A 144179-nucleotide genomic window follows, 5' to 3' on the forward strand; every position below is an offset into this window, starting at 1 on the left:
TGAGGTCATACTGTATCTCAGTGTTGACATCAAATAGCACTTCATTTCATTTGAATTGCTCACTGGGGACCTGCAAAGCCAAAGAGTTTCTGCTCTCTATGGGCACAACTTGTGTTTGATACTCTAGGAAATCTGCCTACCATTTTACCAGATATTATTCCAGAATATATTATAGCTGTGTTCACATTTGTGTTGTGTACCCTGTGCAGAACGGTGTTACGATTAGCAGCAGGACTACTGCAAATCAATGATTTCTGTTATCTCTGTGTTTGGGCGGTGCTAAGCAATGCCTTTGGTCTGAGTCTGTATTTGGTCATCATTTAGATTTGTCTGGTTAATTAGGGCGGAGTACTGTTCTTCGGCCTATTTATACTTCGGGCATGGATTACTCAGGTGCTGGTTATGCTGCTTCTGGCATGTGATAAACTCTTTCCATATTCCTGTTTCTAACTTTGTTCTTGGCTATGTGTTTTTTGTACTGTGGGAGCTGTTGGTCCTCTGAGAGATCTAGTTTTTGTATAGTGGTTTTATGTGGATCCTGGGATCAGTAGTTCCACTGGTTTGTTTGCCTTTGCTGTGCATTTGGTCTGTTCCCAAGCTGTTGTCTTACCCTGCTCTGGGATAGTATTCAGATTCATCTGTTAACTGCTTGCATGCTATTCATCTGCCATCTACTCCATTTATGCATTGTCTCTAACTTCTACTACCTTCAGTGTTCGGTTCCGCTCATCCACTGGTGAGTTACTTGTGCCTTTTGTTTTCTGTCAGTGTTGATGCGTGCTTTCCACATGTGATAGTGATTGTCTGGTGTTGCGGTCTTGAGCACCACCGGCGGCATAACAAACGGAAGCCACAACGGTCTAGCGGATTCGTCATATGTGTTACCGCATGATGTCCATCATTTTGATAGGGGAAAATGGTGTCAAATATGATGGAGGCTCCCATGCAGATGTGAACAGAGCCTTATTCATCCAGCATTTAGTTTACATAGTTTTTTTGGGGTTTTTTTCTAGCCCGTTAGCTGTTTCCAGAACGTCAAACATCAGGCCATGTTCTGGCAGTGTCTCTCCCAAGTTACATCCATTTTGGTTAGAAAGTGGCTTACAAGAGAAGGGAATAGCGCTCCATTGTGTAATAGGTTAAAAAAGGAAGAGGTTAGCAGGCATATAGCAGTAGGTTAGTATACTCACCTTTTTCTGTTGTTATTAGAGGACAACATCTAATGGTCGTGCAACAGAATGTAGCTGCTGCTGTCATTCCCTCTAGGTGTTCGGTTGTGCAAATACCTAGTCCGTGTATGGCGTGTGTATATATATATATATATATATATAGAGAGAGAGAGAGAGAGAGAGAGAAGAAATAGTGGGATCTTCGGAGGCTCTGCTAATTCCACTTCAAGCAGGAGGTATAAATAAAAGTATTTTTATTTTCCTTTTATAAAACAGAGCTTAAAGGGGTTACAAGAAGTAACCCCCCCCCCATCCGTAGGGTAACGGGCAACTTGCTGATCGGTGTGTGTCCGACAGCCCAGTTCCCCACTGTATACGAGAACGGGAAGCCCGAAGTTGCCCAATCCCCAAGTTTGAACCGAGCGGCAGGTCGCTCATGCGCACTGCCGCTCCATTCATTCTCTATGGGGGCGACAGAGATAGCAGTGTTCAGCTTTTTCCTGCTGCTCAGTTCAAACTTGGGGTTCAGGCAACTTCGGGCTCCACGTAAATGGTGTGGGTCTGAGCTGTCACCCACCGATCAGCAAGTTACCTCTTACCCTACAGATAGGGGGATAGGGGGTAACTTGTTGTAACTGGAATACCCCATTAAAACGTATAACATGTTTTAAGAATGATAAAATAATAAAATGTAGATCCGACTGTTTTTTGACTAAATTATTCTCTTCTTCAGGGAAAAATAGAATCTCTCGGAAAAGGGCAAAGTTCATATATATTTAATTTCACACGTTATATAATCAGAAATGAAAATAATTGCATCAAAGGGCCAAGATTGTTCAGTTATCTAGAGCAGCAGGGTCAGTTCACACGTTACGTAAATACTGCGGAATTAGTTGCGGAAAATCCGCAGCATAATACAGTAGCAGCAAAATGGATGAGATAGAACAAATCTCATCCCCACGCTGCGTAACTACTGAGCGGAAAAACTGACCTGCGTTGCAGAGTTTTATCCAGCAGCATGTCAATTGTATTTGCGTAAATGCTGATTATTTAAATAGCAGTTGTTGCGTTTATTGCGGCGGAATTGCAGCGATACTGCCGTAAAAAATGCAACTTAGAAAATAAAAAAAATCTTATACTTACCCAGGAGTCTGTGTTTCAGTGATTGTCTGTCCACTGTCTCTAACATCATGTCCTCTCTCTATCTGAAACTGAATCATTCTAAAACTGAGCTCCTTGTGTTCCCGCCATCTACTAACCTCCCTAAACCGGTCGTCTCCATCTTTGTGTGTGGCCCTATCATAACTCCTAAGCTGCATGCCCGCTCTTGGGCTTATTTTTTACTCCGATCTTTCCTTTACTCCTCACATTCAATCACTTTCACGCTTCTGTCATTTTCACCTCAAAATCATCTCCAGAATCCGTCCTTTTCTTACGTAGGAAACCGCCAAAACTCTCATTGTTGCTCTGATTCACTCTCGTCTTCCCTACTGTCACTCATTAATATTCGGTCTTCCCCTCAATAAACTCTCCCCTCTCCAATCTATCCTTATTGCAGCAGCCAGGCTCATATTTATGACCAACCGCTACACCAACGCCTATAATCTTTGCCAGTCACTGCACTGGTTGCCCATCCCCTTCAGAATAAAATTCAAACTTTTTACTCTCACCCACAAAGCTCTCCACAGTGCTGCACCTCCTTACATCTCCTCCCTCATCTCTGTCTACCACCCTACTCGGGCTCTATGTTCTGCTAACGACCTTAGATTAAAATCCTCCATAATCCGAACCTCCCCCTCCCGTCTCCAAGATTTTTCTCGTGCTGCACCCGTCCTCTGGAATGCGCTACCCCAGACAATCAAATTAATTCCCAATATCCACAGTTTTAAACGTTCCCTGAAAACACATCTATTTAGACAGGCCTATAACATTCCCTAATCTGATGCCTTCCCATGGCCCCCCCCCCCCTTTAGATTAGTCATCAGAATAAGATTCCCTCACACTCCTCTTCATGTCCGTCATACACGGATACTGGCTGGTGACCGGCTCATGCAGCTTTATGTGTACCACCCCATGTGTATAAAAAATGGCTGGACCATTGTACTGAACAAACACTGTTACACTTTGTGTCTCCCTTATTTCCTCATAGATTGTAAGCTCTTGTGAGCAGGGTCCTCATTCCTCTGGTTTGAATTGTAAATTAAATTTGTCACTATGTAATGTCTGATATTGTTTGTTTCATGTTCCCTCTAAATTGTAAAGTGCTGCGTAATATGTTGGTGCTATATAAATAAAGATTATTATTATATTATTCTTCATCCAGGCCGGCCTCCTGGGATGACGTTTCAGTCCATGTGACCGCTGCTGCAGCCAATCAGAGGGAAAGATTACTTTTATTGTACTTTTTGTTTATGTAGACTTTTATTATTATTTTTTGTTACATTTAGTATTACATTTTAGTTTTTTTCCATTATGGGATTACTACTGTTTAGAACTTCTTTATTTTAAACTTGTTAAAAACGATATTATGTTCTGTCACCGTGACATGCGCTGCTGCTAGAGCAAGGTGGGGAAATTTAGGCCCAGTTTTCAGGCTCAAAACATTATGGCTCATGTCACATTTTTGCAATAATTTGTAACTTTTATCTCAGCAAGAAAAGTGGGTGGGGTTAACCCGAGGGGGTTGGGCTAGCAAGTTTTCAATGAATTTATAATTTTTAAGGACAGAAAATTGTGCAAATTGTAGCAGAAATCTACACCTGCTCATAGCAAATGCAGATTTTATTTTCTGTCTTTAGGACTGTATGAGATGCGCAAAAGGCATGCGTCTCTTAATAATTTAGCGCATTTTTACTCCAACAAACTCAAATTTAAGACTGGCAAACGAAATGGCAGTCTTAATAAATGTCGCCCCAGTATGTCCTAACAGGCTGAGTATAAAGACAGCCCTGGGGTGTTATCTAAGTCCCCACGGATGACTATGCAGGGGTTCCTGGTCCCTGATTGTGTCACCGAGAAGCCTAGTGACCCAATCAAAGGAGAGAGACCCCTTTGATCATGGTGCGGTCACTATTGATCACAGTGATCAAAGGCTTAAATGACTGTGATCGGAGGTAAGATTGCTGTGCTGTATGGTAAGGCCACTTATATAGGCGTTTTGCCAGTCATTGAGAGGATAAAGGGTCGGACATTAACATACATTCATACATACATACAGAGAAACAGTTTCCTTCTTTTTGGAAGAGAGCTGTTTTGAATAATGTATTCCCAAAAATTCTCCCAGGAACCATTGTCCTAAAGACTCCCTACTAGCTGCATAAATAAAATCAGTGCTTTTCGTGAGTCAATAAAACACAGGCAATGAAAAGTGTATTCCAAAAATAGACATTCAGATATATTGTACAAACCAGCAACAATTTTATTCCCTACACAAATATAAACTTCTTTGGCCATCCTGATGTTTTTGCAACTTAGCCAAAACTGTAATAGAGTGCAAGCTGGAATATTTTTTCAGTCTGACCTGTTACGATCCTAAATTTATGAGTAAAACAAATATTGTAAATTCAACACTACTATATTTTCTTGGAAAATATTGTAGGTTACCAAGGACTAAAACTAGCGACCACAAAAGTTTTGTCTGTAAAATGACTTCAGCCATAAAATAAACCACAAGTATAATTTATGATAAGTGTATTTAATATTTGCACACACAGAACTGTCCGTCCGAATCCAGCATTATCTGCCTAGGGAAAATAATAAATTCATGTAGATTATTGTATTTTTAAGACTGTGTCACACTAATGATCAATTATTTTTATTTATTTATGATAACCACATTTTAAATAGAAGGTAACTTTTTATAACACATGTAAAGAGGTGTAACAGATCACTCACTACGTGTTACATATAATTTAGCATTTAACTCATATTCATTTTTATTAACAATTGAATGCAAAAAGGCAATTCAGCCTTCAATTTCCCTTAGATTTTATTTTGTTTGTTCATTGTCTTTTTTTTTTTTAAGCCCTTCACTTTTCCTCACCTTTAAATTACACAACAACTAATTTACAGGTTGTATTTAATAAAATAAAACATTTATATATATATAAAAAAAAAATCATATATATTGTATTTTTTGTGCATTTTTGATTAATAAAAACTTAAACTTTTATTAAAACATTTTTAGTCCTATCAAAGGACTTTTTATTATTTCTTTGCCATTACAACCAGAGTGCGGCTGTCGATCACAGCCAGCAACCTATGGGTGATCATGTGAACACAGCTGTTGACCCCGTGCAATCACCAAACAAATGTACGTTGTTTTTTCTGGTAATGGGTGAATGGAATTTTTTCATCACAACTTTTTATGATCAATAGGAAGCTGCTATATAGCAGTGATATGCCTTAGGTACGTGCGACCAGTGCGGTCGCACAGGGCGCCACCTGCCGCATTGTAAGAGGGGCGCCACCGGGTGTGTATGCCCCGCGCCATGGCCATTACTCGGGGCACCAGCGAGTCAGGTGCCACTCACTTACCGCACCTATGCATTTCCAGGGCTGGTGGGGACACAGAGGAAACGTTTTCTGTGGCCGACTCCAGCTCCAGCAGGCAGTGTTTCTCAGAAGCCCAGCAGGCCAGTCACTGACTGTGGGCTTTGTTTGAATGGAGGCACTGATGGGGGTCTAAAAAGAGCAATAATGGCAAATGGACAGAGGATTCAGTGCCACCTTGATACCCATTTGCCACTTATTGCCCCTTTAGTGTCCTTCTATTCAGTGCCCCCTTGATGCCCATTTGCCATTTTGTTGCCCCTTTATTGTTCTTCTGTCACAAAAGATGCTAAAGGCTACAGGGGCAGTAAATGGCAAATGGGCATCAAGGGGCCACCAAACAGAAGGACGCTAAAGGGGCAATAAGTGGCAAATGGGCACCATGGTGGCACTGAAAGACACTAACGTATTAATAAATGTCAAATGGGCACAGAATTCAGTGCCTTCATAGTGCACATTTACCATTTGTTGCCTTTTTAAACCCTGTTCAGATTACGTTAAAAGTAAAAATATACACATACCTTTGAAATCTTTTTATTTATTTTTTAATAAAAATCTGTGTGTTTGGTACAACTTTGTAATTACATTTATGGCTTCATTCACATCTGCGTCAGGGCTCTGTTCTGACGTTCCATCTGAACTTTCCGTCAGAACGGAAACCTACTGAAACAAACGGAAACCATAGGTTGCATCACCATTGATTTCAATGGTGACGGATCCGGTGCAAATAGTTTCTGTTTGTCTCCGTTGTGCAAGGGTTCTGTCATTTTGACGGAATGAATAGCGCCGTCTACTACGGTATCAATTCCGTCAAAACGACTAAACCCTTGCACAACGGAGACAAACAGAAACCATTTCCACCGGATCCGTCACCATTGAAATCAATGGTGATGCAAACGGAAACCTATGATTTCCGTTTGTTCCAGTCAGGATTCCGTTCTGACGGAAAAGCTCAGATGTTTTGTCTGAATGGAGCCCTGACACAGATGTGAACGAAGCCCTATTAAACTATTTTTACTTTTTGAGATACAGCGGCTTTGTATTCTGTATATGGAGCAGCTGTATCTAGTGCTGAGACCTCAATCCGTCAGGTCAGTGGGACTGACTGGTTCAGTGTCAGTGGGTCCTGCATGGAGAGCAGCAATAAAGAATCCCGCACAGAGCGCCATCCAAGGCCCTGTGTGTGGTGCATGTCTTGAATGCCGGACACCCGGATAACTGCTTTACTTATTATTACTTTTTTTTTTCCATTGGGATTCATGAGGATATATTTTCTTATTTTTTGTGTATATATATTCCTTGATGTCTAATTACTATTGAACTATTCTGATTATTACTCACAGGATTTTTTTCACTATTGTAAAAAAATAAATATGTGATTCTGTGATTGTAGCTTCGGGTACCATGTATGTGCCTATTTTTGCTGTCCTGGTTGTATTTACGGACTTATTGTGGTCCTGACTATGTTTCCTTGGTTTTTAGATCTTTTAACCTTGCATTGATCGTTGTTAGCAGTAATAGATGTAGTTTTTATTTTATTGTGTGTGCAGCTGTCTTTATATACTGTCTATTCTGCTTGGTCCTATTTTGTTTACAAATACAGTATGCAGCTTGGCACCTCTTTTAATGTTCTATAAATGAAATCTTTTTTTGCTCTTGTTCCATCTATAAGATGTCATCAAACACCAGCTAAATGGATCCCCACTAATCCTTACAATGGGTTTGCAGTCTGCTAGGGCATAGCTGTAACTATAAACGCGGTGTAGAGTTCGTAATCGCACCTGGACCCTATTGACTGAGGGGGCCCGAAAGGCTCTTTGCCCTTTTCAAGTTACACCTCTGAAAAAGGTGCTTTCCTTTAATATCTCTGTATAAAATATTTATTTTTTCTAGCATATTCAGTTTTGGAATTTGGTTTCTATCCCAAAGATATTGCATTACTGAACTTTTTAATGTACAGAAGTTGTATTCAAATAAATTAGTAAAATGCAGCAGAGCCATCATGTGGCCATTTTAGAAAACACAAAGAATATAGTTACGCAGTGTTACACAGCCATAGTTTTATATAGTCGTCATTTTAGATAATTTTTGTATTTTCAATGTTTGTTTTCACTGCAATTTACATGTATGTTTGAAGGCTCACAATTTTGTACAGAAATATTATGCTGGAAAATGCAATATTTTATATGGAATAAAATTTACTCGACCCAGTTGAGTCTGGAAGAAAAAGTGTGCAACTGTGTACGGATCGTCCTTACACTCTGTTATATGCTCCATCAGATGCTGTATTACAGGGCTTTTCTCCCAAAGAATTGCTTCAAGGGGAGAATACCTCCGTAATAAGTTACTTTAATAAGGCACCATACAGCAACATGCAGAGTACCTACGGCTCTGCTATGTACATGATACCTAAATCAAAGCCCAGTATCCCATTCCTCACACCATGCTTATTGCCACAATAATGGCAGGTAACCACCATAACAACCATTTATGACACACATACCGAGCTTACATAGTTTTAAGCTCTGATAAACATCAGTTTAACAGTCATGGGATCTGTCAAGGTCTGTAGCAGATTCAACACAGTGGCTAAAATATTTAGGCAGGAGGGGGTAATTGCAATACAATCCAAGTTCTGCACACAGATATGTTTGTAGTGTGAGGTAAGGGTCATGATCAGGAAACAATCCAAGTTCGGTACACAAATGAGCAACAACAGTTTGGAAAGAGGTAGAAAGTGACTAGACTAGAGGCAGGAAGCCCAATAGTCTGGCAAGAAGGAAGTGCAAGGTCCATATTTAAGCAGAAGACAAAAGGGTGAGACTAATCAGGCAATCAAGGCAAGGAATCTCAAGAGGCAAGAATCAAGAGAAACTAGACAACGGATTGATCAGTGGAGCTGTCCAGCAGCACCAGTAGCTCAATGTGAAGAGATACTGTCTGGGACACTGTAGTTTTGGCCTCAAATCCTGACAGGAGCATTTGAACGCTGGAAAATCTTCACCTGACTGTAGTGGTGGTTGTATATTGGATAGCTGTCCTGCCCTTGCAGAATAGATTATAGATTATGCAAATGGATTATGTTTAAATTGGAAGTTTTATTTTTAGGTAAGACCAATGACACCATCTCTAGCACTATAGTGTAATGTTCTGATTACAAAACTAGACTTATCATTTACTTAAAGAGGCTCTGTCACCAGATTATAAGTGCCCTATCTCCTACATAATCTGATCGTCGCTGTAATGTAGATAACAACAGTGGTTTTTATTTTGAAAAATGATAATTTTTGACAAGGTTATGAACAATTTTAGATTTATGCTAATTCGTTTCTTAATAGAAAACTGGGCGTGTTTTTACTTTTTACCAACTGGGCATTCTACAGAGAAGTGTATGACGCTCACCAATCAGTGACCAATCAGCGTCATACACTTCTCATTGTTACAGTGGGATTGTGCAGTGAAAAGCTGGGTTGGAACAATGAGAAGTGTATGTCACTGATTGGTCAGCGTCATACACTCCTCTGTACAACGCTCAGTTGGTAAAAAGTAAAAACACGCCCAATTTTCTATTAAGAAACTAATTAGCATAAATCTAAAATTGTTCAGAACTTGGTAAAAAATGATCGTTTTTCAAAATAAAAACCACTGTTACCTACATTACAGCGCTAATCAGATTATGTAGGAGATAGGGCATTTATAATCTGGTGACAGAGCCTCTTTAATGGTCCTTACACAAAATATATGTTGTACATATAAAAATGTAATCTTAAATCATAATACAGAGTAAATGCATGAACACAGATGCAGCTAGAAGTCCTCATGCCCAATAAAATAAAATTTCAATATACTCCTACCCTGCTGACAGCAGATTAATCCACATTTTTTGCAACTCCTTCCTAAACGGAGGAGATGCAATGGCATAACAACTGTGGATGTCAGTTAAGTTTTACTTGTGTAGCTTTGTGACTGTGAAAACGACCCTGACCTTAATACTGACCTCTTCATTTCCATCTTCCACAGAAATCTAACTGGTGGCTTTCTATAAAACATGGTGCATTCAAGTGAACTTTTTTTTTTCTTCTGTTCCTAGTATTTCATAGGTTAAAGTGAACCTGTCACCAGCATTTTACCTATTGAACCAGCAATACCTGGTGGTAGTGGGTGAAAAATCATTTCTATATAACCTATAATTGTCTTCTTAGTCGGCTCTGTAGCTTTAGTATTCAGTTCTTTAGTGTTCCCACACCGTATGCTAATGAGCAGAAAAGAGTCAAATCTTCGTTTGAAAATTGTCATATCTTCATTCCGCAAGTTTTTCCGAGTTTACCCCGCCACCATACTTTTGATTGGCAGCTCCTCACCTCCCCCCAGAACACAAAACCCTGCGCTTGTGCATTGATGTCCTCTTCTGGGGTGTGCGTACAACGGGACACCGGATAATTACAATAAAAGGCGCACAATGTTTGCAGACCGTTATTTACAGTTTGAGGAGGAGTTTAGGAGAGGGGATAACAGTAATTAACATTTTATAGCAGCGGACAGTGAGGGATATGTAAAGTCCAAAAGGTGAAATGCTGATGACAAGGTTCCCTTTAAAGAACAGAGACGGGATTGCCATTCCCTTGCTAATTATAAAATTATGATATTTACACGGTCATATCTACAATATATATATTTTAAGTATGTCACTATTAATTTTATGTTAAATCAGACAAAATAATTATAGCCATACAAACTGCTAAACTAGCTGTTGGTGAAGATTGCGGCCAAGAGGTGGCCCAGTACTACTTGTTAGGACACTTGCATATATATATAATGTTCCCCTCTCTGTAGTATTTGTATAGTAAAGCACTGACATAAGGAAGATGTCCTGATGTCCTAAATGTCAGACATCTTAATCACTCCAAGAATTGTGCAACAATGCATCTGTCTCTGTAGTACAATAACTGTTCACTTCAGCTAGCAGTAGACCATATTTAAGAAGAAATACCAAGATCACACTTTGAAGCCAGTGTATTTTTAGCTTTTGTTTAAAGTAAGTTTTCTCCCATTTAAACAGACGCTTTAAACTGCTTGCCTCCTGCCAATTTGGGGGAACTTGGCTCTTATTATACAGCAGGAAAGAAATTCTTTAAATGTACATCTGCTGAATCACAACTAGGCATGGTTTATAACCAGTCAGATTGGAGGGGTTAATATAAAAGTTATCTTTATTCATTTTTAAAAGTTGCATGCAAAAAAAAATTCTTAGGATTTTATAAATATAAGTAATGGCAAGCACGTAAAATAAAATGCTATACCCAGTGCTATTTGTTTTATTATAAACATTCATAGGGTGGTGTTAGGGTTGTGAAAGGTTATGCAAGCCTTAAAATGTTGATTGGACAACCCCTTCAGAAAATGGGTTTTCCTGACAGGAGATCTTTTTGGTTGAAGTCCGCAGAATCAGCATTTTGTGGCAGGCATCTGCAATGTTTATGTTTTTCTTCCCTACACACGTGGAGGTCCTTAGGTGTGTACACTTAGCACCAGAAGAATCTCTGTATAGATAGACTTTATTCTACACAGATACCACTCTGCTTTGTGTTTGTGATGTTTTTTGTTTCGATTGTGGGTGGTTGGGGATTTCAGAAGGTAAATATTGTTTGTGGGAAATAAACACTGTGGGAAAAAGGAGATTAAAAAATGTTTTAGGAAAAGATTGTTAACTAAACTAAAGCGTGTGCATCCATAATAACTAGGGGCACTGAGTGATTATTGCTAAAATGTTGGTTTGTATATGATGCCAGTATGGTATGTGTAATAAAAGACTAAATAAACAAATAGGATACATATACAGTATACATGAACATTTGCTCTCAAAAATACTGATGCGTTGGGTTAGGCTGGGTTCACACCTCCGTCGGTGTATTCATTGTTCTGCTCCGTTTGAGGAGTAGAATGACGAAAATACCAGAAGAGCTGGTTCCAATGTACGGTGGGTTTCCGTCAGGCGTGGTTTTACCAGAAAAACAATAGTGTGGCATGGTTCCGGTACTTTCGGACGGACTTGCAACAGAGGCCCCTAACAGAGCCTCCAACACATATGTGAACGAGGCCTTAGACTTATGGGAAAGACTCTCATGCAGAGGTATAGAAATGCAATAACTAATTGAAAATTAAGAGTTAGTATAGCCAAAAACTGAGTGTTCGCAACATGTTCTTACCATAATCCATTGATTCACTGCTAGTCATATGAAGTTGTCTTTCACGTTATGTTTTAGTATGTGTTTAATAAGTGGTTAAGTCATGTGTTAATGGTTAGGTAATGTTCAGAAAATCTATCTTTAAATTCATTCTTGGTCTTGCCCAATAACAAGGGATTATATATACCGCATATGTTGTAAAACTTGGTGGCCTGTTATTGGGAAAACCCTCAGAATTTGTATTGGACTTATTGGAAATATTTGTTGATGATGGCGTGTGGTTACAAATAATACATCTGGATACAGTGTGTGGGTTCTATAGCATCCTGGATCTTCTTTTAGGGGGCAGGTTAATACGGATGGTGATCAGTACATAAGACCCAATCTGAAAAGTGGACCTTTATTTAATAAAAGTAAGGTTATAATTGTAGTTTTTAAGATACATCCTAAACAGTTGTAGATTTCTGCCCAAATGATGAAGAGATTATCTTTTGTATCTCCTATGAAAGCTCAAATAGTCATGATAGGAGATTTATTGTTGATCTAAACATCCTCTTATCATCCTATAAATATATTTGCCAATCAGGGTGTGAATAGTGTCCCCATTGCAGTCCCGCATATTTGGAGATAAAACTTATCTTAAAAGGTGAAATAATTGTTAGAATAAAATTATTTGCTATTGATTTCAATGGTTATATCGTTTTTAAACCCATACTGTGTGGTATATTTGAATAAAAGAATGAAACTTGTATTATTTTGGCAGTATGTAGTATCTTCTATATAAGAACTAGAATGTTTGATAAAGAATTGGAAAACAAACTATCTCTGAAATAATAGTTTTTTTTCTGGAGGGGATGCATTGTCTCTATGGATCATTGGTAAATCATAATACAAGGGTGAATAGGGAAGAGGAAATAAAGTTTGGTGCTGAAATCCAAAATGTAGTTATTTGTAAGCTTACAATAACTATATTGATTCCCAAAAACTCATTCTGCTTCTTTGAGGTTGTTGATTCTATTTTGGATGCCAATGCTGCCACCTTAATTTGCTGTTTTGACTATTATGTCATAGTTATGTTTTGAGAGTATGTTAGGACTCACGTTCCCTTTTATCTACAGTCTTCTTAGGACCTTAACATAAGGATTGTATTATGTGATTTTTGGGTTATTGTGTGCTTTCTGCGGGAGATTGGTTATAGGTATAGTAATGATTGTGATTTTTCAGATGTCCGTGTGATCAGGGATCTGTCTTTCATAGTCCTGGTTGAAGGTGTATCCAGAATATGCATTGATTTGATGGGTGTGTGTTTTTTCATCCGTTTTATGATTGGTCTAATTGATGGTTGATATTGGGGGATAAGTAAATCAATGTTTTGGGGCATGATAAAAATGTAATATTTCATTTTCTCTATAGTCCATGTTATTGACAGCTTTAGTATATTATATAAAAAAAATTCTAAACAGCAAAATAGTCAGCTTGTATTGCACAGTACTCCTATCACAAAATTTAGGCAGGATGACCAGTATAATGCAAAATACAACATATTAGACACAAAATAAAATACAGAATATAAAATGGAAAGACAAACACATGATGCAACAATCCCCACACGTATAAACTAATAACCTCCTATAGAAAGAAATGCATGGGTAAATACAGCAAAGTTCAATTGTCTGAACATTAAATGCCCCAACCCTATTTTCAGAAGTGTCAAGTTAGGGAAAACAATTAAACTAGACAGGCACAAAAGGGAGGACAGAATACAGACCAAAAGAGGGGGAGCCTGATCCCCAACACGTATTTTGCAACCTGATTTGTCCGGGGGAAGACCCCTGGACGAAGCAGTTGGCAAAACACGTGTTGGAGTTTTGCCAACTGCTGTATTTATCTATGCATTTCTTTCTATAGGAGATTTTTTGTATTTACGTGTGGGGATCGTTGCATCATGGGTTTGTTGATTCATTTTAAATTCTGTATTTTATTTTGTATCTAATAAAGATGTTGAATTTTGCATTATACTGGTCATCCTGTCTATATTTTGGAGTATTTGATTTGTTATTCGGGTGAGATCATTTATTGATGATTTGTGAGTCCACTGTTGGAGGAATTTTATTGTACAGTGCAACATTTTTGTTCTTTTTCGTTTATTGTACATCAAATAAGATTACTAAACTTCCTCGTTTACTTCATAGTTCATACATAATAGTGTCATAGTGTGAAAACACAGGAGTGTCCTACAGTGCCCACATAAAAGTGCTATATACTGCCTAAATAATAACACTCTACATTCGATACACAGCAGTACTGGTGCCATGATATAACCAGTATAGATAGTTAAGGGATATTCCTAAGATATACGTTAATGCTCAAAGCATATTTCTAAATACTTTCTGTTTTCTGTAGTGCAGCAAATAGAAATTATGCCGTTTCCTATGGAAACTACCACCATCGCCGTTTGTATCTTCCTGCCGCGCCTGCTCGCTGCTCCCTTTTCTCTCTTTGCTTCATACTCATGAGCACGCCTATCCTATGCATGCGCACTCTCTCACCTGCACCTCATCCTACCCCCGCTTTTCATAATATTTATAATTAATGTCTTCAGGCATACGCATTATGACTGAAGCCATCCAGTTCGTTTATACTCGACACGCGAAGTCATTATTTTTTATCAGACACCAGAAACTGCGCTTGCTCCCCCTTTGTTATCTCTATATGCTAACCTAGAGATAATTTAGTGGCCTATGGAACAAACACTTTGTGTTGACTCTGTAGATGGCTCCTGTAGACAGTGACAACCCACCCCATAGAAACAGTGGCACACATCCCTCTATAGATAATGCCAGCTCCCCCTGGAGATATTGCCACACACCCATTGTAGATAGTGACAACCCCCCCATAGATATAGTGGCACACACCCCCATGGAGATAGTGGCACACACCCCTCTATCGATAGTTCCAGTTCTCCCTAGAGATAGTGTCACACACCCCATTGTAGATAGTGACACACACCCCCACGGAGATAGTGGCGCACACCCCTCTATAGATAATGCCAGCTGCCCCTGGAGATAGTGCCACACACACACACCCCAATGTAGATAGTGGCACACCCCCCCCCCCACACAGAGAAAGTGGCACACAACCCTCTATAGTTAGTACCAGCTCCCTTTGGAGATAGTGCCACACACCACATTGTAGATAGTGACATACCCCATGGAGATATTGGCACACACACCTCTATAGATAGTGCCATTGAGAAATTTATATTTTTTTAATAAGTAAAACATTTAAAAAAAAATAAGAGTGAAGTTGGGAATAACCCTTTAAGGGCTATAATCTAGACTTCTGCCTATACCAGAGAAAACGGCAGACACCATTGTAAGTTAATGAAGTCTGTCAGGCGCTAGTGGTGTCCGTCACACGATGGATCTGGCAGAGTATGGTGTCTTCCGTTATGAAGTGAGAACATAGCCTAAAATGTGCTTCATCTTTAAAACAAAAACTTGAAAAAAATATAAAACTAAGAAAAAGTCCCTATTCAGATGTTTAACTTCCATTGCAACGCTATGTAAATAAGATACATGTCTCCACTTATATCTAAAGCGCTTGAAGTACTTTTCTTTGGAAGAGATATAATCATTTATTTTTAGTGTTTTATTTTCCTATAACAGATGCTTCAGACAGAATCAAGCTCAGACTTTTTTTTTCTGCTAAGAGACTTTCTTTGAGCTGAAATCCTGATTTGTTTATGGACAGTGGTGGACTGTCTCCTTTGAGGAGTGTTTAGATATAGAAGGCGTAGACACGCGTGGGAAGCCTGTGTGATGATCAAAAGTTTATTATGTGCAAACAGATGTGATCAACTGAGCTATGATGGAGTACATATGGCATGTCAGGCCTGCTTATATTGTCCTGATAAGTCGAGCCTGATACTGAGAAAATGAACACAAAATTATATTTAATAATGTATACCCTAGAAAATATAAGCTCTTGTCTGGGGGAGGGGACATAAAAAATTAGGGATTTGAAAAGACTAAGGCCCCATGCACACGAACGTGTTTTTGCGTCTGCATTTCCCCCGCAAATCCACTGGAGAATTGCGGACCCATTCATTTCTATGGGCCCATACACACTATCCCTGTTTTCACGGGTCTCCGCATGTCCGCAAATCCGTGCCGCAGAAACTCAGGACATGTCTTATTACGGCCCGCAAATTCGATGCGGACATGCCCATAGAAGTCAATGGGCCCGTGGAAAATGCGGGTACACCTCCGTGTGTCAACCGCAGTTTGCGGATTTGCGGAAGTGTTGTTAGGCGACGACCGGGAATGAGTTCTGTCGTCATCCTGTTTTACCTAGGCTTTTTTTTTTTTCATCCGCATTTTGCGGATTACATACGGATGAACTGCGGATTACATACGGATGAACTGCGGAGGACATTTCACGGAACACGGTCCTGGAATTTGTGGACCAGAAAAACTCTACGGTCGTGTGCATGAGGCCTAAATAAAGTTGGTGTCCCCATACATACTATAGACTGCTGTACATGACAGTGCATGGCTTGCTAATAGAAGTCCTGACCTTCACTGTATTATAATTTCTCTCACTGTAAGACGAGATTGATTCTGTTAATAACAATAAAATAATAGTTTTTCATGCAAAAACAGAAACACCTTAGCAAAACTTCCGAATGCCCCGCCCCACCGAGAATACTGTCATATGTACAATATTAATTTTTTTATGTCAACCATAATTTCATAATATATAGCGTCATTTTCAAAGAGCTCTAAACCCCGTTTCCTTCACACAGTCCTAGTAATTGATAAAGTTATAGCTGCCTGCAGCCACCACTAGGGGAAGCTTTTCAATAAAGTTGCATTCGTGTTCCTATTTTATCTAATTAAAGAAGAAATCTTCACTTTTACATCTAGCACTTCCGAATTAGTATTTTTGAAGATATTTATTCTTTGATGGGATTTTACATACATTTTTTCTCTCTTTTAGATACACCTGGACAACTCTTTGATCTGTTTAAAGGGAATCTGTCATCAGAATGAAGCCTACTAAAAAAACTCCCAATGCTTGGCAGGGCACTTAAAAACTTTTGGTCGCATACCTTTGTGTCCCTTCATACAGATATGCCCTTTCTTACCTTTTCTCTTATTTCAACATATCTTGAGATGTGTTGATCGAGATTACCAAGCCTGATGAGGACCTAAGTCCTAGGTCGAAACGCTTAGCTCCCAGAATCATATACAGAGACATATGCTGTTATTTTACACGTCTTTTTAATGCAATAAAGCTGTTTTATACTTTACCCACTGAGAGGCCCTTCCGTTTCTGGGGACATGGTTGACTTCTAACGAGAGTGCAGGTGCGCCTTCAACAAGGAGTGATCGATTTTCAAGTTTCTTTGGACTGTTTTCCCACATTGGATCTCGCTGAGTATTCAGCCACAGGTGTCCACATGCTAGATGATCGAGTTGTGCTGACCTTCAAGCAGAACTACAGAAGGTGAGTCCACTTTTTGAAATACCTTTGCTAGTACCATCCACCTCTGAATCAACGGTATCACCTTAGAGTAGCGCTTTGGGTCTGTCTTTTTTTTCCCATATCCCTGTCAAGATTGAAAAATGCCATGATATTGCGATACTCTGTCACGAGATGTGTGTGCAATATATGTTTGTGTGGCCACCCAGTTGTTGTGATGTGTGTTGCAGCTTGTCAAGCGTTTTGCTAGCATTTCGCTATATCGTATTGAATTTGTTTCATCAAGAGCTGGAGTCCTTAACCAAATTTAAGCAAAGATAAGTGTGGACACATTGGTAGCATCTCTATTGCCGAGAAAAAGAACTTTAATCTGGTATGTAAATCAGCCCGCAAGTGCCATGCATGCGGTCCCAATCCCAGCAAGTGCTCAGTGTCTTGCTTTATAATTTTGCCCAACACGTCACCCCTTGGTGTCGACTGATGCCTCCAACATTGTGCTACTTTTTTCAAAAAATGATGTAGTGCAACGCTGGTGCCATCAATCAACAGCAAAGGGGGAGGCATTGGGCATGGTTATAAAGCGAGACACGGAGCACTTGCTGGAATTGGGGCTGCATGTGTGGCACTTGCAGACTGATTTACATACTGGTTTATAATTCATTTTCTTGGCAATGAAGATGCTATGAAGGGTCACAAAGGTGTGTCCACAAGTCTTTAAGTGCCCTACCAAGCACTGAGAGTTGTTTGGTAGGCTTAATTCTGTTGACAGGTACACTTTAAATCTGTAGATGTTCATATTAAATTGTGCCACTGGATTGTGAGTTGTGGTCATATGCAGTGCCGGTTTTCGGGGTGTACGACCTGTGCGAGTGCACAGGGCGCTTCACCCTCCCAGCATGTAGGGGGCCCCACTGGGCTCTGCCTCTGCTGTGTCCTCTGATCCTCATTACATACATGAAGGAAACAAGAGCCGAGAAGCAAGAGCAGAGGAGGAAGCTCTGCCCACAGCCCATCCTGCTAGAAGCCTGTCAGCAAGGAGAGATAGTAAGTGTGTATGTGTCTCTGTTTTTGTGTGTATATGTTCCTGTATGTGTGTGTATATATGTCTCTATGTTAGTGTGTGTATATATGTCTGGGTATAGTTATCAGAGTGTGATATCTGTGGTGTTACATAGGACTGCAGATAACATCTACTACATTAAGCTTCAGGTAAGGCTTCATTCATATCTGTGTCAGGGCACCATTCTGGCGTTCCACCTGAGCTTTCCGTCAGAACAGAGAACTGACTGAAACAAACGGAAACCATAGGTATGTCTTCAGTTGTTGCTTGTTTGTGGGCCTTTCTGCCTTAAGTGTGGTCTTAAGCAAGTGAAATGCTCGATCGAGTTGAGATCTGGTGATTGACTTGGCCATTGATTATTACACTTCTTTGCCTTAAAAAAAAAACTCCCGGTTTGCTTTCGCAGTATGTTTTGGGTCATTGTCCATCTGTACTGTGAAGCGACGTCCAATCAACCTTGCGGCATTTGGTTGAATCTGAGCATAAAGTAAATCCCTGAACACTTCAGAATTCATCCGGCTGCTTCTATCTTTAGTCACATCATCAATAAACACTAGTGACCCAGTGCCTTTGGCAGCCATGCATGCTCATGCCATCACACTGCCTCCACCATGTTTTACAGAGGATGTGGTGTGCTTTGGATCATGAGCCGTTCCAAGCCTTCTCCATACTTTCTTCCTCCCATCATTCTGGTACAGGTTGATCTTAGTTGTTTCATCTGTCCAAAGAATGCTGTTCCAGAACTGGGCGGCTTCTTTAGATGTTGTTTGGCAAAGTCTCATCTGGCCTTTTCTATTTGTGAGACTGATTAATGGTTTGCACCTTGTGGTGAACGCTCTGTATTTGCTCTCATGAAGTCTTCGCTTTATGATAGACTTAGATACTGATACACCTACTTCCAGGAGAGTGTTCTTTACTTGTGTAGATGTTGTGAAGGGTTTTTTCTTTACCATGGAAAGGATTCTGCGATCATCCACCACCGTTGTCTTCCCTGGACGTCCAGGCCTTTTGGTGCGCACTGCTCAAGAATGTACCAAACGGTTGATTTGGCCACTTCTAACATTTGTGCTATATCTCTGATGGATTTCTTCATTTTTTTCCAGCCTAACGATGGTCTGTTTCACTTGCATTGAGAGCTGTTTTTACCCCTTTGTTGTTGGTTCACAGCAACAGCTGTGGGTCCACAGCACAGCAAATGCCACACCTGGAATCAACTTCAGACCTTTCACCTGCTTAACTAGTTAATGCTCCATGACGAATACATTCATCATTGAGCAGCGTTACTTAATGCTCCATGAAGAATATATTCATCATGGCATCAAACCGTCACCGTGTCTTAGTGCACGGTGACAGAGCTGTGATGACAGCTGTCACAGACAGCTGACCATCACCGCTAGCCCGCCCGGGGCCAACGAGAGCAGTCCTGGGTCGGCGATCGCTCTGATTGGTCCGTGAAAATTCACGGACCAATCAGAGCAATGTCCTATTTTAATTAAGTGGCGGGAGAACAGGGGCTGTAATCCCCGCTGTCAGAGAAAGCAGAGGAACACAGCTAGCCAGCCTGGGACCAATGAGAGAAGTCTAAGGCTATGCCATCTACGGAAGCCTAGTGGGTCCTGACAAAGTCAGGACCCACTATACTTGCTGTCAGCGAGTAGCTGACAGCCCTAATACAATGCACTACGCATGTAGTTCAGTGTATTAGAATTGCGATCAGGGCTTCCTGCCTTCAAGTCCCCTAGTGGGACAAAAAAAAAAAGTTGTATAAAAATAAAAAAATAAAACTTTGAGGGAATAGCCCATGTAGCCCATTAAATAGCTTTTGAGATAATTGTCCAATTACCTTTTGTCCCTTGAAACAGAGGCAGCTACATATTAATGCCTCTTGCACATCGCCGTGCCCGTAATCACGGCCCGCAATTGCGGGCACGGCCAGCCACCGACGGCATTTTCGTGACATGCTCCCATACAAAGTATGGGAGCGCAGCCAGTAAAAAACGAAAAGTAGGACATGGTTATAATTCCCGTAACGTTTCTATGGCACGGACACCCTTCCGTAGCGATATGGAAAGGTGTCTGCGGTCAATAGAATCGGAGAATTGTGGACTGTATTGCGTTCCGCAATTACGGAGATTTTTCACGGTTGTGTGCATGGGGCATGAAGAGCTGTAATTCCTAAACCCTTCCTCAAATTAGGATGTGAATACCCTCAAAATAAAGCTGTGAGTCTGCACTTTAAGCCCATATTGATTATCTAACTGTATATTCAATATGTTTTGGTAAACAACTAAAATGACATAATTTTGGATCTAACTATATATTCATAGAAACAGTCCAAATAAAGAAGAACACGGCACTCCATATAAAACGGAAAAATCAGGCCATGTGCACTTTACCAAATGGAGGATGAATCAATTCCCCAACTTGAATGCATAGAAGGAACCATTGGACAAGTAATAGTATCAGGACTTCAGAACTGATGACAAAGGGTTGGTTTAATCACCGCCAAGTGAGCGACGTTTTGACTCACAACTGAAACTTTCTCAAGGCTTGTTCCGGGCCCCCTGACCGCTACTTACTTAACCCCTTCTCAACCCGTGATGTGCCGGCACATCATGGAGCGGGGAGGGGATGATGTATGGAGTGTGCTAACGCGCTGAGCCCGCTCTGTACACTGCAGGTGTCAGCTTCTGACACGCTGCACTAATGGCTAGGAACAGTGATGGCGCTGTTCCTGGCCGTTTAACTAGTTAAATGCCACGGTCAATAGCGACCGCGGCATTTATAGTGGTTTTCCAATGAAGGACATTTATGACATATCCACAGGATATAATCCAAAAAGTAAAATATTTGAAGCAGCACAAATCCCGATATCAGGTCTCACGCTGTAAAATCAGACAAACCCAGTCTGACGTCATGTAATCCTCAGAAAAAGCATGGTTGAACACCAGCACACGTCTCCCAAGTTATTTTTTACTGGATGTTTGACCAATAAAGGAACATATTGATTGAAACTTGGGAGACGTGTGCTGGTGTTCAACCATGCTTTTTCTGAAGATATCCACAGGATATGTCATAAATGTCAGATAGATGCGGGTCCCACCTCTGGGACACGCATCTATCTCTAGAACAGGGTCCCCTAAGCCCCGTTCTATCTTACCCGGCTCCGCTGTCTTCTGGCCACTTCCTGCTTACATGGTCGAGTTACGGAAACAGCGTAACTCGCTGAGCTACGAAGTTTCCGTAACTCCCATAGAACTGAATAGTAGTTACGGAAACAACGTAGCATGCTACGCTGCTTCTGTAACTGACATTCACTACTATGGGAGCTACAGAAACAGCATAGCTCAGCGAGTTATGCTGTTTCCGTAACTTATCCATGTATTGCAGTGTATTGTACCAGCGATCTAATGATCGCTGGTTCAAGTCCCCTAGGGGAACTAATAAAATGTGTAAAAAAAAAGTTAGATACATTTTCAGGAGTGTAAAAAACTATTTAAAAGTTTTAAAAAAAAAAACTTTTCCCATTTTTCCCCAAGCACAATGTAAAAATAAAAAATAATAAAATAATTGGTATCACTGCATCCGTAAAAGTCAGAAACTATCACAATATAGCATTATTTGACAAAAAATATTTAAAACCCCAGAATCATTGTCTTTTGGTCATCATAGCGCTAAAAAGAATGAAATAAAAAGTGATTAAAAAATTGTATGTACCATAAAAATGGTGCTAATAAAAACTACAGCTCGTCCCGCAAAAACGAAGTCCTCACACCGCTCAAATGATGGAAAAATATACGTTATGGCTTTCAGAATGTGGTGAAATTGAACAAATTATTTTTTTTAACTAATAGTTTTTTTCTTTGTAAAAGAAGTAAAATATTACATTTTTTACTATATTCTGTTGTCTAAAACCTGTTTGCGTCTTATAGAAAAATACGTTATAGACTCTTCTTGCATTTCTTCATTTATGTCCGGCCAAGTATTGGAAGTCTGGGGTTATAGTGCCATCTAGTGAAACATAAATCGAAAAGCTAACAAATTTCTAAGGCAAATTGTTAAATAAAATATCTTTCAGTCAGTAGTAACAGGACTCTTCCTTAATTGACTTAATATTTTCCAGAGATGAACCTGTAGATGAATCTCTATGGCGTTAAGAAGGGTGCCATTCATATCAGGGGATGCCTACAGTATAACAGTAGAAATGGACCATAAAAACTTCTACCTATTAGATTTTTTTTCTTTCTCCTGGAGTGTCTGACATGACCATCCCCATAGACAAAACATTGTCAGTAGACTTTGCTGAAAACTGTGAGGTCTGATGAAAATCAAATATCTGTGTCCATAGAGACTGTTTGTATGACCGAATGTCCATCTGACCACCAGATAGGTATCTGATCCTTTATCCTAATTCATAGTGTTTAGAGTTATAGGATGTTGAGTCTGCTTATCTACTGGGTATTAGGCCTGATTTACACGAGCGTGTGCGTTTTGCGCGCGCAAAAAACGCTGCGTTTTGCGCGCGCAAAAGGCACTTGGCAGCTCCGTGTGTCATCCGTGTATGATGCGCGGCTGCGTGATTTTCGCGCAGCCGCCATCATAGAGATGAGGCTAGTCGACGCCCGTCACTGTCCAAGGTGCTGAAAGAGCTAACTGATCGGCAGTAACTCTTTCAGCACCCTCGACAGTGAATGCCGAACACAATATACACCAACCTGTGAATAAAAAAAGACTTTCATACTTACCAAGAACTTCCTGCTTCCCCCAGTCCGGGCTCCCGGCCGTTGCCTTGGTGACGCGTCCCACTCTCCCAGGATGACGCGGCAGTCCATGAGACCGCTGCAGCCTGTGATTGGCTGCAGCCTGTGCTTGGCCTGTGATTGGCTGCAGCTGTCACTTGGACTTAACTGTCATCCCGGGAGGTCGGACCGGAGTTATCGGTAAGTCAGAACGTCTTTTTTTTTTTTACAGGTTCATGGATTTTCGGAGCGGAAGTCACTGTCCATGGTGCTGAACCAGTTTAACGCTTTCAGCACCGTGGACAGTGACTGTCTCCTGACGTCGCGTACCCGAACATTTTTTACCGGTTTCGGTCAAAACGAGTTTGGCCGAACCCGGTGAAGTTCGGTGCGCTCATCTCGAATTTGACACTCCGTTTGGATGTTTGTAAACAGAAAAGCACGTGGTGCTTTTCTGTTTACATTCAGGAGTTTGACAGCTCTTGCGCGAATCACGCAGTTCGCACGGAAGTGCTTCCGTGCGGCATGCGTGGTTTTCACGCACCCATTGACTTCAATGGGTGCGTGAGTGCGCGAAAAACGCACGATTATAGAACATGTCGTGAGTTTTTTTCTGCGCACACGCGCTGAGCGCAATTCACGCATCGTCTAAACTGCCCCATTGACTAATATAGGTGCGTACGACATGCGTGCAAAGCACGCGCGTCGCACGCGCGTATATTACGTTCGTGTAAATGAGGCCTTATACTGCAGTAGTGGCATTAATGAAGTGGGAATTAACCGCTTCAGGACCGGCCTATTTTGGGCCTTTAGGATAAAGTATTCTTATTTTATTTTTTTATTGTCGCATTCCAAGAGCCATACCTCGTCTCTTTTAGTTGATATAACTGTATGAGGGCTTATTTTTTTGCGGGGCGATTTTAATTTAATGGTATGAATTGGCGCTACCAAATATGTATAATTTTCTTAATGTGTTACTATTTTTGCACAATAATAGCAGATTTCATTAAAAAAAGAAACAGGTTTTTGTGTTGACGCATTCCAAGAGCCATAACTTTCTTTTATCCCTGTTGATGTATGTATGTATGTATGTATGTATGTATGTATGTATGCATGTATGCTTGTTTTTTCACGAGACGAGTTATATATTTATTTATTTATTTTAATTATTTTTTTATTTATTTCTCACAAGTTTGCGACAGCGACATAAAACATATCACGACTCTATGATATACATTTGTAACATGTGTGCACCAAGGAAGATCATACGGATAAAAAGAATAAGATGAGAAAGAAAGAACCAGAAAGGGGAAGGAAAGAGGGAAGAGGAAGGGTATAAGGGGGCTTATCCTCAGCATCCACCCCATAAGCGGACGTCTCATAGGAAAACTAAGTAAATTTAGTTACATATTCCTAGGACAGCAGAGCGATATACTCCAAAGAATTCTCAAAGCTTACCCAGGTTGACCAGACGCGCATAAACTTATCATGAGTGTCCTGCAAGGAGGCCGTAAGCTCCTCCATACGTTTCACTTCTTGGATCTTCTGAAAACAAAGGCGCATCGTGGGGGGCTCGACCTGTTTCCACATAGCCGGAATGCAAGCACGGGCCGTGTTGATCAGATATCGCACTGTTGACTTCTTGTATGTGGAGATCGGGATGTCACACAGATAAAGCAGGAAGAAGCCTGCGGATCTGGGCAGCGTATAGTCAGTAAACCTAGAAGCTACATTCCAAACCTTATCCCAGTAAGCTGTTAATCGCCGACAATCTCAAAAGGTATGTAAAAGATCACCTATCCCCACACCGCATCTCCAACACATAGGGGACACCACAGGGTAAAAATTTGTGAAGTCTGGAAGGGACCCTTTACCACCTCGTCAGAATCTTATATCCTGCTTACTGAATTCTACTTGATATGGAAGATTGATGAGTCATGGTATACAACCGAGTACGCACATCTGCTGTAATAGTTATGTCAAGATCTGTTGCCCATTTAGCCAAATAAGATGGATGCGAGTCTGCCAATGGGGAATTTAACAAACTATACGTTACCGAAAGGGTGTGGCGAAGAGGACCCAACGTTGTACATATATAGTTTGAAAGGCTGTTAGCTCTCAGGAAAATTTGGTTGCGGGGGAGAGAGATAAAAGAAAGTGACCTAATTGGGAAGACTGTCAGAACGGGAGGTGTCCCGGGTGTCAGTTAGTTGAGATGACGTCTTCCAACTGTTATTAATAATATAATGACGGGCCTGGGTCTCCCTAGCTAGACGTTTGTGAGAGAAAGGACCAGTTTCACAACCCGGCTGAAAATAGGGATTGTCCAAAACGGGGTATAGTGGTGACGGGGAAGCGGAGATACGAAAATGCTTGAATGCAAGTGTCGCAACTTGAAGGTTAGGACCGATAAGGGAATGAGATCTCGCAGATGGTGGGATCTGATCCAACAACCATGTGGCCGCAGAAAGAGGAAGGGATAAGAAGGATTGTTGACCCATGGTTTGGATTTGCCATGCCTACACCAATCTACTATGTGTGCTAAATATGCCGCCTGGTAGTAGTGATGAATATCAGGCAAGCCCAAACCGCCATCAAACCTCGGGCATGTCAGAGTCGTACGTGCAATGCGTGATGGTTTGTTCGACCAGATAAACTTAAGCAGTAAAGAGGAGGGGAAGGTAAAGAAAAGACGCGGTATGTAGATAGGGAAAGCCTGAAAGAAGTACAACAGATGGGGCAGCACATTCATCTTGAATATGGCACAACGACCAAACCAAGTGCAGTTCCCTTTAGACCATCTCTCAAGATCTCCCTGAAGTGTTCACAATATATGGGGATAGTTATACTTGAAAAGGAAGGAATCCGCCAAAGCTGCCACTAATTGGGACGGGAGGGATACATTGAGAGCTTCTGACTTTTGGAAGATTATTTTAAAATTGGACAGCGATGCAAACGAGCGAAAATTCAGCCATCAGATTAGGCACTGAGATGCGAGGACATGAGAAGAAAAAGAGTAAGTCATCCGTGTATTCCGCGACTTTGTGAGTCGTATCCCCTACCTGTACACCCGCAACGTCTGGGTAATTACGGACATGACATAAGAAGAGCTCCAAACACAGCGTGAAAATCAGAGGAGAGAGCGGGCTACCATGGCGGGTTCCGTTAGAAATGGGGAAGGAGGAGGAATTGTGATAGTTGACCTTCACCGATGCCGAAGGGGAGGAGTATAGACTCAAAATCTAACTGAGCATACCCTGGCCCAGACCTATATAAGATAAAGTCTCTTGGAGAAACAACCAGTCCATCCGGTCGAATGCTTTTTCGGCATCGGTAGAGAGCAAAAACGCTGGAACCGAGGAGGCGGTGATGTGCTCAATGAGATTGATGGCTCGGATGGTATTATCCCTGGACTCTCTCGAAGGGAGAAAGCCTGTCTGGTCCCCATGAATTATTTTAGATAGGAATGACGTGATTCGCGTAGCTAATATCTTAGAGAAAAGTTTTAAATCTAAATTTAGAAGGGAAATGGGGCGGTAACTACTGCAGAGGGAAGGGTCCTTATCCTCCTTAGGGATTACGGTTATGTGGGCTCTTAATGTGTCTGTAGGCAGCGATCCACCTTCAGGAATGGAATTAAAGGCCGCCAAAAAGGGACTAGTGAGGAGGGGAGTAAGTTTTTTTTATAATAGGCCAAAGTAAGACCATCAGGGCCTGGGGCCTTACCGGTAGGAGATGTTTTGAGGGCTTCAAGAAATTAATCTTCCGAAATGTGCTTCCCAGACTGAAAGAGGATTAGAGTCTGCCGTAGTGTTGGTGTCAAAGTAAAAGCGGAGTTCAGACGTCACTTCCTCCAAGACCGCTGGATCTTGCAGCAAAGAGTCGTTCAGACGCCACTGCCACGGAGTAGAGTGTAATGAGGGTAGGGCCAAGGTTAAAGTTATCATGGCATGATCCGAAAACGATATACAATCTATAAAGGCCGAGGAAAGAAGTGTAAGCTGGGAATGTCGGAGCAGAAAGTAGTCTATGCGTGAGTACATATTATAATGTGCGGGTGCGAGAAAAATGTATAGTCCCTATCATTTGGGTGTAGTATGCGCCAGGGATCTATTAGTTGATGGGCGTGGAGCGAACGCTGCAGGCGACGAGTGAAAGGTCTAGAGATGGCGGGCTGGTCTGATGTGGTGTCTAGCCTGGGGTCCATGGGCATATTAAAGTCCCCCCCAGAACCAACGTCCCCTCCGCAAATTCGTCTAGTACATTAGTATCAGTTGACCCGAGTTAGGGAGGTATAGGTTAGCAAAAGTCATGGTGCAGTCTGAGATCTTACATTTTATATACAAATATCGTCCCGCGTCATCTGTGCGACACCCCAAACATTTCCAAGGTACAGAGTTCGCCACAAGGATGGATACGCCTTTGGTTTTAGAGTCCGGGGAGGAACTGTGATATACATCTGGGAATCTTGAAGTTCGGAGGCTATCTGAGCCCTTTTTTTTCCAGAGGAGACGCATCAGAGAAGATCTTTTTTCCGGTACATTCAGACCCTGTACATTTAGTGAGACAATAGTTAAATTAGACATGATGCAGCAGGTGTTATGACCCTGAGGATAGTGAGTGGAGAACAAGGGTGGGGGGGGCTGAGAAGATTAGGAAAGGGAACAAGAGGCGAAAGGTACAGGGAAGTGGAAAGAGTAGAGAGAAAAAGAAGAGCCCAAAGGCTCCAAGGGACAACTGCGATTTGCTCAACCCAAAAACAGGTTTATAAGTGCAGTCGAAGAAAGGCACAGCAACATAAGAAGTCCGGAGCACACAGACAACACAATGCCTAGATCATGTTAGGCAACACCACATTGACAACCAGAAAACAGTGACCGCAATAAAACCTAAAGGGAGAAAAACATACGTCTCCTCCAATATGCAGTAACATAGAGAACATGTCCCCCATCTCCCGCAAGTCCAACAGTCTCATCGTCTCTCATAACCGAAAGGCGAGGGGGAAAGTCAGCCGAGAGCAAACCGTCCAGGGCCATTAAATGAAACAGGCCTCCAGGCATATAATAATAGACACCTTTAACTCTGAAGAAAGGAGCCAAGAGGCTGGTAGGAAAAAGGCCAACTCTTCCCGTCAGACACCTTTCCCACTGCGAGGACTGCAGACCGGGCGCATTGATCCTTTATCACGAAGCTCTGGCCATCGCGGACGCTCCCCCATTTCTCTTCTGTTTGGTAATGGAGGGGGGGTAGGGTAAAACCCGTGACCGGGACCACCTCGGATTCCAGGAATCGGAAGACATCCGGAAGATCTAATGGCGTTTTAACGGCCAAGGTATGGCCAGCCTTACGTAGGATTATATGAAAATGGTGACCCCAATGATATGAGGCTCCTGCCCGTTTGTTGGCTTCCAAAAGAGGTTTAAAAATATGCCTCATATAGAGCGTTAGTCGAGACACATCAGGCAGAATCAGGATGTCAGCTCCGTAGTAAGGAACCGAGCCGCGGTCCCAAGCATTACGCAAAATGTCCTCCTTTTGCCTGTAGAAATGGACTCTACATATCACATCCCTGGAACGGTCTAGATCTCTGATTTTAGGACCTGCTGAGCGGTGCACCCAGTCCAATTCTAGGGGTGTCCCTGGTGCACGGTTCAACAGTTTATTAAAGATGGTGGACACCACTTTGTGCAAGTCCTCTGGAGGCACTGATTCAGGGATCCCCCGTAACTTAAGATTATTGCGCCGGCCTCTCAATATCGTCCAAATTGAAGGCAAAGTCTTTCAGACCCATGGCCTGATTACTCACGGTTGTGGAGAGCGTTGTCAGATCTGAAACAAAAGACCGTTTGTGGCTCTCTAGTCGGGTGACTCGTTCATCCAGCGAGCGTACAGACTGGGAGACCTCCTGTACTGCTTTGGCCGGCTTCTCCTCTATATGTGACATGTGCACAGCCATGTCGGCCCGCTTGGGGAGAGATCTCACAATCTCCCAGAGCCCGGTGAGGGTACGATCCGCCTGTGAACCCAAATCTGACTGCTCCATGGAGGACACAGCAGACGAGGGTGATACCGGCTGAAGAACTGCCGGAAAGTCCTGCGACAGCTCAGTCGGGACGCACGTGGCCGGAGCAGTGGGGGATGCCATTACAGCTGCAGGCAAGCGGTCGTCTTTCTTCCGCTGCTGAGATGGCGCAGCCTGCAGGAAATGGGCCAGAGATGGTTAACTGGATGCTCTGGGTGTGCCGGATTTGGATTTGCCCCTTGGCATGTCTCCTCATGCAGGTAAGTGATGGGTTATTGCCTTGGTCAGCTGTGGAAGTCCTGAGCTCCTGGAAATTGCTGCTTCACGCTGCCATGTCCAAGCCACACACCCGAGTTATATTTTTTTTATATAATCACGATGTACGGTACATATAAATTATTGATTAACTTTAATTGTTATTTGGGGGAGAATGAGAATAAAAAAGCAATTCTACAGTTTTTGCATTTTTTTTAATATGCCGATTAAATAATGTATTAACTTTATTATACGGGTCGTTACAATTGCAGCAATACTATCTGTATTTTTTTTTTTAAAAACAAAATCGTTTTATTTTTTTAAATGGCCGGGATCAGAGTTCGCTCAATCCTAACCGTTGCAGCAGGTTGTCAGCTGGATATTACAGCCAGCACCCTCTACTGAAGTGCAGGCAGAAATCTGCAGCGTAAATGTAGGTCGTGGTGTGGGAACTTAGTCCACACCACGACGTACAGTTACGTCATGATATGGGAAGGGGTTAACTAGCTAATTTTACTGAGACAAAATAGACATAAAGAATGTAAGAATGAGATTTTTGAACAAAGATCTGTAGCACTTTTAGGGTATGTTCACACGCAGTGTTTTCAGACGTAATTTGGGCGTATTACGCCTCGAATTACGCCTGAAAAAGCGCCCCTAATACGCCTACAAACATCTGCCCATTGCTCCAATGGGAATTACGATATTCTGTTCCCACGAGCCTTTATTTTACGCGTCGCTGTCAAAATACGGCGCGTAAAATGACGGCTCGTCAAAAGAAGTGCAGAACACTTCTTGGGATGTTTTTGGAGGCGTTTTTCATTGACTCCATTGAAAAACAGCTCCAAAAACGGCTGTAAAAAATGTGAGTTGTTAAAAAAAGGCTGAAAATCAGGCGCTGTTTTCGCCTGAACATATGCGCCGCTCCCACACAGACCAAAACGAAGCTCGTTCGTAGAGCGAAATCCGGCGCCATTTTCATGTGGAACGGAAGCCGCTGCCGGACAGTGAGATGACGACTTCCGGCCGCGGCTTCCAACCATATGTTCAACGAAGCGAAGGCGCAAGGAAAAGGAGCGTAGGCGGCAAGAACTTTGTTAGACCAACGGAGGCGGCGGCAGGAGCAGGTAATTTATGTTCGTGTATGATGTGCGTATTATGTTTGTGTTATACTGTCTGCTGAGCTCTGTATCTAATCCTCCTATACTGTGGAGTCGCTCAGAAAATGGCGTGTCCACCCCAAATTTGCAGCATAAATCAATGAGGTTGCTTTACCACAGTGACCATGCTGCAATTTTGGGAACTGCTCCCTCTAGTGGCCAGCACATGGACATGTTAAAAATTAGAATCTAATTTATAATATTTCCTGACTTGTGGAAAAATTTTAAACAATGTGTAATCACTTATATACTAATTGTTTAACTGAAAAAAAAACGATTAACATTTCTAGCGACACATTCCCTTTCCGCTCCTGGACGTACTATTAGGTCATGGTAGCTACATCGTTCGCGCTCCATGACCTAATAGTACGTCTCGGGAGTAACGGCCGTTTCGGCCATCCTCCCGACACATACAGGAGCTGTGACAGCTGCTGTCTCGAACAGCAGCTGCCGCAGCTCCTACAGCGGGGACCGATCACGGTGTCCCCGCTGATTAACCCCTTAAAAGCGCGTTCAATAGGGATCGCGGCTTCTTAGGGTTTAAGCTACCATCGCCGGCCTGCTACACGATAGCGGCCGGCGATGGTGACTATGGCAACCGGACAACTAACAATGGCGTCCAGCTATGCCATCGACGGAAGCCTAGTGTGTCCTGACAAAGTCAGGACCCACTATGCTTGCTGTCAGTGAGTAGCTGACAGCTCTAATACACTGCACTACGCATGTAGTGCAGTGTATTAGAATAGCGATCAGAGCCTCCTGCCCTCAAGTCCCCTAGTAGGACAAAGTTGGTAGCGCCGCGTCCGTAACGGCCTGAACTACAAAATTATTTCGTTATTTATTCCGCGCGGTGAACGCCGTAAAAGAAAATAATAATAAACCGTACCACAATCACAATTGTTTGGTCACTTCACCTCTCAAAAAATGGAATAAAAACAGATCAAAAAGTCGCATGTACCTAAAAATGGTACTGGTTGAAACTACAGTTCGTTACGCAAAAAATAAGTCCCCGCACGGCTTTATTGATGGAAAAATAAAAAAGTTCTGGCTCTTAGAATAAGGTAACACAAAAAGTAAATTATTTTTTACAACAAGTATTTTATTGTGTAAACGCCATAAGACATAAAAAAACTATAAACATCTGGTATCGCCGTAATCGTATCGCCCCGCAGAATAATGTGAATATCTCATTTATAGCGCACGGTGAACGCTGTGAAAAAATAGACTAAAAAAACAATAGTAGAATTGCTGTTTTTTAGTCACCACGCCAGCTAAAAATAGAATAAAAACTGATCAAAAAGTCGCATGCACCCCATGAAAACGACAATGAATTCCTCAAGGGGTCTAGTTTCCAAAATGGGGTCACTTTTGGGGGTTTTCCACTGTTTTGGTACCACAAGACCTCTTCAAACCGCACATTGTGCCTAATAAAAAGGAGGCCTCATAATCCACTAGGTGCTCCTTTGCTTCGGAGGCCGGTGCTTCAGTCCGTTACCTCACTAGGGCCACATGTGGGATATTTCTCAAACCTGCAGAATCTGTGCTATAAGTATTAAGTTGCGTTTCTCCGATAAAACCTTTTGTGTTATAAAAAAAAAAATGGTATAAATAGGATTTTCTGACAAAAAAAGTAAATTTCACCTATACTTTGCTCCCGTGAAACACCTAAAGGGTTCATAAACTTTCTAAATGCTGTTGTGAATACTTTGAGGGGTCTAGTTTCTAAAATGGGGTGTTTGATAGGGGTTTCTAATATATGGGCTCCTCAAAGCAACTTCAGAACTGAACTGGAACCTAAAAAAATAAATAAATGAGGCAATACTTTGCTTCTTACATTATACTGATAATGAGCCGTGCCCACCCCGAGATGACCCCAGTTTTGACCGTTTGTATAAACGGAGACCCTATTAGACCGTTTCAGTGCCCGGTTTTCCCAAGCATACACCCCCGAGAAGTGTATTTCTATTGATGAGTCCTTGGTAGATTTTAAAGGGAGGCTTCAATTCCGCCAGTACCTGCCGGGTAAGAGGGCAAGGTATGGCGTGAAGATGTATAAGCTGTGCGAGAGTGCATCAGGGTATACCTACAAATTTAGGATATATGAAGGGAAGGACACCAGTATTCAGCCCCCAGAATGCCGCCCCCCCCCCCCTTTACTGGGAGTTAATGCAAAAATTGTGTTGGATTTGGTGCACCCACTGCTGGAGCAGGGTTACCACCCCTACCTGGATAATTTTTATACCAGCGTCCCACTCTTCAACTGCCTCGCTTCCAGAAGTCATGCGGCATGCGGCACTGCTAGAAGAAATCTGAGAGGCCTCCCTAAGACTCTGCTTGGGCAAACACTCAGAACGGGTGAGAGCAGGGCACAATCTAGCAGCAACATATTGTGTGTCAAGTACAAGGACAAGAAAGATGTCACACCAGTACCCATGTACCAGTACGAGGTACCAGTACAGAGACCCCCAAACCAGACTGCATCCTGGACTACAATAGGTACATGGGAGGGGTGGACTTGTCAGATCAAGTCCTGAAGCCCTACAGCGCCATGCGGTGTGGTATAAGAAGCTGGCCAGGCACATCATACAGATGGCATTGTACAATGCGTATGTGCTACGTCAATGTACTGGCCAGAGGGGAACTTTCCTGGTTCTTCAAGAGGTGATGATCAAGAACCTAATCTTTAGGGACCAAGAAGGGGCGGCACCCAGTACTTCTGGAAGCGAGGCCACACGAAATCGTACCAGGGCAACACTTTCCAGGAGAAGTTCCCCAAACTGGCAAGTAGGGAAAAAGTCAAAAGAGGTGCAAAGTCTGCTATAAGAGGGGGATAAGGTTGGACACAATATACCAATGTGACACGTGTCCCGAAAAACCAGAGCTCTGTATGAAAGAGTGTTTTAAAATTTATCATACATCCCTTGATTTTTAATCTAGCCCAGTTTTACTTACCCTGATGTACTCCGCACAACTTATCCCCCCTCGTCTTTCCCCTCTGAGCCCTGCTGTGTGCCCAGGCAGCTGTTAGCCACATGTAGGGTATTGCCGTACCCGGGAGAACCCACATTACAGTTTATGGGGTCTATGTCTCCGGTCAAAATGCTCACTACACCTCTAGATGAATGCCTTAAGGGTGTAGTTTTTAAAACGGGGTCACTTCTTGCGGGTTTCGACTGTACTGGTACCTCAGGGGCTTCTGCATACATGACTTCGCACCAGAAAATCCCCAGTAGGCCAAATGGTGGTCCTTTCCTTCTGAACCCTCCCATGGGCCCAAACGGCAGTTTATCACAACAAATGGGGTATTGCCGCACAAATTGCGCAACAGAATGGGGTATTTTATTTCTTGTGAAAATAAGACATTTTCAGCCAAAACTACATCTCTCGAGAACACGCTGTGTGTCTGCACTGCCAGAAGCTGGGCGTTCTGAAGAGAAGTGGATGATGCTTCTCGTCAGAACGCCCAGCTAGTAAAAGTAGTAAAAACGCCCCGATGTACGCACATAATACACGCCCAGTTGGACTTTTACTTTAAACACGCCCACTTGGACTTTTGCAAGCCTCATTTGCATAAATACAAAAATGGTCATAACTTGGCCAAAAATGCTCGTTTTTAAAAAATAAAAACGTTACTGTAATCTACATTGCAGCGCCTATCTGCTGCAATAGGAGATAGGGGTTGCAAAATCTGGTGACAGAGCCTCTTTAAGTCCAAAACTAGGCTGCGTCCTTAAGGGGTTAAAGGGTTGTCCCATCTCGACAACCCGTTTCTATCTGCCCTACTAGGACATATGGACATCATAGAGAGGAGTCCGCTTTGCAAAATTCCACTTAAAAGCCAGAGAGGAGAGACTCTGCAAAAATCTTTTCCTGCTCTAGTTGACTTGATGTGACCATGTATTACATAGTCACCCATTTTGCATAAAATAATCTATACTCACCAGATAAACCTGCTGCCAATCCAGCGCCACTGCTCTCTGATCCCCGCTATTCTTTGTTTACCAGCGATGACGTGCCCGTATACCCACGAGACTGCTGTAGCCGATCACTGGCCTCAGCGGTCTCATGGCTTACAGTGAGTTTATCAGGTTCTTTTGTTATTTTATACCTTTTCCTCCACTCAGTAATTTTTTTTTTTTGGTATATTGCAAAACCCTTTTAACTGTAAGCATTGAAAGAGCATTATTCAAGTGAATACATTCAACCATCATAGGGGTTCAACCAAAGATGGGAAGCTGTATAATGAAATGTTCACTTCTCCTGAATATGCATCATATCAATTTTAATGAAAGAAATTGTATGTTTACTTTGTCGCTCTTGTTTATTACCTTCTTTACAAAGCTTGGCTTTATACAGTAGTTGTAGTTCTATTTATTTTACCAGTAGGGGGCAGCAAAGCGCTTTAGAATCACCTGATGCAAAGAAGCTCTCCTCTGCCTTTTGTGAGAATAACCTAATAAAACATGCCGGAATACCTTTTACTGAATATTTCTCAGTTACATCTTCATTAGATTATTTCTTTTATTAGACTGTCTTACTGTTCACAGGGATGTGCTATCATCCCAAACAGACAAAGTTTTTTTTGGTCTTTTAAAATAATTGTAGTAATTTAAAAGTTTCAAACTTCGTCCCAGTGCATAGAGGATTTTCCACAACAAATTCAATTATTTAGAAATCTTTGAAGGTACGGATTCTCCTTGCAGAGATCCAGCTTGTAAGGAGTCAAGAGCAATGCACCCTTAGAAAAAGAATGTAAATAGCTCTCCTCCAGGAGCAAAAAATGTCTCTCTACTGCCACCTAGGTTGTTAAGCCTGAGAAAAGCTCACACTGAGCTGAAACGTCGCATGTGGGAATAAAAGGATCACTTTTACTTTTGGAGTGCTGTCTTATTTCTCATTTTTTGTTCATCAAAGGGCCACTGGAGCGTGCACCCACCTATTTATATTTATGTCTTTTGACCTAGTGCTACTGATATATATTAAAGTGCCACCTATAGGTGACAACCCATGTAAAATGCAGAATTCTGTGCAAGGTAAATACCTCTAGTAACCACCCCTGTGACATACAGAACACATCAAGCAAAACTGATACACTGTGTTATACCTGGGGCAGGGCCTGAGGGGGCCGCACATGACTTCCAGCATTGATCTTCTTTGAATCCGAGTCATGATTCACCACCTTACACTAGGCATAACACAGTATCAGTTTTGTCTGGAGTCTTCAATGTGTATATGAAAACCCGCTCTCTATCCCTTATTTACTTTTTTTGTTTTTCCTGAACATCAGTCATCTGACTTTACCCGATAGTGACCGCCCATTAGTGTTTTTACGGCGGTCTCTAATGGGCTTTATTCCGATGCGATCGGAATAAATAAATAGAGCAGGGAGCTGTTAAATCTCCTTGCTGTCAGCTACCTTCGGTAGCTGAAGGTTGGGTACATCCCTGCTCTAACGGGTGAGATCGATATCAGTATCAATCTCTCCCGTTTAACCCCTCAGATGTGGGGCTCAATAGCGAGCGCCACATTTGAGTGGTTTTGGAGAGGGAGGGATGGAATTCCCTCTCTTACCGCACCGGCACCCTGCGTGTTATTGCAGAGTGCCGATGTCTTCTACGGCAGCCGGGGGGCCTAATAAAGGCCCCCAGGTCTGCCACTAGTTATGCCTGCTAGGCCATGACAAAGGCATGGCCTAGCAGATGCCTGTACGTTTTACACGGACAGGCAGTAATACACTGCAATTCAGAAGTATTGCAGTGTATTATAAAAGCGCTCGGATGATCTCATAGTGAAGTCCCCTAGTGGGACTAGTAAAAAAGTAACATAAAAGTCTAATAAACGTAATAAAAAAAATAAGTGAAACAAAAATTAAAAACCCACTTTTTCCCCTTACAAAATGCTTTATTAAAAAACAAAAAAAGTTACACATGCTTGGTATCGTCCGTCACAACCCAAACTATAAAGTTATTACATTATTTAAAAAATAAAAAACAATGCAAAAATTGCTGTTTTCTGTGAATCCTCCCTTATAAAAAATGTGATAAAAAGTGATCAAAAAGTCGCATCTACTCCAAAATGGTACAAAAAAAAACAACTACAAGTCGTCCCTGATACAGCTGCATTGGCGGAAAAATAAAAACGTTTTGGCTCTTGAAATATGGAGACACAAACAAATATTTTTTTAAAAAAAAGTGTTTTTACTGTGTAAAAGCAATAAAATATACAAAATCTATATAAATTTGGTATCGTTGCAATCGCAACAACCTGCTGAATAAGGTTATTGAGTTATTTATACCACGCGGTAAACGGCGTAAACTTAGGACGTAAAAAAATTGTGGTGAAATTACTGGTTTTTTTCTATTCCCTCCTAAAATAAGTTAATCAATAAATTTTATGTACCCCAAAATGGTGCTATTAAAAAATATAACTTGTCCCGTAAAAAAAAAGACCTTATACAGCTATGTCAACGCAAAAATAGAAAAGTTATAACTCTTTGAATCAGACGATGGAAAAACTTAAAAAATAGCTTGAACAAGGCCTAAAATAGGCTGGTCAGTAAGGGGTTAAAGGCTATGTAAACCTTTGAATGGCATTTTTTTTAATATAAAAAAGTCAGTCACTGTGATAGTTTTTATTAAAAATTATTTTTACTTTTTGACATACAGCGCTCTGTATTTTCTATACAGAGCAGCTGTATCGTTCGCTAAATCCTGTTCTCGTCAGGTCTGCAGACTTGATGGGTCTCTGACACACGGGATCCACCTGTAATCTATCACATCTAAGTTCAACTTAGATCTGCGGGACTGACAGATTCAGGTCATGGCGAACGATACAGCTGCTCTGTATAGAGAATACAGAGCAGCTGTATCTCAAAAAGTAAAAAATAATTTTTAATAAAAACTATTTATAAAATACTGACTGACCTGTTTATTTAAAGAGGCTCTGTCACCAGATTTTGCAACCCCTATCTGCTATTGCAGCAGATCGGCGCTGCAATGTAGATTACAGTAACGTTTTTATTTTTAAAAAACGAGCATTTTTGGCCAAGTTATGACCATTTTCGTATTTATGCAAATGAGGCTTGCAAAAGTACAACTGGGCGTGTATTATGTGCGTACATCGGGGCGTTTTTACTACTTTTACTAGCTGGGCGTTGTGTATAGAAGTATCATCCACTTCTCTTCAGAACGCCCAGCTTCTGGCAGTGCAGCACTGTGACGTCACTCACAGGTCCTGCATCGTGTCGGCACCAGAGGCTACAGATGATTCTGCAGCAGCATCGGCGTTTGCAGGTAAGTCGATGTAGCTACTTACCTGCAAATGCTGATGCTGCTGCAGAATCAAGTGTAGCCTCTGGTGCCGACACGATGCAGGACCTGTGAGTGACGTCACAGATCTGCACTGCCAGAAGCTGGGCGTTCTGAAGAGAAGTGGATGACACTTCTATACACAACGCCCAGCTAATAATAGTAGTAAAAACGCCCCGATGTACGCACATAATACACGCCCAGTTGTACTTTTACTTTTCAACACGCCCAGTTGTACTTTTGCAAGCCTCATTTGCATAAATACGAAAATGGTCATAACTTGGCCAAAAATGCTCGTTTTTTAAAAATAAAAACGTTACTGTAATCTACATTGCAGCGCCTATCTGCTGCAATAGCAGATAGGGGCTGCAAAATCTGGTGACAGAGCCTCTTTAAAATAAAAAAATGCCATTCAAAGGTTTACTTAGCCTTTAAGTTGATCTCAGGCTTTACCAATCCGGACTCTTTTGATGTGAAGACTAATGTGCTTTCTTCCTATTCTGCAAGGTCCAAGAAAATTTCCCGTTTTGTCCCTTTACTAGTATAGCATTGTGCTCCTGGCTTTATTATAGATTTTCTCCTTCATTGTGTATGGGGCATTTGTTCTAGGAAGAATATACCATATTCTATATATAAAGATTTTTACAGAGAAGCTTTTCATATACTGTCCTCATTTTCTATGTGCAGATCCAAGGCAAGATAATATTTCACATCTTAAAGATTGCAAAATTTCCTGTTCAGATGTTGAGGTGGTTTGTGTTATGATCCAGCAATAAATGCCCTTTTCTAATTCTATACATGTTAGTCCTAAACTAGTTGTACTGCCTACATTTTGTATTTCAAGATATTGGTGAATTCTGTTCTAGCGATAGAATGCAAGACTATAGAGAAAGACAGACCACATGTGCCACTGGAAAAGTACATATTTATTCATTGCTTTTGAATTTAACATGAAAAAAAATAACCTTAAGGCTGGGTTCACACGAGCACATTACCTCCGTAATGGACGGAACGTATTTCGGCCGCAAGTCCCGGACCGAACACAGTGCAGGGAGCCGGGCTCCTAGCATCATAGTTATGTACGACGCTAGGAGTCCCTGCCTCGCTGCAGGACAACTGTCCCGTACTGTAATCATGTTTTCAGTACGGGGCAGTAGTTCCATGGAGAGGCAGGGACTCCTAGCGTCGTACATAACTATGATGCTAGGAGCCCGGCTCCCTGCAGTGTGTTCGGTCCGGGACTTGCGGCCGAAATACGTTCCGTCTTTTATGGACCGAACATGCTCGTTTGAATCCAGCCTCACTGTTTCCATAGCTCCCAAGTTCCACACAGTGCAGAGACCTGTATCTATCGGACATTTATGGCATATCCTGTGGAAATGCCATGAATGTCCAAGATGGGAACAACCCTTTATTATTTTTATCTACTAGGGTTAATTGCACCCTACCACGGATATCATTGTGCAAAACATCTTAATAAATTGAGACCTTATTGCACAATACGCAATCTCCCTAGGTCATCATTCTAATTTAGTTTTGATGGCCTCTGTTTTATATCTGGCATGGCCAAAGTAGTAGAGAAGAAAAATACTTTGAAGCTGGTCATTATCATAACTCTCTCTCGCTCTCTATATATATATATATATATATATACATATATATATACATACACATACACACACACACAAACACACATACATACATACATACATACATATACACACATTGGATATAAAAGTCTACACACCCCTGTTAAAATGCCAGGTTTTTGTCATGTTACAAAGTCAGTTGAAGATGAATAATTTCAGAACTTTTTCCATCTTTATGTGACCCATAATCTGTACAATTCAATTGAAAAACAAACTGAAATAATTTAGAGGGGAAACATAAAAATAACAAAACTACAATAATGTGGTTGCAGAAGTGTGAACACCGTCTTATAATTGGGGATGTGGTTGTATTAAGAATTAGCCAATCACATTTAAACTCATGTTAAATAGTAGTCAGTACACAGCTGCCATTAATTTAAGTGATTCTGAGTAACCCCATATAAACTTCAGCTGTTCTATTAGGATTTTTCTGACATTTTCTTTGTTGCATGTGACAGCAAAAGCCATGGTCCATAAAGAGCTTACCACACATCAAAGGGAACGGATTGTTGAAAGGCATCAGTCAAGTGAAGGGTAGCAAAGAATTTCCAAGGCATTAGATATACCATGGAACACAGTCATCAGGAAGTGGATTACATTTGGCACAACAGTGACATTACCAAGAACTGGACGTCCCTCAAAATTTTATGAAAATACAAGACGAAAATCAGTCCAGGAGGCTACCAAGAGGCCTACAGCAACATTAAAGGAGCTGAAGAACTTTCTGGCAGGTACTGTTTGTGTAGTGCATGTGACAAAAATCTCCCGTAGTCTGGGCTGTGGGGTAGGGTGGCAAGACGGAAGCGTTTTCTAACAAAGAAAAACATCCAAGCCCGGATATGTTTTGCAAAGACCTACATCAAGTCTGCCAAATACATGTGGGAAAACGTGTTATGGTCTGTTGAGACAAAGGTTGAACTTTTTGGCCATATTTCCAAAAGATATGTTTGGCGCAAAGCCAACACTGCACATCACCGAAAGAACACCATACCCACAGTGAAGCATGGTGGAGGCAGCATTATGTTTGGGGCTGTTTTTCTGCAGCTGGAACTGGGGCTTTAGTCAAGGTTGAGGGATATGTGAACAGTTCCAAATATCAGTCAATATTGGTATCACAAAACCTGCAGGCCTCTGCTAAAAAGCTGAAGATGAAGAGTAATTTCACCTTTCAGCATGACAACGACCCAAAGCAAAACCTCCAAATCAACAAAAGAATGGCTTCACCAGAAGAAGATCAAAGTTTTGGAATGGCCCAGCCAGAGCACAGACCTGAATCCCATTGAAAATCTGTGGGTGACCTGAAGAGGACTGTACACAGGAGATGCCCTCGCAATCTGACAGATTTGGAGCGCTTCTGCAAGGAAGAGTGGGCAACAATTGCCAAGTCAAGATGTGCCATGCCGATAGACTTCTACCCAAAAAGACTGAATGCTGTCATGAAGTCAAAGGGTAATTCAACAAAGTATTGGTTTAAGGGTGTGCACATTTATGCAACCACATGATTTTCGAGAAGGGGAAAACCATAGATTGTAATTGTATGGCAGAAATAAATTATTGTTCTATCTGTAAGATAGAAGTCTCTGCTCTGGGCCTAATGTTTGGCGAGTTTGGAGTTAGCAGCAACCATTATTTAAATCACTCCATTATTAAAGAGGCTCTGTCACCACATAAGTTCCCTATCTTGTACATAATGTGATCGACGCTGTAATGTAGATAACAGCAGTGTTTTTTTATTTAGAAAAACAATCATTTTTGACGGAGTTATGACCTATTTTAGCTTTACGCTAATGACTTTCTTAATGACCAACTGGGTGTGTTTGTACTTTTTGACCAAGTGGGCGTTGTGGAGAGAAGTGTATGACACTGACCAATCAGCGTCATACACTTCTCTCCATTCATTTACACGGCATATAGTGATCTTACTAGATCACTATGTGCAGCCACATACACACACATTAACGTTACTCAAGTGTCCTGAGAGTTAATAGACATCACTACCGGCCAGGACGTGATGTCTATTCAGAATCCTGACACTTCGCTAACGTTTGTGTGTAATTTACAGCACAGCACATCGAGATCACGCTGGGCTGTCATTTACAGCGTAATCTCGCGAGATTACACTTGCTGTGCTGTATATTACACACAAACATTAGCGAAGTGTCAGGATTGTGAATAGACATCACGTCCTGGCCGGTAGTGATTTCTATGCACTGTCAGGACACTTGAGTAACGTTAATGTGTGTGTCTATGGCTGCACATAGTTATCTAGTAAGATCACTATATGCCATGTAAATGAATGGAGAGAAGTGTATGACGCTGATTGGTCGCTGATTGGTCAGCGTCATACACTTCTCTCCACTATGCCCACTTGGTCAAAAAGTAAAACACGCCCAGTTGTGCATTAAGAAACTCATTAGCATAAAGCTAAAATGGGTCATAACTCAAAAATGATCGTTTTTCTAAATAAAAACCACTGCTGTAATCTACATTACAGCACCGATCATATTATGTAGAAGATAGGGCACTTATAATGTGGTGACAGAGCCCCTTTAAATCTCTCCATTCAAACTCTGTGGACTGGTGATAAATGCCCTACGTGGGACAATGCGCATGCAGGTGGTAAATGCCCTACAGGTCCAATACCTGTCTCTAGCATTCCTGGGACTTTAACTCTTTGGGGGAACTTTACTACGCCAGTTTTCTAGTGTAGAAAAGTCGCAAATAATGTGCCTTTCGGCAGTTTCAGCCGCTATTAACATTTTTTCTTAAGGTGGGCAGAGCATATCAGGAGCTGGGGCTATCCCCAGCCCGACACATTAAGGCCTCATGCACACATACATTGCTCGTCGTACAGCCGCTAATGACGGATCCGTGAAACACAGACCGCACACGGATGGCTTCCGTGTGCAGTACGTTGTATCAACAGACCAAATGAATGAAATGGCTGAGACTGTTCCATCAAAAACGGACATGAGTAGGACTTGTCCTATACTTGTCGGAACGGCCACACGTTTCCGTTAACACAACAGAAATGTGAATAGCCCCATAGAAAAAAAACGGATAGCACACTAAACAAAATAACTGAAGTGGGCATGAGAGCTTCATATAATTTATGCCAGAAACTGGCTCAAATTATAGAGTAAATCTATGCCAGCTCTTGGCTGGCGTAAAGTTTTCTCAGTGGAGTACAGACAAACACCAGTCCTACTAAATTCCCCCCATAGACTTTTTGACCCAGAGTATTCTTGACCATTCTCCTGCCTTGTCCTTTGGTACGGTTTTTAAATGCTGCTGATCATCTGCCTAATTTTCTCCCGTCTTCCAATCGTTTCCTCACTACAATTTTCTCCTTCAATTCTTACTTGACATTGGCGGCCACAAATGAGGCTAGTCGATTATAGGACGGAGAACAATATACTATCTATCTAAGCTTTCACGGAGGTCGTTTTTGCTCTTCTCTAGTGTATTTCTGATCACTACATCAAGTATCTTTTCTGGAGAGGGTTTTACAATATTCATGTAAAGAAGTTACTAGCAGCTGATAAAGGAGTACAATTTACACCCAGAAATGCACGACAGGATGGAGTAAAGAAAGAAATGACAATCCAACTTTTAAGCATATGCACACATCGTCCTTCTCGCTGCATCATGAAACAAACAAGTTTAGCCAGTTCTCTTCCGTGACTCACCACCTTCACACCAGACAAGTGGAAATATAGATCTTTATACTTTTTAATATCCAGAATCAGATAAGCTTTCCCTCAAATAGCAAATTTACAAGTCATGGTCCACAAAGAACATCATTTCTTCCTTAGTGTTTTTCTATCCACTGCATCTTGTAGTTCATCTTTCTGGAGTGGGTATTACAGTATTCATGAAAAGAAGCAGTAGCAGCTGATGTAAATGTCCTATTACACGGGCCAATGTTCGGGCAAATGAATGTGCGATGAATATACCCATTACGATGTGGAAGTTAGCACCTTCTAGTGACGGATATATCCGTCGCTCATCATTAAGGGGTTAAATCCGACTTATGAAAACCAGGGACTATTCACAAGGTTATCAGAGCCAAGAATTTATTGGAGTCTATTCAGGGGGTGCCTGCTGTGACTATGTAAAAAAAAATAATATGGCTTCTTGCAGATTTAGCAATGGGCACAAGGACTTGGCATGGTTGGCCCTCACATGGGTCTACTCCTGAGAACATTCATGCAAGCCAGTGGACTATAAAAACCAAGGAACTTCCGAAGGTGCCCATTCACAGAAAATAACATTTTACACCTCTTTTGGCAGTGTCCGTGGTGAACGGCCTAGAAACAACCTTTTTTGGGGCCCAGAGGTAATTGTACTTTAGTGTTCAGTATTGTCAACATTTGGTCTTCATTTTGTAATCTCTTTAACCACTTCTGATCCAGTACAAATACCGATGAATATCTTCAGACGCTCGTCGAGCCATTACTCTGCGCTAAGCGCTGCAATCTACACAGTTCATACATCTGTATTTCCTGTGTGATTTTACAAACAGGAATACAAAGTCACAGCGTATACTGTACAGTGAAGACGTAGTGGAGATTGGTCCAGATCTGAGGATTCATTATGTGGCTTATGTGACATTTACTACTTACACAAATATCTTTGGCAGGTTGTTACAAATGTATTTATTATTTTCTTTGGGATACATCTTGTAAACGTGCCCCAGCATGAAGTGCACAGATTTAGTGTGGATGGAATTCGCACGCCATCCTTCTACAACGCATTATTGGTCTGACTTTTTTTTTTATATACTGTAAAAAAAATTATACATATTTGCAACAAATACCACATCTCCAAACTGAAAGTTGTCGACCACCCATTTCCTATGTCATGTCCCACTTACTATAATGCCCTTCGCTGCTTGGAACGGGGGACCCTGGATTTCAATTCTCAGGAAAGGAGGATCCATTAGTCAGACATCCACCAATCACATATTTATGGCATATTCAAGAGATCCAATGTGTTGGGAAAACCCACTAACAATATAATTTATTCACAGGGAAATCATTATGGCAATCGACCCAAAGCAGGTGGAAATATTCACATTTCTGCACAGAGATTTTTTATAAAGGTTGCCGACTGGAGATGAGCGAACCAATTTGGAACAAATTGAATTCGGTCCGGATTTTGCCTAAATATGAAACTTTGGAGATTACGGCACACAAATCTGCGAAATGGCGACCACCGGCCGCCATTTTACAGATTAAAAAAAAACAAAAAAGAAGGGAGAAAGGAGATAAAAAAATAAATAAATAGTTTTTTTAAATATCATACTAACCCTGCTCTGGTCTCCCACAGAGACGCATCCCTGCCGACCTCCTGAGATGATGTAATTTTTTCCCATGTGACTGCTGCAGCCCGTGATTGGGGCAAAACAACGTCATTTCAGGAGGCCGCCAGTGACGCCTTGCTACGAAAGACCATGGGAGGGTGAGTATGTTATTTTTTTTATTTTAGGGGTGGAATCGCAAGTGCCCAGATTGCTCTGTTTGATTATCTGATGCCTTCTTGGACTGTATCCAACTTGCATAGAGTCCTGGAAGACATCAGAGAGTCAGACAGGGCAATCGGGGGGCACTTGCGATGGATTTATTTGAATTGAACCGAATTTCGGGGCAGTTTTGATGGAAACGAATTCCGGGTAATTCCCTTATCTTTTTTGCTGGCTGTTGTGCATGTCAACCACTTTTATCAATCAAAGGAGTCATGCAGACAGAAGAACTATGAGCTCGTAGCTTGTACGCAAAACTTCTAATGGAGAATACCTCCTTAATACGGCACCCGATGGAACATGCCACAACTTTATTTCTGTCGGAGTTCCATATAAATCCGACCAGAAAAATTTCAGTATGGAATTGAAGACATACAGAGGTACCATAAACGCACATCTACGGGTCCTGTATTACAGCTCTGTAAACTCAATAATACATACGTAAGCCCTAGAAGTAAATTTCCACAATGGAAACGAGAGAACCTTAACAGCAGCCACTTCTGAAAACTTCTGCTCATGTTGCAACAAGTTGAAATATGTTGAGAATTCCCTTTATAAACTTGGGCGCACATCCCTGTGCAAGCTAGCTGACTACACTTCTGCCTACCCACAGCAGTGGCACTTCTTATAAATGGCTTCCAGTTTATAGGTTAATTCACACATTGCAGAATTGCTGCAGATTTTCATAATGAATTCCGGACACTTAAAATCTGCAGCAATTTACATCACAATAGATGTGGATGTATAAAAACCCCAATAAACATATAGCAGAAAAAATTCACACGGAATTGTGGGCAATACATAGGGTGAAATCCACACAGATAAATTTTAGGTTGTTCTGATATTCTGGTAAAAAAAAAAAAGTATACAACTGAATACTATGGCAGAGGTCCTGCTCTGCCATTCACTCCTCCTAGTAGAATAGAAAAACCCTGTCACTCAGTAGAAATAATGGACGTAGAGGAAAATGTTCTCAAAGTATTTGATTTAAGAGAGACGTCTGCCAAACGCCATAACAGGTTGCAGATATCCTTCTCTTATGCAGCGATTGTGACGAAGACCTGGGATAGGCCGAAAAACATCTCTCATAAAAAAAAAAAAATCGCCAGACAAAAAACAATAAAACAAAAAGAGTTCAACTACTTTGAATGAAAAGCAAATACTTTGAGAAATTCCTCTACGTCCATTATTTCTACTGAGTGCTAGAGTTTTTCTATTATACCTCATCGTGGGATATCCATCCCGAACCCTCATAGCACCTGAACATTCCTGTCTAGGAGTGCAGCCCATCGGTTTTTTCTATACAGTCACTCCTCCTAGAGCGGAGTCCCCGGCCAGAGCATTGCCAACGCTCTGGCCGTGGATTCCGCTCATAGAGGGAAGCCCTGACGATGTCACTGTCTATATATGGGCAGTGAAGTCAGCGCTCCTCCTGGAGCACCGGAATTCCTGGCCAGAGCGTTTCCGACACTCTGGCCAGGGATTCCACTCCTAGAATGAGCCCCTGACATCACTGTCCATATATGGACAATGAAGTCAGGGGCTCCTCCTGGAGCGCTGTATTCCCCGGCCAGAACATTGCCAACGCTCTGGCTGCGGATTCCCCACCTAGAGGGAGCCACAATGGCTCAATCTACAGGGGCGGAGAATGGTGTGGCACCATCTATATGGGAGGGGAGTGTGTGGCACCAGCAACAGCGGGAGAGTGTGTGGCACCAGCTACCGGGAGGAGCAGTGTGGCACCAGCTACAGAGGGGGCTGTGTGGCACCAGCTACAGAGGGCACTGTGACACTAAGTAAAAAGGGGATGTGTGGCACTGTCTACAGAGGGCACTGTGGCATTATCTACAAGAAGCAGTGCATGGCAATATCTACAGGGAGAAGTGTGGAGCACCATCTACAAGGGGCACGGAGGGCACCATCTACGCTGGTTTTTAGGCTGCCACTAGTGGTCAACACATAATACCTATCCCTAGTGATAAAGCGAGACATCACCTGCCTGTAAACAACCGGATGACCAGAGACATACTGGCCACCATAGTAGTTGTCAGCCAAACTAGTGCAGAAATTTTTATGCAGAAATTCTGGAAAGAAAGCCACGCCCCACCCACCAGGTACGCCATGCCCCATAAGACACACCCACCAAAGAAGCCACACCCTAAGTGTCCCTGGAAAAAAAGTCTAATGTTGGTAAGGCTGGATTCACACGAGCGTGGCGTTTTTGCGCAAGCAAAAGCCACTTAACAGCTCCGTGGGGCATCAGCATATGATGCGTGGCTGCGTGCTTTTCGCGCAGCCGCCATCATAATGACACTCCGCTTGGATGTTTGTAAGCACGCAGTGCTTTTCTGTTTTCATTCATCCTTTTGACAGCTGTTGCGCGAATCACGCAGTTCGCACCGAAGTACTTCCGCGTGGCATGCGTGGTTTTCACGCACCCGTTGACTTCAATGGGTGCGTGATTCGCACAAAACGCCCAAAGAACGGACATGTCGTGACTTTTTTTCAGCGGACTCACGCTGAGTAAAAATCATGCACATGTCCGCATAAACTAATATAAGTCCGTGCGACGTAATGTCGTCTGAATAAAGCCTAACTATGCATGACATTATTACAAAAGGTCACAGGTGTCAGATAAAGTGCTTGGCTGACAGCCATTTATATCAATACAGTTATGCCAGAAAAAAAAACCCTCCCCATTAATGTCTATTAACACAGTTCAGACAAATTTGCGAAAAGTAAAACATTAAAACGTCCTGTCACTTGGACAGACTAGAGCTGCTAGAAGTGGGAGTGTTGTAAAACGACAAATCCCACTATTCCTCTGGTTGGCAAAGCATGCTGGGACACGTAGTTCCACAACCGCTTAAGAGCCACAGGTAGCTAGCTACATCTACCCCTTAATATTATCACTGAAGACATTCTCCTCCACCGCAACTAGTCAAAAGAGTGGCGCTAATAAGCGGTAACCCGCCAACGACGCGCAGTAGTTCACTACCAAACTCTCCTCCTCTCACGGTAATGGCGACAGGCCGGAGAACGGCGCAGATTTTCTGGCCTAACGCTCTTCTGCGCAGGCGCTAAACGTCACTATCGACGTCTGCGATCCACCAACCAGTAATCAGCCAATCATCGGGCGCCCATGGAGCAGGATTGAGCGCTCCCATTGGTGGGAGACAACGGCCAGTCATCATCCGATCCACCCCAGGTAAGTGAGCGGACCGGCGCTGCGTCGTTGCGGCCCCGTTTCCCTCCCCCTCTCTTCTCCGTTCGTTCCATTCCCCCCTAAAATGGTTGGGTGGGCCCGTGTGTGGGCCCTCCCGTGACTACGCCCCAGGGACTGCTGGCCGTGTTGTTATCACCCTGTGACCTAGTAGTATGAGGCTGGTTCCTGGAGTGCTGTATTGTTGTGTGCAGGTGCTGCTGGTGTCTGGCAGGATGACAGATGTGACTGTGTGGTACCTGGGGTTTCCCTATGGCATAGTCTGGCATAGTGTATAGGTGGGGTTATTCTATAAATACTAGTATGTACACAGTCATTACCCATCTGGGACATGGCGGGGGCTACACCGGGACTTCTGTAGTACAATATTATCATCTATAGGATTGCATTGAGTCACAAATTGTGCGACTGCGACGACTGATCGCACCAGAGTCGGCAGTTGCACATCAGCAGCGCTCCTCATAGTCATTCCAATGGGAGACGTGTAAGAATTTGCGCCACTTTTCGCTTTCAGTATAGAGCTTTATATTGACAGACATTTGTCGTGCGTCTCTAGCCGTATATAATTCTCCACAGAAGTGCGACGTGTGCGTCGTCTGCACCAGGTCGTAGCGGCGATAATAGGGTTTTCTGAGTTTGGCAAATTAAAAACTTTATTTCATAAAATAAAGTTGCACAATTTTCCAGTATGTGAATCAATTTATCGCTGTTTTCAATATCTCTGCTTGCAGTCGTTAAATGGGAACCTTTATTATCTAGATACAGAGGATGAATGCCTGTGATGGACACACAGGTGTACGGCTCGTTACAAGACGCTGCACCTGTGTGTCCATCACATGACCAGGACACGTCTCCATTGCCTGGAAGTAAACAACGAAGGTTTGTATTCAATAACTACAGGCAGAGGTCTTACAAAAAAATTGATAACTATATATATATTTACACAGTATAGTAAAATAAAATAAATTTTTGTTATAGAATGAATGTTTTTACTGAAACTTGAATACCCCTTAGAGGGGTATTCCCATCTTTAATCATTTATGGCATATCCACCGGATATAATACGAATGTCTGATAGATGTGGGTCCAAACTCTGGCACTTGCACCTATTTCAATAAAGGGGGTCCCGCTCGATGAGGCGGCCATTATGCCCTGCTGTTTCCGGGATGCAGTTAGGGGAGCCTCGTTCTTGATATAGGTGTGGGTGCCAGAGTTTGGGCCCACGTTCTTCAGACGTGTTATATCGTGGATATAGAATAAATGTTTTAAGATGGGAATACCCCTTTAAGTAAATGAAACCTACTCATTGTATAACGATATATATATATATATATATATATATGTACTGTATATGATCCTTACATTTTTTTTTTCAAGACCTCTGTCTGTAGTTATTCAATTGGAACCTTCTTGTTTACTTCCAGACAATGGAAATTTGTCCAGGTCATGTGGTGGACACACAGGTACCGCATCTTGTAACGAGCCATACACCTGTGTGATTGTCACATGACCAGGACAGGCGTTTATACAATAAAGTTTCCCATTCAATAACTTTCTCACCTCTCTGATGTCCTTCCAGACAGTTTTAATACAGCTCATCGTTTCTGCCAAGCATGGTTTGGCTAAAATTAAAAATGGTCATTCACCGCACTTTATCTTTACCATGTGAACGAGACCTTACACTGATCATCGCCTGGTGCAAGTCATGGCTGTAGGTTAATGTGCCATTTTGGATGAACTTACTATTATATGTTAAAGATGTGGTTTAGTGTAGAAAACCCATTTTCAAACACCCTATTAGGGCATTCTGAGTTCGTAGAGGGGGGCCTCTGATTCAGGACCTGAGCATCTCTCTTGAGGGGCTTGACTTGATGTCAATAATAACTTTGTAATGCTTCGTTTTCCCTGCGGAGGAGCTGCAGCGGAATTAAACATTTGCAGGGGATACACTGAGATCAGTCTACCTTTTAGGAGACCCTCTTAGGTAAAAGGGATTGTGCAAAATTGACAACCCTTTTAAGGAATTGTCTTTTTCAGCAATTTCCTAAAATACTTTACTTCTTGGTACTGTACCCATAATAGGTAGGGGCGTTCTGTTAACAGACCAAGGAGGCTGCAGCCTATTAGGGTATGTTCACACGGCCAAATTTCAGACGTATACGAGGCGTATAATGCCTCGTTTTACGTCTGAAAATAGGGCTGCAATACGTCGGCAAACATCTGCCCATTCATTTGAATGGGTTTGCCGACGTACTGTGCAGACGACCTGTAATTTACGCGTCGTCGTTTGACAGCTGTCAAACGACGACGCGTAAATATACTGCCTCGGCAAAGAAGTGCAGGGCACTTCTTTGCCACGTAATTTGAGCCGTTCTTCATTGAAATCAATGAAGCACGGCTCAAGGTTTACGAGCGTCTCAGACGCCTCGTAAATTACGAGGAGGAGCTTTTACGTGTGAAACGAGGCAGCTGTTAACAGTCTGTCTTTTCACACGTAACTGCCTCTCAGCGTGTGAACATACCCTTAGGCAGCCGATAGCCAAGCGCTTGATTTTTTTTTTTTTATCCACTTAAAAAACAAACAAAGCAGCATCACAACACAAAACGTGACACTGGTCTGTAGTAAAGAAGGTAGCCTGCATTCTGCTGACAGTCATAGGGCAGCAGTAGAGACATCTGAACACCCCAGCAGTGCTCTGCTCTATAAGACCTGCACACCGGCCGTTAATGCTGCCGAATGGCCATCTGGAATTACCATGGAGAAATGCTGCAGCGTTTACAGAAAAATAAATTCCCATGCTGCCGATTGAGAATCCGCATTACAGGTCAATTTCTGCACGCGTTTTCTGCATTTTTTCTTTCCGTGGCGTGTAGATAAAGTTTGTTCAAATCTTATCCGCTTTGCTGCTACTCTAATACGTGGCGGAATTGCCATACGGAAATTCAGCAGAATCTTCGTCTCGTGTGCAGGCGGCCTATGACCTTGTCCTCACAGTTCAGTTTTTTTTTTCCGTTAGGAGCAGATCCTTTTTTTGGCTTGCAGGGGTTGCCTTACTACAAAACTCCTGTTTATATGCCCTATTAGGGCTTATGAATGACTTTTGGGAGGAGCCTGACTCGGGACCCACTCTCTGAGTCAGAATGGCTCCTGCTCTGAGGTACATGACCTGACCATGGACGACCAATAATTTTTAATGGCGACCATGTAACGCTACATTTCCACGCAGCAAAAAAAATTCTGCAGCAATTCCGCAGAAAGTAGCAGAAATTCTGCTGCGGAAAGACCGCACCATTACCTGCGTTTTTTACTTCAGAAAATGGTGCAGATTTTGCTGCAATTTTCTCAATGCTGGGAGATGTTGACGTCTCCTGAAAAACGCAGCAATTCTGTCCACTTTCCGCAGCAGGAACTGACATGCTGCGGTTCGAAAAATCCGCACTGCAGGTCCATTTCTGGTTGGAAATTTTACGCAGCGTGCGGTTGAGATTTGTCACATCTCACCCACTTTGCTGCTTCTGTATTCTGCTGCGTATTTTCCATCCGCAATTCCGGACGGAAAATACACAGCAGTTCAGCTACGTTTGGACGAGCCCTCAGAAACATGACGTATCGATATACCACGTATGTCTTATCCATGTCTGTGCATGAGCTGACCGTGAATGGAAGATACAGAAAATCCGACTCCCACAAAGGAGACAGTTATGACTTATCCCGTCCATATGTTTCTTCTGTGGAAGAATCCGTAGACCATTCGCATGAAAAGTCAGCAATGTGGTCGTGCAGATTTCACCCATTTTAAATACAATAATTTATTTTGTTATGATACAGATTCTCTTTGGATATGTTGTCAATTTTACCCATTGTATTGAAATGTGACAAAGTAGAGAACACGGGGGCAGTGATTTTCTAGGCTTCCCGTCAGTAATCAATTTCTTGACGATAAACCCCCCCCCCCCCCAAGCTTTCAATGGCTGCTTACAGGGGACAATAGATTGCATTGCATTGAACTGCACAGAGAATGTAGATAAGATGACTTTAGTTATGTTTGTGTTTCCTCTACACCATTCTGCATCTGGACGCACATCATTCACTGACTTATTCGCGTCCAGATCTCCCCCTTATACACCGTGACGGGCTTCCCTGCATCTCACATTACATCAGCTGTCAACAGAGGTCCCTTGTTATTTAGGATGCGGTCACTACTGCCATGCACTGTGTCACGTGGAGAGTCCAGACAGATACGTCTCTGAGTCAAAGTTCTACTATTTTAACATGAGGAGGCATAGATTTCGCATTCGTGTATTGTAGGTTGGATAGGAATATATCTGTTTTTTTCTGTAGACACAATTTCACTGCTTTACACTGGGGAGAAAATCTATGTAATTATACACAGAAACTTGTTCACACAGTGCAGATTAGTTGCAGATTCTGCATGCTTTATTTTGAAACCAAAGCCGTGCAGCCATCAACTATTTATTTATTTAAAAACCATTGCAAAACACTGTTTTTAAAATGTACATTTAGCCACATCTCGGCAGCCGCAAGGCGTGCCCGTGCCCGTGCCCTAAAGATGAATTCCAACTAATGGAAATCTGCTCTATCTGTCCGTCCGTGCGTCAAAATGTTTTCTTGCAATACTTGTGTTAAAATGTAAATGCATGAAACTTCACACTTCTTTTTTTTTTTCTATGTCCCGACCGAACAAACATTTTCATTCGAAGGAAATCTTTACATCTAGGCCGTGTTCACACAGGGCGGATAGTCTGCGTAAAAAGTACACCGCTTATTCCCCCCCCCCTGGAGCCTGCAGGAATTTCTGGAAGAAAAGCCGCACATTGCGGTGCAGTTTTTTGGGTGGAATTTCCGCGGCGGAAAACAGGTTAAAAAAAAAACCGCGTCCCTCTGATATTCTGCAGCCCGCCCTCCGTTTTTGTTTCTGAGTTGCGATTTTTGAGGCGGAATGGCAGCTTTTCTACCGCATAAATCGCAACATCTGCTATTTGTTGCGTGTTTTACCTCCCCATTGAATGCAATTGGGAAGACCTGCAACAAAAAACCTGCGATTCCGCAACATAAATTGACATGCTGCGGATTAACCCCATCCCGACATTTGACGTATACATACGCCAAAGTCGGGTAGGGGAAGTATAGAACGGCAGGGCTTAATAGTTGCCTGTCAGAATCACGATATGCTGCAATACATTAGTATTGCAGTATATCGTGCTAACGATCGCCAATTGAAGTCCCCTAGGGGGGGGATTAATAAAAAAAAAAAAAGTAAAAATGAGTCAAAGTTGTTTTTCTTTATGTAAAAAAAAAATTTAAAAGTTCAAAAACCCCCCTTTTCCCATTTTCTCCCTAGGGCATAGTAAAAAAAAAAAATAAACATAATTGTTATCGCCGCGTCCGTAAAAGTCTGAACTATCACAATATATCATTATTTAACCCACACGGTGAATGCCGTAAAAACAAAAAAATTGTAAACGCCAGAATCTCTCTATTTTGGTCACCTAATCTCCCACACAAAATGATCAAAATGTCGCATGTACCCCAAAATGTTATTATTAAAAACTACAGCTTATCCCGCAACAAATAAGCCCTCATACCACTTAATCGACAGAAAAATAAAAAAGTTATGGCTCTCGCAATTTGGCGACACAAAATAAATTAAATTTTTTACACTTAGGTTTTTACTTGTAAAAGTAGTAAAATATAGAAAAAACTATATATATTTGGTATCGCCGTAATCGTATTGACCCACAGAATAAAGTTAACATGTTGTTTTAATTGCACAGTGAATTCCATAAAAACACCGCGCAAAAAAACAATAGAGGAATCGCTGTTTTTTTAATTTTCTGCCCCAAAAATATTTTTTTGCCCGTTTCCTAGTACATTATACGGCAAAATAAATGGTGCTACGAAAAACTACAACTCGTCCCGCAAAACTCAAGCCCTCATAGGACTATATCGATGGAAAAATAAAAAAGTTATGGCTTTTGGAACTGGGGAGGAAAAAACGAAAATGAAAATCTGAAAAGGGCTGCGGCGGGAAGGGGTTAAAAAACTGAACCGCAGGTCAATTTATGAGCTTTTTTGGCAGGTTTTTTTATGCAGCGTGTGGATGAGATTTGTTCAAATCTCATCCACTTTGCTGCTACTGTATTGCGCTGCAGAGTTTACACAATAAAATCCGCAATAATTACGATACCTATGGAATTACTCTTTTGATCAGCTTAAGGTGGACCAGTCATTGTACTACGCTGCCCTGTTTAAAGGGGTATTCCCAAGTTTAGAAATGTATGGCATATGCAGGCGGGACAGGGGTCAGGTGACTCCGCTCTAGAGATAGGTGTTGGTCCCATAGCTGGTACCCGCATCTTAGACATTTATGGCATTGTATATAAATGTCTAAGGTGGGAATAACCCTTTAAGGTAAAGTGTACAGAGGACCTGTCCATTAGCCCGAACTGCACAAAAAACAACATATTGTGCCGTTTGCTGCATTCTCTGTAATGCTCCAGTAGCCAAACCGTTATGAGTTCATCGTATTCATGAGGGGAGCAATCCCCCACCTACTTGCGTGCGCCCTTACCTGTGACTGTCAGGCTGCCATGTTCATGGATGTATACATGGCAGCCATTAATGACCGGTGAGAGGGGCATAGAGATCGCTCATGAATATAGTGGACTCTTAACGGTCGGCTGCATTCTTTGTTAGACTCTATTAGCCAAACGGCACAGTGTTTTGTAGAGCCGTGAGGGTATGTCCACAACATCTGAAAATACGGAGCTATTTTCAGCCGTTTTTTAAACAAACTAGCCTAGCGTTTTTTGCAGCGTTTTTTACGGACGTTTTTTTAGCTGTTTTTCTATAGTCAGTGAAAAACTGCTCCAAAAATGGCACAAGGAGTGACATGCACGTCTTTTTTGTGGGTGTTTTTTTACGTGGCCGTCTTTTAAAACGGCCGCGTAAAAAAACGCCCCGTCGGAACAGAACGCCGTTTTTCACTTTGAAATGAATGGGCAGATGTTTGGAGGCGTTCTGCTTCTGACTTTTCGGACGTTTACTTCCCGAAAAACATCCGAAAATAAGCCATGTGAACATACCCTAATAGAGCACCCATACATCCATCAGATGCCGTATTACAGAGAAATGATTCTGTACATAAGTTATTAAATATATCCATAATACAGTGCCGTACAGAGACCCCATACTGCGGCTGCTGCTCGGTAATATGGCACCAAAAGGACTCTGTACAGGCTTCATGCAGCCAGCATTGTTGGTAGTAATGGGAGCCTCATACTTGGGATACCCAATTTTAAATGCACACTAAGCTGTTCCTGTCGCGTATTAAGGAATTCGTCCTCAATCATACCTCTCGGCTGCTGTGCCGTATTCATGGGTGTTTATTTACATGGTTCTATGGACCTGCTGCCCACATTAATGTCTATATGTGCAGCTAAGTAAACACCTGTATGCAGCATGGGACCATATTGCAGCAGCACATACCTTAGAGCAGTGGTCCAGTTGTTGTGAAACCACAACTTGCTGTCAAACCATGCTGGAAGTAGTAGTTTCACGAAAATCGAAAAATCACGGGTAGACCACTGAAACAAAGCTGTCCAGATGATTCCACTTTTGTTTTTTTTTTTTTGATGGTGGCAAAAGTCGAACATGAAAGATCCATCAGTTTTTCAATCTATTTAGATCCGTGTAAAAATCGCAACCGCAATGAAAAATGCACCAAATTGCGGTAAAAATGAATGCGGTTTTTGATACAGTTCTAACTGCAACTGGCCCCTAAGGCTGGGTTCACACGACCTATTTTCAGACGTAAACAAGGCGTATTATGCCTCGTTTTACGTCTGAAAATAGGGCTACAATACGTCGGCAAACATCTGCCCATTCATTTGAATGGGTTTGCCGACGTACTGTGCAGACGACCTGTTATTTACGCGTCGTCGTTTGACAGCTGTCAAACGACGACGCGTAAAAATACAGCCTCGTCAAAAGAAGTGCAGGACACTTCTTTGGACGTTTTTGGAGCTGTTTTCTCATAGACTCCAATGAAAACAGCTCCAAAAACGGACGTAAAAAACGCAGTGAAAACGGCGCGAAAAACGCTGCGAAAAATGCGAGTTGGTCAAAAAACGTCTGAAAAGCAGAGTCTGTTTTCCCTTGAAAACAGCTCTGGATTTTCAGACGTTTTTGGTCACTACGTGTGCACATACCCTTAGGCCTCATGCACACGACCGTGTTTTTGCATCAGCAATTGTGGACACATTCATCTCTATGGGCCCATGCACACGACAGTGGTTTGCATGGTCCGTGCATTGGCCGGAAGCCCAGACCGCAAAAAAAATCAGAAAAGTCATTATATGGTCCGAGCTCATTGAAATCGATGTGTGCACGGTCCGTGAATAGCAGATGACACTCCGCAGCCGCCCGTGCCGTAATCACCGGCCGTGCACAAGGCTACGGCTGTGTGCATGAGGCTTATGAGGCTCTCACCAGATTATAAGTGCTCTATCTCCTACATAATCTGATCGGCGCTGTAATGTAGATAACAGCAGTGGTTTTTATTTTGAAAAACGATCATTTTTGAGCAAGTTATGAGCAATTTTAGATTTATGCTAATTAGTTTCTTAATAGACAACTGGGCGTGTTTTTACTTTTGACCAATTGGGCGTTGTACAGAGGAGTGTATGACGCTGACCAATCAGTGACCAATCAGCGTCATACAATTGTTCCAGCCCAGCTTCTTTCACTGCACAATCACACTGTAACAATGGGCTGGAACAATGAGAAGTGTATGATGCTGATTGGTCACTGATTGGACACTGATTGGTCAGCCTCTTACACTCCTCTGTATAACGCCCAGTGGGTAAAAAGTAAAAACACGCCCAGTTGTCTATTAAGAAACTAATTAGCATAAATCTAAAATTGTTCATAACTTGCTCAAAAATTATTGTTTTTAAAAATAAAAACCACTGTTCTCTACATTACAGCGCCGATCACATTATGTAGGAGACAGGGCACTTATAATCTGGTGACAGAGCCTCTTTAAGGGTATGTTCACACGGCTTATTTTCAGACGTTTTTTGGGCTGTAAATGCCCTGGAAAAGGGCTGAAAATACGGTAAATGAACGCCTACAAACATCTGCCCATTGATTTCAATGGGAAAAACTGTGTTTTGTTCCCTCACAGTGTTTTTTTTACTGGGTGTTTGTAAAAACGGTGCTTAGAAAACACCCCACGTGAAAAAGAAGTGCATGTCACTTCTTGAGCCGTTTTTGGAGACGTTTTTCATTGTCTCAATAGAAAAACAGCTCCAAAAATGGCCATAAAAAAACGGCTGTAAATCAGAGATTCTTTTCCGTTGAAAACAACTCTGTATTCTACAGCCGTTTTTTATTAAGCGTGTGAACATACCCTAAGGCCTTATTCACACGAATGTGTTTAACGTCTGATACGTCGCACGGACCTATGTTAGTCAATGGGGCCGTTCAGACAGTCCGTGATTTTCACGCAGCGTGTCTCCGCTGTGTAAAACTCACGACATGTCCTATACTTGCCCGTTTTTCGCGCATCACGCACCCATTGACTTCAAAATCGCACACGCCACACGGAGGCACTTCCGTGTGTCGCACGTGATTCGCGCAACAGTAGTTAAAGAAAAGAAGGAAAAAATAAAAGCACTTCCTTCATTTCTTTTTCTAAACATCAAAACCACGTGTCATAACGATGGCATATGCGTGAAAATCACGCAGCCACGCACCATTCACTGATGACACACGCAACTGCAACGCGCGCAAAACATGTTTTTTTGTGCGCGCAAAACTCATGTTCGTGTGAATAAGGCCTAAGAGTGACATAAAAGGCTGATATAATTTGTCAGGATGTATTTTGTCCAAAAATTTGGTTTTTTCACTTTGAATACACTGTGGTAAAAAATCATTATAAATATAGCGAACTTCCTCTGTAGGGGCTTATTCAGACGTGCGAGTGCAAACTCAGACGTGAAAAATGTTTTTCATGTCCGAGTTTCACCCGTGTGTGACCCGTTTTCACGGATCCCTCATAGACTTGAGTCTATAGAGGGATCCGTGAAAACGGAAGAAAATAGAACAAGTTTAATTTCTCAATGGACCCTTCACACGGTCCATTAAACAACGGCCTTGTGAATGGCCCCATTGAAATACATGGGTCTGTATGACGGCCGTTGTTTTAACGGCCATCACACGGACGTATACAACGTTCGTGTGAATAAGCCCTTAGGCTGGGTTCACACGTGCATGTTACGTCCGTAATGGACGGAACATATTTCGGCCGCAAGTCCCAGACGGAACACGCTGCAGGGAGCCGGGACTCCTAGCATCATAGTTATGTACGACGCTAGGAGTCCCTGCCTCACTGCAGGACAACTGTCCCGTACTGTAATCATGTTTTCCCAGCTAGTAAAACAAGTAAACACGCCCAGATGTTACACACAATACACGCCCAGATGTTACACACAATACACGCCCAGTTGGAAATTAGAGAAAACACGCCCAGTTGTCCATTAGAAAGGCTCATTTGCATAAATATAAAATAGCTCATAACTTGGCCAAAAATGATCGTTTTAAAAAAACCAAAAAACGTTACTGTTATCTACATTGCAGCGCCGATCTGCTGCAATAGGAGATAGGGATTTGATAATCTGGTGACAGAGCCTCTTTAAAGAGGCTCTGTCACCACATTATAAGTGCCCTGTCTCCTACATAAGGAGATCGGCGCTGTAATGTAGGTGACAGCAGTGCTTTTTATTTAGAAAAACAATCTATTTTTACCACTTTATGGCTGGATTCACACGAGCATGTTACCTCCGTAATGGACGGAACGTATTTCGGCCGCAAGTCCCGAACCGAACACACTGCAGGGAGCCGGGCTCCTAGCATCATAGTTATGTACGACGCTAGGAGTCCCTGCCTCTCCATGGAACTACTGTCCCGTACTGAAAACATGATTACAGTACGGGACAGTTGTCCGGCAGCGAGGCAGGGACTCCTAGCATCGTATATAACTATGATGCTAGAAGCCCGGCTCCCTGCAGTGTGTTCGGTCCGGGACTTGCGTCCGAAATACGTTCCGTCCATTACGGACGTAATGTGCTAGTGTGAATCCAGCCTATGAGCTATTTTTAGCTTTATTCTAATGAGTTTCTTAATGCCCAATTGGGCGTGTTTTTACTTTTAGACCAAGTGGGCGTGTTTTTACTTTAGACCAAGTGGGCGTTGTACAGAGGAGTGTATGACGCTGACCAATCAGCGTCATGCACTTCTCTCCATTCATTTACTCTGCAGATAGCGATATCGCTATGTGTAGCCTCATACACACACACTAACATTACTGCAGTGTCCTGACTATGAATATACATTACCTCCAGCCAGGACGTGATGTGTATTCAGAATCCTGACACTTCTGAATCTTTTCTGTGAGATTACAGCAAGGCAAACGTAATCTCGTTTGAAATAATCTCGCGAGATTACGCTTGCCCTACTGTAAATCTCACAGAGACACTACAGAAGTGACAGGATTCTGAATACACATCACGTCCTGGCTGGAGGTAATGTATATTCATTATCAGGACACTGCAGTAATGTTATATTGTGTTCATGTGTCTGCGATATAGCTATATCGCTAGTGCTGTGTAAATGAATGGAGAGGAGTGTATGACGCTGATTGGTCACTGATTGGTCAGGGTCATACACTCCTCTGTACAACGCCCACTTGGTCTAACGTAAAAACATGCCCACTTGGGCATTAAGAAACTCATTAGCATAAAGCTAAAAATCGCTCATAAAGTAGTAAAAATTGATCTTTTTTCTAAATAAAAAGCACTGCTGCCCCCTACATTATAGCGCCGATCTCCTTATGTAGGAGATAGGGCACTTATAATGTGGTGACAGAGTCTCTTTAAGGCCTTATTCACACGGACGTGTCCATTTTGCGCACAATCTCTGCACTTCGTTACTGTTTCTATGGTAGTTACAGCAGAGGAAGCGTGATCTCATTGTAACCTGTCATTTACATCGAGATCTCGCGAGTTCACGCTTCCTCTGCTGTAACTACCACAGACAGAGTAACGAAGTGCAGAGATTGTGAATAGACATCCCGTGGAATGTCTATTCACTGTCTAAACACTTCAGTATAGTTAATGTGTTAGTGTAAGACAGCACATAAGGATCTAGCAGGATCCCTATGCGCTGAGTAAATGAATGGAGAGGAGTGCAGGACGCTGATTGGTCACTGATTGGTCAGCGTCATACACTCCCCTGTACAATGCCCACTTGGGCATTAAGCAACTCATTAGCATAAATCTAAAAGCGCTAATAAAATGGTAAAAATAAATCGTTTTTTTTAAATAAAAAGCATTACTGTCACCTACATTACAGCGCCGATCACATTATGTAGGAGATAGGGCACTTATAATGTGGTGACAGAGCCTCTTTAAAGAGGCTCTGTCACCAGATTATCAAATCCCTATCTTTATAGCCTCTTTAATATCGTATTTGGACTTTATATAGGGGTTTCCCCAGCTTGGGACAACCCTCTATTAAATAAAATGGACTTAATGCAACCGTGTATTATATGGTCATCAATTCAAGCCCACCTAAAGGTCCCAATGGAGAACTGTGAAGTTTAGTATTTGCGATTCCTCCCTTGATTTTCACAGGCTTTAAAAAATGTCATCCGCATGTGGCTTTTTGGTCATCTTTGGAACTACAATTTGTCACCCTTAGGCCTCATGCCCACTTCAGTTATTTTCTTAAGTGTGCTGTCCAGTTTATGGGGCCATGCGCACTTCAATTGTTTTGACGGTTCCGTCGAAAGTAGTTCATGTCCTACTTTTGTCCGTCGTTCAGTGTCCGTGGGGCCCATTGAAGTCTATGGGCCCGTCAAAAAAACGGACGACACACGGACGGCATCCATGTGCCGTCCGTTTTTCACGGATCTGTTGCTAAGCAACGGCAGGGCGTGCTAAAGTTCCCTTCGTTCAACACACAAGATGGATTTTAACAGACCGTTACAAACGGAAGCTCATCCGTTTAAAATGGAACAACGGAACGGACGCAGAGTGACAACGGAAACCACGCGGATGTCACAACGGACACACGGATCCGTTTTAAACGGACGTGAAAATGGTGAAGGATGTGTGCATGAGGCCTTATCTTGTCGGACAAAACTGATGCTGTTTATTTTGATTGGCTATTTAGGGTGTTTAACATGGTTTACCTGTGAAAACCGCATTGAAAAACCGCCTTCAATCTGTGATAAAAGCGCATGCAGGCGCAGCTTCTCACTGCACCTCAGCCGATGCATGTGGCCCTACCCTTAGTGTAATGGGTTAAATCTCTCCGAGGTGGTGATGTCTTGTGTTTTCTCACCAATCTGTCAGGGGAGATAATCCCAGTCGTTTTCTAACAGCTGTGACAATGAGAATATTTGTTTTTTGTTGTTCATGTTACATTTATAACGTGTGCGGCTTCTACTTCTCTTCCATTACTCTCGATGATCCCGTACATAACGGTAATAAGCGTTTATCCTTCTAGTATCTCCAGAAGAAAGGTCAAAGTCGGGACATTGTATCCTGGAAATTAAAGTAAAACCTCCAGAGCTCCTCCAGCGGAGACAGAGCGTTGTTTTGGGAAATGTGTTTTGTTGGCCTGTAAAGTATTGACTTGTTTTGTTAGCGATCTCTATGGATACTTGTTATGCCGAAGGTACAATTGCTACATGTTTGTTCAGATACTCTTCATAAACGGAGAAGTTAACCAATGCCCTGTTACATAAGAACATACGTCATTTTAGTAATCTGTGAAGAAGTTATTTTACGATATAATCAGTTTGCTGATATCGTGCGACTTATTGTAATTCATGTCTCACGATTGAATAATTATTAAAGGGATGTTACGGTTTCAACAAATACATTTTATTAATTGTTGCAATGAAGTTCTGAGTGTCCATCACGTGACGAGGATGGACTTTCTGACCGGGTCTTGAGAAAAAGGCTGCTGTCAATTGCAGGAAATTTCTGCCAATCTTGGCTACTGCCAAGTGGTTGCGAGGTCTTAGGGTGCGCTGATGTGGCATACGTGCATTGTATTCTCGTAACGTGAGCTTACGCTGCAGAAAACGTTGCAATGAATGCCTATGGGAAAAAATATTCTGCAACGCAAGAACTAGAGAAAGCGTATGAAATACAATGATAGTTCGCCACGTGTGAGCACCTAGATGCTGCAAATTCCAGGATCCTCTCCTGTCCTCCAGCAGGCATTGCTACCCCAGGCAGTGTTCTTATAAACCGTCTGTATAAGAAATCACTATGAGTATCAAACAATGAGACCAAAGAGAGAACCCTGCCAGTATGCCCAATCTAAGTATCCATAGCAGATGTGATAAATGTCTGGTGTCCTATTACCTGTAAGCGAAAATAGAGAGGCGGCGCTCCAATGAGTAAGAATAGAGAGTACAGGTAACGGAGGACACGGCAACACCTGTGGGGGGGGGGGGTCTCAGCCGTCAGACCCCCACTGATCAAACACGAAAAGGTTAACAAAATTCTGTACTAGTTGTAAAATTCTGAGGTTCTCCTTCGTTGCATGCAATTTTTTCCCCTATAGAGAATAATAAAGTCATATGCGACACAAAATTCAGAGTAAAAACAGTTTAGATGTAATATCTACCGCTAATACAACACTTAGGGCATGATCACATTTGCGTTGGAGACTCCGTCAGGGGCCTCCGTCGCAGATACGGCAGAGACTACCAGAAACCATAGCACAGCTTGCTGCGCTATTGTTTCCTGTAAAACCACAGACTCCCCGACTGAAAGCCCACTGATCCCATTAAAGTCAATGGGTTCCGTCATTCACCGGTGGTGTCTGTGGTGAAACAGAACCGTTGTTTCCAGGACTTCCCTTCTTCTGCTCCTCTGACGGAGCAGAATAACGGAATGGCGCGAACAGGCCTTACCTGGATTGCATCCTCATTCCTGCTCATTCTACCTTCAGGCTTTTCTGTCAAATCCGTTTATTGACCTGAAAATACGTGCAATGTGAAGACACTTGGTAAATACCAAATTACATGTGTACAATCTAAAGGAAATAATGTAGACTAACCATGTAAACCTTTACCTGCAGATCTTTCATCCCTATAAACAGACGTCCCTTGGTGTCATTTATAATCCCATATTCTATGGTCAATCCAGACGTCTCCTCCTCGATCTCCACATTCTCTGTAAAGTTACATAAGACTATATTGTAATTCTAATAGAAATCATCCAGTGCCACAACCAGACTTTTGGAAGTGGAGTTCTACTTTATAACTAAATTTACCATGTATTTATATTACTTACATAGCTTGAGGAATAAGAAAAATAAACGTGTAGTAACAGAAGACCAGAGAACTCCGGCTGCACTTTATATTAGGACGATGTTAATAAACTGCACACTGGTCGCTGCGGTCCCTTCAGGCGTAGTCCATGTATCATTAGCAGGGTGATGGTGAACATCATGGCTTTGTAGCTGGGCCACAGGAGTATAACCCCCATTGGGACAAATTGTTGATGTGCACATTTCTATACATGTGAATGGAGAATGCCGCATTACTTATATACCTAATGACTTCTTTCATTGTCTTGTTTTTCAGGTCTATGAAAACGGATAAGAGCATGGCCCGTCTAACAAAGAGGCGACAAGCAGATACGAAAGTTATTCAGTACTTATGGACCGCTATAGAAGTGATCAGAAATCAGAAACAGATTGCAAATATTGATCGAATTACTAAGTAAGTCGCCTTCCATTACGTCTTTCTCCTAAGCCTTCTCTGTCCGTGAAGATGCTCATGCGAACCTGACTCTTCCATTAGGTTAATTTCATAAAGTGATTGTTTTGCTGGATATATAAATGAAGACTTTCCAATGTGCTGGAATATCTTCTTGCAATTGTTTAGTGAAAACGTTTCTTTTATAAATAGAAAGATACTAATGTGACTGTTCCGCCAGCACAGGTATCTATCAATCAGCAGAACATGCTCCATATCATTTACAACATTTAGCCCTACATCTATCAATATATTTGCACCTAGTTTTGTTGCGATTTACTCCAGAATAGTGTCATGTGCTGTGCGGCATATTTATTAACCATTTAGGCCAGCTTGTAAAACTGGAGTGAAAAGTTGGTGTTGCTTACTACTTAGGCCCTGTTCACACGGCGGATATTGCGTGGTGGGTCCCGCTGCAAAATACGCCGCTGAACTATTCCAGATTCCTCCCTCCTATTGATATCAATGGGAGGTTCGGGTGGAATCCGCCTGAAGATCGAGCAGGACGCTTCTTTTTCCCGCTAGCTGAAAGTGTCCGACTCCCATTGTAATGAATGGGAGGTGGAATTTTGCAGTGGGATCCGCCGCAAAATTTCCTCTGTGTGAACATACCCTGAGTTAGGATTTATACCCATTTTATATATCTAAAAAAAAAAAGTCTCAAATTAGGAGAAAAAAAGTTGCATCTCTATTCCACAGAGACTCTGGTGTAGAAAAAGTGGAGTAATGTCAGCCGGTGTGAAAGTTAATGGCAGTCATGTATTTCGTGAGAGATTTATCAAATATGGCACATGCAGCCGTAAATGTGTTGCAACATATGTCAATAAAACAGTCCAGCTTTAGCATAGACATGGACGAAAATGACGCCACTTTTGATAAATGTTGGACATAGTGTATTAAAGATTAAGCACTGTGCAGTAATAGCAACAAGTAATGTAATAGTCCGCTAACTCCAGAGACCGGATTAGCCTAGCTGTTGACTGCCATCTTCAATTTCACTGTATAGTAACCGCATATGATAACACATTTTACAGAATCCAGTACAAGGCTATGTTCACACGGAGTATTTTGGGGGAGGAATATCTGCCTCAAAATTCCGTTTGGAACTTTGAGGCAGATTTTCCTCTCCCTGCACGCCGATTTTCGCGCCGTTTTTCGCCCGCGGCCATTGAGCGCCGCGGGCATAAAACAGTGCGAAATACGCTTTCTCTGCCTCCCATTGAAGTCAGTGGGAGGTCAGAGGCAGAAGCGCCCGAAGATAGGGCATGTCGCTTCTTTTTCCCGCGAGGCAGTTTTACTGCTCGCGGGAAAAAGACGCCGACGCCTCCCATTGAAATCAATGGGAGGCGTTCTCGGGCCGTTTTTGCGTCGCGGTCTCCGCGTCAAAAAACTCGGCAAAATACTCCGTGTGAACATCCCCCAACAGAGAGCAGCATCTCCTTCTCAACCCATCCTTTGTATTTTACGCGTTATTCCTATCTAAGACATGTATGGCATATCCACGGGATATGCCATAAATGTCTGATAGCTGCGGGCCCTAGTCCTGGGATCTGCACCTGTCATCCAGGCGGAGAATCAGCGGAGAGGTGGCCGCACTCTTTCCATTGATTCCTATGGGAGTTCCGGAAACAGCCAAGCAAGGCCGGTCGGGGGTCATCTGACTCCCATTCTGGGGATAGGTGTGGGCTGGGACCCGCATCTACCAGACATTTATCGGGATATCCGTGAATATGCCATAAATGTCTTAGAAGGGAGTAACCCTTTAATAAATGAATCCCCCATGTTATACAGAATATTCGCTACCACATTTTCTTAACAAAGAAACAGAGCTCTGATTCTCCAGCCACAAGGGGAAACCAAGTGAAGATTGATTTATACAGTCTAATTCAATAGTCCTGTATAGGTCCATATTCAGACTGACATCCCCCTAGTGGCAGCCATGGGGATTTATTTAATATACATTAGAATAATAGATATGCTTTGACTACCTTTACAGTATAATACTATCATTTATGGCATATTGATTGGATATAATTGTAGCCCCATATTCCTGGCAGGGACATGGAATAGGTGAGTGGCTGGTTGGGAGGTCCGCACCCTCCGATCACTCCAGCAGCTAATGAACATGTTTACCATAATTATGTATTAGGGAATTGGCATTTGTACGCAGTTTTCTGATCGTACTCACAAAGACGGAGCTCGGCTTTAATCCCAGCGCCTGCATACAGTAGCTGAAATTACCTTTCATTCAGTGTCTTCATCTCCATAGTCTCTAGGCTGGAAAGGGACCCTGGCAACCTGCCATCCCCTGTAATGGTAATTTATTGCTTATTGATCACATTTTACACAAGGGCACTGTTTCAACCTCATAATTGAAATATTTGTCGGGAAATGGAAGGAGGTTCATTAAACTGGAATTCTATTTGCTAAAAGCTGCTTGGAAAATATTTCCGTTTCTGTGGTATATAGCCCTCACCAGTCCTCTAAGGACCTCTCCGGTATAGTCATAAATTATATAGAGGTGTCATAGATTTCATTTTCTTTTGGAGGATATTTGAGGGCTCCGAACTACTTTTTGTTTTGCACAGCCTGCTCGTATACTGCTGTCAATGGGAATTCAGGTATAAATCTGAAGTGTCCTTTTTATTTGAGGTTGTGTATAGAAAAATGTGCACCTGTTTTTAAAGAGAAAGGAAATGAAAGTTTCTGTTCCAAATCTATTGAATTTTGAAATTAAAAATGGTAAAAACCAAAAAATAAATAAATTCTAGGTTTCAATAGATTTTTATTGAACATTTTTTAAAAGTAACAGTAATTGGTCCTGTGAGACCACACGTACGCTAAGACATAAGACAGAAGGGCCAACATGGCCTCGTAGCCAAGATTTTGTCACAGAAAACTTATGATGCAATTATAGTGCATAATAAAGGATGATATAGGTATGCATCAGTGTCATATATAGGTAAGTCCGGGAGACAACACAATCTATAAGGTGGTACAATGAAAGAAACATACAAACAAATGGGTAAAAAAGGGGGGAACCCCACAAACAGGACAAACTGATGAGAAAAAAGAAAGAAAGGGAAAGTTGGGGCAAGGAGAGATAGGAGGGAAGGGGGAATTACCATCTCTATCTAGTCAGAAGATGATGAGCGAGTCTTCCAAGGATTCAAGATCTTTTCAAACCGGTCTAGAGGGTCAGATAAGATATGAGACAGGTGATCATTGACCATTATCCATGAGATTTTAGCAATAAGTTGTTTCATGGATAGGGTGGGTGATCACCATGCTCTAGCAATGCTGATTTTAGCAGCTATTAATATATATTGAATGAGTTTACGGGTATGCGTTCTAACAAATGGGTTAGAACCACATAATAGTGCCATGGTCACATCCCTAGGAGGTTCTACTCGGATGAGCTGGTATACCTGTCCCCAAAAGTGATCAGCTATTGGGCATTCCCGTAAGGTGTGTAGTAGTGTGCCTTCTGCTCCGCACTGCCGAAAACTGGGGATTTCCTGAAGGGTAAATGTGATCTATACAAGTTGGAACCATATACCATCGCATCACAACCTTGAACCCTGCCCCCACCAAGGAAGTATTAATAGATACATTTTAAATGCTAAACTATTCTATCAGTGTGTCAGGCTTTGTACTAGGCGCACATAATATAAACACACACAAATTTATAGAGCAGGTCCTAAGATTTACCCCTTTAGGACGCAGCCTGTTTTGGCCTTGTGGACACAGATGATATTTTCAAATCTGACGTGTCGCTTTATGTGGTAATAACTTCAGAACGCTTTCGCCTGTCCAAGCGATTCTGAGATTGTGTTTTTGTGACATTGTACTTCGTTAGTGACAAAATTTGGTCGATAAATTCAAGATTTATTTGTGAAAAACTTAGCATTTTTCTAAATTTAAATGTATCCACTTGTAAAACAGATAGTAATACCACACAAAATAATTACTAGTTAACATTTCCGATATGTCTACTTTGTTTGCATCGTTTTTTTTACGTCCTTTTATTTTTCTAGGACGTTACAAGGCTTAGAACTTTAGCAGCAATTTCAAGAAAATTTCAAAAGGCTATTTTTTCAAGGGCCAGGTTCAGTTGTGAAGTGGTTTTGAGGGCCTTATATATTAGAAAGTCCCCATAAATCACCCCATGATGAAAACTGCACCCCTCATAGTATTCAAAACAACATTCCGAAAGTATTTTAATCCTTTAGGCGTTTCACAGGAATTAAAGCAAAGTAGAGGGGAAATTTACAAATTTAATTTTTTTTGCTGAAATTCATTTGTATTACGTTTTTTCCTGTAACACAGAAGGTTTTACCAGAGAAACGCAACTCAATATTTATTGCCCAGGTTCTGCAGTTTTTAGAAATCTCCCACATGTGGCCCCAGTGTGGTAATGGACTGAAGCACCGGCCTCCGTATCAAAGGAGCACCTGGTGGATTTTGGGGCCTCCATTTTTTTTAGGAATATATTTTAGGCACCATGTCAGGTTTGAAAAGGTCTTGTGGTGCCTAAACAGTCGAAACTCCCAAAAAGTGTCCCCATTTTGGAATCTACACCCGTCAAGGTGTTTTTCTAGGGGCATAGTTAGCATTTTGACCCACAGTTTGTTTTTTTTGCAGAATTTAGTGGAATTAGTCTGTGAAGATGACAATCGACTTTTTTTTCTGCTAAAACATAGAATGTTTTCATTTTTACAAGGAATAAAGGAGAAAAATCACCCCAACATTTGTAAAGCAATTTGTTCCAGTTATGGCAATACCCCATATGTGGTCATAAACTGCTGATTGGACCCATGGCAGCGCTCAGAAGGGAAGGAGCGCCTTTTGGATTTTGGAGCGCAGATTTTGCTAAAATGGTCTTCGGTGCCATGTCGTGTTTGCAACGCCCTGGAGGGACCAAAACAGTGGAAACTCCCCCAAAAGTGACCCCATTTTGGAAACTACAACCTCAAGGAATTTTTCTAGGGGTATAGTTAGCATTCTGAACCCACAGGTTTTTTGTAGAATTTAGTGGAATTAGGCCGTGAAAATTAATATCAACATTTTTGTCCACTAAAACGTTACATTTTTTTAATTTTCACACGGGATAAAAGAGAAAAGGCACCACAACATTTGAAAAACAATTTCTCCCGAGTACGGCAATACCCCATATGTGGTCATGCTTTTTCATTTTAGTTTTTCACTGCCCGCGTTCCAAGAGTTATAACTTTTTTTTATTTTTCCGTCAATAGAGTGGTGTGAGGGCTCATTTTTTGCGGGAGGAGTTGTAGTTTATGGTCACCATTTAAAGTGCCATATAATGTACTGAAAATTTTTTATTTGCGGGCTGTAATTGGAATAACTGATTTCTACACTGTTTTGGGGTTTTGTTTTTACGTTTTTCACCGTGCGGTTAAAAACGACACCTTAATTTTATTCTGCGTCTCAATACGATTACGGTGATACCAAATTTATATAGGTTTTTTATATTTTACTACTTTTACAAAGAAAAGACGGTTTGTTAAAAAAAAAAATTTGTTTTGTATCCTCACATTCTGAGCATAACTTCTTTATTTTTTGGTCGATTGAGCGGGGTGAGGGCTTATTTTTGATGGGATGAGCTGTAGCTTTTATTGGTATCATTTTATGGTACATACAACTTCTTCATCACTTCATCAGCTAAGGTGACCAAAAAAACTGCTTTTTTGGCAGTTTAAATTAATTTCTTACGGGTTCACTGTGCGCAATAAAATACGTTTTACTTTATTCTGCAAGTTGGTACGATTACGGCAATACCATATGTACAGTGAAGGAAATAAGTATTTGATCCCTTGCTGATTTTGTACGTTTGCCCACTGTCAAAGACATGAACAGTCTAGAATTTTTAGGCTAGGTTAATTTTACCAGTGAGAGATTATAGAAAGAAAAAAAACAGAAAATCACATAGTCAAAATGATATATATTTATTTGCATTGTGCACAGAGAAATAAGTATTTGATCCCCTACCAACCATTAAGAGTTCAGCCTCCTCCAGACCAGTTAAACGCTCCAAATCAACTTGGTGCCTGCATTAAAGACAGCTGTCTTACATGGTCACCTGTATAAAAGACTCCTGTCCACAGACTCAATTAATCAGTCTGACTCTAACCTCTACAACATGGGCAAGACCAAAGAGCTTTCTAAGGATGTCAAGGACAAGATCATAGACCTGCACAAGGCTGGAATGGGCTACAAAACCATAAGTAAGACCCTGGGTGAGAAGGAGACAACTGTTGGTGCAATAGTAAGAAAATGGAAGACATACAAAATGACTGTCAATCAACATCGATCTGGGGCTCCATGCAAAATCTCACCTCGTGATGTATCCTTGATCCTGAGGAAGGTGAGATCTCAGCCGAAAACTACACTGGGGGAACTTGTTAATGATCTCAAGGCAGCTGGGACCACAGTCACCAAGAAAACCATTGGTAACACATTACGCCGTAATGGATTCAAATCCTGCAGTGCCCGCAAGGTCCCCCTGCTCAAGAAGGCACATGTACAGGACCGTCTGAAGTTTGCAAATGAACATCTGGATGATTCTGAGAGTGATTGGGAGAAGGGGCTGTGGTCAGATGAGACTAAAATTGAGCTTTTTGGCATTAACTCAACTCGCCGTGTTTGGAGGAAGAGAAATGCTGCCTATGACCCAAAGAACACCGTCCCCACTGTCAAGCATGGAGGTGGAAACATTATGTTTTGGGGGTGTTTCTCTGCTAAGGGCACAGGACTACTTCACCGCATCAATGGGAGAATGGATGGAGCCATGTACCGTCAAATCCTGAGTGACAACCTCCTTCCCTCCACCAGGACGTTAAAAATGGCTCGTGGCTGGGTCTTCCAGCACGACAATGACCCGAAACATACAGCCAAGGCAACAAAGGAGTGGCTCAAAAAGAAGCACATTAAGGTCATGGAGTGGCCTAGCCAGTCTCCAGACCTTAATCCCATCGAAAACTTATGGAGGGAGCTGAAGATCCGAGTTGCCAAGAGACCGCCTCGAAATCTTAATGATTTACAGATGATCAGCAAAGAGGAGTGGGCCAAAATTCCATCTAACGTGTGCAAACCTCATCATCAACTACAAAATACGTCTGAGTGCTGTGCTTGCCAACAAGGGTTTTGCCACCAAGTATTAAGTCTTGTTTGCCAAAGGGATCAAATACTTATTTCTCTGTGCAAAATGCAAATAAATATATATAATTTTGACAATGTGATTTTTCTTTTTTATATAATCTATCTCTCACTGGTAAAATTAAGCTAGCCTAAAAATTCTAGACTGTTCATGTCTTTGACAGTGGGCAAACTTACAAAATCAGCAAGTGATCAAATACTTATTTCCTTCACTGTATATAGTTTTTTTATGCTTTGCAGAATTTGCACCATAAAATCACGTTTTTATAAAATTATACATTTTTTCTCGTCGCCATATTCTGAGAGCCATAACACTTTTTTTTTCAGTCAAAAAAGCGGTGAAAGGGCTTGTTTTTTGCGGGACGGGTGTTCGTTTTTATTGGTACTATTTTGGGTTACATGCGACTTTTTGATCACTTTTTATTCTATATCTTGGGAGGGGCGGTGACCAAAAAATAGCGATGCTGGCATCGTTTTCCATTTTTTTTTGCAGTGTTCACCGTGCTGGAAAAATAACATTATAGTTTGGGTCATTACGAATGCGGTGATACCAAATATCTGTATATTTTTTTTAGCGGTTTCATTTTTTTCCTATAATAAAAGACCTGTCCGTTTTTTCTGCGGTGCGGGCTCCCGGGCCATGCACAGACCGTAAAAACTACGGTCGTGTGCATGGCCCCATAGAAATGAATGGGGCCGCAATTCTCCCGTGGATTTTCGGGAGAATTGCGGCCGCAAAAGCACGTTCGTGTGCATGGGGCCTTAGTGTAATGTATTCCAAGTGTCAGTGTGATGTCACAGTCACTCTGACAGCAAGCCTATAAGGACAAGCCAAACATACATGGCAGACCCGGAGGCCGTTGTCTGGCCTCCGTTTGCCATGGCAACCCCCACGATTGCTGATCGGCAACACTGGAGTGTTCACTGTCGGAGACAGCTGACCTCCCGGATCCCGACAGTGTGCACCGTGAGCGACACAGTAACTATACGTCCTCGTGTGGGTAGTAACTTCCCGCAACGACGTGTAGTTACTGAGTGGTGCGAATAGATGTTAATATATATTGTTCCACCAAGCAGTGTCAACTTAAACAAAAAGAGTTGATCCTGGTCACATGGATGATCTCAATTCTGTTTCAATCACCTTTTAAAGGGGTTGTCCGGGCACGGGGCGTTTTTTCATACCGATGACCTATCCACAAAATAGGTCATCAGTATATGATGGATGGGGGGTCTGACACCCGGATCCCGCACCGATCAGCTGGTCCAGAGGCCTCAGTGCACCAGATGTCTGTGATGGAAGAAGATGACTCCGGTCACAGTACAGCGGCCATGCTGCAGCTCTGCTACTATTCAAGTCAATAGGAGCGGAGTTGCAGTACTTCAGCACGGCCGCTATGCAGTGTACGGAGCTGTATGCTTCTGACAACGGCCACTGCATAACTTCCGAACAGCTGATCGGTGCGGGGTACGAGTCCCCACCAATCATATATACTGATGAACTATTCTGTGGATAGATCATCAGTATAAAAAACAAACCCGTGTCCGGACAACCCCTTTAAGGGTTCATATTCACGGCCATATTACGGCTTCTTTTTGTACAGAGCTGTAATAGGGCTGCCATAAAGTTGCATTAAAAAAGGACTTGCCACTAGGTCATATAAGTTGAACTGGTTTACTAACCTGAATAGCGTTGTCTCCCTGATTCCAGCGCATTTTTGTTGTTTTTCATGGACCCCCTGTTTGAGAGCTATGGCTCACTGTTGTGTCGACTGATGACTTCCATTGTAAAAAAAGAAGTTATTTTTGCAGAATCCGTTTGAATTAAAAAGTTTAATTGACTGCACTTTTCAATACAGTAAAACATAAGGTATGCTGACACATACCACCGGAGCATATGCTGTTACTTCTCTTTTGCCAGGTTTGGTAGAACAGTGTATTTTACCATTGTTTTCCTTTGTCAACCGCCAGGTACATGACCCGTGTTCATGGTATGCACCCAAAAGAAATTACACGCCAGCTCAGCCTAGCTGTGAAAGACGGCCTGATAGTGGAGACCCTAACTGTTGGATGTAAGGGGTCTAAAGCTGGTATTGAGCAGGAAGGTTACTGGCTACCGGGGGATGAGATTGTAAGTATTAACCATTTATATAAGTGACTGCTTTCTGTGTGCTAGACAAACTTCCACACATCTTTGTGTGGCATGACCAGATATCTAATGTTTTTAGTTCATCTCATTTCTAAAATGTTTAATTTTTGTATTGCCTCCTATTGCCTGTTTAGTCAACATCGCTGCATCAGAATCTTGAAGACTTTTAGAAAACTTTTGATATGTCATAGGGACATGTGAGAAGTTTTGATCGGTTGGGGTCTGGGAGATGAAACCTCCCACCATCGCTGAATGGAAGGGGCAAAAGCGCTCACCCGAACATGGCTCTCCTCGTCATCCTGAAGATGGGCTTATAGACGTTCTATGCGAGAGTGTTTGGGCATCCACCAGGTTCAATGTGGATGAATATAAAGTTATGCATCTGGGTACTAATAATCTGCATGCATCATATTTCCTAGGGGGGCTAAAGTGGGAGAGTCACTGGTTGAGATAGATCTGGGTGTATTTGTAGAGCATAGACTAAATAACAGCATGCAATGAATGTGAATCTGTGGAATCGCCTACCGCAGGAGCTGGTCACAGCAGGAACCGTAAATGGCTTCAAAAAGACGTTGATCGTTTTTAAGAACGGAAAAATATCAGCTCCTATGTGAATGTGTAGAATTCTTGCGTGAATGTTGATCCAGTCTAATTACCAAATTTTTCCTTTTTAGGGCAGATTGGTTAAAGAGAACCTTTCACCTGCCCACACATGTGCACCATGTGAATGGCAGTGCTGCACAAACCTTGTCTCGCTTTTAAAAAAAAAATTCTATCCTCCTCCGTTATTTAGATATCGGTGCCGTTATATTTGGCGCCGGATCTGTAAATAACTCCCTGAACTGTCAATGGGGCATTTCTTTTTCTAAATGGCATGGGAGTGTGTTACTTTATCGCTTTGACACTGTCCAATCTGCTACCGACAGTGTGAGAGCGGCTTGTGCTGTGTGAGCTCTCTTGCCAGATCACACAGTCTTGTCATTCTGCAGAGAGCGTGCGCATGCGTTCAGGGGGTTATTTACATATCGGGCGCCAAATATAACGGCACCGATATCTAAATAATGGAGGAGGATAGAATTTTTTTTTTAAAAGTGAGACAAGGTTTGTGCAGCACTGCCTATTACATGGTGCACCCGGCTGCACATGTATGGGCAGGTGAAAGGTTCTCTAATGCTTTTATGATTTTTTTTTTTTTTAAATCTTCCTCAGGTTTAATAGGGATAAAACAAAGTTTCTAGTTACTCCCATCCCTTCTCTTTCTCCCATCCCTTGGATGAACTTAATGGACATGTGTCTTATTTTCAATCGTACTAACTATGTAACCTTCGTTTCAGCCATGGTGGGGATCTCGGCACCCGGACCAACGATCAAAACTTCTGATATGTTGCAATGATGTATCAAAAGTTTTCTGAAAGTTCAATCACTCTTTAGAGCGAAGGTTCATCTTTCGTAAATCTTCATCTATTTATTAGGGTATTGCATTTCTATATTAACCTAATATCCGAATTGGTCCCTTTATCAGTGGGTGCAGTATAGGTGATGGGGAAGAGTGGCACAGAGAGGTATCAATGTCCCAGCATCCGCTCTTATTCATTAATGAAAGGACAGAGGATGTCAGGTTGGCCACCACTTTACAAAAGTCCCCTCTTCTCCATTCCGAAAATGTTCTACCCTTCGTGTTAAGTGCACTACAGTAGCTTAGGGGAATGTGATCGTCACATCTGTTCTGCACTTTTAGCTCCATTTGTAAAGAATTTGTGTAATCGGTTTATATTAGGGAATTTCTATAAATATAATTAATTTAAGGGTTTGTCGAATGAAGACAAACCCTTCTGTAAAGATAACCGCCACGGCGATCAGCTGATTGCTGGAAATCTGCCTCCCGGAAACGAAGCTGTGGCTGGCCAGTCATTACCCCTGTAGCGTCCTGGATGGAACAAGTCCTCAAACCATGAGCTTCTCTTTCTTAGTAGCTCCCTGCTCTGACTCCTAGAAGGGAGTCCCGAGGATAAAAGAGAAAACCTCTTTAACATATAAGTAAACGTGCATATTGCTTTTTAGGTTCCTTGAGCAACAATTCGCTATCTACTGCCGGGTGCTCTTCCCTGTGTTCTAGACACTTTGATTTGGCACACAGGGGGTAAGCATGACAAAAAGACAGAAATGAGCTTACATTTTAGACTGTATTTTACAGATAAATTGTACATGTGATAGTTTCACCCATTATTTGTGTTCTAGCTTCACTTCTACCATATTTCTTATGTATTTATGGAAAGATGTATACCGTGTGCCAAATACAGTCTGTGAGTCTTGAATTGTGCTCTTAAACCTACACAAACACATTTTTCAGGACTGTATGCCATCCACTAATTTATTTAAGTTAGGATTTTTACATTTCCTGACATTGTCCTGAAAATGTCCCAGCAGAGTACAGACTTCTATTTATTGACTCTGACCTGTAGTCTGCTGACTGTCCATAAGGAAAACCATTAAAACCAAATTTAGCATTTCCTGATTTTCTTGTGGTATTACTGGAGTACACTATTTGATTGGGGATACTCGTATAATACAATTATAATAGTAAAACTGCTAACCGAGTAGGTTTATACACCGATCAGCCATAACATTAAAACTACTGACAGGGGAAGGGAATAACATTGATTATCTTAGGACAATGGCACCTGACAAGGGGTGGGATATATTCGGCAAGGAGTGAACATTCCATTCTTGAAGTTGACGTGTTGGAAGCAGGAAAAATGGGCAAATGTAAAGATCTAAGCGGCTTTGACAAAGGCCAAATTGGGATTGCTAGATGACTTAGGGCATCTCCAAAACAGCAGGTCTTGTAGGGTGCTCCCAGTATGCAGTGGTTAATACCTACCAAAAGTGGTCGAAAGGATGACAACCGATTAACCGGCAACAGGGTCATGGACGCCCAAGGCTCATAGATGCATGTGGGAAGGGAAGGCTAGTCCGTCTGTTCCAATCCCACAGAAGAGCTACTGTAGCACAAAAAGTTAAAACTGGCTATGATAGAAAGATGTCCGAACACACAGGGCATGACCGCTTGCCGCTTTGGGGCTGCCTAGCTGCAGACCAGTCAGAGTGCCCATACTTACCATTGTCCACCTCCAAAGTGTCTACAATGGGCACGTAAGCATTCGAAATGGAGCAATGGAAGAAGGTGTCTTGGTCTGATGAATCATGTTTTCTTTTACATGGTGGGTGCATGTGCATCGCTTACCTGGGGAAGAGGATGCACTATGGGAAGAAGACAAGCCGGTGGAAGCAGTGTGATGTTCTGTTGGGTAACCTTGGCTCCTGGCATTTATGTGACAAATATTACCTACCTAAACATGGCTGCAGTCCAAGTACACCCCTACATGGCAACGGTATTCCCTAGTGGCAGGGGCCTCTTTCAGCAGGATAATGTGCCACCACACTGCAAAAATCGTTCAGTAATGGTTTGAGGAACATGAGAAAGCGTGCAAGGTGTTAACTTTGCCTCCAAATTCTCCAGATCTCAATCTGATCGAGCATCTGCAAGATGTGCTGGAAAACAAAGTCTGATTCTTGGGGGCTCCACCTCACAGATCCTGTAAGTTAACGTCTTAATACCCGATACCATAGGACACCTTCAGAGGTCTTATGGAGTCCATGCTTTGGCAGGTCAGAGCTGTTTTGGGGACACAAGGGGGATCTACAGAATATTGGGCAGATGGTTTTAATGTTATAGCTAAATGGTGGATATGTACATCTGTTTTAAAACACTACCTTTTCCAAAGGACACATGTTTCCCATCAATTGTACCATCGGATCATCTACAGTGAGCACAGCATATCCTTATGTAATTAATAATTTCATATCTTTGAATCCTAAATCCCGTTGGTTGCACGATAGAGCTATAATGCTGATCTATATAATGCATGCAGCGCTATATAAACGTACACACTACTGTCTTTTTTTATTTTATTTTTTTTGTTCCTACTGTATATCAGCATATCACTGGGGTTCCCTAAAAACCTTAATCAAGAAGACCTGTTCCTTTTACAGAAAGGATGGACTCATTTCATGTTGCTGAAAGATTCTTGTCAAAGCATTCAACAAATCTGGACCAGAATATAGTGCTAAGCAAGAATTATAGACTGTTTTACCTCCAAATACAGCACGTTTTTTTTTGGAGGTAGGAATAAAAGTAGGGGTTCCCCGGAAGTGAGAAAAAGTTTGTGGCTCCCCTGTGGTAACAAGGTTGTAAAACTCTGCTCTATATCGTATAAATAGAAATGTTTGTTGTATTTTTTTCCCGATCAGTAAAGCAGTCTGAGTTTTTCCATTGTTGAAGTCGTGTTCTGTAAAGGCATACTGGCAACAAAACATTTTCCCATGGAAAATCATTCCCATAATTGCAAAGAAATCATTACCTCCGCCGACTGTTGCAAGATACTACAATAGTTGTATTAATATCGACGGAGAAAACAATTTGAAGCTTGTCTGATGAATGTCCGAAATGATAGATCAGATTTGCATCAGTTGAAAGCAATTGTTTTACCGTAAACGTAGCGATTTATTACTAACAATCTTTCTAAAATATCATTATTATTTATGTAATACATTTTCTTTTGCGCACTCCACAGTGCGGACCAAAGCGGGATAAACGCATAATATGGGGAGATCAGTGAAAAAGTTTTAATCCGTAACAAGAAATCCTCGCATTCCAATTCTGTCATGTTGTTCAAAAATCTATTTTAAGTTTTTTCTTCAATAAGTTTCTTCCCTCGCTAGGATTCTCCATTATAGCTGCCTTAGGACTTCCTCTGACTCCTGAATAGCAATCTCCCTAGTCATGCAGTGATCTATTCACTTGTTTAAAGGGGTAGTCCTCTTGGAAATCTCTTTTCCTCCCCGGTCAATACGATGATGATCACAGGGTGTCCTGCTGCTTAGACTCATCTGTTCCCTGTAGCACTGCCACAGAAGAAATAAAGAAGTATTATACAGTTACTTTTGAAATTACAGTTACAGTTCTTTTATCCCTCTGAAATTTAGTACTGGAAATGAGGACTCGCTAGCGGCTTTCCCTGGCAATTAAAAACCCCATTCACATACTACAAAAAAATCCAAGTGACTTTAAAGGCATACTGTAGATTTTCAATGCGTGGCCGTCGTGGATTTCCTCTTTCTACTCCGATATATTGCAGATTGCTAAGTGTGATTTTTGCTGTGTATTTCAGGTCATCTCGCAGTGGGAAATATCCGGTGCAAGTGTACATGGCCTAAAAGTGACGGACTATCACTTTTCAAGACCATTCAATCTGCCAGGTTAAATGCCTGTCCTACCCCATCACTTTCTACTACACTGCACACTGTGGTGCTCAGCAAGTGGAAATTTTAATTTCTAATTAGAGTTGACCTTTTAGCACTTACCAGGTAGCCCCGCGAAAATTCAACCCATACATTCCAGCTTCCGACATATCAGATCACAGGACTCTTAAAGGGGATCCTATGTTATTATTTTTTTTCCTAACTGAAACCTGATGGTGAAACACAATTTTTTTTTTTCTAATCTGTTTTTTTTTCAACTGTACTATTTAATGACATGGACCAAAGGGAACAATAGTCTAGGGATGACCCATTGACTTCTATGGGAGAGTTTTAGGCATACTCTGTGACCTGTGCTGAGGTGATTGTACAGGGAGGAGGAGCTATGTCCACCACCTATTGTGAATGATGGATCCTGTGTAATCTATATAGAGGTGTTACCTGTCAGTGTAATCCTGCCTGTGATGATAATGAGATGACTTGCTGAGCACTGATCTCTACGGAACAGGAAGGGTCCGTCTATTACAAGGCTTAGTGGCCAGAGTGAAAACTGCAAGCTTTCAGTATTATTTTTGAATATAGATAATGACATAAACATTTACGAATGTTAGATGATTTTTCTTTAATATTTTCTAACATAAAAATTTGATTTAAACAATAGGTAATTTTCTGATGACACATTAACTTTGATGAGGTTCTTTTACAGAGGCAGACTTTCTGCTAGTAACGAGTGCCGATCCATTTACAAAGAGCAATCATTGTGAGTGTGGGGACAAACGATATACAGTTGGCATATTGTCAGCAATCCACTGTTTACATGGGGAGATGTTCTGCCGACAAATGATGATATTTTTTTTTTTGGCCGCATAAAAGATATGATCAACCGACAAACAAGCAAACGCTCATTTTTCAGCTGACTTCTGCCAGCTGACACTTAGGGTATGTGCACACACACTAATTACGTCCGTAATTGACGGACGTATTTCGGCCGCAAGTCCCGGACCGAACACAGTGCAGGGAGCCGGGCTCCTAGCATTATACTTATGTACGATGCTAAGAGTCCCTGCCTCGCTGCAGGGCAACTGTCCCGTAGTGTAATCATGATTACAGTACGGGACAGTTGTCCTGCAGCGAGGCAGGGACTTCTAGCATCGTACATAAGTATGATGCTAGGAGCCCGGCTCCCTGCACTGTGTTCGGTCCGGGACTTGCGGCCGAAATACGTCCGTCAATTACGGACGTAATTAGTGTGTGTGCACATACCCTTACATGGGGCAATGATCATGAATGAGCGTTCATACAAATGCTTGTTCCTCTGATCATCTTCACGTGTAAAAGGAGCCTTTAGGGTATGTATGTATGTACAGATGTGTATTCTTGTGGATTTTGCAACAGATTTCGAATGGGTAAAATCTGCTGCTAATCCGCAAGATAAAAGGCATGCTGCAAATTAAAATGAAATACAACCAGACTTTTTCTGCTACATGGTTTTAAAAATTCCATTCACGTGTAGTGTAATATGTAGCAGATTTTGAATTCACAACAAATGGTTAGCTGGAGTCCAATACTGTACAGGGATATTGGGGAGATTTACAATATGGACTTCCTGATCCTGGCAATGTGTTCACAGCTGCTGCACTTTCCTCCCTGCTTTAATATAGAAATATTACATGCAAGTAGGGCTGGGCGATTAACTCCTTCACGACTGTCATACGGCTAAATACGTTCCAACTGCCGATGTCCAGTGCAGTTGTCACGTGCGTGTGTGTGTGTGTGTGTGTGTGTGTATAATGTGTATATATATATATACCACAGCCTGTAATGGGGTTTAATTAGTGTAGTGCTGCTTTAGTGTGAGGAGCGTTGCGCACTCGTGTCTGCCGGGGCTTTGAGAGCGCAAGAATACACCCCCCTGTAGATAGCGCCACATGGAACCACCCTGTAGTTAGTGCAAAACCCCCTGTTGATGGCGACACCTAAGCGCCCTCTAGGAGCGGAATCCCCAGCCGGAGTGCTCTGACTAGGATTCCGCTGCTAGAGGGAGCTTAGGTGGCGCGATCTACAGGGTGGGTGCTATATACAGGGGGTGTGGCGCTATCTACATGAGCACTGTCGCACTATATGGGCACTATCTACATGGGACACTGGTGCTATCTACATGGGCACTGTGGTGTTTACAGGTGGCTGGGACAAGAAACCCTAACGAATAAAATTCATCCAATTTTTTTTTTTAACGGCCATGAAGAACGGATGGCAAATAGTGGCTGAAACTAGTCAGACGGCCGGGAAATGGATTCAAATTTTGAGACACACTGATGCAAAACAGCCATGAAAAACGGGCAGTTGATCCGTTTTTAACTACCCTTTTTTTCCACATCGTGTGAGTATACGTAGCCTTATAGCCCTCATAGCGATCCAGGCTGACAGAGAGAGATGAAGACTAATTGTTACAGAGCTGTAACAGTGTATATAGATCTATAATTACAAAAGTGTGTTTTTTCGCATTTTTAGTAATTTGTCTGCTCATAATAAAAATTAAAAACATGGAATTCATTAAACTAATATAGAAAGTGAAAGTCTCATGAGTCTTGTAAAAACAGTTGTGATATTCAAAGCGGTTGCAAAGATATTATCGTTTAAAGAAGTGCGTATCAGAAATGGAAAGTTTGACCTGGACACGGGTTTCAATGACCCTTGGTCATGAAAAGGTTAATCAAATTATTTTTGCAGAAATATTTTTTGTCCCAAAGACCCATGCATCATTAATTCGCCCCTATAGGAACTGATAGTCTTGGTATATGGATGGGTTGATCTATATTCAAAGTAAAATGGTGGAAGTTGCTTAAAAGTGCATGAGATCAGCTCATATACCATGAAATACGTTTCTATAGGGGATAAGACTAAGTCCATAAACATGTGTTTTATAAAACTTTTACTTAATTTGGCTGCATCAGACTCCAATCATAGCTGGTGGTGGGAAGAGGAATTCCTGCAACGAATATATCGGACTCCTGCTCCCGGTTCCAGCTCACCGAGCTGTTTGCATCGGGAGAAGCAGACTCTGATGCAGCCACATTAAGTAAAAGTATAAAAAATAGTTTTTGTAGGTGATCGATTTTACTTTAACGGGTTATTTCCATCTTATAAATTTATGGCATAGCGCTAAGATATGCCCTCACTTTATGATCGGTGGGGGTTCGAACACTGGGAACCCTCAGGGTATGTTCACACGCTAGACTAAAAACGTCTGAAAATACGGAACTGTTTTCAAGGGAAAACAGCTCCTGATTTTCAGACTTTTTTTTAAGCCACTCGCGATTTTCACAGCGTTTTTTATGGCTCTTTTTTTTTAGCTGTTTTCAATAGAGTCTATGAAAAACGGCTCCAAAAACGTCCCAAGAAGTGACCTGCACTTCTTTTTCCTGGCCGTTTTTCAAAACTGCCGCGTAAAAAATACGGCCCGTTGGAACAGAACGCTGTTTTTCCCATTGAAATCAAAGGGCAGATGTTTGGAGGCGTTCTGCTTCCGATTTTTCTGCCGTTTTTCGCCCGTGTGAACAAGTTGTCGTTTTTATTGGTGCCACATTTAAGGTACAGATAATTTATTGATTAACTTTTGAGTCCCCTTTTTGGGGGGAAAGAATGGAAAAAACAGTAATTCTGCCACTGTTTTTTTTGGTGGGGTTTTTTACGCCATGGACATGCGGTATACGTAACATGTTACCTTAACTACCGTGATATGAAATGTATGTCGTTTTTTTTTCTGCTGAATAAAAGCATGTTTTATGGCAAAAAAAGCAACATTTTTGGGGTACCACATTCTGAGACCTATAGCTTTAAAAAAAAAAATAATCCATCGACGCAGCTGTACGGGGACTTTATTTTTGCAGGGCAAGTTTTTTTTGTTTTTGTTTTTTCTTACTATTTTGGGGTCCATAGATTTTTATAATTCTTTTTACGGGAGAAATGGGGGAAAACAGAAATTGCTTAGGTTTTTATAGACTTGTTTCCTACGGGTCATTACGATTGTGGCGATACCGTATATTAATCCTTTTATCTTTTACTATATTTAAAAATAAACTATTATCTTAATAACCAGATGTTGTTTTTTTTACTTCTTCTATTTTTTTTGTGGTGAACTTTTATTTATTTTAGTAAATTTAATTAAACTTAATATACCTCCTTTTTCTCTCGCTAGGGGGCTAGACTTTGCGAATCATTGAACACTTACATAATTCTTTGGAAAACCTAGTACTCCAAAGCGTTATTTCCTGTCAGTGTAAAACTGACAGGCAAACTATTAGGCAATGCCTCTGTTTGCCATTCAAAGTCATTGGCACCATTCAATCGTGTTGCGGGGTGACGATAGACTGGCCCTTCCCTTTTTCAAGATCCTTCTATGGCGCGGTTGCTAATGACTGCAGCATCTAAGGGATTCACAGTGTTGATCAGTTAGGCACACGGCACTTACTCCCCGCCACCGTGTTCGTTCGCATGGTGGGGAGTAAGCGGGCTGAGAGCGAGGCAGCCCCGGATCTGCTTCCGATGGGGGCACGTGAAAAGGCAACGCTGTGACGGGAAGCCCATAAAATAAAGAATCGGCCATAAGATTTTATTTTAGGCAATATCGCCAAGCCCTACATATAAGTATTTTCAAATCTATTTGACCTATTAATCTTGTATGTATTTACGTGCAGTTACTTCTGATGGAGATGAGATGATAATTGAATCCCACTTCCTACAATCCAAATACATATTCTATTAGGAGGAAATTAAAAAAACGTATTTGTAATAAGTGGTTCCCCTGAAATGTTTAATGCACCTATGTGCACAGTGTCGATGAGGGGTCCTCCTTGTTTTATAGCAATTTTCTTACCAAATGTATTAATTTTACCTGATTTATTTTGCAATCCCTCTAGAAAATGCCAATTCTGTTTAGCAAAACACTTTTGTAAATTATTGCAGATGAAACATCACCAAATTCACGGAAGAGAGGGAAAATCAGTGGTTGCACCTGAGGTTTGTTAAAGTGCTTTATTATCACGCTTTGCAAGTATGTAAGCCAACAATTTCTTTGTCATTTTGCATAGTCAAAGCAGGGGGACTATATCATGTAACCTAATAAAGCGGGAGGCGAGTCTACATTGGGGTTAATTACAATAAAGAAAAACTTAATTTCCCTCACTAATATTAAAATAGGGTGTAAACATAGACCGCAGCGTTTTGCAACCCTTTAGGCCAGGTTCCCACTAGTCGGATATGCTGCGTAAAAACTGCGCAGCGTTTGCAACCTGGAACTCGCAGCACATTCCGTCTGAAAAATCGCACCACATTGTGATGCAGTTTTTCGGACGGAATTTCCGCTGCATAAAAAAGTGCTCATACTTACCCCCTCCTTCCTTTGACGTCCGCTCCGGCCTCCCTGGATGACATGGCAGGCCATGTGACGCTGCAGCCTGTGATTGGCTGCAGCGGTCACATGGGATGAAACGTCATCCCAGGAGGCCGGACTGCAGGAAGGAGGAGAGCGTTCTGAATAAGTATGAGTTTATTTTATTTTTTTCCGGAGTTGGGATTTTTGCGGCTTAATCGCTGCGATTACGCCGCAAAAGTCGCAACATTTGGCTTTCTGATGCAGGTTTTGTATCCCCATTGAATTCAATGGGGAAAACCCGCAACAGAAAATTAACAGAAACGCAGCATAAATTGACATGCTGCGGATTTGAATTCTGTGCCGCAGGCCAATTTATTAACGTTTTACGCTGCGTTTTTTTTTACGCAACGTGGGCATGATATTTACTAAATCTCATCCACTTTGCTGCTACTGTAAATGCTGCGGAGTTTCCGCACACAATTCCATTGCGGAAATTCTGCAGCGTCTACGCTACGTGGGAACCCAGCCTTAGAAGTGGAGGAGCCTGTAATGTGTTGCCACTCTATTAGTTCTGCCTCAATTACTTATTCGAGAATTTCCAAGTGCACATATGTTAGTATCTAGTTTGTAACAAGATCCGCAAAATATTGCTGGTCATCCTTATTCTTTCCGATAGAAAATCGGAATTAAAAGGCAGCTGTTCAATGTAAAGACAAAAAAAGTTGGACTGCTTGTTATATATTTGTTTGGGGGATGGGGGGGGGGTTAACGGGCGGCTCTTAAAGGGTTGTCAAGATTATAAAGTATGTAAGTAGTCTAAAAGCATTCATCTAGAGTATTATTAATTTAACGTGTACCTTCAGTTAACTTTAACATAAAAATGTATATAATGCGTAATCATTTCATAATCTCTTTAGCCGGTTTTCTGCCGTTCTTGTGATGTTTCAGCCACTTATAAAATGATGATGGACAGACGCCCTGTCTCCTCGGCTCCTGGATTCTGTACAGGAGCCGCTGTTACAAGGCTCTTACTGATTATAATAATATAAAAGTCGACGCACGAGGTTCCTTCACTGACTATAGGAGACGGGTTTTTGTCTTTTCTTCATTTTATGAATGGCGCCCATCACGATCTTGAGCCGGTCTGTGCTGCAATATCTCAAGAATGGCGGAAAATCTGCTAAGAGTTACATTATGAAATGATGCATCTGTGTAACTTCTGCACTATATTCAGGTATTAATGTAACCGGAGGTACACTATAGGGTCATGTATATAAATCAGCATAACTTGAAGATTTATGAAAGAGGTTGTTTAAGATTAGAAATAAAAAAAAAACACATTCCTCCAGCAACCGCGCCACTCTTTTTCCATAGTCTCTCTCTGGTATTGCAAGTCGGTATCATTCATTTGAATAAGGCTGACCTGCAATACCAGACACAGCCTATGAACAAGAGTGGCGTTGTTTCTGGAAAAAAGCAGACACATTTTATTTCTAATCTCTTACAACCCTTTTAATCTGTTTTAATACAATGGTCATATGTTTATGCACCTTTTTTTAAAGACGGAGTTACATGTCCCACCACTTTTTATTCATGAGCCCCTGTGTGTATTGAGTGTAATTGAGAATTGAGTGTATGTACTGTCATATACTTGATATGGTATACAGATCACTTCAGCCTTATTGTAGAATGATTTTGGGGTAACTTTGCGGCTACTACCACCATTTTATTCTCTGTATACATGGGTTAAGGGAATATCTTTAGAATTAGAGAGCAACACATTGCAAGCTCTAGCAGCACTGATAGGTTAGCTTCTAATAAGGAATATCATTCTAATGGCCAATATTAAACATTTAGGTTCAGCTACTTACCTTTCCAAACACCGTAACAATTGCCTTGCCAAATAACCGTGTGTTTCCCCTAGGATTGGGAGCCGGAATCTCATGACTGGTACTGCTTTGAATGTCATTTACCCGGAGAGGTAATGATATGTGACCAGTGTTTTCGTGTCTACCACCCCAAATGTTTACCGGATGATTTAAGACTCCGAGATGGCAGTAATCATTTACAGTGCCCGGTTTGCAAGGTAAGGTCATAACTTTACACTCTAGTTTCATAGTAATACATGGAAGTCGTGTATACAAAAGGAATACATAAGAAACAGTGTTACACAAGATTTATTAATGTGAGAATACCTTTTAAAAATGAAGCTCAATGTTCAGAGCCAGTCTAAGGCTCTATTCACATCTGCATTGGGGTCCCGTTCTGACGTTCCGTCGGAACGGGACCCTGAACAGACACAAACGGAAACCAGAGGTTTCCGTTTCCATCACCATTGGTTTCAATGGTGACGGATCCGGTGCCCATGGTTTCCGTTTGTCTCGGTTGTGCACCGGATCCGTCTTTTTGCCGGAAGCAATAACGTAGTCTAATTCTGCGTAATTCTGTTTATTTTACTTAAATTTTTATACAAAAATAGTAGATGCTTACTCAACTTCACAAATGTAACATAATATTTTTGTATATTCGTATATATAAGGCTTCGTTCACATCTGCATCAGGACTCCGTTCATGGGTTCCGTCTCAGCTTTCCATCAGTGGAACCTATGAACGGAACCCTGACTGAAACCAGCGGAAACCATAGGTTTCCGTTTGCATCACCATTGATTTCAATGGTGACGGATCCGGTGCAAGTGGTTTCCGTTTATCTCGGTTGTGCAAGTGTTGTGTCGTTTTGACGGAAGCAATACTGTAGTAGACTACGCTATTACATCCGTCAAAATGATGCAACAGTTGCACAACGCAGACAAACGGAAACTATTTGCACCGGATCCGTCACCATTGAACTCAATGGTGAACACATTAAAGTCAATGGGTTCTGTTGGGCGCTGCTGGTTTCAGTCATGCGACGGATCCTGAGCTTCCGGTATTCTCGTTGTTTTGCTCCTATGAAGGAGCAGAATCTTGTAACGCAGATGTGAACGAGCCCTTCTGTAGACTACAGGAGATGTACTGACATGTACACATCATGTATGCTTAACCCCTTAATGACCAGGCCATTTTGCACATTAATGACCAAGGATTATTTTTTGTTTTTTCACGGTCACATTCCAAGAGTCGTAACTTTTTTTTTTATTCCGTCGACATAGCCGTATAAGGGCTTGTTTTTTGCGGAACGAGTTGTATTTTGTAATTGTACCATTTTTAGATGCTTATGACATATTGATTAACTTTATTTTAGGAGAGAATTGAAAATAAGCAGCTATTCCAGCATTCATTTTCACGTTATAAATTGACGCCGTTTACTATGCAGCGTAAATAACATGTTAGCTTTATGGTATGGGTCGGCACGATTACGGGGATACCAAATATGGTTTTATATGTTTTCCTACGTTTGCACAATAAAAATCCTTTTAGAAAAAAATTACTTATTTTTGCATCGCCGCATTCCAAGAGCCGTAATTTTATTATTTTTCCGTCAATGTGGCCGTATGGGGGCTTGATTTTTGCGGGCCAATGTGTAGTTTTCATTAGTACTATTTTGGGTTAGGCTATGTTCACACAGAGTATTTTGGGGGAGGAATATCTGCCTCAAAATTCCGTTTGGAACTTTGAGGCAGATATTCCTCTCCCTGCACGCCGATTTTCGCGACAATTATCGCGCCGTTTTTCGCCCGCGGCCATTGAGCGCCGCGGGCATAAAACAGCGAGAAATACGCTTTCTCCTGCCTCCCATTGAAGTCAATGGGAGGTCGGAGGCGGAAGCGCCCGAAGATAGGGCATGTCGCTTCTTTTTCCCGCGAGGCAGTTTTACTGCTCGCGGGAAAAAGACGCAGACGCCTCCCATTGAAATCAATGGGAGGCGTTCTCGGGCCGTTTCTGCCGAGTCTTGCGACGCGGTTTCCGCGTCAAAAAACTTGGCAAAATACCCCGTGTGAACATAGCCTTACATAGGACTTATAGATAAATTTTTATTAAATTTTTTATGGGGGGAATGGGAGAAAAGAGAATTTTGCCGTTGTTTTTTGCATTTTTTTTGTACGCCGTTCATTCAGCGGTTTCATTAATGTGTTCATTTTATTGGTCAAGTTGTTACGATCGCGGGGATACCATATATGTGTATGTGTTATTTGTTTTGACACTTTTACTAAATAAATCCCCTTTTTGGGCAAAAAAAGTAGTTTTATTTGATTTTCACTGTAATTTTTTTTTTTGTTTCTTTAACAAACTTTATTTAACTGATTGACATTTTTTTTTTTAGTCCCACCAGGGGACTTCACTATGCGATCTGCCGATCGCATATATAATGCTTTGGTATACTTACTATACCAAAGCATTATTGCCTGTCAGTGTAAAACTGACAGGCAATCTATTAGGTCGTGCCTCCGGCATCGCCTAACAGGCATTTGCTAAAGGCAGACCTGGGGGTCTTTGTTAGACCCCCGGCTGCCATGGAAACCCGACGGCGACCCGCGATTTCTTTGCGGGGGAGCCGATGGGGTGACAGAGGGAGCTCCCTCCCTCTGTCAAACACATTAGATGTCGCTGTCACTATTGACAGCGGCATTTAATGGGTTAAACTGCCGGAATCTGAGCGCGCTTCGAATCCGGCAGTTGCTCCAGGAGCCAGGCTGTGTATAACAGCCGTGCTCCTGCCGCTGATCGAGTGGGTACAGTGACAGTACCCGCGCCATCACAGGACGGATATATCCGTCCTCCTGCGCGAACTAGCAGCTGCTGTGGACGGATATATCCGTCCTTCGGCGTTAAGAGGTTAAGTATGTGTAGCCATGGCAACCATTACATTTCTCGCTTCTATTAGAGGTCTGTAAGGCAAATTAGGAATACATTTTATAATAACGGGCTTTATGACTAAAGTTTATAACCCTTTTTACATTAGATCTCTGCATCAGAAGAGAACAATTCTGCTAATAACATCATACAAGCAAATTGTTTTTATGCAGTTCTCCAATGTTTCCTTTAACATGGCTACATAAGAGAACTGCGTTCTGTCTAGTGGAGGACCTGAGGTGGCGGTTTTCTTTGATGGTCCCTGTGTCATGCACTGACCCCCCCCCCCCCCCTACCAGGCCCTGCACTGGGCATTACTCAGCATATCCGTTTTTTATGTTTCATGTAATTGTTTATCCTGCATATACTCTTCAGACGATAGATTTTGGGGCTGAAAAATCTGTGTCAGAAATCCTCAGATTTAGGGATTTCCAGTTTTATGGCCCAAAAATCTGCATCAAGTGACATGAAAAAAAAAACCAAACACAACAATTCATTGTTTGAACAGTAACATGAATTTCCCATTGAAATCAATGGGAGGTGGATTTCACGCAGAATCAAGGAGAAAAAAAACTCAGTGTGAACAAGGCCTTAGAGATGTTAATTATGTCTTCCGCAGTTTTGACCATGTAAAGCATTATTTACTTTTGTGTTACTCTTTCCATAGTCTGTGTTGCTGTTTCTGCCGTCAAAAATAAAGAAACGTGACGATGACATTATAAGTCCCTTCCCCCTTTTAAGTCAACCTGGACTTCTCGCTGTTCTACTGGACCAAACGTATAGCACCAAAGATCCCTGGGGTCTGAAATACAGAATTAGGGCCGTTCTCACACATGTGGCGTTTGTTGTGTTGTGGTGAAGCTTTGAGACGCAGCACAACATGCGACTGCTGAGTGGAACCTCTGACAAAACTGCATGTTTTACATGCACATTTATTGCAATCGCTGCTTCAATTTTTTGTTAAAAAAGCAGCGCTAGAAAATGTTTCTAGAACCGCTTCTATTGAGAACCCTGATTATGTCCATAGCGACAAAACAATGACCGATAGGACATGCTGCAGGTTTATATATGGTTTACAGATGACGAACAAGGTTATGATTTTACTTGGTCGGGCACAACGCACCATGTTTCGTAAAGGCTTCTAGAAGGATTTTGTCTGTTCAGATCACTGCCGCCAATTCCTTCTACACAACACTAGATGAGCTCTCCTGACCTGTCTATTTTAACGAATACGAATCACTATTCTACAGCATCTTTTCTTAGAACTCTGCAATGTGCCATTCCTCTGTTATTCCTCCTAGAAACGTATGACTAAATTGACAGCTGGATGTTACCATTCTCCTTGTTAGGGGGGCTGTCCCCACGCAAGCTGAGACTGTGCGATTGGACATTGTCAGTCTGTGTAGGGAGGACACACCCCCAACTGGTAACACCCAGTTGTCCATTTATAATTTTGTAGGAGGAATAACAGAGGAACGGTACACTGCAGAGTTCTAAGAGAAGAAGCTGCAGAATCTGTATTTACCAAGACTTGTCTGGAGAGCTGACTGGGCCTCTTTTAGTCATTTAGATAGGGATTGACTATATTTAATCTTCCAGCAATCATGTCCCTTACATTCTGCGTTTTCTATTATCGTCTTTCATAGTCTGAATTGACACACCGATTATAACTACCGTACATAACGAAATGATCTACATACCATTTTCTTAGTAACATTATCCTCTCATATGCATGTTGTCTTGTGAAGGTTTCTTACAGTGACTATGTAAATATCGTTTACTTCTCTTTTCCAATGCAGAGCATGAAGAAGAAAAGCTCCAACAAGCAGGAGATGGGTAAATACCTGCGATTCATTGTGTCCCGTATGAAGGAGAGGGTAGGTTTTACTTCTAGAGTAAGCTGATTCCCCCCGTGTCGTCTCAAGCACATGGTAATCACTTCTTGCAGGAGCAGTCGCTATTCTCATATGCATGTGTTTTTTATACTTTACTTTCCTCACTTCTTTATAGTGATCACTCCGGTTTATTTCCTTACAATGTCTTGCAGAATTTCAGTAAAGAATAATTCTATAATATTCATGTCAAATCTGTCAAGTTTATTTTATTATTATTTTACGGTTTTGTTTAAGGTCTTTGGCCATTTCAGAATATGCATTCAGTATGATTATGATAAAAGGATAAGGGCAGTGCGCAGCGGTGGCTGCTTTACTTCATAACTAATTATACTAATTGCTTGGTGTTCATTAGACCTGAAAGCATGATAAAAATCACTAGCTGAATAGAGACACTTAGGCCTTCCAGAATGATTCATTATTCGTGTAGAGAAAGACAAAGCTATACAAGTCATGTAGTAAGGCAGAGCTGACATTTTATTATGAGAAAATCAGTTTTTATTAATTTATCCATTAGTATAAAAGTGTGGAATCAATACTGTAGCCTTCAATGTCTCCTTGACAGAGAGCACAAATTCTTCCTGTCATTCTTACCGCAATTTGTCAGAGGACCTGCCACCTCTCCTGACATGTCTGTTTTAGTAAATACTTGTATTCCCAATAATATAACAAATATGGAGCATTTTTTCTTAGACCTGAATGTTGTGCCATTCCTCTGTTTATTCCTCCTAGAAATGTATTGATAAATTGACAGCTGGGTGTTACCAGTTGGGGGTGTGCCCCTACACAGTCTGACACTGTCCAATCAGTGCTGACACAGTAAGACTGTAGAGACACGCCCATTTCTTTGACAAGGGGAATGTTACCACCTAGTTGTCAATTTATTTATACATTTCTAGGAGGAATGGCACAACAGAAATCTAAGAGAATGAATTGTTATTTCATGGAACTACAAGTACTCACTAAAATAGACGACAGGAGAGATCACGGGTCCGCTTTAGCACGGTCGGACAAGATCAAGCTTTGATAATGTGAGTTCAGAAACGTTTCACTTAAAAGGCTTGTCTCACTGAGACAACCTCTTTCCATTCCCATATAGGACATATGGACATCGTAGAGGGGGATCCTCGCTCAGGACACCCTTCTATTAGACAGAGCGGAGAGCCGCTGCAAACAAGACCGTCCATGTATTATTCATGGATAAGAGTTAGTGAGGACAATATATCTTTTTTCAGTGACCTATTCTTCTGCAGTGCAGCAATATATTTTGTCTCTTTATGATTTGCTTAATAATTTCTGATTATTAGTAGAGGTGACCCTTTAACCCCTACCCGCACCAGGACGTAACTGTACGTCGTTGCGGGAAGTTACTTCCCGCACGAGGACGTACAGTTACTGAGTTAATCCCGGTGCACACTGTCGGCGACAGTGTGCACCGGGAACCAGGAGGTCAGCTGTCGCCGACAGCTGACACTCCCCTCTTGCCGGCCAGCGGTCCTTTGCCGCTGATTTCGGCGCATTAACCCCTTAAATTCGGCGATCGGGTGCAATCGCCGAATTTTAGGGGTTTCTAACATATCGGCAGACCCCCGTCCGAAATCGCGGGGTCTGCCGATAGTTAGTATGGCAAACGGAAGCCAAACAATGGCTTCCGGGTCTGCCATGGACAGAAGCCCATCAGGACCAACCTTCGGCTGGTCCTGATAGGCTTCCTGTCAGAGTGACAGAAAGTCACTGTGCCGTTCCCGATGCACACTGTCGGCGACAGTGTGCATCGGGAACTTGGAGATCAGCTGTCCCCGACAGCTGACACTCTCCAGTGTTGCCGATCAGCGGCTCATCGCCGCTGATTTCGGCAATTAACCCGTTACATGCGGGGCTCGATTGCGATCTCCGCATGTAGCGGGTTTGTAGCGCATCAGCAGCCCCCATGCAATCGTGGGGGCTTCTGATGCTTGTGATGGCACCCGGGGGCCAGACAACGGCCCCCAGGTCTGCCATGTATGTCAGCCTATGAGGATCAGCCTTTGCTGATCCTCGTAGACCAACTGTCAGAGTGACTGTGGCGTCACACTGACAGTTGGAATACATTACACTACCTAGGTAATGTAATGTATTCCAGCAGCGATCAGAGCTGCAGGTCAAAAAAAGAAAGTGTAAAAAGTAAAAGAAAAGTTAATAAACAAAAATATAAAGTGTAAAAAGTTAAAAAAAGTTAATAAAAATGTTTTATAAAAGTGTAAAAATAAAAGGTTTTGTTTTCCTATAATAAGTCATTTATTATAGGGAAAAAATGAAAACGTTAAAAAAAAAAGTACACATATTTGGTATCGCCGCGTTCGTAACGACCCAATCTATGAAACTATAATGTTAATTTTTCCGCACGGTGAACGCCGCAAACAAAATAAACGGAAAACTGTCAGCATCGCTATTTTTTGGTCACCACCCCTCCCAAGATATAGAATAAAAAGTGATCAAAAAGTCGCATTTACCCCAAAATGGTACCAATAAAAACTACAACCCGTCCCGCAAAAAACAAGACCTCCCACAGCTTTTTTGACGAAAAAATAAAAACGTTACGGCTCAAAATAGCGTGTCCCAGAAAATAAATTATTTTATAGAAACTTAATTTTATTGTGCAAACGCTGCAAAACGTAAAAAAATCTATACACATATGGTATCGCCATAATCGTACCGACCGGCAGAATAAATTAAAACGTAATTTATTGCGCACGGTGAACGCTGTAATAAATAAAGAATTTAAAGCGCCAAAATCGCTGTTTTTTGGTCACCTTAGCTCTAAAAAAGATCCTGACGGGCCAAAATCTCACTATACCCCTAGAAAAATTCCTTGAGGGGTGTAGATTCCAAAATGGGGTCACTTTTGGGGGGTTTACACTGTTTTGGTCCCTCCGGGGCGTTGCAAACCCGACATGGCACTGAAAACCAATCCAGCAAAATCTGCGCTCCAAAATCCAAAAGGCGCTCCTTCCCTCCTGAGCCCTGCTGTGGGTCCAAACATCAGTTTACGACCACATATGGGGTATTGCCGTAATCGGGAGAAATTGCTTTACAAATTTTGGGGTGCTTTTTCTCCTTTATTCCTTGTAAAAATGAAAAAATTCTATGTTTCCACAGAAAAATAGGTGATTTTCATCTTCACAGACTAATTCCACTAAATTCTGCAAAAAAACTGTGGGGTCAATATGCTATCTATACCCCTAGAAAAATGCCTTGAGGGGTGTAGTTTCCAAAATGGGGTCACTTTGGAGGGGTTTCGGCTGTTTAGGTACCACAAGACCGCCTCAAACCTGACATGGTGCCTAAAATATATTCCTAAAAAAAGGAGGCCCCGAAATCCACTAGCTGCTCCTTTGCTTCTGAGGCCTGTGTTTCAGTCCATTAGGACACTAGGGCCACATGTTGGATATTTCTAAAATCTGCAGAATCTGGGCAATAAATATTGAGTTGCGTTTCCCTGGTAAAACCTTCTGTGTTACAGATTTTTTTTTATTACAAATGAATTTCGGCAAAAAAAATGAAATTTGTAAATTTCACCTCTACTTTGCCTTAATTCCTGTGAAACGCCTAAAGGGTTAAAATATTTTCTGAATGTGGTTTTGAATACCTTGAGGGGTGCAGTTTTCAAAATGGGGTGATTTATGGGGACTTTCTAATATATAAGGCCCTCAAAGCCACTTCAGAACTGAACTGGTCCCTGAAAAAATAGCCTTTTGAAATTTTATTGAAAATATGAGAAATTGCTGCTAAAGTTCTAAGCCTCGTAACGTCCTAGAAAAATAAAAGTACGTGAAAAAAAATGATGCAAACATAAAGTAGACATATAGGGGATGTTAACTAGTAACTATTTTGTGTGGTATTACTATCTGTTTCACAAGCAAATACATTTAAATTTAGAAAAATGCAAATTTTTGCAAATTTTTGCTAAAATTTGAAGTTTTTCACAAATAAATATTGAATTTATCGACCAAATTTTTTCACTAACATAAAGTACAATATGTCACGAGAAAACAATCTCAGAATCGCTTGGATAGGTAAAAGCATTCCGGAGTTATTACCACATAAAGTGACACATGTCAGATTTGAAAAAATAGGCTGTGTCCTGAAGGCCAAAACAGGCTGTGTCCTAAAGGGGTTAAACTGCATTTGCTTCCAGCTATGGTTTAACCTGTTATCATAGACGGGGTAAATGTGCTGCACTTATTGTTAGCCATTTTGTGCTTGCAAAATGGACACCAGTACCGGGCACAAGGAGCCTAATATAATGTCCACTTTTACTTTCTAATGTTCTCTATGTCTGACTAAAACATCTCAACATAGCCTAAAAGGGTTCTCCACTATTGCCGTTACCTGATGTGCATTTGACATAAACAATTGTATCTTTCTAGGTTACATCCATGGAAAGTACACACACCAAGGCAGAGGGACCGCAATATTCTCTATGCAGGTCCATAAATAACTATCCAAAGTATCCTAGAGAAATCTAATTGTTTTCTTTATCCGCACATCAGGAAGCTGTTACAATGGAGAAACCTTTATCAGCTCTCATGTTCGTGTAAATGCCACTTATGATCCCCATGAAAACATCCAAGTATTCCTAGAGTTTATATTTCTGTAGAACATTGGGCGTCTACAATTGGCCTAATACCTCTTATTAGCTACGTGTGTTATTGTAGGCTTGCTTGTCAATTGTATGTTCTGCTCAGCAGAAAGGCAACACTTAGACCCAATAAATAGAAATGGTAGTTGATGCTAAACTGTTAAACGCTGTTTGTCTGTGCTAGGGCTCCTCGGATGTCTAATATGTTTTTTTTTTTGCAATTTCCCAAAGGGAAACATTAAAGTGGTGGCAATGCTATGATTTTATCGTAACTCCCAGTTGTCACTGTGGAGCCCTAGCCTTATACTATATAACTTATTGATTGTATAATAGCGGCCAGACTGCCGAATCCTATTTGCATATGTAAAAATGAGCTCTTAAAATAAAACCCTTTACTTTTTTAGGCCATTGAACTGAATAAGAAAGGAAAGGATAGTAAACACCCCATGTACAGACGGTTGGTGCACACAGCCATCGATGTTTCCACTATTAATGAGGTATATATATCTATATAAATGGTCAGCAAATCCCGTAAGTTCATAACTACACAGGAGACAGCACAGTAATCCACGTCTACCTGCCCCCTCAGACAAGACATGTAGTATTAAGTCCATAAACTAAGAATATTATTAAGCATATGACTGTAAAATGTACGTGTGAATAACAACCATCACATGAAACATTGTGGTCGTGGGATGGTTGTGATAACCCACGATTTTACTGTGACCAAAAGTTGCTGCGGAGCCTTAAAAAGAACTGAATGGAAAAGATGTCGTTCGCTCTTAGGCTAGGGGTAAGTTGCTAAACAATTGTAGCGCCACTTATCTTCAACTGGTGTTGCGCTACTAAAGTCAGAGTGTAGCACTTGCCTTTCTTATTTGAGCTGTCAACTTCCCAATCCTGTCACACGAGTTGCAACAGATTGGACTATTGCAGGTACATTCAGTTGCATTTTAAAGGAGTTGTCCAGTCCCTTAAAATTGATGGCCTATCGGCAGGATAGGCCATCAATATTTGATCGGTCAGGGTCCAACTGCCGGGACCTCCGCCGATAAGCTGTTTTGAAGGGGCCGCAGCGCTTGTACGAGCGCTGCTTCCCGTTCATTCCCCTTACTGCTCACACTTTGAATCGCCGACACAACAGTAGCAGCGGTTCACAGTATCACAGCCATTCACTTCTATGGGAGAAGGTTGTAATACTGTGAACCGCCGCCACTGCTGTGTCAGCGATTCACAGTGTGAGCAGTGACCGGAATGAAGGGGAAGCAGCGCTCGTACAAGCACTCTGGCCCCTTCAAAACCGCTAACTGGCGGCTGTCCTGAGGATAGGCCATCAATTTTTAGGGACTGGACAACCCCTTTAAGTTTTTTTGGATAGTCCCTTGACCGCGCGACTCTTGAGCCCTGCTTCAGAAACGGACATAAGTCGCTGCCTAGCTCAGACTGCCATCACCGTTGTTTATACTCTCCACGGTTACTTGAAGATAACTTGGGATGCAGAAGAGAGCAAGTTTGGCTCCTGGTGGTTACTAAAACCATTCTTCAAAGTACCCCAGCAGGTCATGTCTTGAGGATTCACACCGAGAAATGTCATGTACTAATTACTGATAGAGTGAATAATTAAGAAAATCCACAATACAAGACCTGTTAGGGTTCCAGGGCGCCTGGGTTCGAGAAACACTATAATTTACCATATAGCAAAGTAACCAAGAAATGTTCTCTGAAACTGGAATTAAGTCTACAAGTTTCTTATCTACCAAGTTCAAGTTATGTGAGCTACTACTTTAGGTCGTGTCCAGGAGGCCATGCGGCGGGAAGCAAAATTTACCTGCGGCTCTGTACTACAGCGCTGCAGGGCCGGTGCGTCAGGTCATGGGTTGGAGGTATTAGAACGAATGCTTTCAGGGGAGAATACCTCCATAATACGGCATGATGGAGCATCTGTATAACATGGAGCTGTAATATGACCTTGTGCATGATGGCTAAGACTAAACAGGAACTGACTGCTATTATTTCTGGAAATAGGAGGCATTAGTGTAAGTACTTCCAGTGACAAAATATTCCTCACACACTCATATATACATCAGCTTTAAGATGTTTTACCGTATGATGGATACAATACACCCTTCCATTGCAGCCCTTTTCTTAATATAGTCCTTGCTTTACAGTCCTCCTTACAATTGTTATAGTGATGTTTAAGGCTCCTGGGATTAATAGGTATAATAAAAGGTCTGCTTCAATTTCCCTTTTTTTACTTTACAAGGAAATTACTTCAGTTTTCTCCCCTGCCAATCTCTAACCTGACTAGTTTGTTTCATTTTTCTTCCCCAGAAAGTAACTGAAGGAAAGTATAAGAATTACGAAGAGTTCAAAGCCGACGCTCAGCTTCTTCTGCACAACACCATTATTTTTTATGGCGGTAATGATTTTTATTTTTTATCCTAGCTAGAGCTAATATCTACTTGAAAATGGCACGTTTTTAGGATGTTACTGAAAAATTTAAGACCAGGGCTTTGCTGCCACCTCTGCCTCTCTATGGGACGTGAGAGTGTCTCATTTACAGATGGATCCAATGCAGTGCAGCTGTGATACAGCCAATTTGCAGTGCACTTCAATATGACGAGCAGAACAACCATAGTAACATATATGGATCGCTGGTTCATGACGGCAATAAAAAAAGAGTGGCCATTTCAAAGAAAGATTTGAAAGAAAATGAATGCAATGGCCGACGGCAGACTTCTGTTTGCCGTAAATGTGATCGGCCAGGTTGAAAAATGCGTGCTTACATGTGTATGGCATGAATGTCCAATCATTTGCCACTTTGCACTTGCCACGTGGAATCGTTTATTTTTTAACCCCTTACTGACCAGCCTATTTTAGACCTTAATGACCAAGCTATTTTTTACGTTTTTCCATCGTCGCATTCCAAGAGCTATAACGTTTTTATTTTTGCGTCGACATAGCTGTATAAGGTCTTGTTTTTTGCGGGATAAGTTGTATTTTTTAATAGCACCGTTTTGAGGTACATATTATTTATTGATTAACTTTTTTGGGAGAGGAATAGAAAAAAATCTGAAATTTCGCCACTCTTTTTTTGCCTCCTAAATCTACGCCGTTTTACCGTGTGGTATAAATAACACAATAAGTTTATTCAGCGGGTTGTTATGATTGCAACGATACCAAATTTGTATCGTTTTCGTATGTTTTACTACTTTTACACAGTAAAAACGCTTTTTTTTCAAAATTATTTGATTTTGTCTCTCCATATTTGAAGAGCCGTATCGTTTTTATTTTTTCGCCGATGCGGTTGTATGAGGGCTTTTTTTTGCGTCAAGACGTAGTTTTTATTGGTACCATTTTGGAGTAGAAGCGACTTTTTGATCACTTTTTATCACATTTTTTTAAAGTCAGGATTCACAGAAAACAGCAATTTTTCAGTCGTTTTTTATTTAATTTTTTACGGCATTCACCGTGCGGCGATACCAAATATGTGTAACTTTTTTACTTTATTTTGTAAGGGGAAAAAGTGGGTTTTTCATTTTTGTATTACTGTTTAAAACGGACAGGCATCTGCTAGGTCATGCCTCCGGCGTGATCTAGCAGGCATTCACTACAGGCAGACCTGTAGGCCCCCGGCTGCCATCGGAGACACAGACACTTGGCGATCTTATCGCCGGGTGTCTTATGAGAGGGAGCTCCCTCCCTCTCTCCAAAGCCACTCAGATGCGGTGCTCGCTATTGAGCACCACATCTGAAGGGTTAAACGGGTGACATCGATACTTATATCGATCTCACCCGGCAGAGCAAGGACGCCCCCAGCCCTCAGCTACCTCTGGAAGCTGAGAGCAGGGAGATTTGACAGCTCCCTGCTCTGTTTACTTTATTCTGATGCAGCGCCGTAAAAAGGCATATGCATCAGAATAAAGCCCGTTAGTGGCCGCCGTGAAAAGGCGTATTGGCGGTCACTAACAGGTTAAACTGACTCTCTGATCGGAGAGTTTAGTCTCTTCTGTTGCTGGTGGGATCATTTAGACACATTGCGGCTGATTATTTCTATGCACTTTAGGCAAATCAGTCTTGATGTCCTCCCACAGTCCGTACAGATTACTGTACAGTAAATTAGTTACCAAGATTAGCAGGTGTACAAACCAACCAGAAGAACACATTCAATCCTCCATAAACCTAATATTTATCCTGAAATGAAATTGCTGCCTTGCTCAATGGCTTTTAAAGAGCTGTACATATGAATTGCACGCTCGGGAATTAGAAGGCAGGACTCTTTAATTTTAGATGACACTCTTGGGTAAATTAGATTAGATATAATCCATTAGCTAGGGCAACGCTTGCTGCAATGTTAAAGCTGTAGGCAAGATAATCCAATATTTTTATAGGTCGTCCTAGCTGCCCAGTAGCATCACATTCTGCCAGTGCCACCAGGATGACCCACCATCGTTTCAGGCCACCCCAGGCCAGGAGCAAATCATTGCAGTTACAGAGCTGCCCGTGAAGCCCAGAGTCATGGCCTTGCGGGCATTTGTGAAACTACATTTTATGCTTTCATATTGTTTGCATTTCAATTTTAAAGCTGAAAAAGTGCCGTGCCTGTTGGAAGCAATTTTATGGCTTTATAATATAATGTTACAGACATGATCTTGGGATAAGACATTGGTTAACACGTGCTGTGTTGTAATTATCACAGATGACAGTGAGCAGGCTGATGTGGCAAAGGTTCTCTACACGGACACTTGTCATGAGGTAAGCGGAGCAATGCCCGGGTCATTCAGGATGATAGAATGCACATGATAAAGTCAGTACCTACCATTCTCATTTATGCATCTGACTTCCCACTGATTATAGAAGTATATAGCATCAAATCTTTGGCTTCCTTTACTGCCTTTGTGACTATACAATGCATTAAGTTGCTTGAAATAAGAAGTGCCATCCCAAGATCTACCAATCTTCGTGGTAAAATTCATTGGAATTACAAATTTGCTAGAGACCCGTCTTTATGAGTCAAGTCTTGTTGCTAGTTCTTTGCAGACCACAGTAAGGACACATTCTGGTATTGTTCTTCACCATATATAATATTTGCTCATGTTTGAGAGGATTATTAACCAATATAAACTGCAGTGTCTTTAGTTGTAACTGTCTAATTGATAGTCCGTCTCTTCTTGAGGACATTGGTAAATGCACTGAGGGGTCTCTGCACTGTGTTCTGCATTAGGAAACTTTAGTGGTGTTTAGGGTCGCACTGGGGTCCTGCTTTTGAATCCGACCAAGAACAACACATGCATGAAGTTTGTATGTTCTCCCTGTGCTTACGTGGGTTTTGTACGGATTCTCCATTTTCCCCATACACTCTAAAAACATAGGTGAATTGGCTACCTACGAAATTGGCCTGATTGTGCATGTGTCTGACACAGGTAAATTAGATTATGAGCCCCATATGGGGACACGTACTGATGGAAGTGATCATTTCTGTAAACCACGCCAGAATATGTTGGCTCTATATAAGCAACAGAAAATAACCTAAATGAGAATATGTTGTGAATGGTCATTACAATAAAACATTCCTTTGGTATGTTTCCATTCAGGCCTATGAAAGGGGTATTCCCACGTTTAGCATTTTTCGCCTATCCACTGGATAGGTGGAAAATGTTAGATCGGTGGCAGTCCAATTGTTGGAATAACCACTGATTGGGGGACTCCGTTCCTGATAGCTGCAAAACAGCAGCTAGGAGGAGTTTAAATGGAGCCACAGCTGGGCATGTGCCCTGCCACTCCGATCAAAGTTTGCGGCACTGAAGGAAATAGCCGAGCGCTCAGCTGTTCCCGTAGGTGTCATAGACTTAGAATTGAGCGACAGGGCACATGCCCCCCCCCCTCCCCCAGCTGCAAGACGGCAGCTAGGAGAAGTTTGAATGGAGCAGAGGCCGTGCATGCGCAGACCCTCTCCATTCAAAGTCTGTGGGGCTGACGGAAACAGCCGAACACGCACTCGGCTGTTTCAGTCAGCCTTATAGACATTGAGTGGAGTGACTCTGCGCATGCCCGGCCATCTCTCCATTCAAACTCCTCCTAGCCACCCTCTTACGCCTTGGGGGACCAGTGTGCCCTGTCCTGGTGATCGGTGGGTGTCCCAGCAGTCGGACCCGCACCGATCTAGCATTTTTCACCTAAGGCCAGAATACCCCTTTAAGGACAGGTCTCACCCTACTTTCCTTCATGTTTTGGTTACTTTATAATCATGCAGACCATTGACACTGAAGTTGTTGTATTTTTGGGTAACTGAAGGACAGCTTATTGAGGCTTTTAAAATAACTTGACATAGTGATTTTTATTCTTAAATGGAGTCTGCTATCAAATTGTCACCTCCCAGTCTGCTAATACGGCTATATAGGGAAGAATGATAGTTTTTCAAATATACCTATGTTGCTCCAGTCAGCCCATCGTGAACCATAAAGAAGTGCTTTTATTCCACCGGACGCTGTATGCACAAGAGCACTGAAGCGTTCAGCAATCCAGGTATTGTCCTTCATTCGAAGCAAAAACCTGGTAGAATGCAGGACACTTCCTGGATTGCAGGACTCTTTAGTGCCCATTTGTGTACGGACTCCTTTATAAGTCATTGGGCGTTGGTGCTTTCCATCATTAGACAGATCCGCACTGTATTGTTTCTGTTCTAAGCGGGAAAACCACGGTGCAGATGTGAACAGAGCCTAATCCGATGTTTATTATGGTTAACTCTTGCGCTTGTTCCTTGTACTAGTCTTGTTAACCCCAGTATGTCTTTTTTAAAGAAAACCTTAATTTATTCTTTCTAACGAGTGTTTTATAACTTGTATTCTCTTCTTTCAGTTGGATGAGCTGCAGTTATGCAAAAATTGCTTTTATTTGTCAAATGCTCGGCCTGACAATTGGTTCTGCTATCCATGTGTACGTATGTAAATCAACTCGTTGCTTGAGTGAAGGAAATGTGAAAACTATTTTATTTACTCAAAATAGCAGAAATAATTGATGTACTGTATGTGCCCGCACTCTATTCACTTGTGGCAGAAAAGTTTAGCCGTTAAAGTGACCACAAATCTGTGGTTAATTGCACATGTATTATGTCGATTTTGCCATTATGTAAAAAAACAAAAAAAACCATGTGCTCTAAAATCTGTACAGATGTTTTTTGGGTTTGATCACCGTGTGCGCATGTTTTCTTTTATTGTACCATACATTGTCGCAGAATCCACACCAGAAATCCCCAACAAATATGCCACGTGTGAAAACATTTTTAAATGGGTTGTATCATTGAGACAACTCCTGTTCATATGTCTATTAGAGACATCATAGAGGGTACTCCCCCCGCTGCAGGGGAAATTAATGATTGGATGAGGCTTCCTCCGATTAAAACAGCTGATCACTACGGGTGCGGCTTCTCTAAACCCTGGCGCTCAGCTGATTGCCGGGCCAGCTTAACGAATAAGGTTCAAATTATTATTTTATAGTTTTTCTCTTTAATATGAACCGAAAAAATAGTTCTTTATGTAAAGTTGCGGACACTTTTATTTTTTGATTTTCTAGTTTGTATGTGGTTTTTGTTTTTTTTTTTGTTTTTGTTTTTTTACTGACCAATGGCATTTTTGTTAGCAGATCTAATTATAAACTTAATTTTGTTACAGATCCCTAATCATGAGCTGGTCTGGGCCAAGATGAAGGGATTTGGCTTCTGGCCTGCTAAAATCATGCAGAAAGAAGACAATCAAGTGGATGTTCGTTTCTTTGGCCATCATCATCAAAGGTACCAAAATAATTACAGAAGGGTCAATTTGCATTAATATAAAATAAAAACCCGTTCATATATAGTGTAAAATGAGAGCAACCAGAATGTATAATAACAGATGTTGTTCAAATGTAGACGTTTTAATTTGTGAATCTGACAACACGGAGGTCATTTCTTTATGGTTCACAATTGACCTGTTTTCTACAACAGTAAATGCTATTAGACTACATAAGTAAAATATCAGTAAATGGCCCGTTTTATTATCTATTCCTTACACACATTGGTTGTGGTAACAAGCAATGATGTATCAAAGATTATGTCTAATATTATTCAGGCTACGGATAAATCACAGATCTTGAGCATAGACCTCTAATAAAGCAATGTTTCTTCCTTGCATCAAAAAAGTTTTTTCCAGGCTTTAAACATTGATGGTCTAACCTTAGCATAGGCCATCGATGTTTGATTGGTGGAGGTCCAACTCCCGGGATCCCCACGTGGCAGGGTGAAGGGGTTCTTCATTGATTGCACAGTCACGGCTCCTGTACCTGGTACATACAAATGTGGCTGTGCTCTGTACTACAGCTAGGTCCCATTCACTTAAATAGGACTGAGCTGCAGCACCAAGCACAGCTGCCCATACAGACATTCCTCTGTGCTTGTGTAAACAATGCAGGGGCCACAACTTCATAGATTCAAAGCAGTAAACTTTAACATGTTGGCCCCAACTTTTAGTAGCAAGTGAGATACTTGGCGAAGACTTGCCTTCCTCCTATGACATGTGTGTGTATCTATAGAGGGTTAGAAAATGGAAAAAAATAGGACTGTATTGCTATTGTTTGTACCCCATTATAAGTTCAGTGCTTTATGACAAAAATTGAGGTCTACTACCCAGTGATCGATTGGTAAAACTGCCATTCTAAAACAGGGCTTGGATTCCATCAGAGAATATTCAGGAAATTACTGTTAATGTACATAAGCTCCATGTAAAACGCAGCATGGGCTGGAAAAAAGCTTGTGATGAAATGCAGCTGCACCAACGCTTCCTACGTGAAGGCCGGTTCTGGAAATCCAAAGGAGAAGATAAGGGGGAGGAAGAAGCAGAATCAAGTATCTCATCTACTAGTAATGAACAGGCAAGTGGGTTGCAATAAGAACATTTATGGTACAGTATTTTAACAATAGTGTCAACAAGACCTTCGAGAGAATATAGCAGCAGTTAGTCATACAGTATTTATTGGGGTGCATTGACTGGTTAGTACAGTTACTGCCAGTGTGGTATGGACAATTTGTACTTTTAATTTCTACTTATTAGACTTAGTGTAGCCGTTGTTTAATTTTTTTTTCCCCATAAACTAATAGTATAAGCGAATATAAAAAACTTTGTAATATATCTTATTAGAGAAAAATGCCTCCCTCCCTTCCTGGCTCATGCACTGACCCATCACTTTCAATTCACTGCTAAAATCTGTATTCAGTGATGCAGAGATGAAAAAAAGATTCATCTTACTGAATCACAGCTGCTACCCATAGAAGTCTTAGGAGAGAGGAGGAGGAGGAAGATACACCGAGACACCGCTGCTGCTTCTAGTAATGGTTCTATCTCGCCCCAGTGCTGGATTCACAGCTACACGGCTAATTACTGCTGTGTAATCTCCATACTGCTTCTAGTAAGTGCTTTACTGTCAGTCAGTTGATAATACTTATTCATCACTGCCTCAGTGAAGATGGATTTTACCAGTGAATTGTGAGTTAGTAATCAGTGCATGAGGCAAGGGGGCAAAAGAGAGGAGTCTGATAAGTGAAAAAAGACGCATTTTTATCTGTAATAAGATATATTTCTAAGTTTCTTATATCTGCATGTACTATTGATTCATGGGCAAAAAAAAAAATGAAACTATGGTTACACTTTAATTGTCTTTAGAGGTTATACACTGTGCTTTTATCCAACTAAAAAAATTTGGGAGGGGCATTGTGAGCATAGTCGTGTCTGTCAACTGCTCCCAGCCAAAGTATTTAGTCTCTCAGAGGCACTTTAATACTACTTTTTTTTCTATATTACCCCCAGAGATTAGCTGTAATTTGTGGGGTAACCCACCAGCAAGGTGTTGTATTCCCCTGCAGCATCACCACTGGAGAAATAAAGAATTACATGGCCTGTCTGTTTCATGCATGGACAAGAGAAAGAGAGAAACTTTCCGCTCTGGCTAATAGATGAGGATTTTAACAAGTCTTCTCTATCAAATTTAGAATTCCCTTGTAAGATATTGCAGAATGGGTTTTCTAAGACTTTGTTCACATCTTTGTTTACACTTTACGTTGAGGGCCCTGTTGAGGTTTCCGTCGCTTTCTGTTCACAGCATGCAGCACTGCTCTTGAAGTTAAAATGACGGAACACCAATAGAGCCAACTATAATTCAGTGAGGTCCGTCGGGCATCGTTTGGATCCGTCGTATGATGGATTGTGCACAGTGTCATGGATTCTGTTATAAACTGAAGCCATAGTTCAGATATGAACAGAGCCTAACCCCGACAACCCCTTCAAGTAATTGAGAAATTGACTTGATAAAGGGGTAGAGGACCACCATCCCCCACAGCCACAAGACGTCGCTTCAGAGGAGTTTGAATTGAGCAGCGGTCGGGCATGCGCCCTGTCGCTTCACTGAGTCCATAGCACTGACAGAAACAGCCGAACATTCGGCTGTTTCATTCAGTGCCGTAGACTTTGATTAGAGCGGCAGGGCGCATTCCCGCCTGCCGCTCCATTTTTAACTCCTCCAAGCCAAGGTCTTGTGGCTATGGGGATTGGTGTCTCCCATTCTGGCGATCGGTGTGGGTCCCAGCAGTGGGACCTCCACCAATCTAGCATTTATCACCTATCCGGTGTATAGGTAAAACATAGTTTCAGAAAGAATAGTGGATACAAGTTTTTCATGCCATATGATGTATCATGTTATTAATATGTGAAACTTTTATTTTTCTTTAATAAACAAAATCATAATTAAGCAAAAAACAAACCTTGTCCCAGTTCATTTTTACACCCCTGCAATACATACAAATAAAGCGATTTATGTTGTTCGTGCTTTTGAGTTGGCTGCTGTGATTATGTTATTAATGTAATTTATGCTGATATTTATAGAACTCTACACCCGGCTCCAGAACTGACAGATCACCTAAAGTACACCTGGAGTCCTCACACAACCTCTTCACAATTTGTCCTAGATCCCGCAGACATAAAGAGATATATTGTCTGGGCAACAAGACAAGTCTGTGAATTGTTTCCTACAGCTTTTCTAATTGAGACCCAGACTAGCTATAAACAGAACGTCAACAAGCTCTGCACAATTTAAAGATTATCTTGTCGCTATATATTTCTGCAGGATGAAAAGCATGTTTGAAATCTGTTCAATGTTAGCAGGATTACATTGACTTTGTATCCTTATAATCTTTCAAGCAGAAGGCAACTCAGGAACCAAGAGCCAAAAAGGGCCGTCGCAACCAGAATGTAGAACCCAAGAAGGAAGTAAGTCCTTATTATTAATACTACCTAATATTTCTATAGTTGCAATGATTTTTAGTTTTTTTTATTGGTGGTATATAGGTTTTTATTTTTTTCATCGCCTGTTCTTTTCTGCATCAGACATAAGTCAATCATAAACCCCTAAAGGAAAAAGATGTTGAATAAAACATATAGTGTAGATCTAAACATGCACCTAGTCAGACTGGCAAATCAGGAAAATGCGTGCCATGAACACCAGGAAATAATTCCAGCTTACTTGATCTTCAGATATTAGTCAAACGGAAATAGTCAAGTGCTTGCTGGATCTTTTAGGTACATCTACACGTAGCCGATTTGCTGCGGAAAATTTCCGCAGCTAATTTGATAGCCACAGGGACATCCACAGCGGCTAATCCACAAAACAAACACAAAAAAAAAAACTATACTCTCTTTTCGTGGCGCTATCATGGCAATGCTTGCCTTGGTCTCTGTACACCCGGCTTTCAGCACAGCAGTCACGTGTTGACGCGACACATCCTCCGTGGAGAACGGGTGTACAGAGACCGAAGGCAGTGCTGACATGAGAGGTAAGTATAGTGGGTTTAATTTTTATTAACTTATTTGGAATTCTCTAAACGTGCGTATGTTGCTCCAGATCCGCAGATAGTCTGCTGCAAAATCCGCAACCATAGAATTTGCTTGCTAATGAATTCAATGGCGAAAAATCCATGTACTTTCCGCAGTATATATTGACATGCTGCAGAAGTAAAAATATACACCACGCGTCAATTAATGCGTGAAGAATGTCAGCAGGCTGTGGATGAGATTTGTTCAAATCTTATCTACTTTGCTGCTACTGTATTCCACTGCAAACTTTCCCTCCGCAAATCCAACTCTGCGATTTATGAATGTAACCTGTAGGTTGCATATAGGTTAGGATGACAGGTGAGGCATTAGGGGTGCATTGGATCAAATAAGTTACGGGAATAATAGATGGTATAGAGGCGTCCTCCCGTCATGTCCGCAGTGCTGTGAATCTGCCCAAGCTTTATAAACTCTCCATGTTGAGCGGTGGCGTTCTACCAGCCGGTCGGGTTACACGGCAGGTGACTCTCACTTTGAACCAGTGTTGTTCCTGTGTCGCAGGACTTTAGAAGGTTACCATATTACCTACCAATATCTGGATGGGATATTACATTTTTTTTCTCTTTAGGTGAATTCTTTCAGGTATAACAGAGGAAATGTAAGGGTGTGAGTCTGCCATGGTGGAGATTTACAGAGTTCAGGAATAATGAAGCGGAAAGTTTTTTTACCACTCTATTCACATCTTGTTATCCCCTATGATAGGAGCTTGATTGGTGCAAATGTAATAATGTTACTATGTTACTATGCTATGCAAAAACTATTTGTTGAGCTGGAGTGCTGTTTGTGATGCGCATTCACCAGATCTCAACCCTATCAATCTCTTGTGGGACGAGCTTTACCCTATAAACCAGTCACGTCTCTGGGAAACATTTCAGAAGTTGTGGATTTTATTTTTCCCTGAATGTCTTCAATAACTAACACCTCGAAGGCTGAACATCTGCAAAGCTGTATTTGATTTTTTAATAAAAAAAGACAGTGGTTGCACCTTAGTGTACATTTTGTGTAGATATTAAGACCGTGCCATTCGAAACAGTAAATATGTGTCTTAAAGCTTATCCAACCTGTTCCATTTGTAGGACTCGGAGCCAGAACCTGAGACGGAAGCTGTGAGCTCCAGCCAAGAAATCCCTTCTCTGCCACCGCCAGTTGAAAAGGTGTCTGTCTGTACACAGACAAAGAAGCAAAGTGCCTCGTCTCCAAGAATGTCGCACCGCAGCACACAAACCAATACCGACGGCGTGTGTCAGAACATGTGTCATGACAAGTACAGTAAGATCTTCAATGACTTTAAAGAAAGAATGAGCACAGACAACAAGAGGGAAAATGAAAGAGCTGTGCGAGAAGCCAATGAAAAGGTTAGAATAAATCACTCGTGTTACTGACCTATTCTTAGTGCATTGGTTTGAATGACCGATCATGAGGTCTCCTACCCTATATATCTGCTTCATGTGCAAGACATAAGACCCTGCATACATAGGTTAACATAGGCTCCATTGTAACGGTACGGATATGTCTTAAACAATAGTTCCTATGCTGCTACCCCTGAAGAGATGGGCAGAGAAGCAGTTGCCCAGGATCATGCACAACTAATAAGCACTCAACCATAGACATGACTTCCTATCGCCTCCGTGCCAGGCAACCTCTATCATGTATGTCTGCAGGACGACACTGCCTGCCCTGGAGACACTAATATGCTAGCTACATGGTTTATTTCCCTGGGAGAACAGGGTTCCCGGTCTCCTTTCGTTCTTGTTCGTATACAAGGCATTAATCAAACAACAGGGTAGAGAACGTTCTTTAACCCCTTAGTGACCAGCCTATTTTAGGCCCTAATGACCAAGCTATTTTTTTTGTTTTTCAAAGAGCTATAACTTTTTTTTATTCTTCCATCGACATCGCAGTATGAGAACTTGTTTTTTGCGGGATTAGTTGTACTTTTTAATGGCATCATTTTGGGGTAGATATCATCATTTTTCGATTAACTTTTTTGGGGGGGGAATAGGTAAAAACCCTGAAATACCGCCATAGTTCTATGCGTTTTAAATTGACGCCGTTCACTTTGCAACGTAACTAACACTTTACATACATTCTATGGGTCGGTACGATTACGGCGATACCACATATGTAGAGTTTTTTTTTATGTTTTACTGCTTTTGCACAATAAAACCACTTTCGAACAAAAATTATTTGTTTTTGCATCGTCGCTTTCCAAGAGCCGTTATTTTTTTATTTTTTTGTCAATGTAGTGATATGAGGGCTGTTTTTTTGCGGGACGAGATGTAGTTTTGATTGGTACGGTTTTGAGGTACGTGGGACTTATTGATTAACTTTTATTATGACATTTTTGGGGGGCGATGGAAAAAAATAGCAATTTCGCCATTGTTTTTAGCGTTTTTTTTTACGGTATTCATCTTGCGGTTTAAATTACATATGATCTTTATTGTTTGAGTCCTTACGGTTGCGGCGATACCATATATGTGTCGTTTTAACTTTTTTTTACACTTTTACTAAATAAAACCACTTTTTTTTTTTTTTTTTTTTACTATAATTTATATTAATCTTTATTTCACATTTATTACTTACTTTTTTGTCCCACTGGGGGACTTTACTATGCGATCTTCAGATCGCTGCTATAATGCTTTTGTATATTTAGTATACCAAAGCATTATTGCCTGTCAGTGTAAACCTGACCGGCAGTCTATTAGGACGAGCCTCTGGCGCGTCCTAAAAGGCATATGCCCAGGGCAGACCTGAGGGCCTTCATCAGGCCCCCGGCTGCCATGACACCCCATCGGAGGCCCACGATTTAATTTGCGGGTAACCAATGGATGACAGAGGGAGCTCACTCCCTCTGCAAATGATTTAAATGCCGCGGTCAGTAATGACTGCGACATTTAATGGGTTAAAAAGCCGCAATCTAAGTAAACTTCGATCGTGGCCGCTAGAACAGGAGCCCGGCTGTCATAAGACAGCCGAGCCCCGGCTCCAGCCTGCACGTGACACCCATGCAGGACTTAGACTAGGCTCACGTGAAAAGGCAGTGGCCCCTTAGTGACCGTCGTGAAAAGGCGTATTGGTGGTCACTAAGGGGTTAACATCTTCTATTGAGATGTTTTTTTTATTATTTTCATTATATCTATAGCTGAAAGCTTTGATTTGCATGTTTACAGCTAGTGTTCAGTGGCTATATTTGTCTCTTGGTGCTTTGTCTGTGCTAACAATTACTGTACCGAAAATTCAGGTTTGGGTGTGGTTGGATGAATATGTAAAGTAACAAATATTACCCATATTTGCTACGCAAAGTCTCTTCTGTGCTTTTAGTTTTTTTTGTCAAGGTGCCATGAAAAGCAATTAACAGTAAACCCTGGCCATAGACATGAAGTAACTGTCAGTCAAACGCTTGTTTAGCCAATAACTATCTATTAAACTCCACTTTAAACGTGTATGTAGGCTCATCCAAGACACCTCTGGCGCTGCCTCTGCCAGGGTAAAGGTATTGGGCAGGTTAAATACCCAATTCTTCTTTTGCCTTGACAATAATTGTAACGGGGGCTGACAACTATTCTGTGCAGTCACAAGCTTTAATGGGGCGACTCATGCCATGCCTGGAGCTAGTTTTCCCATTTTTATATTGAGGCAAAACTTTTGCTGCATGAACGCACCTCTCCTGTCCCTGCTGGAAACCGTTATACTTTGTTTTGTACTAAATCAATGGTATTTTATAAAATAATCAGTATAAGGCCATATTCACATGGTGATTTTCCACTTTGTTCAGCATATGCATCGGGACAGCTCCTGGCACATATGCCAAACTTATCCATAGGACACCATTTACCCAACAGATGCTAAAGTAGTGTCCTTCTGGTATGTGCCAGACAGGTTTACGTCGTTATACCTTTTTTTTAAACTTTTTTTTTTTTATAGTCTGGTTCACTTTTCTATACAGAGCACGGTATGCGTTTTTATAATGGCAGCCCATGGGCAACGTATACCACTGTGTCTCTATACAGTGGCATATATACGTCGCAGGCTTCCGTCAGAGGTACATGTTGGGAGTTTTTTCCAACGTACAGTGTGAACAGAGCCTAACCTAAAATATTTTTATTTTTTATTTTTTTAAATTAACTTCCATGAAACATGTATTCATCGTACTATTTTTTTTAATTAGGACTGAATTGAAACTGTTCCAGAAAATGTTTACATAATTCCTTTCCTAAATGAGTAATGTAATGAGACAAGTTCTTTTTTTTTTCTTCTACTTAAAAGGGATATATCACCTACATTTTTAGTGAAACCTCTTTTTCTGATGACACGTTCCATAGTAATTGCCTGGTAAGGATTTGGTCAGCAGTTCACCTTGGTACATGTCGGCCTGAATAAAAATCTTCTAGTGACTGAATTTTTCATCTTCATGTCATTTTACTTTGAACAATCGACATAGTGAAATCCGTCTGTGTAGCTTCTTCTTTGTACCCGGTCATTGTACATTGCGAATAATTATTAAGACGGTGATTTGTCTAATGAGATGACTAAGTATCTGAATTTTTCATTGCAGCTGCGAGCAGAGATGGAGGAGGAGAAGAGGCAAGCGGTTAGCAAAGCAGTGTCCAATATACAAGGGGAGATGGACAGAAAGTGTAAGCAAGTGAAAGAAAAGTGCAAGGAAGAGTTTGTGGAGGAAATTAAGAAGCTGGCGGCACAACACAAGCAGCTGATATCCCAGACCAAGAAGAAGCAGTGGGTAAGAGGCCCGAGCTCTTTCTGCAATAGGTCAGGGCGGCAGACTACGTGGTCATAACAAACAGCCTCAACAGTCCTTCTCACTAACAGCATGAAACCAAGAAAGATCCCTTAAGGCTCCATGCATAAGACCGTGCCCATAATCACGGTCCGTGATTACGGGCGCGGACGGCTGCGGACTGTCATCTGCATTTGCGGACTGCTCCCATTATAAAGTATGGGAGCACGGTCCGTAAAAGAAAGAAATAGGACATGTCCTATTTTTACGGAATCTTTCTATGGCCTGGACACCTTCCCGTAAATATACTGGAAGGTGTCCGTTCGTCATAGAAACGAATGGGTCCGTAATTACGGTCAGTAATTATGGATAAAATCTACGGTCATGTGCATGGGGCCTAACTCCGAACATCTCACAGATACTCTAAAAGAAATCCAAGTGAGCAGGTGGGTGCAGTTCAATAGTCGCAGGAGCACGAAAGAGGGGCATATAAGAAATAAATGTTCATGATGTGAGCAGTTTTCATTCATTTTGTGGGAGTTGTGATGTCTTTGCATTGCCCCACATGTACTTTTTCTTAATTTTTATTAGTTGAACAGATCGTTTTTAGTACCATAAATAGAACACATATCGTTAGAGATTGGGAATTTGTTACAACCCTTAACCCCTTAATGACCGCCGATACGTCTTTTTACGGCGGTCATTAGTGGGCTTTATTCTAGAGCGCCGCCAAACTACTTCGCTGCTGTAGAATAAAGTAAACAGAGCAGGGAGCCGTGAAATCTCCCTGCTCTCAGCTGCCAGAAGCAGCTGAGGGCTGGGGGCGTCCCTGCTCTGCCGGGTGAGATCGATATTAGTATCGATCTCACCTGTTTAACCCTTCAGATGCGGTGCACAATAGCGAGCACCGCATCTGAATGGTTTTGGAGAGAGGGAGGGAGCTCCCTCTCATCTCACTGACACCCGGCGATAAAATCGCCGAGTGTCTGTGTCTTCTATGGCAGCCGGGGGTCTAATAAAGACCCCCAGGTCTGCCTGCAGCGAATGCCTGCTAGATCATGCCGCAGGCATGACCTAGCAGATGCCTGTCCGTTTTAAACGGACAGGCAGTAATACACTGCAATACAAAAGTATTGCAGTGTATTATAATAGCGATCGGAGGATAGGGAAGTCCCCTAGTGGGACTAGTAAAAAAGTAAAAAAAGTTTAATAAAGTTAATTTTAAAAAAAAGTGAAAAAAAAAAAATTAAAAAGCTGTTACATTATTTAACCCGCACTGTGAACGCCGTAAAAAATAAAATAAAAAACAATGGAAAAATTGCTGTTTTCTGTTAATCCTGACTTAAAAAAAATGTGATAGAAAGTGATCAAAAAGTCGCATCTACTCTCAAATGGTACTAATAAAAACTGCAAGTCGTCCCGCAAAAAACAAGACCTTATACAGCTATGCCGACGCAAAAATAAAAAAGTTACAGCTCTTCGAATGTGACAATGGAAAAATCTAAAAAATGGCTTGGACATTAGGGCCCAGAATGCCAGCAGGGGGAAGGGGTTAAAGATTATTTTTAAGTCCTATGTTTAACGCTACTATTCACGAATCATAACAAACCCCCGGGAAGAGGTAATTGTCCATCCAAAACTATTAACTTTGAATGTGAGGCGGCTGTAATACTGTGAATCGCCACTACAAGTGTGTTGCCGATTCACAGTACAAGCAGGTAAGGAATGAAGTGGAAGCAGCGCTTGTATGACCTTCGTGGCCCCTTCAAAACAGCTGATCGGGGGGGCAGGAATCTGACCCCCACTGATCAGCTATTTATGGCCTATCCTGAGGATAGGCCATCAATTTCTTATGACTGGACAACCCCTTTAATATTGAGTAGTTAATATTCTTAGCTAAAAAAAGAATCTTTTAAACTCATGTTATATCCGATCTTGCCATTGATAAAAATAAGTCTGTTTATTTCTCTTTTGCAAAGTCCGTTGTATAATTTTCAGTCAGCGAGATTTATAATTGTTTGATTGTTTTTTTTTTTCCCCACCACAGTGCTACAACTGTGAAGAGGAGGCAATGTACCACTGCTGCTGGAACACCTCTTACTGCTCCATTAAATGCCAGCAAGAACACTGGCACGCTGAACACAAGAGAACCTGTCGCAGGAAAAGATGAATCGTTCCTTCCCTCTTCTATTGTTTCCTTGATATCTATCCTCAAACTCTGTGTTATGTTTTTAATTTCCAAGATGCCGTACTTGCTTACTATCTGCATACCGTTTCCGAAGCAGCTCATAGTTTGCTCAGTACTGGAAGATTTGCTGATTGCACAACTCCAGTACTGAAGTGCTGAAAACTTTTCTCCACAAACAAATATTTGCACAATCATCCCTGTGCTTGTATTCAGTCTCTAACCTGTTTGCTGCCAGAGGATCCCTCAGTGTGTTTTTTCCGATAAGTGCATGACATCTCTTCAGAAAACAACCAAGGTTAGACGTCGCTCCTTCCTGTGCTAACATCTGAGAAGTTGGAAGCGCGTTATACATTCATAATGGATTTATTGCTGATACACAGTAGTCTTTACTAGCCGATTTTTGCATTTCAGGTTCAAGGCATTTTGTGTTTTATAATGTTTTAACATTTTAAAATAATTTTTAACAAATCTACGTCAGCCAAGCAGCAGGTCTTTATCCTCCCATTTAAAAACAGAGGGGTAAAAGGCACCATATGTTGGTCTCATGGAGTAACCTTGGACCACAAATTTAGCTATTAGCAAAGGTCAATACACAATGAGCCAAATGTGTGGTGCCAGTCATTTCTGATGGATCTGTGAATGTAAAGAAATGTAAGGGGAAATGTGTACTACCTTTTAAGCAAAGCCTCATATCTGAAACCTGCCAAGCTTGTGTCATTACGTTCCTTCTACTTTGAAAGGCATTATGATATTTAGTTATTATGTACCAGGGGGTTTTAAGATTTTTGGGAACAGGGTTTCACAAAGCAAGAAATAATTATTATTTTTTCTTGCATATTTTATTTGTAAAGTATATCCCATGTTTGTTCATTACTTATTTTCAATATATAACTTTTATAAAGAAATGAAATATATTAACTTTGATTGCATAGTTTTAAATACAGGTAATCTAATCTTAGATCATAGGCGTTATTTTACAATTTGCACAGTTCATAGTCCTATGGAGGCGCACTTAAGAGACTATTCAAACCAAGACTCAACCTTGGACAACTTACAGGGTTTATTGAGATCTCTAAGATATATGTGCCCTTATTGTACCTTTTTTGAGAAATAATTCACCTGTTCACACTACTGCTGGGCATGTACAGTAATTGTCACCATGGGCGTTTATTAGAGTCATCTTGCTCTGGGTATCTCTGATTTGACATCCTGAATATACTGGGGCTTCATGAGCAGGAAGCATGGGTTTCTCTATTAATAATTTATTTAATTAGTTTTAACTATCAGATTTGTAGTGTTGCAGGTTTTCACATCAGAGTATATATGCACAATATCAGGGCACCACTGCCATGTAAGCTAATGCAATCATTATGTGCGTGGATAAATGTGTCATGTTAAGATACCAGCTGATTTTGCGACAAATTACAATAGAAATTGTACTTAAAAGCCTACAGCATAGTATGGAGGCAAAATCAATGATCAGTTCTTAGGCTGCAATTAGTTAAAGGGAAGGTCTACCTTCACAACCATTTTTTATTTTGTATTTAAATCCTTTTAAAATGGACAAACTGTGTAAATAGTCTTAATTAAAAAGACAAAGCTCCTACTGTTTTGTGTCTTATCTCAATGGAGACCCATGTGTCTCCATGGTAACAGACTACAAACAACTTTGTGTAGTCTGATCCTGCAGTCCTATTACAATTCACCTGTCACCTACTTTTTGCTAACCTACCAAATATATGTTGGTAAAAGTAGGACAGATGTAAGGAAGTATAAATGCAGGTTTAGACTACACAGGTCTGCATTGGATCTGTAGACACAAAACAATTGGAGATTTTTCAGTAAGACCGTTTCAGTTCCTTCCGTCTTCATTTTAGATACATTGGAACAATTAAACTATTATAAGTGGCGAAGGTGGACATAGCCTTATTCCACAAATGGTGCCCTCTACCGCAGTAATTGTCCGGTATGAGTTACCTCTGATGGCAAAGAGATATTGAACCAATCAAGACGCGACATGTTGTATTTTTAGCGCGTTTTTAGTTAATTCTTAACCTACAAGAAACTTGTAGGAATTGCCTTGATGTTTGAGTCCCTAATGTCTACAGTCAGATACACAGCAATTACTGTCAGAAAGGATTTTGCGAAGCGATGATTCCGCCACACACTGAAGAGTAATGCATGCCGGTCTTCTTGTAAAATGTCAGTTTTTGCTTAAACATCTTAAGAACAATAACCATAGGAATGGATCGATAGTTGAATAATGTTTTTCACCTATAAATCTTTCATGTGGGGAGCGGGGTAGTTTTTAAAATGACATAATTTGCCACTTTTATCATCATTGTACTTTAATTCATCTTGACTTGATTATGTTTTTATATGTGAAAGGAAGTTCATGTTATGTTTTTGTTTCTTGTGGGTTTTATGTGAGGATTCTGAGCAGGAATGTAGAAAAACCGAACACGCTAGCTATTCGGAGGAAAGAATATTGAGGAAGAATTGTAAATATTTATTTAGATCTTTGATATTTATTGCAAGTGATTTGAAAATGGCAGTGGAAAATATCAACTGGAGCGCTTGTATGAATACTGATGTATGGTAAAGAGTCAATAAACAGCCAATTCCTGGTTGCTGTGGGATATAATGGGGGAATTTATTAACTTTTCTATGCCAGTTTTCTGGCATAGAAACGTTGCAAATGGCACAAAAGTCTCAATTTCCGTTAAAAATTTAGACTGTTGTGCTGTTTCTCCCACTCACTGCATTTTTCTAAAAAGTGGGCAAAGCTAAGAGGAAAGGGCCATTCGTGGCATGACTAATTTGCACCATAAACTGGAGTAAATTATAGCGCAAGTCTACGCCAGCTTATGGTTGCTATAGAGTCCACTTTTTGGCCCAGAGATGGCCAGAGGTGCGCCGCATTTAACGCCAACCTTCTTTATTTTAAGACTTGGCGTATGACATTTTTACATATGCTCCCGCAGTGTTTAACATACTCCGTGTCATACATGAAATCCGCATGATGTGACTGACATCAACATCTTCCTCATTCCATCCATCCATTAACCACTCCACTGCTATAATGGGTTATGGTACAATCCTGGCAGAACGGCTACTTTACAATATCTGCAGTATCGATCCAGACCTATGAATGAAAGTGTATTGTGAAAAAAAAAATAAACATTGATGTAATATCATTCCAAGAAACATACAATATAATGGTTATCTGCATGAGAATTAAGACTTGTGTTATTTGGGCTTCTTTTCCTGTGTCTTTTGACATGGTTGCACATTTGCAGAGTCAAATCTGTGTGAAAACAAAAAAAAATAATTATCAATTAAGATTGTGGCCTGGTTTTGTATATGTTGTACGTTAAAGTAAAAAGAAAAAGAACAAAAAAAAAAGAAAAATGTTTTGAGACCGTTACTACAAAACTGAATTCACTTCTGTTTCTTAAGCTGTACTAAGATGTTAAGCTTGGCCACTATGCACATTGTAATTATCCATTGTGGCTGGTCTAGTTCTTTGACACATTCTGCCATTTTGTAAGCTGCTCTTACTAGCAATATGTGTTAACATTTGTTAATAAATGTATTTAAAATTAAATCATGGCGTCATTGAAAGTACTTTTGGTGTTCATTGAATGCTTGTGTTCTTCACAGGTACCCTCTCAGTCCAGGTTATTGCGGTAGTGGACAGGGGAACCCAATGAAATCACTGACCAGACCGATCCCCGGACTTTTTTTACATTCTTTTCTACATTCTCGACTCTTAGATAATACAGGTTGTGAAGCCATAGGGCAGCGTCGTGCATGTTAGGCTTTATTCAGACGAACGTGAAAAAGGTCCGTGCAACGCGCGTGATTTGCACGCGCATTGCACGGACCTATATTAGTCTTAGGGGCCGTGCAGACATGTCCGTGATTTTTGCTCAGCGTGAGTCCGCTGAAAAAAAGGCACGACATGTCCGTTCTTTGGGCGTTTTGCACGCATCACGCACCCATTGAAGTCAATGGGTGCGTGAAAACCACGCATGCCGCACGGAAGCACTTCCGTGCGAACTGCGTGATTCGCGCAAGAGCTGTCAAAAGGATGAATTTAAACAGAAAAGCACCACGTGCTTTTCTGTTTACAAACATCCAAACGGAGTGTCTTTGAGAAGAGCGAACCCGGACAACCGAACCGAACTTTACCGGGTTCGGCCGAACTCGTTTTGGCCGAACCCGGCAAAAAAATATCCGGGACGCGACGTCAGGAGATAGTCACTGTCCAGGGTGCTGAAAGAGTTAAACTGTTTCAGCACCCTGGACAGTGACTTCCGATCACAATATACATGAACGTGTTAAAAAAAAAAAAGTTCTAACTTACCGATAACTCCCGGCTTCTTCCTCCAGTCTGACCTCCCGGGATGACAATTCAGTCCAAGTGACAGCTGCAGCCAATCACAGGCTGCAGCGGTCACATGGACTGCCGCGTCATCCAGGGAGGTGGGGCCAGATGTCAAGAGAGGTGCGTCACCAAGGGCGCGTCACCAAGGACGTGTCACCAAGGCAACGGCCGGGAAGTTCTCGGTAAGTACGAACCTCTTTTTTTTTTTTTTTTTAACAGGTTGCTAGATATGGTGATCGGAATTCACTGACGAGGGTGCTGAAAGAGTTACTGCCGATCAGTTAACTCTTTCAGCACCCTGGACAGTGACTGACGTCGGCTAGAATCATCTCAATGATGGCGGCTGCGCGAAAATCACGCAGCCGCGCATTATACACGGATGACACACGGAGCTGGCAAGTGATTTTTTTCGCGCGAAAAACGCCACGTTCGTGTGAATCCAGCCTTAGGGTATGTTCACACGGCCTATTATTACGTCCGAAAATAGCGCCTCAATAGCGCTGACAAACATCTGCCCATTGAAAGCAATGGGCAGACGTTTGTCTGTTCACACCTCGTGTGAACATACCCTTATAGTAAGTACATCTCGGTGTGGCGGTTTTAGTAACTGCGGCAGGCATAGTTACATAGTTAGTACGGCTGAAAAAAGACACATGTCCATCAAGTTCAACCAAGGGAAGGGAAAAGGGAAGGAAAAATTTCTACACATAGGAGCTAATATTTTTTTGTTCTAGGAAATTATCTAACCCTTTTTTAAAGCCATCTACTGTCCCTGCTGTGACCAGCTCCTGCGGTAGGCTATTCCATAAATTCACAGTTCTCACTGTAAAGAAGCCTTGTCGCCTCTGCAGCTTGAACCTTTTTTTCTCCAGACGGAGGGAGTGCCCCCTTGTTTTTTGAGGGGGTTTTACAAGGAACAGGATTTCACCATATTTTTTGTATGTGCCATTAATATATTTATATAAGTTAATCATGTCCCCCCTTAGTCTTCTTTTTTCAAGGCTAAATAGGTTTAATTCTTTCAATCTTTCCTCATAACTTAAATTCTCCATGCCCCTTATTAGCTTCGTTGCTCTTCTTTGTATTTTTTCCAACTCCAGGGCATCCTTTCTATGAACTGGAGCCCAGAACTGAACTGCATATTCTAGATGAGGCCTCACTAATGCTTTGTAAAGTGGCATTATTACATCCCTGTCCCGCGAGTCCATGCCTCTTTTAATACACGACAATATCCTGCTGGCCTTTGAAGCAGCTGATTGACACTGCATGCTGTTATTGAGTTTATGATTTACAAGTACACCCAGATCCTTCTCAACAAGTGAATCCGCCAGTGTAGCGCCCCCTAGGACATATGATGCATGCAGGTTGTTGGTACCAAGATGCATAACTTTACATTTATCTACATTAAACTTCATTTGCCAAGTGGACGCCCAAACACTTAGTTTGTTTAAATCTGCCTGTAATTCATGAACATCTTCCATAGTCTGAACTATATTACATAGCTTGGTGTCATCTGCAAAAATAGAAATAGTGCTATTAATCCCTTCCTCTATATCATTAATAAATAAGTTGAATAATAGTGGTCCCAGCACTGAACCCTGGGGTACACCACTTATAACCGGGGACCATTCAGAGAAGGAATCATTGACCACAACCCTCTGGATACGGTCCTTGAGCCAATTCTCAATCCAATTACAAACTATATTTTCTAAACCTATAGTCCTTAATTTACCCATTAGGCGTCTATGGGGGACAGTGTCAAATGCCTTTGCAAAGTCTAAAAACACTAAATCCACAGCGGCCCCTCTGTCTAGACTTCTGCTCACCTCTTCATAAAAACAGATTAGGTTAGTTTGACAACTTCTGTCCTTAGTAAAACCGTGCTGGCTGTCACTTATAATGCAATTTATTGTCACATAATCCTGTATATAGTCCCTCAATAGCCCCTCAAACATTTTCCCCACGATGGATGTTAAGCTTACTGGTCTATAATTACCCGGGGAAGACCTAGAGCCCTTTTTGAAAATAGGCACCACATTTGCCCTGCGCCAGTCCCTTGGCACTATACCAGTCACTAGAGATTCTCTGAATATTATGAAAAGGGGGACAGAAATAACTGAACTAAGCTCTTTAAGAATTCTAGGGTGTAACCCATCTGGTCCCGGAGCCTTGTGCACATTTATTTTATTTAATTTAGCTTGGACCATCTCTACATTCATCCAATTCAGTATATCAACTGATAGATTAACAGCACTGGCACCGGCTACATCAGCTGCTCTTTCTTCTGTTGTATATACAGAGCTAAAGAACCCATTTAGTAACTCTGCCTTCTCTTGATCCCCTGTGATCAACTCCCCATTACCATTATCTAGGGGTCCTACATGTTCAGACCTTCGCTTTTTTGCATTTATATGCTTGAAGAATTTTTTAGGATTTGTTTTACTATCCTTGGCCACCTGCCTTTCATTTTGTATTTTTGCTAATTTTATTACATTTTTACAGATTTTATTAAGCTCTTTATATTTTACAAAGGCTACAGCTGTACCCTCAGATTTGTATTTTTTAAATGCCCTTTTTTTGTCATGTATTGCCCCTTTCACAGAAGGTGTAAGCCATGTGGGGTTTAATTTGAGTCGTTTATACTTATTACCTGTAGGAATAAATTTTGCACTATAATAACTCAAAGTAGATTTGAAAATCTCCCATTTATCATTTGTTCCATTATTTGACATTAGTTCTTCCCAGTCTATATCCTGAATTGCAGCCCTCATCCTGGGGAAATTGGCTTTCTTAAAATTAAATGTTTTTGCCCTCCCAGCCTGCGTTTGTTTTTTACAGTATAGGTAAAATGTAACTATATTATGATCACTGTTACCGAGGTTTTCACGAACATTGACATTCCCAACAAGATCTGCATTATTAGAAATGACCAGATCCAACAGAGCTTCACCTCTAGTCGGGTTTTCCACAAACTGGCCCATAAAATTTTCCTGCAACAGGTTGAGGAAATGTCTCCCCTTTGCAGTTGAAGCCGAACCATGACACCAATTAATATCCCGGAAATTAAAATCTCCCATTATCACTACAGTACCCGCCTGTGCAGCCCGCTCCATCTGTTTATATAGCTGACCTTCCATCTCCTCAGTTATATTGGGGGGTCTATAGATTACACCAAAAGTAATTTTTTCAGTGTTTACCTCTTTTTCTAGTTCCACCCACAAGGTTTCAACCTCCTCACAGTCTTCACCCACTATTGTCTCTTTCACACTCGCCTTCATATCACTTCTCACATACAGACATACACCACCACCTTTCCTATTTGTCCTGTCTTTACGAAAAAGTGTAAAACCCTGTAGATTTACAGCCCAGTCATGTGAAGAGTCCAGCCATGTTTCAGCAACACCAACTATATCTATATTTTCTTCCAGTATCAAGGCCTCCAGCTCCCCCATTTTGCTTGCTAGACTTCTGGCATTTGTGAACATACACTTTAACTTGCCTGTCAGTTTTTCACTTTTATTATCAGAAATGTGATTTGACATTAATCGGTCCTTTTTATTTACACTGATGTTTTGCAACGAAAGGATCTCCTTATCTTGTTGTCTAGTCCTCTCCCCACATTCTGTTTCTCCCCCCACCAATATAGTCTGACCCCTCTCTAACCTGGCTACCCCTTTTTTTTCTACATTGCATGCGCAAACACTTGGTCTAAGGACCACATTGTCAGATTTTATTACTTGAAAAAGACTAATAATAGGACGTAAACTTAGATCAAATTTGTTAGATTTATTTTTAGATTTATATTAAACTTTCTAATTTATTTATTTCTATTCTGGAGCTATCAAAGGTTAAACTTAATGTACAGGTCTTTTATCAACCTGGACAGATGTTTGTAGGCATTCAGCTACCGTAGGGTTTACGACCCGAAATACACCTGAAAACTCTGTGTGTGAACATAGCCTTAGAAGTATAGTGTACACAGACTCTCTGTAGCGAGATCACGATTAGGCCAGGGCTACACCTAGACATTTTGTAGTTCTACAGATTCATTTGAACTATTAAGCTACAGCTGCAGTCCAAATGAACACTGAGTTGCATGCAAACTTGTGGACTGCAGCTGTCACTCAATAGTTAAAATCAATTGGCAGTACTTTAAAAAGTCCAGGTGTAGCCCTGGCCTAACCCCTTCACAATTTCTGTTTTATTTTTTTCCTTCCTGTATTACAAGAGCCATAACTTTTTTTTTTTTTATCTTTCCATTGACATAGCTGTATGAGGGCTTATTTTTTTGCGGGACAAGGTATATTTCTTAATCGTATTATATAATGTACCAAGAAACTTCTAAATATAATTTTATAAGGTGGAATTGAAAAAAAATCCAGCAATTCCTCCGTCGTTATTACGGTTTTCACTGCGTTAAAATTTGCTTTCTAACTTTTTTCTGCGGATCAGGGCCAATATAGCTATACCAAATTTACATAGTTGTTTTTTTTTATGCTTTAATACTTTTGCAATTTGTTTTGTGTCGCCATATTCTGAAACCCATTGCTTTTTTTATTTTTCTGTCAATTGGAGCAGTGAGAGGACTTTTTTTAACGGGGAGAGCTGTAGTTTTAAGCCTTACGAGCAGCGCCGATCACAGAAAAAGAAGCATAGCACTCCGCTGAGGCCGGGTTTACACGAGCACATTAACGTCCGTAATGGACGGATGTATTTCGGCCGGAAGTCCCGGACCGAACTCCGTGCAGGGAGCCGGGCTCCTAGCATCGTAGTTATGTACGACGCTAGGAGTCCCTGCCTCTCCGTGGAACTACTGTCCCGTACTGAAAACATGATTACAATACGGGACAGTTGTCCTGCAGCGAGGCAGGGACTCCTAGCGTCGTACATAACTATGATGCTAGGAGCCCGGCTCCCTGCACTGAGTTCGGTCCGGGACTTCCGGCCGAAATACGTCCGTCCTTTACGGACGTTAATGTGCTCGTGTGAACCCAGCCTAAGTGTCTCAACATCCAGACCCCCCACTGAACAAAAGTTTTGCGAAAGTGCAATTACTCATTAATTTTTTTTCTGTGACGATATATTCAATTTATAAACTCCTTATGGCACCACCTAGAGTTTCGGTTCTCAGCCCTAGTGCGTCCACATTACTAAGTGTTCAGAGGTTGACACACATGCACCCTTTCACTACTCCTGTGGTTTCTCTGCTCTATTTAATCTTTGGCTGTGCGATAATATCCTTGCTGCTGAACAGGCTGTCACATAATCTTTAGCATCTTCTCTGTTCGTCGGAACACGTGAAAGATGGCATTCTTTTTAACTCAATACATTTTTATTGAAATTTTCCAACAAAGAAAATAACAGACATATTTTGCAGTCCAATGAGTACAGTTGGACATACCAACATTGTTATACAAATACAGTACAAAAGAAGTAATACAAGATCTCCCATTAGATATCATGTAGAATGAATGAAGCCCTTTGCATAGGAAACACTAACACACCTTTATGTAACACAATTATGAGCACTACGCAACCATGGACCCCACACTTTCTCATATTTAGGAAATTAATGGTCTTTATGTGCCATCATTTTCTCGTGTGAACATGTACTATTAACGTGGGCAATGATTTCTGATAACGGGGGAATTGTCGGACTCTTCCAATATTGGGTTATCACTAGTTTGGTCGCGATAAATACATGAGCTGCGATAACTAAATTCCGCCGGTATATCTTTAATGTTTCGAAAAAGCAGCGCTAGCGATGGGGAAGGAACAATTGTAGTCCCTGTAAGACCAGATAACAAAAGGAATGAAGAATTCCAAAGAGAGTTGAGCAATGGACAGGTCCATAAAATATGTAGTAGGGTCCCTTTACCCCCACAATTTCTCCAGCAATAATGAGGGTACATTCGTTGAAATCTATCAGGAGTGTAATACCAGCGGAGCATAGTCTTCATCACTGACTCATAGTGAAGAGTACATTTCAAATGTTTTGCTACAAAAGTAAGAGCATAAGTCCACACCGGTGTGGGATACACTCGTGCGAGCTCCAAGCCAAGAAAGGGGAAGATTTTTCAAATTTAGTCTTAGATCCCAAAAGATCATATAAAGGACGCAATCCTTTAAGATGCGTCCCAGGTTGAGACCATAGCTGGAATATATCAGCAATAGCTGTAACCGTAAACGGACAATCCGATTGCAAGAGATGCCTGATTCTAAGAAATTTGTAAAATTCAGAGTTCGAGATACCAAATCTATCATGTAGGGAGTTAAATTGTAGCAATTGATTATTGTCCATGAGAGATATCATATGTGTCAAACCTCCCATCTTCCAAGAACGGAGATCTAAGTCTGAGAGAAGGAACTCGAGAGCTTCTATGGGTGAACTAGAGAGTAGAGAAAATGAAGATTTACTACACAGTGAATGGAACTTCAACCAATTTTGTATTGAAGTGGATAGAAAATATGGTAGGGATAAAGTTGGTGAGTTAGGATGCAATCTTACAATTAAAAGAGCTTTTAAATTGTGTATAGGTGTTAATGATGTTTCAATGTGCACCCAATGTTGAGAAGAGTCTCCCTCCCACCAATGCTTCAATTGGTAATAATGGTGAATATTGGGTAGACCCAAGCCGCCATGTTTTTTCCCTTTGTTCAATAACCTAGTGTAATTGCGTGGTCTACTCTTCCAAATAAATGAACAGAACAATTTATGGGCTTTGCCGATAAAAATGCCCTGATCTTTCTTCAACAATGTCCGAAACAGATATAGTAACTTCGGAAGTATCCGCATTTTAAAAGCCGCAATTCGACCTATCCACGAGACTTCATGTGTTGCCAACTGCCTCAAATCTAGTTCCATTTGTGATAACATAGAACAATAATTGGCCTGATATAACTGCGAGATTTTAGAAGTGATGTTTATCCCCAGGTATTTAATGTGAGTTTGTTGCCAATCTAGGAAAATCCGCCTGCAGGACCCTAAGATCCGACAATGCGCAATTTAAAGAGGCTCTGTCACCAGATTTTCAAACCCCTATCTCGTATTGCAGCAGATCGGCGCTGCAATGTAGATTAAAGTAACGTGTTTTTTTTTTCAAAAACGAGCATTTTTGGCCAAGTTATAAGCATTTTTATATTTATGCAAATGAGCCTTTCTTAAGTACAACTGGGCGTGTTTAAAGTTATGTACAAGTGGGCGTGTATTATGTGTGTACATCTGGGCGTTTTTACTTGTTTTACTAGCTGGGCTTTGTGAATAGAAGTGTATGATGCTGACGAATCAGCATCATCCACTTCTCTTCGTTAAGACCCAGCTTCTGGCAGTGCACAGACACACAGCGTGTTCTCGAGAGATCACGCTGTGACGTCACTTCCTGCCCCAGGTCCTGCATCGTGTCGGACGAGTGAGGACACATCGCGTCGGACGAGTGAGGACACATCGCACTAGGCGACAGAGGCTACAGTTGATTCTGCAGCAGCATCAGCGTTTGCAGGTAAGTCGATGTAGCCTCTGTCGCCTGGTGCCGATGTGTCCTCGCTCATCCGACACGATGCAGGACCTGGGGCAGGAAGTGACGTCACAGCGTGATCTCGCGAGGACACGCTGTGTGTCTGTGCACTGCCAGAAGCTGGGTCTTAACGAAGAGAAGTGGATGATGCTGATTCGTCAGCATCATACACTTCTATTCACAAAGCCCAGCTAGTAAAACAAGTAAAAACGCCCAGATGTACACACATAATACACGCCCACTTGTACATAACTTTAAACACGCCCAGTTGTACTTAAGAAAGGCTCATTTGCATAAATATAAAAATGCTTATAACTTGGCCAAAAATGCTCGTTTTTGAAAAAACAAAACGTTACTGTTATCTACATTGCAGCGCCGATCTGCTGCAATACGAGATAGGGGTTTGAAAATCTGGTGACAGAGCCTCTTTAACCCCTTAGTGACCAGCCCATTTTAGGCCCTAATGACCAAGCTATTTTATTCGTTTTTCTATAGTCGCATTCAAAGAGCTATAACCTTTTTATTTTTTCGTCTACATAGCTGTATGAGGACTTGTTTTTTGCGGGATTAGTTGTGCTTTTTAATAGCACCATTTTTGGGTACATATAATTTTTATATTAACTTTTATTAACCTTTTTGGGGGGGATTATAAAAAAAAACTGAAATTCCGCCATTGTTCTATGCGTTTTTAAATTGACGCCGTTCACTGTGTGACGTAAATAACATGTTACCTTTATTCTATGGGTCGGTACGATTACGACGATACATATGTAGAGGTTTTTTTATGTTTTACGAATTTTGCACAATGAAAACACTTGAGCTAAAATTATTTGTTTTTGCATCGTCGCTTTCCAAGAGCTGTAATTTTTTTTATTTTTCCATCAATGTAGTGATTTTTTGGGCTTGTTTTCTGCGGGACAAGACGTAGTTTTGAATGGTACTGTTTTGGGGTGCATGGGACTTATTGATTGATTTTTATTATGACTTTTTTGGGGGGCAATGGAAAAAAATTTCAATTTTGCCATGGTTTTTTGCGTTTTTTTTTACGGTGTTCACTTTGCGGTTTAAATTACATATTAACTTTATTAATGGAGTCATTACGGTCGCGGCGATACCACATATGTGTACTTTTTTTTTTTTAACACTTTTACTAAATAAAACCACTTTTTATGGAAAAAAATGGTTTTATTTATTTTTTTACTGTACTTTTTATTAATAATCTTTATTTCACTTTGATGACTTATTTTATTAGTCCCACTAGGGGACTTTACTGTGCGATATTCCGATCGCTGCTATAATGCTCTGGTATACTTCGTATACCAGAGCATTATTGCCTGTCAGTGTAAATCTGACAGGCAATCTGTTAGGACGCGCCAGAAGGCACGTCCTAACAGGCATATGTCCAGGGCAGACCTGGAGGCTTTTATCAAGCCCCCGGCTGCCATGACACCCCATCGGAGACCCGCGATTGCATTCGCGGGCCGCCGATGGGTGACAGAGGGAGCTCACTCCCTTTGTAAACAAAGTTAAATGCCGCGGTCGCTATTGACGGCGGCATTTAACGGGTTAAACGGCCGCGATCGAAGTAAACTTCGATCGCGGGCGTTGGAGCAGAAACTCTGCTGTCATCAGACAGCAGAGCCCCGGCTCCTGCCTGCACGGGAGACCCGTGCAGGACTTAGACTAGGCTGACGTGAAAAGGCGTCAGCCTAGCCTAAAGCCCATTAGTGACCGACGTAAAAAGGCATAGCCTGTGATTTCCCCATATTAACCTTATAAAATGCTATATTTCCAAAATCCTGTATGATCTTAAAGGCAACTGATAAAGATTTTTCCGGTTTTGCCAGGGTTAATTTATCATCTGCATATAGAGAAATGCAATGAGAGCGATCTCCTATTTGTATCCCATGAATGTCATGATGTTGTCTAATAGCCTGAGCTAATGGTTCTATGGACAGAACGAAAATCAAAGGTGACATTGGACAACCTTGTCTAGTCCCGTTTGTTATCACAAATTCCTCAAGGAGAGTTCCTTTAACAAAGACTCTCGCCGATGGGGAGGAGTATAGAGCTTTAATTACGGTTACGATGGAACCTCCAAACCCCATTTCTTCCAATACCGAGAAAACGAACGACCAATTAACCCTGTCGAATGCCTTTTCGGCATCCAGAGTTACCATAACGGCTTGAGTCCCCTTTCTATTTAAATAATCTAAAATATTAAGAACCCTCCTGGTATTTTCCGGGGCGTGTCTACCTTTAACAAAACCGACTTGATCTCTATTGACCAAAAGTGGAATCATAGAGGCTAAACGGTTCGCCAGAACCTTAGCATAGATTTTTAAGTCAGAGTTAAGGAGGGATATGGGGCAAAAGTTTTGTGGTGAGTCTGGTGTTTTCACTGGCTTTGGAAGTGTCACTATCACCGCACTCAGCATCTCCTTTGGAAAAGAACCCTGTGTAATGGCATGTTTTAGAGTTTCAAACAGGGGAGGGAGAAGGGAGTCTTCAAAAGTTTTATAGTAGATACCGGACAAACCGTCGGGTCAAGGGGCTTTATGTAACGGGAGAGAACGGATAATTTTGGAGATTTCCAGTTCTGTTAAAGGGATATTTAAATCGTCCAATTGATGGGGTGATAGACGTGGGAGGGTTAGGGTATTTAAGAAATCTTTAACGGCTTGTTGAGCGGGTTGAGGGTTTGCAGTAGGGGGAAGTAAATTATATAGGGAATTATAGTATTCCATGAATTTCTGTTCTATATTCCCAGGGGAATATATTTTAGTGGATCTAAGAGGGTCTATGAGAAATGGTATCTAACTCTTGACAGCCCTTGTCTTCAATCTATGTGCCAGAAGTTTACTGGCTTTATTGTCTTGAGAATAGTATTGTGCTTTGATGGATTGCAAATTCTTTTCATATTTATACATTAAACAATCCCGCAATTTAATCCGAAGATTCCGCAACTTCTCAGTATTAGCCAAATATATATCAGCTTTATTTAGGAATTCTAAAGGACGTATTTGTGCTAATATGTCATCAAATTGACGTTCTCTTTCTTTCTTTGCTCTATGTCCCCACTTTGTGAAAAGACCTCTCATGTATGCCTTATGGGCATTCCAGAGAACAAATGGATCCTGTACAGAATTAACATTCAATAAAAAATACTCTTCCAGACCCTTACGTAGTTCGTCTTTATATTTAGGATGAGACATCAAGTAGGCATTATTTCTCCATAAGAAATGTGGTGAAGAGGTGTGAGCTTCATTAATACATATAGTAATGGCTGCATGGTCCGACCACTTAATCAATTCAATAGTAGAGTTCTCCACTTTCTGTAATAAAGATCTGCTAACAAGAAATAGATCTATGCGAGAATAGGACCTATGTACCTGTTTGAGAAAAAGGAGTAATCCCTTTCCGAATCGTGTTGAATGCGCCATACATCATAAACGTCTTCCCTAAGTAGTACAGGAGCTAAGGATTGGGAATATGTTCTATGAACGCTTGTGGAATTCATCATAGGGTCATGTATGGTATTGAAATCCCCGCATACCACCAATTCACCTCGTTTAACCTTATTAATCTTATGGAATAATTTGTTAAGGAAGCAGATTTGATGTGTGTTCGGAACATATGCAACCACTATCGTAAATAGCACATTGTTGAGTTCACCTATTTGGAAGATATACTTCCCACCCGGGTCTAATAAAGACGAAATTGTAGTAAAGGCGACTGTGTTCCTTATGGCGAGAAGTACCCCTCTCTGTTTTTTGGTGTGGTGAGAGAGAATAACTTTAGAAAATTGAGGATGTTTTATTCTATGTGCATCTTGTTCTAATATATGAGTCTCTTGTGCACATAATACGTCGCACTCTAAAGAGGGCCTCTTTCCACATAAACGATCTTTTATGGGGACTATTCAAACCCTTCACATTTAGGGAGACAAACTTAATCATCGTAATATAGTAGAGACACGGTAAGGTTGAGATGAAAAATCCTGCAATACCCACTTAAAGAGGCTCTGTCACCAGATTTTGCAACCCCTATCTGCTATTGCAGCAGATAGGCGCTGCAATGTAGATTACAGTAACGTTTTTATTTTTAAAAAACGAGCATTTTTGGCCGAGTTATGACCATTTTCGTATTTATGCAAATGAGGCTTGCAAAAGTACAACTGGGCGTGTTGAAAAGTAAAAGTACAACTGGGCGTGTATTATGTGTTACATCGGGGCGTGTTTACTACTTTTACTAGCTGGGCTTTCTGATAAGTATCATCCACTTCTCTTCAGAACGCCCAGCTTCTGGCAGTGCAGATCTGTGACGTCACTCACAGGTCCTGCATCGTGTCGGCACCAGAGGCTACAGTTGATTCTGCAGCAGCATCAGCATTTGCAGGTAAGTAGCTACATCGACTTACCTGCAAACGCCGATGCTGCTGCAGAATCATCTGTAGCCTCTGGTGCCCTTGCTCGTCTGACACGATGCAGGACCTGTGAGTGACGACACAGCGTGATCTCTGGAGAACACGGCTGTGTCTGCACTGCCAGAAGCTGGGCGTTGTGAAGAGAAGTGGATGATACTTCTATACACAACGCCCAGCTAGTAAAAGTAGTAAACACGCCCCGATGTACGCACATAATACACGCCCAGTTGGACTTTTACTTTAAACACGCCCACTTGGACTTTTGCAAGCCTCATTTGCATAAATACGAAAATGGTCATAACTTGGCCAAAAATGCTCGTTTTTTAAAAATAAAAACGTTACTGTAATCTACATTGCAGCGCCTATCTGCTGCAATAGCAGATAGGGGTTGCAAAATCTGGTGACAGAGCCTCTTTAACCTATCAATCCTCGTGTAGTTAGCTATATGGAATGATCAGAGGGCCAAGCACATCTGGTAAAAGTACTGCATGAAACCATATAAGTGAAAGTATATCCAGTATCTGAGCATCACAAGTTATCACATATCTATTTGGGAGACACCTTAGACAAACACAAACATTTAGGTGACTATAGACCCCTAAAGTAGAGTCGCACCAACAAAACAAACACATTAAACACATATACAGCTGCATAATCTGTAGAAAAATAGTGGGACAGTCCCTCAGGGCTCGAATCCCAGAGAAATGACCGAACTCCAAACGGCAAACGTGTCATGATGTAGTATTGACTCTTCAACTAGGAAGTTCCTTCCTAGGTGGTACCACCTGCCACTCCTGTCCCAAGCGGTTGGGTAACAGCACTCCATCTTCTGTCAGATCAGGAAATGGAAGGTTCCTTGATTGTAGAAACTTCCGTCCCTGCGTCAGGGTAGAAATAACATGTAGTATTCCATTATGACGTATTAGGATTTTCACAGGGAAGCCCCATCTATAGGCGATGTTGCGATCTCTTAGTACTGTAGTGATTGGAGATAAACTTTTCCGCATGCGAAGAGTAGCTAATGATAAATCAGCAAATAGCTTAATATGCTGGTATGGCGCAGGTAGATCTCCAAGTAATCGAACAGAGGCCATCAGTGCGTCCTTCACATGGTAGTAATGAATTCGGACGAGTACATCTCGTGGTAAGGCGTCCGGAAGATGTTTCGGGCATGGTACTTTATGTGCCCTGTCAATTATGTCAGTAGCTGAACTTGACGGTAGTATAGCCAACATAAGTGCTTGCACATATTTAGTGAGATCTTTAGGTTGAATGTCCTCTGAAATGCCCCTAATCTTCACATTATTCCGCCTGGAGCAGTCTTCAAGGTCTATGACCTTAGCTTTTAAACTCTCAATTTCTGCCGATAAATCAGAATGTGAATCCACAAGGTTGTTGTGTGAGATAGCGAAATCTCCCATCTTGTGCTCAACATGGTGTATCCACTGACCCAATCCCTGCAATGTAGCAGTAATGGGGGCTAGTAGAGCAGTGAATTCTGTGTGCATCGAGATGCTAAACGCCGTCAACATCTCCTTCATCAGAGCGCCTGAGGCAGGACCATCATTAGTAGGAATGTCTATGAATGCCTTTGTCACCGAGGGCGACACACGGGGAAGAGAAGCACCATCTCTTACCGCCAAGTCCCGACGAGACTGTACCTGCAGTTTGAGGCGCCTCCGGGCTGAGTGAAGGGGAAGATGGCGTCGACCGCATGGCACCATTAGCGCCAACATCCTCCAGTGACTCCGCCGCCAGGGGACCATAGCGGGAGCCTGGAATTATCTTCTGCGAAGACCTACTGGACTCCGATGAGGTAAGTGGAGATCTTTTACCACCTTGGGAAGAGTTGGACGAAATTGGTGAGGCTGCTTTCCCCGGGCTAGATGTGGAAGAGTGTGAAGTGAGGCCAGCAGCCCCGTCTTCCCCTTCCCGGTACTTCTCGAAATAGAAGTCCAACTTGCCTTGTTGTTTAAGACTTCTTTTGCCTCTCGTCATCATGAGTAGTTACTGCTACTTTTTTTAGAAGCCCAAATCTTTGCTTAGAAGAGACTTGCGTTGAAATCAGCTTTAATGTTGCCGGAGCTCCGGATTCAAGCTGCCATGTCTCTCGGCTGCCAAGCCACGAAAGATGGCATTCTTCTCTGTCAAGCCGGCTGCCACATCTAGGCTGAGAGTATAGGTACAGGTGGCCACGCACTCTCAATAATTCCTATGGGATTACAGAAACAGCCAGTTCATTCTCTGCCCAGATGCAGCAGTTTCATTGCCAGGCGGGATGGGGGGGTTGGGTGACCTACGTTCTCAAAGTAGGTGTGGGACCCAGAGCTGGATCCCGCATCTATTAGACATTTATGGGCTATCCCAAGGATATGCCATACATTTCTAAAATTGCAATAAACTTTAAGGTTTAATTTCTGCACACTTTATACTCTCGCAGTCTTGATCGATGTAAGTAAACCACTAAATTATGCATGAAAAAAACTATTTTGAATTTGGAGTTGCTTACAAAATGTTATTTCTCGCTTGTTACATTAGGGGACACAGGCTGTGGGGTACATTCTGTTGCCACTAGGAGGCTTGACACTAAGAATTCTAAATTTCCTACAGAATATACCCCACCTACAGTCACTTGGCTATTTCAGTCTTAGCCTAGTGGCCATAGGAGGCAAATACTCTTGCTGCTGCAGCAGAGTCTTTACCATTTTTATGTTAGTTTATTTTTTTATTTTTCTCCCATTTCAGCTGAGAAACAGGGTTGACATAGTCTCCCTGTTTTCCCCTCCTAGGCAGACGCACAGTGCACAGTATCCTCTCTGCATGTACCGCAGTCCCCCTACGTATTAAGACAACTAGGACAAGAGCAGCAGCTCCTCTGTCACCCACCAGCCTAAGGTGCATCCCTCATACTCTGCTCCCACCAGTGTCTTCCCTCACTTAGGGTGAATCACTGAGGGGGTGCACCTGCTCTTCTACCATTTGTGAGGTGGATGAAGATGCATGGAGGGTGAGTGAAATACCCCCCCCCCCAAATTACTCCCCTTCCCCCCGGGCCTTCTTGTACATTACAGCCCGCTTGATTCCACCCACTTGTTCGATCGTTTTCAGGCTCCCATGCCCTTATTACTTTAGGGCGCCATCTTCAGTCTGGCTGAGCTCAGACAGCACCTTTTTACTATAGGTGTGCGGGCACCATTTTGTGCAAGCTATAGCCAGCGACGCTGTCTTGCAGGCAGTGTTGGAGCCTTTCTCACAGGTGGAAGGCTGATTCTTAGCTAGTTCAATTGTGCTACATCGCACGTTTTTCTGTCACTTCAGGAGAAATCTGCTTTTATCAGTTTAGGGTCACTTAGAAATTTCCTTATTTTTGCAAGAAAAGCACAGTTTTTTTCAATGAAGATAACATTAAATTAATCAGAAATACACTCTATACATTGTTAATGTGGTAAATGACTATTCTAGCTGCAAACGTCTGTTTTTTAATGCAATATCTACATAGGTGTATAGAGGCCCATTTCCAGCAACCATCACTCCAGTGTTCTAATGGTACATTGTGTTTGCTAACTGTGTTAGAAGGCTAATGGATCATTAGAAAACACTTGAAAACCCTTGTGCAATTATGTTAGCACCACTGTAAACAGTTTTGCTGTTTAGAGGAGCTATAAAACTGACCTTCCTTTGAGCTAGTTGAGAATCTGGAGCATTACATTTGTGGTTTCGATTAAACTCTCAAAATGGCTAGAAAAAGAGAGCTTACATGTGAAACTCGACAGTCTATTCTTGTTCTTAGAAATGAAGGCTATTCCATGCGAGAAATTGCCAAGAAACTGAAGATTTCCTACGACGGTGTGTACTACTCCCTTCAGAGGACAGCACAAACAGGCTCTAACCAGAGTAGAAAGAGAAGTGGGAGGCCTCGCTGCACAACTGAGCAACAAGACAAGTACATTAGAGTCTCTAGTTTGAGAAATAGACGCCTCACAGGTCCTCAACTGCCAGCTTCATTAAATAGTACCCGCAAAACGCCCGTGTCAACGTCTACAGTGAAGAGGCGACTCCGGAATGCTGGCCTTCAGTGCAGAGTGGCAAAGAAAAAGCCATATCTGAGACTGGCTAATAAAAGGAAAAGATTAATATGGGCAAAAGCACACAGACATTGGACAGAGGAAGATTGGAAAAAAGTGTTATGGACAGACGAATCGAAGTTTGAGGTGTTTGGATCACACAGAAGAACATTTGTGAGACGCAGAACTGAAAAGATGCTGGAAGAGTGCCTGACGCCATCTGTCAAGCATGGTGGAGGTAATGTGATGGTCTGGGGTTGCTTTGGTTCTGGTAAAGTGGGAGATTTGTACAAGGTAAAAGGGATTTTGAATAAGGAAGGCTATCACTCCATTTTGCAACGCCATGCCATACCCTGCGGACAGCGTTTGATTGGAGCCAATTTCATCCTACAACAGGACAATGACCCAATGCACACCTACAAATTATGCAAGAACTATTTAGGGAAGAAGCAGGCAGCTGCTATTCTATCTGTAATGGAGTGGCCAGTGCAGTCACCAGATCTCAACCCCATAGAGCTGTTGTGGGAGCAGCTTGACCGTATGGTACGCAAGAAGTGCCCATCAAGCCAATCCAACTTGTGGGAGGGCCTTCTGGAAGCATGGGGTGAAATTTCTCCCGATTACCTCAGAAAATTAACAGCTAGAATGCCAAAGGTCTGCAATGCAGTAATTGCGGCAAATGGAGCATTCTTTGACGAAAGCAAAGTTTGAAGGAGAAAATTATTATTTGAAATAAAAATCATTATTTCTAACCTTGTCAATGTCTTGACTATATTTTCTACTCATTTTGCAACTCATTTGATAAATATAAGTGTGAGTTTTCATGGAAAACACAAAATTGTCTGGGTGACCCCAAACTTTTGAACGGTAGTGTGTATATATATATTTGTGTGTGTGTGTGTGTGTGTGTGTATATGTATGTACTGAGCTTTGTTCTGGTGCTGTATATATGTACCGAGCTTTGTTTTGGTGCTGTATATATGTACCGAGCTTGGTTCTGGTGCTGTATATATGTTCCGAGCTTGGTTCTGGTGCTGTATATATGTTCCGAGCTTGGTTCTGGTGCTGTATATATGTTCTGAGCTTGGATCTGGCACCATATCTGTACAGTGCACAGGCTAACTAAATTGGCTGAGAAGTCTTAGGATATTGAATGTGGGCATATAGGTCTATTATTAATGGGTGTGTTTACTATAATGAGTATGGGTAGGTAGGTATGTATGCTTATGTAATTATAAACATGGTGTGGACATCCAGTTAAACATTCTGGACAGGGAATTTCTTTATTCAAAGTCTACTTTAATATAGGGTGTATATGCAATATTGTAATTGTTTTATTTGATTATTAAAATCATTTTCCATGGCGCGATACAGCGCAAAACACTGCGACCCCCCCCCCTTCCTAGACACGTATTTCTTTGTTGCCAAAACAGAGAACCTCTTGTTAAAAACTTGAATCCCACCCCATGGTAAATATATAGACATAGACACACACACATAATAAATAAATATATATATATATATATATATATACACATACACACACACACTAGTCCTTCTCAATGATTTAGAATATCATCAAAAAGTTAATTTATTTCAGGAATTCAATTCAAAAAGGGAAACTCACATATTATATAGATTCATTAGACACAGAGTGATCTATTTCCAGTATTTTTTTATTTTTATGTTGAATATTATAGCTAACAGTTAATGAAAATCCAAAATGTGGTCTCAGAAAATGAGCATATTGGTAAAAGTTCAAGATTGCAGCCTCATGGTGTGACACTCTAATCAGCACAAAACACCTGCAAAGGTTTCCTAAGGGTATGTGCACACACACTAATTACGTCCGTAATTGACGGACGTATTTCGGCCGCAAGTACCGGACCGAACTCAGTGCAGGGAGCCGGGCTCCTAGCATCATAGTTATATACGATGCTAGGAGTCCCTGCCTCTCTGCAGGACAACTGTCCCGTACTGTAATCATGTTTTCAGTACGGGACAGTTGTCCTGCAGCGAGGCAGGGACTCCTAGCGTCGTACATCACTATGATGCTAGGAGCCCGGCTCCCTGCACTGAGTTCGCTCCACTACTTGCGGCCGAAATACGTCCGTCAATTACGGACGTAATTAGTGTGTGTGCACATACCCTAAGCCTTTAAATGGTCCAACAGTCTGGTTCAGTAGGCTACACAATCATGGGAAAGACTGCTGACTTGACCGTTGTCCAGAAGACAGTCATTGACACCCTTCACAAGGAGGGTAAGCCACAAAAGGACACTGCTAAAGAAGCTGGATGTTCATAGTGCTGTATCCAAGCATATTAATGGAAAGTTGATGGGAAGGAAAAAGTGTGGTAGAAAAAGGTGCACAAGCAACAGGGATAACCACAGCCTTGAAAGGATTGTCAAGAAAAGGCCATTCAAGAATCTGGGGGAGATTCACAAGGAGTTGACTGCGGCTGGAGCCAGTGCTTCAAGAGCCACCACACACAGACGTATCCAGGACATGGGCTACAACTGTAGCATTCCTTGAGACGTCAGAAGCGTCTTACCTGGGCTAAGGAGAAAAAGGACTGGTTTGTTGCTCAGTGGTCCAAAGTCCTGTTTTCAGATGAAAGTAAATTTTGCATTTCATTTGGAAATCAAGGTCCCAGAGTCTGGAGGAAGAGTGGAGAGGCATCAATCCAAGTTGCTTGCGATCCAGTGTTTAGTTTCCACAATCAGTGATTGTTTGGGGAGCCAGGTCATCTGCCGGTGTTGTTCCACTGTAGGGTTGTCACGACACCAGAATTTGTACTTCAATACGGATGCTTTGTGTAGTATTGCGATTCTTGATACCAAAGCGATACTTTGTCAACAATAACACCTATGTAACACCACAAATAACACAGTGATAACTCTCTGAGTACAGATAATGTAGTAGATGTTACATGCAGTCCTATGTAACAGCACAGATAAGATAGTGATAGCTCTGTGTACAGATAATATAGTAGATGTTACCTGCAGTCTTATGTAACAGCACAGATAAGATAGTGATAGCTCTGTGTACAGATAATGTAGTAGTGTTATCTGCAGTCCTAGGTAACATCACAGATAACTATGATAACTCTCGGAGTACAGATAATGGAGTCGTGTTACCTACAGTCCTATGTAACAGCACCAATAACACACTAACTATACCCACACGGGCACATATAAACACACACAGAGGCACACTATATATATATATATATATATATATATATATATATATATATATATATATATACAGTGAAGGAAATAAGTATTTGATCCCTTGCTGATTTCGTAAGTTTGCCCACTGTCAAAGTCATGAACAGTCTAGAATTTTTAGGCTAGGTTAATTTTACCAGTGAGAGATAGATTATATAAAAAAAACAAAACAGAAAATCACATAGTCAAAATTATATATATTTATTTGCATTGTGCACAGAGAAATAAGTATTTGATCCCCTACCAACCATTAAGAGTTCAGCCTCCTCCAGACCAGTTACACGCTCCAAATCAACTTGGTGCCTGCATTAAAGACAGCTGTCTTAAATGGTCACCTGTATAAAAGACTCCTGTCCACAGACTCAATTAATCAGTCTGACTCTAACCTCTACAACATGGGCAAGACCAAAGAGCTTTCTAAGGATGTCAGGGACAAGATCATAGACCTGCACAAGGCTGGAATGGGCTACAAAACCATAAGTAAGACGCTGGGTGAGAAGGAGACAACTGTTGGTGCAATAGTAAGAAAATGGAAGACATACAAAATGACTGTCAATCGACATCGATCTGGGGCTCCATGCAAAATCTCACCTCGTGGGGTATCCTTGATCCTGAGGAAGGTGAGAGCTAAGCCGAAAACTACACGGGGGGAACTTGTTAATGATCTCAAGGCAGCTGGGACCACAGTCACCAAGAAAACCATTGGTAACACATTACGCCGTAATGGATTAAAATCCTGCAGTGCCCGCAAGGTCCTCCTGCTCAAGAAGGCACATGTACAGGCCCGTCTGAAGTTTGCAAATGAACATCTGGATGATTCTGAGAGTGATTGGGAGAAGGTGCTGTGGTCAGATGAGACTAAAATTGAGCTCTTTGGCATTAACTCAACGTGTTTGGAGGAAGATAAATGCTGCCTATGACCCAAAGAACACCGTCCCCACTGTCAAGCATGGGGGTGGAAACATTATGTTTTGGGGGTGTTTCTCTGCTAAGGGTACATGACTACTTCACCGCATCAATGGGAGAATGGATGGAGCCATGTACCGTCAAATCCTGACATTAAAATTCCAGCACGACAATGATCCGAAACATATAGCCAAGGCAACAAAGGAGTGGCTCAAAAAGAAGCACATTAAGGTCATGGAGTGGCCTAGCCAGTCTCCAGACCTTAATCCCATCGAAAACTTATGGAGGGAGCTGAAGATCCGAGTTGCCAAGCGACAGCCTCGAAATCTTAATGACTTACAGATGATCTGCAAAGAGGAGTGGGCCAAAATTCCATCTAACATGTGTGCAAACCTCATCATCAACTACAAAAAACGTCTGACTGCTGTGCTTGCCAACAAGGGTTTTGCCACCAAGTATTAAGTCTTGTTTGCCAAAGGGATCAAATACTTATTTCTCTGTGCACAATGCAAATAAATATATATAATTTTGACTATGTTATTTTCTGGTCTTTATTTTTTTAATATAATCTATCTCTCACTGGTAAAATTAACCTAGGCTAAAAATTCTAGACTGTTCATGTCTTTGACAGTGGGCAAACTTACAAAATCAGCAAGAGATCAAATACTTATTTCCTGTATGTATATATATATATATATATATATATATATATATATATATATATATATATATATATACACATACATACATACATATACACACTAACAGAGACATATATACACATGCAGGCACATATACACTTACAAACAGATTTATACACACAGACACATTTACACACACACACATAGGCACTTACCTCCTCCCTTGCTGACAGACTCAAGTTTCTTGTGGGTTTGGGCTGTGGGTGGAGCATCCTCCATGTGTGTAACCAAGAGCAGAGGACAAGAGCTCAAACGGCCTGCCCAGTGGCTGCATGCTGGGAGGGTGCAGTGCCCTGTGCAGTCACACAGGTCCCATACCCCTATGATCGGCCCTGGCTGCATGGGACAGAAGGCCTCCTGACCGAGTCTTGCTGATTCTGCCTCTAGGAATAGCACAAACCCTCCAGGATATGGGTAGGATCAGCCCTAGGCCTCTCTTTCTCACTATAGGTGCCCTAATCTTCAGTATTTGAGCGCTTTTCTTTACTGATGGGGTGTTTTTTTGTTTTTTTTTTCTCTAGCAGAGCTAGATAATTAGGAAGCCATTACCCCTTACTTAGGGAGGCGTAATTGTCCTGCTGTGGAGTATTTGAGTGGACCCTCTGGTCCTCTCACCCCCCATCTTATCAGATAGCATGCAGTGACCCTCTACTGCAATATCTGACCCTTGGGAGAGCCTTCTTACTAGACAACCATCACAGTTCATTATGCCTGCTCTAAACGCAGCACTCAATTTTAGTGTGGTCAACCTACTTCCCTATGTGATGCATGCTGGCCTCCTGGTCAAGCCCCTTTGGCCCCTGCACCCTAGCCACACAGAGTGTTGCCCACGCCTAGTATTGTGGAGACTGAACAGATTGGGACCATTTCCTTTCTAGGAACTTTTGTGACCTCACTAATATCACCGTCCATGATGGGCATCCTAGTTCGCCCTTCTGATCAGCCACTTCTAGACTCCCCATCCAAGTCTTCCTCATGTGGCAGACCACAAAAGCGGGTCAGGTCTACACGACTAACTTCAGTTTTCCCGGCCTCTTCTGTCACGTGTTGATCCTGTTCGCTCCCTCAGCGAACAGGATCAATTCTATTTAAGGCTGCCCGTTTCGTGGAACTTCGGACATGTCATAGTGATGTTTTGTTTGGCTCTCCTGAAAGAGCTGGGGTTTAGTGGTGTAAGGGCTCATACAAAGTTTATCATCTGTACACCGCACACCCCATTTTACAGGATCAGCTAAACAAAGCCGATCAAATGTTATGGAGCCGGACACCCAGGCCATCCACAATGACTATGACATTTCAGTTTCTTTAATCCCTTTAGGACACAGCCTGTTTTGGCCTTGTGGACAAAGATGATTTTTTTCAAATCTGACATGTGTCACTTTATGTGGTAATAACTCCGGAATGCTTTTACCTATCCAAGCGATTCTGAGATTGTTTTCTAGTGACATATTGTACTTTGTTAGTGAAAAAATTTGGTCGATAAATTCAAGATTTGTTTGTGAAAAACTTCAAATTTGAGCAAAAATGTGCATTTTTCTAAATTTAAATGTATTCGCTTGTAAAAGAGATAGTAATACCACACGAAATAGTTACTAGTTAACATTCCCCATATGTCTACTTTATATTTGCATTTTTTTTTCACGTCCTTTTATTTTTCTAGGACGTTACAAGGCTTAGAACTTTAGCAGCAATTTCTCATATTTTCAAGAAAATTTCAATAGGCCATTTTTTCAGGGACCAGTTCAGTTCTGAAGTGGCTTTGAGGGCCTTATATATTAGAACATCCCCAGAAGCCACCCCATTTTGAAAACTGCACCCCTCAAGGTATTCAAAACCACATTCAGAAAGTGTTTTAACCCTTTAGGCGTTTCACAGAAATTAAGGCAAATTAGAAGTGAAATGTACAAATTTCATTTTTTTGGGCAAAATTCATTTGTTATAAAAAAAAATCTGTAACACTGAAGGTTTTAGCAGAGAAATGCAACTCAATATTTATTGCCCAGATTCTGCAGTTTTTAGAAATATCCAACATGGCCCTAGTGTCCTAATGGACTGAAACACAGGCCTCAGAAGCAAAGGAGCACCTAGTGGATTTTGGGGCCTCCTTTTTTAGGAATATATTTTAGGCACCATGTCAGGTTTGAAGAGGTCTTGTGGTACCTAAACAGTCAAAAAACCCCCCCAAAAGTGACCCCATCTAGCATTTTCACCCCACAGTTTTTTTGCAGAATTTAGTGGAATTAGTCTGTGAAAATGAAAAACACCTTTTTTTCTGTGGAAACCTAGAATTTTTTCATTTTTACAAGGTATACAGGATAAAAAGCACCCCAACATTTGTAAAGCAATTTCTCCCGACTACGGCAATACCCCATATGTGGTCATAAACTGATGTTTGGACCCACAGCAGGGCTCAGGAGGGAAGGAGCGCCTTTTGGATTTTGGAGCGCAGATTTTGCTGGATTGGCTTTCAGTGCCATGTCGGGTTTGCAACGCCCCAGAGGGACCAAAATAGTAGAAACCCCCCAAAAGTGACCCCATTTTGAAAACTACACCCCTTAAGGAATTTTTCTAGGGGTATAGTGAGCCTTTTGACCCCACAGGATCTTTTTTTAGAGCTAAGGTGACCAAAAAAACAGCAATTTTGGCTCTTTAAATTCTTTATTTCTTACAGCCTTCACCGTGCGCAATAAATTACGTTTGACTTTATTCTGCGGGTCGGTACGATTACAGCGATACTATATGTGTATAGTTTTTTTACGTTTTGCAGCGTTTGCAAAATAAAATTACGTTTCTATAATATTATTTATTTTCTGAGACACCATATCCTGAGCCGTAACTTATTTCTTTTTTCGTCAAAAAAGCTGTGGGAGGTCTTGTTTTTTGTGGGACAGGTTGTAGTTTTTATTGGTACTATTTTGGGGTAAATGCGACTTTTGGATCACTTTTTATTCTAGATCGGTGACCAAATAATAGCGATGCTGACATAGTTTTACGTTTATTTTGTTTGCGCCGTTCACCGTGCAGAAAAATTAACATTATAGTTTCATAGTTTGGGTCGTTACGAACACGGTGATACCAAATATGTGTACTTTTTTTAACGTTTTCATTTTTTCCCTATAATAAATGACTTATTATAGGAAAACAAAAACTTTTTACACTTTTATAAAACATTTATATTTTTACACTTTATTTTTTTGACCTGCAGCTCTGATCGCTGCTAGAATACATTACACTACCTAGGTAGTGTAACGTATTCCAACTGTCAGTGTGACGTCACAGTCACTCTGGCTGATCCTCGTAGACTGTCAGAGGCTGGTCCTCATAGGCTTCCATACATGGCAGACCTGGAGGCCGTTGCCTGGCCTCCGGATGCCATCACAAGCATCAGCAGCCCCCACGATTGCATGGGGGCTGCTGATGTGCTACCAACCCCCTCCAGGCGGAGATCGCAATCGAGCCCCGCATGTAACGGGTTAATTGCCAAAATCAGCGGCGATGAGCCGCTGATCGGCAACACTGGAGTGTCAGCTGTCAGGGACAGCTGATCTCCCAGTTCCCGATGCACATCTTGTCGTCGACAGTGTGCATTGGGAACGACACAGTGACTTCCTGTCACTCTGACAGGAAACCTATCAGGACCAGCCGAAGGTCCATTGTTTGGCTTCCGTTTGCCATACTATCGGCAAACCACCGCGATTTCGGACCGGGGTCTGCCGATATGCTAGAAACCCCTAAAATTCGGCGATTGCAACCGATTGCCGAAGTTAAGGGGTTAATTCGCCGAAATCAGCGGCACAGGACCGCTGGCCGGCAAGAGTGTGTACCGGAAAAAACTCAGTAACTGTACATCCTCGTGCGGGAAGTAACCTCCCGCAACGACGTACAGTTACTTACTCGTGCGGATAGGGGTTAAATGATAGTAAGGGTATGTTCACATGGCTTATTGTTGGCCGTTTTTCAGGCCGAAAAATGGCTGAAAAATCTAAAGCAGAACGCCTTCAAACATCTGCCCATTGATTTCAATTGGAAAAACAATGTTCTGTTCCGACAGGGCGTTTTTTTTACACGACCGTTTTGAAAAACGGCCGCGTTTAAAAAATGCCCGTGAAAAAGAAGTGCATGTCACTTCTTGAGCCGTTTTTGGAGCCGTATTTCATTGACCATAGAAAAACAGCTCCATTAACGGTCGTAGAAAACGCCGCAAAAAACGTGAGTTGCTAAAAAAAAACTTGTGAAAATCAGAAGCTGTTTTCAACAGCTCCGTATTTTCAGACGTTTTTGCTAAGCGTGTGAACATGCCCTTACGCTTTAATAACATTACTATTTAAATAATTATCTAATACAGATATCGCCATCTTTAACTGGACTCAACGCGTTAAATGTACTGTGCCACAAACTTGACTTTTTAAATAGCTGTTGTGTGATATTAGAGTCAAGTTAAACTTTGCTACATCGGTATATTAGGGACAATGCAATATCAAATGCACCTGAAGCCAGTTTTTGGGGTGGTCCACTATTTGTAAAAGCATTTACAGTAAGAGCGTTTAGGACCTGAGATGTAAGAAATAATTGACAAGCAGAGCAAAAATTCA

At 41.7% G+C, this 144179-nt stretch overlaps 1 protein-coding gene across 2 annotated transcripts; it reads left to right on the forward strand.

The window, feature by feature from the left end:
- The first annotated feature begins 48211 nt into the window (after positions 1–48211).
- On the forward strand, positions 48212–117961 carry ZMYND11 (zinc finger MYND-type containing 11). 2 transcript variants are annotated; one of them, XM_075827412.1, is made up of 16 exons: positions 48212–48316; positions 64024–64161; positions 73342–73501; positions 83804–83857; positions 86137–86298; positions 90803–90880; positions 95921–96013; positions 97848–97935; positions 100216–100271; positions 102375–102452; positions 103187–103305; positions 104213–104420; positions 106742–106807; positions 108505–108783; positions 111984–112169; positions 114214–117961. In XM_075827412.1, the coding sequence occupies exons 2-16, from the start codon at positions 64028–64030 to the stop codon at positions 114334–114336; spliced, it is 1884 nt and encodes a 627-aa protein (XP_075683527.1). In that variant the 5' UTR covers positions 48212–48316; positions 64024–64027; the 3' UTR covers positions 114337–117961. The 2 variants fall into 2 exon arrangements, with proteins under 2 accessions (XP_075683527.1, XP_075683528.1); XM_075827413.1 differs by lacking the exon at positions 83804–83857.
- The last annotated feature ends 26218 nt before the right edge of the window (positions 117962–144179 follow it).

Source organism: Rhinoderma darwinii, chromosome 5, assembly GCF_050947455.1.
Source record: "Rhinoderma darwinii isolate aRhiDar2 chromosome 5, aRhiDar2.hap1, whole genome shotgun sequence".
NCBI lineage: Eukaryota > Metazoa > Chordata > Amphibia > Anura > Rhinodermatidae > Rhinoderma > Rhinoderma darwinii.

Excerpts from the sequence above, each read along its gene's own strand:
- ZMYND11 (XM_075827412.1), top strand. The coding sequence starts at position 64,028 with ATGAAAACGGATAAGAGCATGGCCCGTCTAACAAAGAGGCGACAAGCA. Across the intron at positions 64,162-73,341 it reads AATATTGATCGAATTACTAA|GTACATGACCCGTGTTCATG; the intron begins GTAAGTCGCCTT and ends GTCAACCGCCAG. Across the intron at positions 108,784-111,983 it reads TGCGAGAAGCCAATGAAAAG|CTGCGAGCAGAGATGGAGGA; the intron begins GTTAGAATAAAT and ends TTTTCATTGCAG.